This window comes from Bufo bufo, chromosome 3 (assembly GCF_905171765.1).
Source record: "Bufo bufo chromosome 3, aBufBuf1.1, whole genome shotgun sequence".
NCBI lineage: Eukaryota > Metazoa > Chordata > Amphibia > Anura > Bufonidae > Bufo > Bufo bufo.
Genome location: NC_053391.1, coordinates 304,502,628 through 304,646,806, shown reverse-complemented (window position 1 = coordinate 304,646,806; position 144,179 = coordinate 304,502,628). Strand labels below are relative to the sequence as shown.

The following is a 144,179-nucleotide window of genomic DNA, read 5'->3' as shown; positions in this document are numbered from 1 at the left end:
CTCTCAGACTATGAAAACACTAAAACATGATTTTTTTTGCTTCAAAAAAGAAATAATTGTATAAAACTTACATAAATGAAAAAAAGTATACATATTAGGTATCGCCGCATCCATGACAACCTGGTCTATAAAAATATCACATTATCTAACCTGTCAGATGAATGTTGTAAATAACAAAAAATAAAAACGGTGCCAAAACAGCTATTTCTTGTTATCTTGCCTCACAAAAAGTGTAATATAGAGCAACCAAAAATCATATGTACCCTAAACTAGTACCAACAATACTGTCACCCTATCCCGTAGTTTCTAAAATGGGGCCACTTTTTGGAGTTTCTACTCTAGGGGTGCATCAAAGGGGCTTCAAATGGGACATGGTGTCAAAAAAAACAGTCCAGCAAAATCTGCCTTCCAAAAACCGTATGGCATTCCTTTCCTTCTGCGCCCTGCCATGTGCCCGTACAGTAGTTTACGAAATATTGAGTTTGGTTTGGCTGTTAACCCTTGCTTTGTAACTGGAAAAAAATTATTAAAATGGAAAATCTGCCAAAAAAGTGAAATTTTGAAATTCGATCTCTATTTTCCATTAATTCTTTTGGAACACCTAAAGGGTTAACGACGTTTGTAAAATCAGTTTTGAATACCTTGTAGGGTGTAGTCTCTAGAATGGGGTCATTTTTGGGTGGTTTCTATTATGTAAGCCTCGCAATGTGACTTCAGATCTGAATTGGTCCCTAAAAGTTGGGTTTTTGATCATTTCAGAAAAATTTCAAGATTTGCTTCTAAACTTCTAAGCCTTGTAACATCCCCAAAAAATAAAATATCATTCCCAAAATGATCCAAACATGAAGTAGACATATGGGGAATGTAAAGTAATAACTATTTTTGGAGGTATTACTATGTATTATAGAAGTAGAGAAATTGAAACTTGGAAATTTTGGTAAATTTGGTATTTTTTTATAAATAAAAATGATTTTTTTTGACCCAATTTTAGCAGTGTCATGAAGTACAATATGTGACGAAAAAACAATCTCAGAACGGCCTAGGTAAGTCAAAGCGTTTTAAAGTTATCAGCACTTAAAGTGATACTGGTCAGGTTTGCAAATAATGGCCAAGTCCTTAAGGTGAAATAGGGCTGAGTCCTTAAGGGGTTAAAACTGACCATAAGTTAATATCCCCTCAACTGACCACCACCATTCCCTGCCCCCTTAACAGAGACCTCCACAGCGACTGCCCCTTTTACAGTGACTGCCACAGTACCCCGCTCCCTTAACAGTGACCTCACAGTACCCTGCTGCCTTAACAGTGACCTCACAGTACCCTGCTGTTGCTTTAATAGTGGCCTCCACAGTCCCCTCCTCCCTTAACAGTGACCTCTACAGTAGCCTTCTCCCTTAACAATAACATCCACAGCACACTCCCCTTTAACAATGACCTCCACAGCGGCAGCCCCTTTATTAGTGACCTCTACCTCACGAGCCACACAAGAAAGGCAGCGGGAACTTAGGGAGGTTAACAAGTCGCTCAAGAACTGGTGTAGGAAGGAGGGGTTTGGGCTCCTGGAGAACTGGGCTGACTTCTCTGTTGGCTACAGGCTCTATCGTAGGGATGGGCTGCACCTCAATGGGGAAGGGGCAGCTGTGTTGGGGGAGAAGATGGCTAGAAGGTTGGAGGAGTGTTTCAACTAGGGACTGGGGGGGGGTAATTACGTTATAGGATGGAAAGATAGTGCAGATAGAGACTGGGGGCAAGGTAATGGGACTGGGGGAGAAATGGAAGGAGGGACTAGAACAGTTCAGAAGGAAAAGTGTAGGGTACAAAATATACATAAACCTCTTAAATGTATGTATACTAATGCCAGAAGCCTGACTAACAAAACTGGGGAACTGAAATTAGTGATGTGTGAGGAGGACTATGACATAGTGGGAATAACTAAATAAAAGAGACATGGCTGGATGATAGCTATGACTGGGCGGTTAATGTACAGGGTTACAGTCTGTTTAGAAAGGATTGCCAAAACCGGAGAAGGGGAGGGGTCTGTCTTTATGTAAAGTCCTGTCTAAAGCACACCCTCCGGGAAGATATAAGTGAGAGACATGAACATGTGGAGTCACTGTGGGTAGAAATACATGGAGGCAAAAACAATAATAAATTACTAATAGGAGTTTGTTATAAACCACCTAATATACAGAAAATATGCTACTAAACGAGATAGACGAGGCGGCAAATCATAATGAGGTGATTATGGGGGACTTTAAAGAGGACCTTTCACCGATTCTTACCCTTTGAACTAACTATACAGATATGTAGAGCGGCGCCCGGGGATCTCACTGCACTTACTATTATCCCCGGGCGCCGCTCCGTTCTCCTGCTATGCCCTCCGGTATCTCCGCTCACTAAGTTATAGTAGGCGGAGAAACCAGTCCCTAAGTTATGGTAGGCGGTGAGCTCTGCAATGCGATTGGCCAGCGCTAGGGCAGACTCCGCCTACCATAACTTAGGGAACGGAGATACCGGAGGACATAGCAGGAGAACGGAGCGGCGCCCGGGGATAATAGTAAGTGCAGAGAGATCCCCGGGCGCCGCTCCACATGTCTGTATACTTAGTTCATAGGGTAAGAATCGGTGAAAGGTCCTCTTTAACTACCCAGATATAGACTGGGAAACTGAAACTTGTAAACTGAAACTTGTATATCTCTTAAAGGAAACAGGTTCTTGGCAATAACCAAAGACAATTACCTTTCCCAACTGGTTCAGGACCCGACTAGAGGGACGGCCATACTGGACTTAGTATTAACCAATAGACCTAACAGAACAACAGATGTGCAGGTCAGGGGACAACTGGGAAATAGTGACCATAAAGTAATAATCTTCCAATTATCATTCAAAAGAGCGTTTCTTCAGGGAGGAACAAAAATACCAAACGTCAAAAAAGCTAAATTTAGCCAACTAAGAGAGGCTATAGTCCTAACTAACTGGGACAAAGTCCTCAAAAATAAAAATACAGACACAAAATGGGATATTTTTACAAGCATGCTAAAATCTAATTGTGAGAAGTACATACCTTATGGGAATAAAAGTTTAAGGAAAGAGAAAAAAAACTATGTGGATAAATAGAAATGTAAAGAAAGAAAGAAATGACAAAAAGAAAATATTTAAATCACTAAAACAGGAGGGTAGCGAGGAAGCACTGAAAAACTATAAAGAAAAAAATTGAATATGTAATAAGCAAATGAAAGCAGCCAAACTAGAGACCGAGAGATTAATTGCCAAAGAGAGTAAAACTAACCCTAAAATGTTTTTCAATTATATAAATGGTAAAAAGTATAAATATAAAGGTGTCGGCCCTCTACAGAGTAATGAGGGGGGAGTTACAGAGAGCGATGAGGAGAAAGCATAGCTATTAAGTATTTTTTTTCTCCACTGTATTCACTGAAGAAAATAAACTGTCAGATGTAAAAGTTAATTCCCCATTAAAAATGCCCTGTCTGACCCAGGAAGAAGTACAGCGGCGTCTTAAAAAGATTAAAATAGACAAATCGCCAGGACCAGATGGCATACACCCCCGTGTCCTAAGAGAATTAAGTAATGTCATAGCCAGACCCTTACTTCTGATATTTAAGGACTCTATACTGACAGGGAGTGTTCCACAGGATTGGCGCATAGCAAATGTAGTGCCAATATTCAAAAAGGGTCCAAAAACAGAGCCCGGAAATTATAGGCTGGTAAGTTTAACATCTGTAGTGGGTAAACTGTTTGAAGGTTTTCTAAGAGATGCTATCTTGGAGTACCTCAGGGAAAATAAGCAAATAACGCCAAATCAGCATGGCTTTATGTGGGATCGATCATGTCAAACTAATTTAATCAGTTTCTATGAGGAGGTAAGTTCTAGACTTGACAGCGGCGAATCAATGGATGTCGTATATCTGGACTTCTCCAAAGCATTTGACACTTTGCACTGTATATAAAAGGTTAGTATATAAAATGAGAATGCTTGGACTGGGAGAAAATGTCTGTATGTGGGTAAGTAACTGGCTCAGTGACAGAAAACATAGGGTGGTTAATAACGGTACACACTCAGATTGGGTCACTGTCACTAGTGGAGTACCTCAGGGGTCAGTATTGTGCCCTATTCTCTTCAATATATTTATTAATGATCTTGCAGAAGGCTTGCACAGTAAAATATAAATTTTTGCAGATGACACTAAACTGTGTAAAGTAATTGACACGGAAGAGGACAGTATACTGCTATAGATGGATCTGGATCGATTGGAGGCTTGGGCAGATAAGTGGCAGATGAGGTTTAACACAAATGTAATGTTATGCACATGGGAAAGAATAATGCAAGTCACCCGTACATACTAAATGGTAAAACACTGGGTAACACTGACATGGAAAATGACCTAGGAATTTTAGTGAACAGCAAACTAAGCAGTAAAAAACAGTGTCAGGCAGCTGCTGCCAAGGCCAATAAGATAATGGGTTGCATCAAAAGGGGCATAGGTGCCTGTGATGAGAACATAGTCCTGCCACTACAAATCACTAGTCAGACCACACATGGAGTACTGTGTACAGTTCTGGGCTCCTGTGAACAAGGCAGACATAGCAGAGCTGGAGAGTGGTCAGAGGAGGGCAACTAAAGTAATAACTGGAATGGGGGGACTACAGTACCCTGAAAGATTATAAAAATTAGGGATATTCACTTTAGAAAAAAGACGACTGAGGGGAGATCTAATTTTATAACAAGACACGGAGGCTTCGTATTGCATTACTCCTTCTTTACTGAAATCCACAGCAGCAAAGAATTAACATAAAAAATTAAGGACAACCCCAAACAACCCCTCCCAATAGATAGTCCATAAAAAGGTCCTCCTCTGTCATCTCTTCCTCTTTCTTTGCTGCTGCCCACAGCAGATAAGTGCCTCTCGTTTTTTTCTTAGATTTATTCTTAACCTGTATTATAATGAAGGTTTGATTACCTATAAATGTTTATCCGTTTACCTTTTGTCTACATCCCTATGTATTTACCAGTTTTCTTGTGAAATTACGTTTGGTCTGTTTTTGTTTTTTTGTCCTATATTCTTTATTCCACCTAGGATTTATTTCCTTCCCTTTTGCGGCGCGTTCCGCCTGCAAACCTTGTCGCCTCATATCGTACACTCCGTTCGGTTCCCCCCCCTTCTCTACTTACTTTTCAGGCGCCATTCTCCTCTATTCGGCTAGCCGTTCGCGCTTCTTGCCGCCCGAAGTCTCGCATCTCGCGGGACTTCGGCGGCAGTCTCGGGGGGGGGGGGGGGCGGGGCACACGTAGAACGAGATTCTCAGGCGCCATCTTACTGCTCCCTTGTATACCTTGCGGCGCCGGGATTGGTCATCTCGGCAGCCATCTTAGTGCACCTTTTCTCTTCTTGGGTGTAGGGGGGCGTGTCGGATTCCTCCCCCTTCACCGCCTTCCTTGTTCTGTCGGCGCCATCTCACCTCACGCTTGGACATCGGTGCCTGCTCCTGCCTGCCCTGAACATAGTTAGGTTCTTATTCCTATTTGTTCTCTGTTTCTCTCAGGAGTGACTAACTCCTATATCATGTCCCTGCCTAACGATGTTCCTTCTGTGCCCTCTGCTCTAGTGGGTCCCTCCACTACCTCTGCCCTGCTCCCTGCAGGTTCAAATCTGATCCATACTGAGCCCCATGTTGTAGATTTACAACAATCTATATCTTCAGCAATTGCTAATGCCATGGGCAATGTTTCTTCTATTATTTCACAGTCTATTTCCCAGGCGCTTAGAGCGCAAAAACCTGTCACCACCCCATCTGTTGCTATTACCCCGGTTACCTCCAGAATTGATTGCAATGATGGCTTGGCTCCATCAAAAGACAGCGTGCATAGGTCACGTAAGAGTGCCTGCCCGCGCCAGGCGGAAAAAGCGCGCCCCTGGAAGTCTGCTCGGGCTCGTCCCGAACTCAGCTCTGACTCTGAAATTGAGTCTGATGAGGAGGTTTTTAGTGAGGATCATTATACCTCTGATGTAGACCTTGAAGGGGTCCGGGTGGCTGACGAATTAGAAGGGTTTTCCCCTCCGCTTCATCCCCCTTCTAATGTGGGTCCAGATGCTAATCCTCCGGGATCTAGTTCCCTGATTGATCCGCAGGGCGAACCCCTGTTTGATCCAGACAGCCTCCACCATCCAAGGTCGGCCGAATGGTTGCCCATTCCACATGTGGCACAATATCTGGAGAATAAACCCGGAATAAATTAAAGGCTGAATGCCCCCGTCCCGAATAAGGTGTGTGAGACGCCCTATGTGGATCCTAAGATGATCCAGTTCCTTTCTAAATCGGGATTTAATCCCCGCAAAGGCCTAGACTCCGCTCTTCGGGCTTGTCAAGACAAGCTCTTGGACAGTCTAGGACCCATGACAAAAATATTTGAATTGGCTGAAACTGCCAGAATCGAGGGTACGGCCATAGACCCAGAAGAACTCAGTGGCTGGGCGCAACGCGCCATTTGTTTAATAGGGAACGTTAATTCCTCGTTATCCATTGAACGAAGGAAAGCATTGCTCATGAAGATTGAGCCCAAACTCTCTAACATGGCTCTGACGGAGACGGGTAAGGAGGCTCAGGGGCTCCTTTTTGGCGATAGCTTTATTGAGGACTTAGGTAAATTTGTGGGAGCTTTTACTGCGTTTGATAAAGCTCAGAGCTCCATGCGTAGGGTGTTCCACGGGCGTGTCTCTAATAGGGCCGGCAGTTTCAGGGGCAGACTGTCCGGCCGTGTCCACTTCCAGACGCGTGGAAACGCTCGAAGTCCCTATAATCAAAGACCATCGTTCCAAGATCAGAGACAACAGTCTTCCTTCTTCCCATCCAGGGGTCATCTTGGATCAAGACGTCCACTTGGTAAGTCCTCAAAACCTATGTTTTTCTTCCAACCCTTGTATTGGGGGCAGACTCCAACATTTTTTACCCGCTTGGAACCAGCTTACCTCCGATCCGTGGGTACTAGCCACAGTCCAGGGATTTCGAATAGATCTTGTGGTTTCTCATCTGTCACTCCCAGATCCTCATCCACTAGTACTATCAGAACCGGCCCGGTCTTGCATGGACCAAGAGCTCCGTTCCCTTTTGGACAAAGGAGCAATAGAGAGAGCTCCTCCTCACTCCTTAGGGGTGGTCAGCAATATGTTTTTAGTGGAAAAGAAGGGAGGCCAATTCCGACCAGTAATAAATTTACGGAATCTGAAAAGATTTGTATGTTACCGCCATTTCAAAATGGAAGGGATTCATTTACTCAGGGACCTTTTACTTCCAGGGGACTGGATGGTGAAGTTGGACCTGAAAGATGCCTATCTGACGGTTCCTGTGTCTCCTCAGTCCAGAACGCTCCTCCAATTTCGCTGGCACGACCTCCTCTGGCAATTCACGTGCCTCCCGTTTGGCCTATCGTCAGCCTCCTGGTGTTTCACCAAATTGATGAGACCAGTGGTGGCTTGGCTTTGCAGTCAGGGTATTCGTCTTGTGATTTACCTGGACGATATCCTCTTCATGGCTCAATCCCCATCGGAGCTTTTAACTCACCTACAGGCTGCGATGTCTCTTATTACAGGTCTTGGATTCGTCATCAACACCGAGAAGTCCTGCCTACATCCTTCCAGATCGATGGAATTTCTGGGTTTTGTGGTGAACTCCAGCGAGCAGACCCTATGCCTCCCTGGACCCAAAATCAGGTCTATACGCAAGGAACTACGTCACATCCTGAGACTTCCTCAGATGTCGCTGCGTTACCTGGCACGCATTATCGGCCTTCTATCCTCTTCTATCCAGGCGATTTTTCCAGCACCTCTTCATTATCGAGCATTGCAACGACTGAAGATCGCCCATCTGCAAGCGGGAGCATCCTATGCGGACATGGTGACACTGGATCGCGAGACGAGGGACGAACTCATGTGGTGGATCTCCAACCTCGACGCGTGGAATGGCAAGGCCATCGTGGGACCTCAACCGGATCTGATCGTGGAGTCGGATGCCAGTCTCCTCGGCTGGGGTGCATACTGCAATGGGGTTTCCACCGGAGGACCCTGGTCAGGCAACGAGTCTCATCTCCACATAAACGCTCTGGAACTGTTGGCGGGTTCCTTCGCCATCCGCAGCTTCACCAACGACAGAATCTCGGCATGTATCAGACTCAGGATGGACAACGTGTCGGCCGTGCGTTATGTCAATGCCATGGGGGGCACCCATTCATCAATCCTAACCCATCTGGCGAAAGAGTTTTGGTCCTTTTGCCTAGACAAAGGCTTTACGGTGGTCACGGAATATATCCCAGGGCTACACAATACTTTCGCGGACTGGAGTTCTCCTCACTCATCGGACTTCAGCGATTGGAGATTAGATCCAGCGGTATTCTCCTCCATCATGTCGATTTGGGGACCTCTCTCTATGGATCTCTTTGCCTCACGTTGGAACCCCCAGCTCCCGCACTTCTACAGTTGGAGACCGGACCCTCTGTCGGTGGCTGTGAACGCCCTTCTACAGGATTGGTCGGGTCAACTGGCTTACGCCTTTCCCCCATTTGCGCTCATCCCGCGAGTGCTTTCTCAGGTCCGTCGCCAACTCGCGGACTTGGTGCTGATAGTTCCCTTTTGGCAAGACCAATCATGGTTCCCTCAACTCCTGGAACTTCTAGTGGAGGACCCCCGTCTTCTTCCATCGTTTCCAGATCTTCTTCGCGGACCTCTGGACCAACTTCATCCGCTGGTGACGGACGGCTCTCTTCGCCTACTTGTGTGCAGAATCTCAGGGAACATTGGGGCGTCACAAGCTTATCGGGAACAGCTCGTACCCTTCTGGAGAACGCGTGGGCCCCCGGCACCCGACGCGCTTATCAGTCAGCCTGGAAACGTTGGTCTGACTGGTGCGTGGCGCGGAGTCTGGATCCCTTTTCGGCTCCTGTGACTGACATGCTCGAGTTTTTGACGTCTCTTTATGAGGAGGGTAAAGCTTATAGGTCCATTAACCTTTTCCGTTCGGCCATATCTTCTCGACACCAAGGTTTTGCGGGTTGCCCGGCGGGTCAACACCCTTTGGTGTGTCGGCTTCTGAAGGGATCACGGTTATCTCGTCCTCCTAGACCCCGTTTCACTAGTTCTTGGGATGTTACGTTGGTTCTTCAATTTTTCTCTAGTTGGCCCCTCAATTCTTCTTTGACTCTACGCCAACTTTCGGCAAAACTGGTCACCCTGCTGTGTTTGATCTCCTGCAAAAGGGTTTCAGATGTGCGAGCTTTGGATTTCGATGCTCTGTCTTTTACTCCAAGTGGTGTCTTGTTTAATATATCTCGCCGCACAAAGACTAATATTCGGTCGGTATCTCACCCGGCTTTTCCTGATAACCAAGCCCTTTGCCCGGTGCAATGTTTGAAGGAGTACTTGGACCGCACGACTTCCTTGCGTATTCCTTCTAACCCGCAATTGTTCATTTCTTTCCGCAGACCCTTTCTCCCGGTTGCTAGTGTCCCTTTATCCCGCTGGGTTAAGTGGATTCTTTCTCTAGCTGGAGTTGATACGTCGGTATTCACGGCTCATTCGGTGAGGGGAGCTTCGGCTACCTCCATGACCGTTGCAGGTGCCCGTCTGGAGGATGTTCTACGTTTAGCTGATTGGTCTAGAGCTTCTACGTTTAGGGAATTTTATTTCAGACCACCTCCACATGTTTTTTCTGCGGTGATTTTGTCGCTTTAAACTTGCAATACGAAGCCTCCGTGTCTTGTTATAAAATTGCACGATTTTCCTATTTTATGACGTAAAGTCATGATTTTATTAAAGACACGGAGGCGAGTATTGCCCACCCTAAATTTTTCCCTCCCTATCTTGTTTTGCTTATATGTTATTTATAGCTGATAACCAGATGATTGTATTATGTTATTTATTGTGTTATTTATGATTGACGCTTGTCTCCCACATGCTTGGAAAAGACTTTAAGTTCTGAGAATTACCTCGTATTATCCTATTTTTTCTTTCCGTAGGTTGATTCCCGATACATACCTAGTGAGGTTTCCAGGAAGTTCTTAGGGCCAGTTGGCCGTTGTTCCGGTTGAGCTCTGGTTCCAGGTTCTCGGTTCGTGGTTTCCGGTTGGAATTTCTGTTACAAGATGTTCGGTCCAGTATTCAAGTGGTCCACATCAAAGAAAGAGGAAGAGATGACAGAGGAGGACCTATTTATGGACTATCTATTGGGAGGGGTTGTTTGGGGTTGTCCTTAATTTTTTATGTTAATTCTTTGCTGCTGTGGATTTCAGTAAAGAAGGAGTAATGCAATACTCGCCTCCGTGTCTTTAATAAAATCATGACTTTACGTCATAAAATAGGAAAATCATGCAATTACTATGTATAAATATATCAGGGGTCAGTACAGAGATCTCTCCCATCATCTATTTATCCCCAGGACTGTGACGAGGGGACATCCTCTGTGTCTGGAGGAAAGAACGTTTGTACACAAACATAGAAGAGGATTCTTTACGGTAAGAGCAGTGAAACTATTGAACTCTCTGCCTGAGGAGGTGGTGATGGTAAATTCGCTAAAAGAGTTCAAGAGGGGCCTGGATGTATTTTGGAGTGTAATAATATTACAGGTTATAGCTACTAGAGATAGGTCGTTGATCCAGGGAGTTATTCTGATTACCTAATTGGAGTTGGGAAGGAATTTTTTCCCCTTAAGTGGGAAAAATTGGCTTCTACATCACAGTTTTTATTTTTTTTTGCCTTCCTCTGGATCAACTTGCAGGATAACAGGCCGAACTGGATGGACAAATGTCTTTTTTTGGCCTTATATACTATGTTACTATGTTATGTTACAGTACCCCGTCTCGTTAACAGTGATTTCCACAATAACCCGCCCCCTTAACAGTGACCTCCACAGAGCTCCGTTCCCTTACAATGTGACTTCCACAACACCCCATCCCCTTATCAGTGACCTCTACAGCACCCCGCCCCTTAACACTGACCTCCATAGCGGACCATCCCCTTAACAGAGACCTCCACAGCGCCCGCCCCTTTAACAGTGACCTCCACAGCATCCCGTCCCCCTAACAGTGACCTCCACAGTGGTCGCCCTTTTATTAGTGACCTCCACAGTACCCCATCTCCTTAACAGTGATTTCTACAACACCCCGCCCCCTTAACAGTGGCCTCTACAGCAATCTTCTCCTTAACTGTGACCTACATAGCAGCCTGCCCCTAGGGTGCCCAGAGGTCCGGTTTTAGGCCGGATAGTTCGGCTTTCAGACTCCCTGTCCTCCGTCTAACGCAGGGCCTGGACAGAGACAGAGATGTCCTTTTGAACCGATCACTCGCGGACAGCAGCACTGTGCTGTCTGAGCATGAGCTGCAGGGAGAAAGTCACCCTCCCTTCCATCCCTGCAGTTGACTGAAGTTGATTTTTACCTTCATTTTTTCAATCCCTGTCGGCTGCTTAGTGGGACCTGGGGGCGGGGTTTTTAAGTCCGCCTTTTGAGGGTGGCCTGAATGGCCACCCTACTTGCCCCCTTAATGGTGACCTCCACAGCACTCGGCTCCCTTAACAGTGTCATCCCCAGCGCCCTGCCCCTTTAAATCTGACCTACAGCAGTGAAGATAAATGGCTGGGTTGTTATGGAAACCTAGTGTAAAACTGTATGTGTGTGGAGACTAAGGGCCTGCAAGCTTCTATTGGCTGATAAGGGACATGTGACTGTGTGTATGGCAGTTGGGATATGAAGAGAAAGACCTGCAGGCTTCTATTGGCTAATGTAGGTCATATGATGTGCCATATTTGCATTTTTTGGGGAATATCTCAGGAACGGTACGTGCTAGAGAGCTGAGACCCAGTCTGAAACCTTCCCTCTCTAGGAGAGAACTGCCAATCATCAGCAGGTGGGCGGGAGATTATGAATAACCAGGACTCTTCTCAGGTAGATTTGACTCCTTTCAAGGCCTGGGCTGCAATGATTATAAGGCTGGTTCTCGGCAACCACTTACTTTTAGCTGATGTGTGACACACCGCTGAAATCAGCATTTCTGTCACTATTTAATACTGCCCTCAGTACGGTCAGCATAAAGTTGATGACAGGTTCCCTTTAAATTTACCTTTAATTTTATTTTTCATAGTGTAATAGTATAAGTAGATACTCTCGCAGGCACTTAGGCTACTTTCACACTTGCGTTTTTGCCTGATCCGGCAGGGATCAGAAAAAACACTTCTGTTTCTGCTAATACAACCAGCTGCATCCAAATACAAATAACTTCAGCTCACCCTTAGGCTACATTCACACGTCCGTTGTTTCTTTCCTGATCTGTTCCGTTTTTTGCTGAACAGATCTGGACCCATTCATTTTCAATGGGTCCTGAAAAAAAATCAGACATTGAGCTGTCCGTTTTTTTTCAGGACCCATTGAAAATGAATGGGTCCAGATCTGGTCCAGATCTGTTCAGCAAAAAACGGAACAGATCAGGAAAGAAACAACGGACGTGTGAATAAGGCCTTACATGCCTCAGCCGTGCATGGAAACCCCAGACCAGGGAGCAATCCAACTAAAGTGCAAAATGCAAAAAAATTCCAGCAATCGATTGCATTTTGCACATTGGTTAACCAGCTGCATCCGTTATGAGTGAATCCAGTTGTATTATCTTTAAAGGGAACCTGTCACCTCAAAAACGCATATAAAACCGCCAGCATTACCTTATAGTTGCCCCCAGTCTGTTACTAATGATGTGTTTGATCCGGTAATCTGATGCTCCATACATGACAAAAACGATGTTTTAATCGCCATCAGCGCTATCTCGCCGGTCAGTCTGAAGTCAAGGGGGCAGCGGCCTCCTTGCTTCAAGTCAAGATAAGCACACCCCCTAACCGTCCCGTCTTCTGTATGACTGACATCCTGCAGTGCGGCCTGGGATCGCGTTAGTCTCACGCACCGCTCCTTGTTACTGTACGATCCCAGATCCCGCAGTTAGCCATGTTTCATCAGCACACCGCGCATGCGCGAGACTAACGCGATCCCAGGCCGCACTGCAGGATGTCAATCACACAGAAAAGGGGACGGTTAGGGGGCGTGCTTATCTTGACTTGAAGCAAGGAGGCCGCTGCCCCCTTGACTTCAGACTGACCGGCGAGATAGCGCTGATGGTGATTAAAACATCGTTTTGTCATGTATGGAGCATCAAATTCCCGGATCAAACACATCATTAATTACAGACTGGGGGCTACTATAAGGTAATGCTGGCGGTTTTATATGCGATTTTGAGGTGACAGGTTCCCTTTAAAATAGCAATATTGGATCTGACATGAACACCATTGAAAGTCAATAGTATCCATTTTCAATTGTGTCCGAAAACTGATCTGTTTTGCTCCGCATCCCAGTTTTCTCTCCGGTATGGGAACGCAACCAAACGGAACGTTATGCATTCTGGTGCATTCCGTTCTGTTCAGTTTTGTCCCCATTGACAAAGAATGGGGACAAAACGGAAGCGTTTTTCTCAGGTATTGAGATCCTCTGCCGGATCTCAATACCAGAAAAATTAAACGCAAGCATGAAAGTAGCATTAATTAATCAAGTTCTTAATATCCATCCACAATATGATTTCTATGAGTAGAAGTGAGAGAGTAATTCTAGTCATGTTGGGAAGCATCTCTCTTGTATTGCTCCTACTATAGGATACATAAGCGGATACAGGATATTTGATGCGCTGCAGTTGATAGTTCCTATGGCTCTAGATATTGTCTCTGCAGCTGTATCACTATATCACCTTTTTTGAATTGTGTGAGAAAGTGCAGCATCCTATGCTTTTCCATACAAAGGCACAGAAAAAAAAGTGAGACTGTGAGTCAGGAAATGCTCCCAATGTAAACAGCGCCTTGTAAAATGACCCCTTTTAAATGCAGTAGGGAATTCTATCAGATATAACATAGCAAGGGCAATGTCAGGAAACAGAGGTACTGTCAAAAGGGTTTTCTCAGATTTTAATACTGATGAACTCTCCTCTGGATAGGTCATCAGTATCTGATTAGTGGGAGTCCAAAACCCAGGACCACCGCTGATCAGCTGTTTGAGTAGACACCAGCGTTTCCGTGGGTCCTGTGGCCTTCTCCCTGCTCACCAAGCAAAGTGCCATACATTGTATAGCAGCTATGCTTGGGAGCTGAGAGAAGGCCATGGTACTGATGCGAGCGCTTGGGCCGTCTCAAACAGCTAATTGGCAGGGGTGCCGGGTGTCAGACCCCCACCGATCAGATACTGATGACCTATCCAGAGCATAGGTCATAACTATTTAAATCTCGGAAGACCCTTTTAAGGGGCTGTACCAAGACATAACCCCAAGTCATTGACAAGAAAACTCAGTCTAACAGCTGGATTTATGACCCACTACACGGGTCATTCCTGATTGTTGCCCTAGGTAAAGGTGCGGCCAATCACCTAAATCATAATTTCTGGGCAGCAGTTTGTGCTGTCTGAACATACAGTAAATCTTCTGCCCAGAAACGATGGGGTACAGCTATCAAAACTGGTGTAAAGGAAAGTAATACATTTTTCTCACCTGAAAATTTTGTTTCCTGGAGTCCGTAGGCAGCATACATTGGGATTAAGTTCTATCCCGACTACTTGGCAGAAGATATAACAGCATAAAGTGTTAATTAAACAATTAACACACAAAACATGACCATATAAGCCGCTCCTTAGTAACAGACAGACTCGTTATTATCAAGCAACTTCAATTTATTAGGGTGGGATCCCTGTGCTGCCTACAGACTCCAGGAAACAAAATTTTCAAGTAAGAAACGTCCTACGGCAGCACAGATTGGGATCTAAGTAGCAAAAATAAAGAATAGGGAGGGTATCACCTGCTGGGTATGCTTTCTAGCACTCTTTTCACCAGGGCTGAGTTCCTCGACCAGTCCAGGCGATAGTGCTTCACAAACGTTGTGGGTGAAGCCCAGGTTGCAGCTCTACAAATCTCCTGTAGCGGTACATAGCAGCATTCTGCCCATGATGTTGTTGTGGACCTTGTAGAGTGAGCCTTAAGACCCTGCGGTGGGTCTAGACCTTCTTTGTCATAACAGAATAATATAAGGTTTTTTATCCAATTAGCTATAGTGGATTTAGCCGCCTTGTTTCCTTTTGACTTCTTTCCAAATTGTATGAAAAGATGTTCATCGTTTCTGAATGTTTCCGTTCTAGCTACGTAAGCTAACACAGATCTTCTCACATCTAGCGCTGAGGCCTCTAGAGCATTCTCTGCAGAGGATAAAGCCGAAAAAATAATTTTTTGGTGTAGGTTTATAGTGGATGAGACTTTAGTCCTAAAATCTGGTAAAGTTCTTAATGAGAGTGCATCCCCCAGATCTCTTATGTATGGTTCACGGCATGATAGGGCCTGCAACTCACTGACTCTTCTAGCTGACGCTATTGCCACTAGAAAAGCTGTCTTCCACGAGAGATATTTCAGATCAATGGAGTTAATAGGTTCAAATGGACTGATAACTAGGTGTTTCAATACCATCACCAAATCCCAAGATGGTAAGGGTTTGTGAATCTTAGGGGCAATGTTCCCGGCCCCCTTGAAGAACTTCTTTATTAATGGATTATTAGAGAATTGTCCATTTAACTGATGGTTTATGGCGGCAAACTGCACTTTTAATGTGGTTTGTTTTAGTCCTTTCTCCAGACCTTTCTGTTGAAACTGTAATATTAAAGGAATTGTAATTTCTTCATCCGGATAAGATGTAGAGAAAATCTTCCAAATTCGATCATAAGATCTTTTAGTTCCTGGCTTGCTTGCAGAAGATAGTGTGGTAATGACATTTTCTGGAATGCCCTCTTTCCTTAACCTATCCTCCATGCTGTGAGATGAAAAGATAGGTCTGGATGACAAACTCCTTTCTGGCACAAAAGATCTGGAGGCCAAAATGGAAGGATTAGGATCGCTCTTGGCTGCTCCCTCTTGATCTTGTCCAAAGTCCTCTGTATAAATGCAAGAGGGGGAAACTCATATACAAACATCTTCCTCCAATCCATGGTTAAGCTGTCCAGCCAGTATGGTTGATGATTTTTCACTAGCAAGCAAAATATCTTCGTCTTTGCATTGTCCCTGGTAGCAAAGACATCTATTTGTGGACAGCCGAATCTGGTGATGATCTCCTGAAACACACTGTCCTTCAGCGACCATTCCCCTGGGTGGATTTTCTGATGACTCAGAACATCTGTCACATTTTTTTCTCCTTTTATGTGAACCGCTGTCAGGCTTCTGATGTTGGCTTCCGACCATCTGAGAATCTCCTTGCACTCCTTCATCAACGATAGGCATTTCGTGCCCCCTTTTTTGTTTAAATATTAGACGGTGGATGAATTGTCTGGTTTCACTAGAACTTCCTTGTTCTTCAGTAAAAGGGGAGAAGTGTAATGACGCCAGTTTTACTGCTCTCATTTTCTTTAGATTTGACGTTAGAGACTTTTCTTTCTCCGACCAGACCCCTTGAGCCCACTGATGTTCCAGGTGTGCTCCCCATCCTTGGGCTGAAGTGTCCGTTGTTATGATGATCTTCTGCAAGTGATGTAGCGATCTGCCCCCTGAGAGTCTTTCTGGAGCAATCCACCACCTGAGATCTTGGCATATCTTTTCCGGAATCACTGTTAGTTTGTCTAGCGACCAGGTTGATCTGTTCCATGCCGAGAGGATATGTGACTGTAGACATCTTATATGTGCCCTTGCCCATGGCGCTGCATCCAATGTTGATGTCAGATTTCCTAGAATTCCCATGGCCTTGCGTATAGACATTCTTCTTTGCTGGCACATGCGCATTACCTTCTTCTTTATATTTTCCGCCCTGACCTTTGATATGGATATTGTCATTTCCTTTGAGTTTATGACAAAACCCAAGAAGAGAATTTTCTGAGATGGTGAAAGTTGAGACTTCTTGAAATTGATTAAAAACCTGTGTCTCTGCAGAAACTAAAATTATCATGTCGATATGGAGCAATAGCACTTCTTGTGATGGTGCTCTGAGCCACCAATCGTCGAGAGATGGCACGATTGAAATACCTTGTAAGCAAAGTGCTGTAAACAGGACGCTTGTTATCTTTGTGAATACTCAGGGTGCTGAGCATAACCCGAAGGGGAGGCAGCAAAACTGAAGGTGCCATATAGAGTCGTCTTTCCTGATAGAAAACCTGAGGAATTTCTTGTATCTTGGGGCTATTGTCACATGTGTAGGCATCGGTCAAGTCCAGGGTAGCCATGAAATCTCCCTCGTTCAATAGAGGGAAGACTGATCTGATAGTTTCCATTTTGAAATGGGACTTCTGAATATGCTGGTTGAGGATTGTCAGATCACCAACCTCCACCTGTGACCTGGTTTGGGTACTAAAAATATTCTTGAGTAGAATCCAGAACCTTGTTGATGTTCTGGGACCCACTCCACGGCTCTTTTGTCTAGAAACTCTTGTACTAGGGGAAGAATAAGCGGATCTTGATCGTTTAGAAAAAAACTTTCTGGTGGTGTTTATTTTTAATCCAGGGAATAGCCGTTTCTGATGATGGACAGAACCCATCTGTCTTTTGTGGTGGCCTCCCACATCTTCAAATAATTTCCTAATCTTCCCAACTTGTACAAGGGATAAGCTGGTGTCATAACTCCTTTTGTTTTCTGGGAGCGGGTCTCGCCTTAGAGCTGGATGCGGATTCTGGCCTCTCCTGCCAATTTTGCTACCGCTAGATCCACCCTAGGTGGATTCTGCCAAGAAGCTGTGGCTTCCGGATCTGTTTTATATATTGCTTTTAATCTGGCGCCCAGGTCTACCCGACCTTCAGGTTTTTCCCAGCCAGATTTGAGCCACGTATCAAGACAGGGGTGAGATGGTAACACCTTAGCAGCTGACACAGGGAAGTAATATAACCCTTCCTTGGGTGCCTTATTTTGCACATCCCTATCTGATTCCATGACATGTTTAACAGACTTGATCAGTTTACTCATATTCTCCTTATGAAATAAATAATATTCCTGTGTATCCTCTGAGTCAGAGGAAGATTCAGAAAGGGAAATACTAGATGAGGGAAGCGAATTAACATGTGTTGCAGTTTAGCGCCTTTTCGCTGAGGGTTCCACCCCCTTCATTATTTCCGACATATTGGACTTGAACCATGCAAAAAAGGACTGTGCTTCTGACGGGAAGCTTTCATAAGGTTCTTGCATCTGCCTCTCTGGTGGTGCTGCACACAGCTCACATACATCATCTTCCCAATTATCCGGCAAGGGCTGAATACACGAGTGGCACTGTCTGTGTCTAGATTTTTTAGTCCTCTTTCCATTTGAAGCTGACGATCTGGACATCTATAGTATAAAAAGCTACTATAAGGATAATGCCTGGTAATATCTGTTAACAGACTATTAACAATGCATACTAAATATCGGCACTTTCACAGTAACCATCCGCATCATATTACTTTGAACTGTATCACACTTTCACAGTGGCACAGACAACAGTTATAGCAACATGAAAGTTCTGCTGCTACTTTCACAGTAGCATTACTTAGATTGCTGGTGAGGAGACTTGGCTGCCCTGTTAGAGAGTGAGTGGTTATCTTACAGGATCCAGCCGTCTTTTAAATCTCCAGCTGTTTGCTGGCGTCCGTGTCGCATGTGTGACGTCACTCAGCAGCCGCCTCCTCCTCTCTGCCGGCGCTTCAACCCGCCATTCCGGGGAGGCACGATGACCGATGCCCATGGCTCATACACTGCCGCCAGTCAGGCAATATTTCTTAGTATCCTGCGAGGCATTCACTGTCTCAGAATCTTCATGCACCTAACCTGCTCTAATCTACTGTTACCTTCTGCACTTGTTGCAGAAATAAAAAACTCGTCTGTCTGTTACTAAGGAGCGCCTTATATGGTCATTGTTCAATTAACTCTTTATGCTGTTATATCTTCTGCCAAGTTGTCGGGATAGAACTTAATCCCAATCTGTGCTGCCGTAGGACGATCAGTAAACTGGCTTGGATGCCCACTAAGATTCTGTTGAAGGCTGGCATCGACAATATTTCATCGTGGTGCTTGATTTCTGAGACTATGCAGTATAACACATAGGACAGGTGTTAAAACGTCAATGAAAAGGACATCTTGTTACAATGACAAAGACCTGCTATTTGGGGTGAATGATTTGCAATAAAGCATGCCAATATCCAGTGTCCTTTTGTTCTTGCTCTGGGAAAAGCTACAAGAAACCCTATGTTGCTATGAACCAACTATAAGATATGGTGCTTCCTTACCAAGGATATTCCCAGGAGATACACCTGTGTTGAGAGGGACAGCTATTCTCCAGCCGAGGTTATCAGGCAAAACCCCTGCGGTGCTAGCATGGTCATGTGGAATGTACCCTGAGGTGATGACGGCTGACTCATACCCAAGGAACTTATTCAGAGTATAAGGATGCCACCTGGAGGAAGGTGAAGGTCACTGTGATAAGAATCTGTAGGTGACCAATATCGTGTTACCAGAAGCCAATTGGAGAGACCAAAATATGTTTTTTTTATTTTTTATGGTGTATTTATTATACAAAAAAAGAGAAGAAAAAGAAAAACTATATATGCTTGGTATCACTGCAGTTGTACTGACAATCTGACTAAAGATTGCATGTTATTTATGCCTTAAAATGGATTTCCAAAACTTAAATACTGATGACCTATCCTCTGGATTCACCGATTTTGCAATGACTGTAGATAGGGACAGACAAGGACATGAGTCCCTGAACTAAAACACAGCCCGCTTTCCTTACCTACCTGAAGTATAAGCCCTAAACGGCAAAACCGCAACTGGACGACAGTCCCCACACTGATAGAAGTGCATGACAAAAACACACAATACTGACAAACACAAAAGCAGAGTTGTTTGAAATGGGTCAGAACCAGACAGGCTACACAGTACCATGTGAGACAAAGGAAGGTCAGGGAACATGCCAAGGTCAAAGCGAGGTATCAAAGGTAATCAACAGGAACAAAGAACAAATACTAGTGAGTTAAAAGACTATCACTGGCAATGATAATATGGCAATAGGGGATTTAAATAGGGCGCCAGGTCCCTGGATCAGAGCCAGATTGGTCCAGTGCCTGGCACTCCCATAGGTCAACATTAAAACAGACAAAACAACTGGACAGCTGGGCTGTCAGTCAGCCAGACTACCTGTCGACACATGCACGCTGCGGGGAGAAACAGAACATTACTCTCAGTAACTAAATACACAGCCGCATCACTTGGGGGCCAAGCTCAGCAGTACGTATCTCCCAGCGCAGCTGTGCTGAAGCAAAAGATTTAGCCGCTGGAGCCCGGACAGGTAAGGCTACTTTCACACTGGCGTTTCACGGATCCGTTTGAAACGCATTTGAAACCGCATTGAAATCCGTCAATAAAATGTCTAAACAGAGACAAACGGAAGCCATTCAGACGGATCCGTACAAACGGATCCATCTGTATTGCGGATCCGTTTGTCACGTTCGTTTCCGTTTTTGCATCCGTTTAGCGGATCCGTTTTGGAATGAGTAGCATCTCAAAGGTTCCCCCCCTCTTCATGTATTCAGATCCCCAGGGTTGTCATGCTCCTTATTTCTCCGGGGCCATCTTGTTGAAATTCAAAGTTGGTCCGGTTTTAGCTTTGATCATGGACCACACCTTTCGGACTCTTGTACACGACTACATGCACTTAAAGATGTATAGTGTTCGTTAGCGGGCCATATGTCCCTGATCGTGCGTACGGGAGTACAGAGCATGCCGCACACTGGGCTATTGTCCCGCACTCATCTGATCTATTAGTGCAAGACAATATCCCCGCGGGCAGCTCGACTTGCACAGAATCATTGCACACTATGATGCTGTGTACTCTCGTGCGCACGATCAATGCCACTACGGGACATATGGCCCGCTCACGGACCGTATGTCTCTGGGGGCATACAGTCGTGTGCAAGAGGCCTTAAAGGGGTTTTGTCATCTCAGACAATGGGGGAATACCGCTAGGATATTCCCACATTGTCTTATAGGTGTGGGTCCCACCGCTGGTACCCTCACATATATTGAGAACAGAGCCAAGAAAGTGGATGAGGGCACACTGCGCAGCCGCCCGCCATTCATTTCTATGGGAGAGGCGGGGATTAGCGCTTGGTGGTGGACGTACCACAGGAAATTTGTGGTCCTCCAGCAACAGTGCTCCCCTGTCACGAGGGCATCGAGAACCACGCCTGACTCCGTTATACCCGGGGTCAGGAAGTCGCAGCGGTTGGCTGCACGCTCTATTTAAGATAGGGCTGTTTTCCTTATGGTAGCTTTCTGGGTTTGCTTTGCAAACCCTTTTGGCTCACTCAGGGATCCGTAGCTCCTTCTCCTCAGCTGTTCCTTGTCCAGCACTCCCAGACCTCCTTATATTCCTCTCTCACACTTCTCTGGTTGCCAGAGATAGAGCTTCCTGCCTGGACATCTATTCTGACCTTCTGGAGCTGTGTTGCTGCGTTCGCTGGTAGTTGGTCCAGAACGCTACCCTCCGGATCCCTGTTGGACCTTTTTGGTTTATTGTGGTCGCCCACCTGGGTGTATGTGTTTGTCTGTTTTGTCTGTCCTCTCCCTGGTGTTTCCCTCTTAGTGATAGTGGTGTGGACTAGCGATCCCACCGGCCTGTTCACTATCTAGGGCTCATATTAGGGAAAGCCAGGGTTTAGGCACGTGATCGCCGCACGGGTGAGGAACCCGTCTAGGGACGTCAGGGCAGTCAGGTGAGTTAGGGGTCACCACCTTTCCCTCTCCCTTGGGCAGGGCTTTCCCTGTTTTCCTCCCTGTGCGTGACGTCGGTCATTACATCCCCGCTCCGTTCTCGATATAGGTGCAGGTCCCACCAATGGAACCCACACCTATCAGACAATGGGGGCATATTCAAGCAAAATCCCCCCATTGTCTACTGTGAATACCCCTTTAACAACTGTATGTCCCTTGCGTGTCCCTTGTGGTAATCACACTAGTTAGGTCAGAGCGTCATCGGGAAATCATTAAACTGTAAAATTACAATTTATTAATGAATTCCTGATGATGCTGATGGACCGTGACTCCCACAATTGCTCATATGAAAGGGCACAAGATTGAACAATGAACAAGCATAATTTGCCATGACCCGTTCTCTAGCATGATCTTAAACTCATTCGACTGCTCGGGCGTCATTGAGTCCATCAAACTGATTATGCTTAGCCCATAATGGTAGTTTGGGCTGCGTTGAATCCGCCCCTTCCCAGCGGCGAATCAAGTCAGCACTAAACTCCTTCGGAAACGACCTCTACAAGGTTCGCATAATCAGTTTGATTTGGCCTACCGGATCTCTGCCTGCTCGCCAGGGCTCTCAAATTTTGGCGAAAACCAAAGAGCCTCTGTTGAGCGGAGGGATCCGGTAGGGGACCCGGATTGTCCTGAGCCGATGCATGAGGGACAGGAGGGCTGGTGCTGGCGATCTGTTCCAGTTCCGCCTCAGGGGGTTGTTCAGGCTCCCGAATGCTACAGGCACTTCTGTAGGAAAAAAAAAAAAAAGGAAAGTAAAGAATTGTCCTTTAAATAAAACATGCATGTTCTATGCTATGTCTACCTTATACCATAGGGAGCCGGCCAAAACAGGGGAGCGAAACTCTCCCAAACAGCCCCTTACACTCAGACGGAGAGAACTGTTGTCCCTCTGACTGTAGGGGGCTGGCCAAAACAGGGGAGCCAAACGCTACCCTGTCTCAGAGAGTCCCTTACACTCAGACGGAGAGAACTGTTGTCCCTCTGACTGTAGGGGGCTGGCCAAAACAGGGAGCCAAACGCTCCGCTGTCTCAGACAGCCCCTTACACTCAGATGGAGAGATCTGTTGTCCCTCTGACTGTAGGGGGCTGGGCAAAACAAGGGAGCCAAACACTACCCTGTCTCAGACAGCTCCTTACACTCAGACGGAGAGAACTGTTGTCCCTCTGACTGTAGGGGGCTAGCCAAAACAGGGGAGCCAAACGCTACCCTGTCTCAGACAGCCCCTTACACTCAGACGGAGAGAACTGTTGTCCCTCTGACTGTAGGGGGCTGGCCAAAACAGGGGAGCCAAACGCTACCCTGTCTCAGACAGCTCCTTACACTCAGACGGAGAGAACTGTTGTCCCTCTGACTGTAGGGGGCTGGCCAAAACAGGGGAGCCAAACGCTACCCTGTCTCAGACAGCCCCTTACACTCAGACGGAGAGAACTGTTGTCCCTCTGACTGTAGGGGGCTGGCCAAAACAGGGGAGCCAAACGCTACCCTGTCTCAGACAGCCCCTTACACTCAGACGGAGAGATCTGTTGTCCCTCTGACTGTAGGGGGCTGGGCAAAACAAGGGAGCTAAACGCTCCGCTGTCTCAGACAGTCCCTTACACTCAGACGGAGAGAACAGTTGTCCCTCTGACTGTAGGGGGCTGGCCAAAACAGGGGAGCCAAACGCTCCGCTGTCTCAGACAGCCCCTTTAACCCCTTAAGGACTTAAGGCGTACCGGTACGCCCTATTTCCCGAATTCTTAAGGACTCAGGGCGTACCGGTACGTCCTAAGTTTAAATCGAGATTGCGGAGCTGGGGGGGTTAATCCGAATAGGATGCCGGCTGAAATCATTCAGCCGGCATCCTGTCACAACGCCGGTTTGCTGCGCTTTCTGCAGTTTCTGATCCCCGCGGGCTCAACTTTAGGGTGCCTAAAATATAGATTTTGCACCCCCCTGTGGGCGGTGGGGGCGGTGCGGGAGGCGGGCAGTGCGGCAGGCGGGATCGCTAGTGGCTAGTGGGTATACAAGGGTGTCAGCACATTGCTGACACTCTGGTATAAACGGCTGACATCTGTGCAGATGTCAGCCGTTTAACCCTTTCCATACCGCGGTATGGAAAAGGTCAACTGTCAGGGTCAGGGAGCTCCCTCCCTCTCCCATCGGGGGGCTGCTGTGCCTTTGCAGCGCACCGATGGAGAGGGAGAGAGCCCCCAGACAGCCCCCCTCCTTACCCTTCCCCGTCTGCGAAGTTGTGGCCACAACTGAGCAGACGGGGAAGGTTCCCATGGCAACAGGACGCCTTCTCAGGCATCCTGCTGTCCATGGTGCTGAACAGATCTGTGCTAAAGGCATAGATCTGTTCAGACAAAGTGTAAGTAAAATACAGTACAAAACACTATATAGTGTACTGTACTGTATTATGCAGACATCAGAACCACTGGATCTTCAAGAACCAAGTGGGTCTGGGTAAAAAAAAAGTAAAAAAAGTGAAAAAAATGTAAAAATCAAAAAACACATTTATCAATGATTAAAAATGAAAAAAATGTAATTCCCTACACATGTTTGGTATCGCCGCGTCCGTAACGACCTGATCTATAAAACGGTCATGTTACTTTCCCCGCACGGTGAACGCCATAAAAAAAAAAAAAAAACTATTAGGAAATTGAAATTTTGCCCACCTTACTTCCCAAAAAAGATAATAAAAGTGATCAAAAAAGTCGCATGTACGCCAAAATAGTACCAATCAAACCGTCATCTCATCCTCCAAAAATCATACCCTACTCAAGATAATTGCCCAAAAACTGAAAAAACTATGGCTCTTAGACTATGGAAACACTAAAACATGATTTTTTTTATTTAAAACTTAAATAAAATTAAAAAAGTATACATATTAGGTATCGCCGCGTCCGTATCGACCGTCTCTATAAAAATATCACATGACCTAACCCCTCAGGTGACCACCGTAAAAAAACAAAAATAAAAACGGTGTAAAAAAAGCCATTTTTTGTCATCTTACGTCAAAAAAAATGTAATAGCAAGCGATCAAAAAGTCATATGCACCCCAAAATAGTGCCAATCAAACCGTCATCTCATACCGCAAAAAATTAGACCCTACTTAAGATAATCGCCCAAAAACTGAAAAAACTATGGCTCTTAGACTATGGAGACACTAAAACATTTTTTTTGTTTTAAAAATGAAATCATTGTGTAAAACTTACATAAATTTAAAAAAAATTATACATATTAGTTATCGCCGCGTCCGTGACAACCTGCTCTATAAAATTACCACATGATCTAACCTGTCAGATAAATGTTGCAAATAACAAAAAAAGTTATTTCTTGTTACCTTGCTGCACAAAAAAGTGTAATATAGAGCAACCAAAAATCATATGTACCCTAAACTAGTACCAACAAAACTGCCACCCTATCCCGTAGTTTCTAAAATGGGGTCACTTTTTTGGAGTTTCTACTCTAGGGGTGCATCAGGGGGGCTTCAAATGGGACATGGTGTCAAAAAAAAACAGTCCAGCAAAATCTGCCTTCCAAAAACCGTATGGCATTCCTTTCCTTCTGCGCCCTGCCGTGTGCCCGTACAGCAGTTTACGACCACATATGGGGTGTTTCTGTAAACTACAGAATCAGGGCCCTAAATAATGAGTTTTGTTTGGCTGTTAACCCTTGCTTTGTAACTGGAAAAAAAAATATTAAAATGGAAAATCTGTCAAAAAAGTGAAATTTTGAAATTGTATCTCTATTTTCCATTAAATCTTGTGCAACACCTAAAGGGTTAACAAAGTTTGTAAAATCAGTTTTGAATACCTTGAGGAGTGTAGTTTCTTAGATGGGGTCACTTTTATGGAGTTTCTACTCTAGGGGTGCATCAGGGGGCCTTCAAATGGGACATGGTGTCAAAAAACCAGTCCAGCAAAATCTGGCTTCCAAAAACCATACTGCGCACCTTTCCCTCTACGCCCTACTGTGTGCCCGTACAGTAGTTTACGGACACATATGGGGTGTTTCTGTAAACGTCAGAGTCAGGGCAATAAAGATACAGTCTTGTTTGGCTGTTAACCCTTGCTTTGTTAGTGGAAAAAATGGGTTAAAATTGAAAATTAGGCAAAAAAATTTAATTCTCAAATTTCATCCCCATTTGCCAATAACTCTTGTGCAACACCTAAAGGGTTAACGAAGTTTGTAAAATCAGTTTTAAATACCTTGAGGGGTGTAGTTTATAGAATAGTGTTATTTTTGGGCGGTTTCTATTATGTAAGCTTCGCAAAGTGACTTCAGACCTGAACTGGTCCTTAAAAATTGGGTTTTTGTACATTTCTGAAAAATTTCAAGATTTGCTTCTAAACTTCTAAGCCTTGTAACATCCCCAAAAAATAAAATATCATTCCCAAAATAATTCAAACATGAAGTAGACATATGGGGAATGTAAAGTCATCCAAATTTTTGGGGGTATTACTATGTATTACAGAAGTAGAGAAACTGAAACTTTGAAATTTGCAAATTTTTCCAAATTTTTGGTAAATTAGGTATTTTTTTATGCAATTTTTTGACTTCATTTTACCAGTGTCATGAAGTACAATATGTAACGAAAAAACTATCTCAGAATGGCCTGGATAAGTCAAAGTGTTTTAAAGTTATCAGCACTTAAAGTGACACTGGTCAGATTTGCAAAAAATGGCCAAGTCCTTAAGGTGAAATAGGGCCTTAAGGGGTTAAAAAAATTATTTTTACAGTCGTTAAAAATATTTACCTTCTTGGTGCCATTGTCTGTCGTAGGAACCCCAGGGCCACTGTATGGATGTATGTGGTCCCTGAGATTCCTCTGGAGCCACTCAGGGCCTGAACCTCATTGTTAAAATCCCTCCTGAAGCGGTCCCGGATAGATCGCCAACACGTGGTAACCAGTTTGACTATAGAAAAAAAAAATGAATAATTTAATTTAGCATGATGTAAGGAAAAGAACAATATGAATGTATTAAAATACATATTGTTGTACTTACCATATTTCTCCTGAGCCGCCGCATTTAGATCCCCCCAGGTCTCAAAAGGTTTCGAACATATGTCCCTCCAGAGCTGCTGGGTCAGATGATGATCAGCGTGGTGGCGGTCGGAGTGGTCCCATAATGATGGATGCGCCTCCACCAGTTGGAGTCCTCATCTTTCCTGGTGGAGCCTCTGGAACTCCTCATCTTTCCTGGTGGAGCCTCTGGAACCCTGAAAAAAAAGGAAATACTAAATAAACTGTAAATCCTAATACAAAATGCAAATTAAAACTACTTAATCAAGACTTACACGTCTACGACAGCCACGCTCATTCCCGCGGACTCTGGAGGCGATTGGGGGATCCTCGCTGGCGGCTCTGGGTGCAGATTGGCTGCAGCAAAAACAAAAAATGTTTTAACCAGAATGTATTTAAATAAAATAAAATTTATATATATATATATATATATATATATATATATATACTTACTTCTTGACAGCCCCGGTCCGGGCTTGGTCCACCTCCCCTGGACGCTGGCGAGTCCACCACTGGTGAGCGGGCCCCGGCAGGTGAGCCGGCCACAGATGGAGAGCCCTCCGATGATGATGAAGAAATCTATAATAAGAGCACATACTGATTAATGCAACGAATCAAACAGTACAAACTCCAAGCGTTGATTTTATACTTACCGGCCACTGAATACGGCGGCGCCTTCTGGGTGGGTGTCTCCAATCAATGGTTTGTTTCTTTGACATCTGTACGCAACAGAATACCAGACAAAATGCAGATAACGTTAAAGGAACTTGTTTAGAGCACTATTTCCTCATATATCAACATTTTTTTTTTTTTTTAATACCTACTTTTTAAAAGATATATTGGTGCTTGCCCACCTCAGAACTTTCTATATATATATTTTTTTTTTTGGACGACCCTAAAAATAAAATGAAAAAATAAATAAAAAATCCGACAGGAGCCATAATCCCCCCAAGTGCGATAATCACCCCCAGAGACAGCAGCCCCACATAGCGCCTGCAGCCCCCCATAGTGCCAGCAGCCCCCCAGTTCCAAACAACCTTCCCACAGTGCCCTCAGTCCCCCCAATGCCAGCAGCCGCCACTGTTCCAGCCACACCCCCCAGTGCCATAAGCCCCCACAGTTCCAGCCACAAACACCCCTGCAGTGCCAGCAGACCCCGCAGTTCCAGCCACACCCCCCCCCCCCCCGCAGTGCCAGCAGCACCCACAGTTTCAGCCACAAAAACCCCTGCAGTGCCAGAAGACCCCCCAGTTCAAGCCACAAACACCCCCGCAGTGCCAGCAGACCCCCCAATTCCAGCCACACACCCCCAGTGTCAGAAGCCCCCACAGTTCCAGCCACACACACCCCCACAGTGCCAGCAGACCCCCCAGTTCCAGCCACAAACACCCCCGCAGTGCCCCAGTTCCAGCCACAAACACCCCCGCAGTGCCAGCAGACCCCCAATTCCAGCCACACACACACCCCCAGTGTCAAAATCCCCCCCCCAGTTCCAGCCACACACACCCTCGCTGTGCCAGCAGACCCCCAGTTTTTTTTTTTTTTCTTTACTAATAATCCCTACACTGCGATCTCTGCATACATAAGCTAATTAATGATTTTCGTTCAGTAGAATTTGCTAAAAATCGATTTTTATAATCTGTAAATTACCTTGCTACCAGCAAGTAGGGCGGCTACTTGCTGGTAGCAGCCGCATCCTCCGATCGTAATGACGCCCCCTCGGCTTGTTGATTGACAGGGCCAGCGGATGGGATCTTTCTCTGCTGGCCCTGCCTGTTACCATTCAAAATCTGGCGCCTGCGCCGCACGTATCTTCAATCTGCGCAGGCGCACTGAGAGACGGCCACTCGCTCAGCCGCTCTCTCGCTCCTCAATGCGCCTGCGCCGGGTGTAGATGTGACGGCGCAGGCGCATTGAGGATGGAGCGGCCGAGTGAGTGGCCGCCTCTCAGTGCGTCTGCGCAGATTGAAGATACGTACGGCCGCGACGCAGGCGCCAGATTTTGAATGGTAACAGGCAGGGCCAGCAGAGAAAGATCCCATCCGCTGGCCCTGTCAATCAACAAGCCGAGGGGGCGTCATTACCATCAGAGGATGCGGCTGGTACCAGCAAGTAGCCGCCCTACTACAAATAAGTATGATGCAAGGCATCGCTGTCTGTATGGTTGCAGTGTGAGCTGAGTGGCCCGAATTCATTTAACCCGTTATTCAAATCAGTAAAAAGTGTCCATCTACCCACTTTGATGCCAGTTCTTGTGCCCAGAACCCGTTCAGGCCAGGCTGAACTCCACTGTATGTGATGCAGGACCTCACCCTCTGAATGTTGGCAGTGCGAGATCAGTGGCCCGAAATCATTGAATTCTTTAAATCCCACTTTTTGTTCCCACTTTTATGCCCCTCATTTGTATTTTGATGCCACTATCAACTGATTTACTTTTTCTATTACTTGGGATAAGATCTCTGTGGCGCATTAATGGGACTGGATGGGTATGTTTTGGGCGGCGGTACTGTTTTTCAAAGGTTAGGTGGCATGCCAGTGTTAACAAGATCTGTATATGACTCCTGTAGGACTTCATGCCTCTGATGGTGCCACATGGCACAGGAAGAAGGAGCTCCTAGATGCTGGCAGGCATGGTTACGGGAGCTTGTGGCTACCCTGAGGCTGGCACATGTCCTCCCAGCAATGACGCCCTGTCCTCTGACCCGGGAAGTCCTTCCCTCTCGCCCACACTAACAATGCCTCCCAGTTGGACTTTGCTTGACGTCCTTCTGACATAGGAAAGCATGGGAGGCGCGGGGTCCCTGAGGATAGCCCCTGCCTCAGGGGCGCACCCGGTGGGCTGCACGGACATCCTGGTGGGAGCCGGCAAGGAGGTGACCGCACAGACAGGAGCGGGGGACACCTGCTAGACCTGCAGAAGTTACATCTCCATTGTGTCCTCTCACAGGGCTGCTTCTTCCGGCTCTTCTACCCCTGCTCGGCTGCCCAGAAGACGCACCCTCCGTGGTGCCCTCGCCCCGAGTACCTGGCCGGGCTGCTCGGTCTCCGCGGATGGAAGGGCAGAGCTGCCCAGGGCCTAGTCTCCTTTACGATTGGTATAACTGGCTTTATCATACGGTACAGGGTGGGGGCTGGGAAAGGCTTTATATATAAGGCTCATATGTATATGGCATACTGTACAGCTCCAGTGCCAGCCTCCTAGTGTGACGCTGCTGCCACATGCCCAGGGGGACCTGTCACCTCTAAAGACAATGCAGACCATAGAAAAGATTCAGTAAAACGTGTAATTTGTATGTAATGAGAGAATCGGGTGATTCATCTACATTAATAAGGGTACTTTCACACTTGCGTTCTTCTTTTCCGGCGCTGAGTTCCGTCCTAGGGGCTCAATACCGGAAAAGAACTGATCAGTTTTATCCCAATGCATTCTGAATGGAGAGAAATCCGTTCAGGATGCATCAGGACGTCTTCAGTTCAGTCTTTTTGACTTTTCAGGACGGAGATAATACCGCAGCATGTTACGGTTTTATCTCCGTCTAGGCCTCTTTCACACTTGCGTTGTCCGGATCCGGCGTGTACTCCACTTGCCGGAATTACACGCCGGATCCGGAAAAACGCAAGTGTACTGAAAGCATTTGAAGACGGAGCCGTCTTCAAAATGCGTTCAGTGTTACTATGGCAGCCAGGACGCTATTAAAGTCCTGGTTGCCATAGTAGGAGCGGGGGAGCAGAATACTTACAGTCCGTGCGGCTCCCCGGGCGCTCCAGAATGACATCAGAGCGCCCCATGCGCATGGATGACGTGATCCATGTGATCACTTGATCCATGTGATCACGTGATCCATGCGCTTGGGGCGCCCTGACGTCACTCTGGAGCGCACGGGGAGCCGCACGGACGGTAAGTATACTGCTCCCCCGCTCCCCGCTACACTTTACCATGGCTGCCAGGACTTTAGCGTCCCGGCAGCCATGGTAACCATTCAGAAAAAGCTAAATGTCGGCTCCGGCAATGCGCCGAAACGACGTTTAGCTTAATGCCGGATCCGGATCAATGCCTTTCAATGGGCATTAATTCCGGATCCGGCCTTGCGGCAAGTGTTCAGGATTTTTGGTTGGAGCAAAAAGCGCAGCATGCTGCGGTATTTTCTCCGGCCAAAAAACTTTCCGTTCCGGAACTGAAGACATCCTGATGCATCCTGAACGGATTTCTCTCCATTCAGAATGCATTAGGATAAAACTGATCAGGATTCTTCCGGCATAGAGCCCCGACGACGGAACTCTATGCCGGAAGAAAAGAACGCAGGTGTGAAAGAGCTCTAAAATTCCGGAACACTTGCCAGAATGCCGGATCCGGCATTTTTTCCCATTGACATGCAGTGTTCCGGCAAAACAGATCCGGCATTGCGGTCTGCGCATGCTCCTAAAAAAATGTAAAAAAAAAAAAAGCCGGATCCGTTTTTCCAGATGACACCGGAGAGACGGATCCGGCATTTCAATGCATTTGTCATACGGATCAGGATCCTGATCCATCTGACAAATGCCATCAGTTTACGTCCGTATTCCGGAATCCTCTGCCGCAAGTGTGAAAGTACCCTAACTCCTGAGCCCTAGATTTGGACACCTTGAAGGCCAGTTCCACACTGGCGTCACCTGTTCCGGCAGGCTGTTCTGATCCGTACTACGGTATACATCTGTGTGCGGAGAAGGGCCGGAGATCCGGCTGCAGCACAGCAACTATGCCGAGAGGCATCCGGACATAAAACGCTGTGTGCAGCGGTATTTGTCCGGCCGCCTCTCGGCATATTTGCCACGCTGCGGCCAGATCTACACAGCTTCCCCTTATAGTGAAAGGGGCCCAGGCGGACTTCCAGCAGCACACAGATGTATACTGATCCTCTGCCGGAACAAGTAAACGCTAGTGTGAAAGTAACCTAAAATGTATTGCCTAATGAGGCTCTTGTAAGCTGGCGCCCCAGTAACTCAACACTACAGTAGGATGGTGAATGAGCCGTTACTGTTAGGCCTCCTGCACACGAACGTGTGCTGCCCGTTGCTGTATTGCGGACTGCATTTACAGATCCGCAATACACGGGTGCCGTTCCGTGGGCATTCCACATCACGGATGCGGACCCATTCAATTCAGGGGGTCCGCAAATCCAGAGATGCGGAATGGGGCGGAACGGAAGCACGGAATGGAAACCCACGGAAGCACTACGGAGGGCTTCCATGGGGTTTCGTCCCGTACTTCCGTTCTGCAAAATGATAGAACATGTCCTATCTTTTTGCGGAACGGGCGGATCGTGAACCCATTAAAGTGAATGGGTCCGCGATCCGCCACGGCTGCCCCACGGTCAGTGTTCGTGCATTGCAGCAATTTGCGGGCCGCAGCACGACCATGGGGTGCACACGTTCGTGTGCAGGAGGCCTTAGGCTGGGTTCGCATTGTGTTTTTGCCATCTGTTTACAGTATACAAAAAACGTATACATTAAACGGATGCCTCAGATCGATGCCATACAGTGGCATCTGTCACTATAGAGTTTCATTGTAAAAAAAAAAAGTAAACATTTTTTTCTTCTAACGTATACGTCAAACAGAGACATAAAACATGATGTGAACCCAGCCAAAGTAGCAGTGCATGCATTAATGTATTACATTCCGAATGCCAACCTGGGTTCGTTAATGATCAGGGTATGCGCCATGAACGCGGGCTTGGATTTTTAATGTAATACAGTAAAAAGTTTTTCCAAGTCATCAGTAGCTGATCCATGGGGGTCTGACACCCAGGATCCCCACCAACCACTGATGCTCCTGTGAGCGCTGCAGCCTCCTTTCTGCATACCAAGCATGGCGCTGTACATTGTATAGCGGCTGTACTTGGTATCGCGCTCAGGCCACATGACCTATGAACATGCCGTCACTGGCCTAGTAAAATCTGTGAGAAGGCTGTGGTGCTACTGCTAGCGCCCCTGCTTTCTCAAACAGGTGATCTGTGGGGGTCGCGGGTGGGGGACCCCCAGCAATCAGATACTAACACCCTATTCAGAGGATACTTGGGCCCACACGGGCGAGAATTCCGTGCGGGTGCAATGCGTGAGGTGAACGCATTGCACCCTCGCTGAATCCGGACCCATTCACTTCAATGGGGCTGTGCACATGAGCGGTGATTTCCACGCATCACTTGTGCGTTGCGTGAAAATCGCAGCATGCTCTATGTTGTGCATTTTTCACGCAACGCAGGCCCTATAGAAGTGAATGGGGCTGCGTGAAAATCGCAAGCAATAACATAGTTATAAGGGAAAATAATAGCATTCTTAACCACTTAAAGGGAACCTGTCACCATGATTTTGCACACAGAGCTGGGGACATGGGCTGCTAGATGGCCACTAGCACATCTGCAGTACCCAGGTCCCACAGCTCTCTGCGCTTTTATTGTGTTAAAAAAACCTTTTGATCAATATGCAAATTAGCTGATATGAGTCCTGTGTCCGGAGATGAGTCAAGCGTCAAGGAGCCCAGCACCGCCCCGCGTCCTCCGAATCTCCTCCTTGCCGGCTGACGTCACACAGCTGGAGCACCGAAATCTCGCGATGCGCGAGCTGGCGCATGCGTAGTTCGTTCCCTGTGCTGATGCCAGCACAAGGAATGAACATGATGCCGACACTGCGCATGCGCTAGCTCGCGCATCGCGAGATTTCGGCGCTCCAGCTGTGTGACGTCAGCCGGCAAGGAGGAGATTCGGAGGACGCGGGGCGGTGCTGGGCTCCTTGACGCTTGACTCCTCTCCGGCTACAGGACTCATATCAGCTAATTTGCATATCACTCAAAAGGTTTTTTTAACACAATAAAAGCGCAGAGAGCTGTGGGACCTGGGTACTGCAGATGAGCTAGCGGCCATCTAGCAGCCCATGTCCCCAGCTCTGTGTGCAAAATCATGGTGACAGGTTCGCTTTAAGGACCACAGGTTTATACCCCCCTAAAGACCAGGCCCTTTTTTACAAATCGGCACTCCACAACTTTAGCGGTTTATTGCTCGGTCATGCAACTTACCACCCAAATGAATTTTACCTCCTTTTCTTCTCACTAATAGAGCTTTCATTTGGTGGTATTTCATTGCTGCTGACATTTTTACTTTTTTTGTTATTAATCGAAATTTAACGATTTTTTTGCAAAAAAATTAAAATTTTCACTTTCAGTTGTAAAATTTTGCAAAAAAAACGACATCCATATATAAATTTTGCTCTAAATTTATTGCTCTACATGTCTTTGATTAAAAAAAAATGTTTGGGTAAAAAAAAAATGGTTTGGGTAAAAGTTATAGCGTTTACAAACTATGGTACAAAAATGTGAATTTCCGCTTTTTGAAGCAGCTCTGACTTTCTGAGCACCTGTCATGTTTCCTGAGGTTCTACAATGGCCAGACAGTACAAACACCCCACAAATGACCCCATTTCGGAAAGTAGACACCCTAAGGTATTCGCTGATGGGCATAGTGAGTTCATAGAACTTTTTATTTTTTGTCACAAGTTAGTGGAAAATGATGATTTTTATTTTTTTTATTTTTTTTTCTTACAAAGTCTCATATTCCACTAACTTGTGACAAAAAATATAAACTTCTATGAACTCACTATGCCCATCAGCGAATACCTTGGGGTGTCTTCTTTCCAAAATGGGGTCACTTGTGGGGTAGTTATACTGCCCTGGCATTCTAGGGGCCCAAATGTGTGGTAAGTAGTTTGAAATCAAAATGTGTAAAAAATGACCGGTGAAATCCGAAAGGTGCTCTTTGGAATGTGGGCCCCTTTGCCCACCTAGGCTGCAAAAAGTGCCACACATCTGGTATCACCGTACTCAGGAGAAGTTGAGGAATGTGTTTTGGGGTGTCATTTTACATATACCCATGCTGGGTGAGATAAATATCTTGGTCAAATGCCAACTTTGTATAAAAAAAATGGGAAAAGTTGTCTTTTGCCAAGATATTTCTCTCACCCAGCATGGGTATATGTAAAATGACACCCCAAAACACATTCCCCAACTTCTCCTGAGTACGGAGATACCACATGTGTGACACTTTTTTGCAGCCTAGGTGGGCATAGGGGCCCATATTCCAAAGAGCACCTTTCGGATTTCACTGGTCATTTTTTACACATTTTGATTTCAAACTTCTTACCACACATTTGGGCCCCTAGAATGCCAGGGCAGTATAACTACCCCACAAGTGACCCCATTTTGGAAAGAAGACACCCCAAGGTATTCCGTGAGGGGCATGGCGAGTTCCTAGAATTTTTATTTTTTTTGTCACAAGTTAGCGGAAAATGATGATTTATTTTTTATTTATTTTTTTCCTTACAAAGTCTCATATTCCACTAACTTGTGACAAAAAATAAAAACTTCCATGAACTCACTATGCCCATCACGAAATACCTTGGGGTGTCTTCTTTCCAAAATGGGGTCACTTGTGGGGTAGTTATACTGCCCTGGCATTTTAGGGGCCGAATGCGTGAGAAGTGGTTTGAAATCACCACATGATGAGCGCGGTGACGTCAGCGCAGGTCCTGCTGAATGAAGATAAAAGATTTCTATCTTCATTCAGCAGGACCTGCGCTGACATCACCACATGGTGAGCGTGATTACGTCATCAAAGGTCCTTTGGCAGGTCCAGAAAGAAGAAGATGCCAGCTGCGCAAACAACAGGATGAGGTGAGTTAATTTTTTTTTATTTATTAACCCCTAAAGCCACATTTTACTAAGCATTCTGTATTCAGAATGCTATTATTTTTCCTTATAACCATGTTATAAGGGAAAATAATAAAATCTACAGAACACCGAACCCAAACCCGGGTACCACAGTCAGTTTTTTATCACGCGCCTGCAAAACGCATTGCACCCGCGCAATAAAAACTGAACATCGGAACCTAATTGCAGTCAAAATTGACTGCAATTGCGTAGCTACATGCGCGATTTTCCCAGATCCCAGACGCAACGCATCCAGACCTAATCCGGACACGCTCGTCTGCAAGGGGCCTTACAGTGCGAGACTACTGTAGCCCCATGTTACCAGGCGCCATCATAAAAGAGCCTCATAGGAGGCAATAGGACACAGCCTTATTTCACCTTAAAGGGCTTCTGTCACTCCACTAAACTCCTTATTTTCTTTTGTCTCCTTAAAATCCTTATGCTGCGATTTCTCAATATATAGGGCTATTACTCAGTTTGGTTCAGTAGTTATATAAAAAAACTGACTTTTATAATATGCAAATTACCTCTCTAGCAGCAGGTAGGGCAGCTACTTGCTGGTAGCAGCCGCATCCTCCATTCATAAAGACGCCCCCTCCTCATGTTGATTGACAGGGCCAGCGAGCGCTCGTTCTCTGCTGGCCCTGTCTGCGTTTTAAATCTCGCGCCGGTCTTCAGTTGGCGCAGGCCCACTGAGTGGAGGACGCTCGCTCGGCCGCCATACGGAATACCATACGGTTTTTGGAAGGCAGATTTTGCTGGACTGGTTTTTTGACACCATGTCCCATTTGAAGCCCTCCTGATGCACCCCTAGAGTAGAAACTCCAAAAAAGTGACCCCATTTTAGAAACTACGGGATAGGGTGGCAGTATTGTTGGTACTAGTTTAGGGTACATATAATTTTTGGTTGCTCTATATTACACTTTTTGTGAGGCAAGGTAACAAGAAATAGCTGTTTTGGCACCATTTTTATTTTTTGTTATTTACAACATTCATCTGACAGGTTAGATCATGTGAAATTTTTTAGACCAGGTTGTCACGGACGCGGCGATACCTAATATGTATACTTTTTATTTATTTATGTACAGTCTTGTGAAAAAATTAGGACACCCTTTGAAAGCATGTGGTTTTTTGTAACATTTTTAATAAATGGTTATTTCATCTCCGTTTCAACAATACAGAGAGATTAAAGTAATCCGACTAAACAAAGAAAACTGAAGAAAAGTCTTTTCAAGATCTTCTGTAAATGTCATTCTACAAAAATGCCTATTCTAACTGAGGAAAAAGATAGGACACCCTTGCCCCTAATAGCGAGTGTTACCTCCTTTGGCTGAAATAACTGCAGTGAGACGGTTCTTGTAGCCATCTACCAGTCTTCGACATCGGTCTGAGGAAATTTTACCCCACTCCTCAATGCAGAACTTTTTCAGCTGTGAGATGTTTGAGGGGTTTCTTGCACGTACAGCCCTTTTCAAGTCACCCCACAGCATCTCAATGGGATTCAAATCTGGACTTTGACTTGGCCATTCCAGGACTCTCCATTTCTTCTTTTTCAGCCAATCTTTGGTTGATTTACTAGTATGTTTTGGGTCATTGTCATGTTGCATGGTCCAGTTCCGCTTCAGCTTTAATTTTCTAACTGATGGTCTCACATGTTCTTCAAGCACCTTCTGATACACAGTAGAATTCATCGTGGATTCTATGATGGTGAGCTGACCAGGTCCTGCTGCAGCAAAGCAGCCCCAAACCATGACACTTCCACCTCCATGCTTCACAGTTGGTATGAGGTTCTTTTCTTGGAATGCTGTGTTTGGTTTACGCCAAACATGTCCTCTGCTGTTGTGTCCAAATAATTCAATTTTGGACTCATCTGTCCAAAGAACATTATTCCAGAAGTCCTGGTCTTTGTCAACTTTATCGCTGGCAAATGTCAGTCTGGCCTCGATGTTTCTCTTGGAAAGCAAAGGTTTCCTCCTTGCACACCTCCCATGCAAGTTAAACTTGTACAGTCTCTTTCTGATTGTAGAGGCATGTACGTCTACATCAACAGTAGCCAGAGCCTGCTGTAGTTCTCGAGATGACACTTTAGGGTTTTTGGATACCTCTTTTAGCATCTTGCGGTCTGCTCTTGGGGTGAACTTGCTGGGGCGACCAGTCCTGGGCATGTTGGCAGTTGTTTTGAAAGCCCTCCACTTGTAGACTATCTTCCGGACAGTGGAATGGCTGATTTCAAAATCTTTTGAGATCTTTTTAAATCCCTTCCCAGACTCATAGGCTGCTACAATCTTTTTTCTGAAGTCCTCTGACAGCTCTTTTGCTCTCACCATGGTGCTCACTCTCACTTCAACAGTCAGGAGCACACCAAACTAAATGTCTGAGGTTTAAATAGGGCAAGCCTCATTCAACATGCAGAGTAACGATCTACTAATTATGTGCACCTGGTGTGATATACCTGTGTGAGATCTGAGCCAATTTAAGAGGGAATACATGTGAGGGTGTCCTATCTTTTTCCTCAGTTAGAATAGGCATTTTTGTAGAATGACATTTGCAGAAGATCTTGAAAAGACTTTTCTTCAGTTTTCTTTGTTTAGTTGGATTACTTTAATCTCTCTGTATTGTTGAAACGGAGATGAAATAACCATTTATTAAAAATGTTACAAAAAACCACATGCTTTCAAAGGGTGTCCTAATTTTTTCACATGACTGTAAGTTTTACACAATGATTTCATTTTTGAAGCAAAAAAAAACATGTTTTAGTGTTTCCATAGTCTGAGAGCCATAATTTTTTCAGTTTTTGGGGCGATTTCCTTGGGTAGGGTATGATTTTTGCAAGATGAGATGACGGTTTTATTGGCACTATTTTGGGGTGCGTGTGACTTTTTGATCGCTTGCTATTACACTTTTTGTGATGTAAGGTGACAAAAAAATTGTTTATTTAGCACAGTTTTTATTTTAAATTTTTTACGGTGTTCATCTGAGGGGTTAGATCATGTGATATTTTTATAGAGACGGTCGATACGGACGCGGCGATACCTAATATGTATACTTTTTGTTTCTCCTATTTGTTACCAATTTTTTTAAACTTTATTTGGGAAAAATGACGTTTTTGTTTATTTTTACTTGAAACTTTTAATTTTTTGGGGACTTGAACTTTTGGGGGTCTGATCCTTTACAATGCATTCCAATACTTCTGTATTGGAATGCATTGACTGTATGAGTTATACTGTGTGTATTACTCATAGAGATTCCGGCCTGTGAGATCCAGGGGGCTGGATCTCACAGGCTTGTCACCGGAAGGCAGCGCGATGCCTTCCTTAGGCATCGCGCTGCCTTCCATGCCATCGGGTCCCCCCTACAGCCGCATGGGGACCCGATGGCACCGCCCGCCACCGCAATAGGTAAAAGCCGCAAACCGCAGGTCTGAATTGACCTGCGGTTTGCGGTGATTGCCAACATGGGGGGGTCACGGGACCCCCCGGGCATTTAGCCGAGGTGCCTGCTCAATGATTTGAGCAGGCATCGGCTTCCGATCACAGCCCGCTGCGCGGCGGTGATCAGAAATACACAGGGCATACAGGTACGCCCTGTGTCCTTAAGTACCAGGACATAAGGAAGGATCTGTAATATATGTTGATCCGAAACATGTTGATGATATGAGCCTGATGTTTGGTTTTTAAGCACGTTTCCTAATAAAACACGCACTGCGAGGTGAAGCTGGACAATATTTTTTTGCTACCAGGACATAAGGGCGTGCCTGTACGCCCTGTGTCCTGAAGAGGTCAAGCCATGTACACAGCTGATTGTCAGGATTTTCAGTTATGTTGAATGAACCGGTTTCGTTCATCAATAATTTATATGTTTGCTTTTTCTACCTCCTGTGAATACCTATCGGTACAGGAGGAGGTGTTAGCATTGTGTGTATATAGAGATAGCTGTCAGTCACTGATAACACCTCCTCCTGTACCTATAATTGTTAGAAAAGGCAGGGATATAAATGTATAAAATGCAGGTTTTACTGAACCTTTTCCCACAAAACTATATATCAATCTGCTCAGCTCCTCCTGCTCTATAACCTGCTGCATGTACTGCATTTTGTGGTGACAGGTTCTCTTTAACCACCTCCTTACCGCCGTACGCAGCGACGCGTCCTGGAGATGGTTGATTCATTCCGAGTGGACGCGCCGGCGCGCCCTCTCGCGATGGCCGAGATTTCCTGTGAACGCGCGCACACAGGCGCGCGCGCTCACAGGAACGGAAGGTAAGAGAGTTGATCTCCAGCCTGCCAGCGGCGATCGTTCGCTTGCAGGCTGGAGATGTGATTTTTTTTAACCCCTAACAGGTATATTAGACGCTGTTTTGATAACAGCGTCTAATATACCTGCTACCTGGTCCTCTGGTGGTCCCCTTTGTTTGGATCGACCACCAGAGGACACAGGTAGCTCAGTAATATGTTGCACCAAGCACCACTACACTACACCCCCCCCCCCCCCGTCACTTATTAACCCCTTATTCACCCTTGATCACCCCTGATCACCCCATATAGACTCCCTGATCACCCCCCTGTCATTGATCACCCCCCTGTAAAGCTCCATTTAGATGTCCGCATGATTTTTACTGATCCACTGATAGATGGATCGGATCCGCAAAACGCACACGGACGTCTGAATGGAGCCTTACAGGGGCGTTAAGCTCCATTTAGATGTCCGCATGATTTTTACGGATCCACTGATAGGTGGATCGGATCCGCAAAACGCACACGGACGTCTGAATGGAGCCTTACAGGGGCGTGATCAATGACTGTGGTGATCACCCCATATAGACTCCCTGATCACCCCCCTGTCATTGATTACCCCCCTGTCATTGATCACACCCCTGTAAAGCTCCATTCAGACGTCCGCATGATTTTTACGGATCCACTGATAGATGGATTGGATCCGCAAAACGCACACAGACGTCTGAATAGAGCCTTACAGGGGCGTGATCAATGACTGTGGTGATCACCCCATATAGACTCTCTGATCACCCCCCTGTCATTGATCACCCCCTGTCATTGATCACCCCCCTGTAAAGCTCCATTCAGACATTTTTTTGGCCCAAGTTAGCGGAAATTATATATTTTTTTCTTACAAAGTCTCATATTCCACTAACTTGTGTCAAAAAATAAAATCTCACGTGAACTCACCATACCCCTCACGGAATCCAAATGCGTAAAATTTTTTAGACATTTATATTCCAGACTTCTTCTCACGCTTTAGGGCCCCTAGAATGCCAGGGCAGTATAAATACCCCACATGTGACCCCATTTCGGAAAGAAGACACCCCAAGGTATTCCGTGAGGGGCATATTGAGTCCATGAAAGATTGAAATTTTTGTCCCAAGTTAGCGGAAAGGGAGACTTTGTGAGAAAAAAATAAATAAATCAATTTCTGCTAACTTGTGCCAAAAAAAAAAAATTTCTATGAACTCGCCATGCCCCTCATTGAATACCTTGGGGTGTCTTCTTTCCAAAATGGGGTCACATGTGGGGTATTTATACTGCCCTGGCATTCTAGGGGCCCCAAAGCGTGAGAAGAAGTCTGGTATCCAAATGTCTAAAAATGCCCTCCTAAAAGGAATTTGGGCCCCTTTGCCCACCTAGGCTGCAAAAAAGTGTCACACATCTGGTATCTCCGTATTCAGGAGAAGTTGGGGAATGTGTTTTGGGGTGTCATTTTACATATACCCATGCTGGGTGAGATAAATATCTTGGTCAAATGCCAACTTTGTATAAAAAAAATGGGAAAAGTTGTCTTTTGCCGAGATATTTCTCTCACCCAGCATTAGTATATGTAAAATGACACCCTAAAACACATTCCCCAACTTCTCCTGAATACGGCGATACCACATGTGTGACACTTTTTTGCAGCCTAGGTGGCAAAGGGGCCCACATTCCAAAGAGCACCTTTAGGATTTCACAGGTCATTTACCTACTTACCACACATTAGGGCCCCTGGAAAATGCCAGGGCAGTATAACTACCCCACAAGTGACCCCATTTTGGAAAGAAGACACCCCAAGGTATTCCGTGAGGGGCATGGCGAGTTCCTAGAATTTTATATTTTTTTGTCACAAGTTAGCGGAAAATGATGATTTTTTTTTTTTTTTCTTACAAAGTCTCATATTCCACTAACTTGTGACAAAAAATAAAAACTTCCATGAACTCACTATGCCCATCAGCGAATACCTTGGGGTGCCTTCTTTCCAAAATGGGGTCACTTGTGGGGTAGTTATACTGCCCTGGCATTCTAGGGGCCCAAATGTGTGGTAAGGAGTTTGAAATCAAATTCTGTAAAAAATGGGCGGTGAAATCCGAAAGGTGCTCTTTGGAATGTGGGCCCTTTTGCCCACCTAGGCTGCAATAAAGTGTCACACATGTGGTATCTCCGTATTCAGGAGAAGTTGGGGTATGTGTTTTGGGGTGTCATTTTACATATACCCATGCTGGGTGAGAGAAATATCTTGGCAAAAGACAACTTTTCCCATTTTTTTATACAAAGTTGTCTTTTGCCAAGATATTTCTCTCACCCAGCATGGGTATATGTAAAATGACGCCCCAAAACACATTCCCCAACTTCTCCTGAATACGGAGATACCACATGTGTGACACTTTTTTGCAGCCTAGGTGGGCAAAGGGGCCCACATTCCAAAGAGCACCTTTCGGATTTCACCGGCCATTTTTTACAGAATTTGATTTCAAACTCCTTACCACACATTTGGGCCCCTAAAATGCCAGGGCAGTATAACTACCCCACAAGTGACCCCATTTTGGAAAGAAGACACCCCAAGGTATTCGCTGATGAGCATAGTGAGTTCATGGAAGTTTTTATTTTTTGTCACAAGTTAGTGGAATATGAGACTTTGTAAGAAAAAAAAAATAAATCATCATTTTCCGCTAACTTGTGACAAAAAATAAAAAGTTCGATGAACTCACTATGCCCATCAGCGAATACCTTAGGGTGTCTACTTTCCGAAATGGGGTCATTTGTGGGGTGTTTGTACTGTCTGGGCATTGTAGAACCTCAGGAAACATGACAGGTGCTCAGAAAGTCAGAGCTGCTTCAAAAAGCGGAAATTCACATTTTTGTACCATAATTTGTAAACGCTATAACTTTTACCCAAACCATTTTTTTTTTTACCCAAACATTTTTTTTTTATCAAAGACATGTAGAACAATAAATTTAGAGCAAAATTTATATATGGATGTCGTTTTTTTGCAAAATTTTACAACTGAAAGTCAAAAATGTCATTTTTTTTGGCAAAAAAAACGTTAAATTTTGATTAATAACAAAAAAAAGTAAAAATGTCAGCAGCAATGAAATACCACCAAATGAAAGCTCTATTAGTGAGAAGAAACGGAGGTAAAATTCATTTGGGTGGTAAGTTGCATGACCGAGCAATAAACTGTGAAAGTAGTGTAGGTCAGAAGTGTAAAAAGTGGCCTGGTCTTTCAGGGTGTTTAAGCCATAGGGGCTGAGGTGGTTAAAGTGGCCCTGGAAAAAAAATCTAAAAAGTGGCCCCAAGTAGTTGGGGGGGGGGGGCGCAACACAAGTAGTTGGGGTCAGCAGTATCATAGCACAAAATACTGTCCCATCAGAACCATATACCACAGTGCAGCACAATATACACTGCGTTACAAATTACTATGCCAACGATTTCTCTAAATGCACTGTTCCAATGTATGCCAACAGAGTTTCCAAACATTTTATAGGTTGTAAAGAGCTGAAAATTGACATTTGTTGAGTTTGCAACATTAAGAGGTCACATTTACTGGAATCAAAAGCTATTTCAATGAGAAACATCTTAACAGGCTACGTTACATGTTAACATAGGATCCCTTATTTGATGTCACCTTCAGAATTCTTGCATCCATTGAACTTGTGAGTTTGTGGAGAGTTTCTGCTTAAATTTCTTTGCAAGGTGTCAGAATAGCCTCCCATAACTGCCTCACACCCTCCTAGATCTTTTGCTTGAGGATACACCAAAGGTTCTGAATAGGGTTGAGGTCAGGGGAGGTGGTGGCCACACCATGAGTTTCTCTCCTTTTATGTCCATAGCAGCCAAAGATTCTTTGTGACATGAGATGGCACATCGTCATGCATGAAGATGAATTTGCTATGGAAGCCACGGCTCTTCTTTTTGTACCATGAAAGAAAGTGCTCAGTCAGAAACTCTATACTTTGCCAAGGTTATTTTCACACCTTCAGGGACCCTTGAGGGGCCTACCAACTCTGTTCCCATGATCCGGCCCAAAACATGACTCCGTCACTTCCTTGCTGACGTCGTAGCCTTGTTGGGACATGGTGGCCATCCACTACTCTATTCATCTGGTCCATCCAGGGTTGCATGGCACTCATCAGTAAACAAGACTGTTTGAAAATGAGTGTTCATGTATGAAGCACTGGATAGGGGTGGCCGAATAGTAGGTATACGCACAACTGCAAGCCTCTGGAGGATCCTACACCTTGAGGTTTGCTGGACTCCAGAGGTCCATTCACACGTCCTTATGTGTTTTGCGGATCCGCAAAACACGGACACCGGCAATGTGCGTTCCGCATTTTACGGACCGCACATCGCCGGCACTCTCATAGAAAATGCCTTTTCTTGTCCACAATTGCGGACAAGAATAGGACGTGTTCTATTTTTTTGCGGAACTGAAGTGCGGATCCTCAAATGCGGATGCGGACAGCACATTCCGTCCCCATTGAAAATGAATGGACCCTTATCTGTCAGAAACCTTCCTCATTATGCTTTTATCTGCACAAACCCGTCTGAGCTCTGAATCAGCCACAAATCTCCTCACAGTATGATGATCACGCTTACGTTTTCATGAAATATCTAATGTTTTCAGAACTTGTCCAAGGCATTGCACCATTTGACACTTTTTAGCAGTAGAGAGTTCCTTTTACTTCCACATATTGCTTGAAACCTGTTGACGTCTTCTCTTTCGATGATGTCATCGGCGCAGGCGCACTGAGGGAGTGCTGAGAAGACGAGCCTCCTCATCTCAGAGCCCCTGCGCCGAATGACCAGAGGCGCGCGATTTTTGAATTACTGACAGGGCCGGCCGGAGGAGGAGATCACGGCTGGCCCTGTCAATCAACACGGCGAGGGGGCGGTTTTCTGCTGCGGCTACCAGCAAGTAGACGCCCTACTTGCTGGTAGAGCCCTCATTTACATATTATAAAACTTTGTTTTATAAAGAATCGGCCGCATGAAAGTAAGTAAGACTATTATATTCTCCTATATCGCGCTATGAGGAATCTAACTATCCAAAAAAAAAAAAAAAGAGTTTTGTGGGGTGACAGAAACCCTTTAAGTAGTTATCCTTCGATTGGGCTCACCTACCAAACTAATTATCACAGGGGTTTGAGATGGATATCCGTGATCCAAAGATCCCTGAGACAATAACATCCATGAGTTTAATTGAAAAACTAAAATTACATCTTTATGACACGTAAAGCCAATTTGCATAATTTGGAACGTGGTGTATTGCCTAAAGGGCCCTTCACACGGGAAAGAATTGAACAGATCGTTGTTAACGAGAGTTCATAGTATCGCTCGTATGGTCTGGCGGTGTAAATGCACTGCCGAAGAATGAGCAAAATGCTCGTTCATCGGGTAATTGGATCGCTAGTGCAGCACAAAAAACTACGAGTCTTTATGGGGAAGAGCGATGGTATTAGCGATCACTCCTCCCCATACTCTGGAGGAGATTGGTACATGTAAATGCAGCAGTCTCCTCCGCTAGCAATCAGCTGATTGACGGGCAGGAACGCTTCCTTCCTAACAATCTGCTGGTACACCCTTTTGCGGCTGCCATTTTCTGTCCTCCTCCAGTTGTCTCTGATTAAGATATGGAGAAGGGGGCTTAGGAGGTGAGATGTGGGCCACAACAGTTAAACTCAGGTGGGCATGTGCCATCTCTGGCCAGGTACATGTGTACCTGATTCTCCCAGCATTAAATACTGCTCAGAGCTTATTATCTACCTGACCAGCGGCAGAGAGGAGGGCTCAGTCGGCTCCCTGAGGCCTCAGCCCACTGGAAAATTTCCCTGTAAGGTCTATGGCCAAACCACCCCTGGTCATGCCTTTCAGTTGATGAATACCACTGTACAAGGGCCCTCCATATACAGAGCATGACAGTACTATTTTACACTTTACAGATCAGTGATATGAAGTTTTCCGAATTCTGTCAGTGAAAAACTGAGGCGATTTCTTCACTTTTGCTTCAATTTATCAGTGTTTTTCCTTGGACAGTTTTTTGCCTCATTAAAAATACCACCCAGTGTCTGCTAGGAACCATCAGTGAAAAAACAGACCTTGTGTGCTTCTGTTTTTTTTCATTGACAAATTGACTTCAGTGGCTTATTTCCCAACAGTCCTGAATTTGCAGGGACTGCCTCTTAATTTTCAGAGGCAATACTGGCAAATTCGGGCTGTGCAGGCCAAAAATGGGTGGGGCCAAGGGTGGGATTTAGATTTTTAAAAGGTTCTTTACTCAATATGGAACAGCAGACATGTGGCGTCACAATACATAAACATTATGTATATATATATATATGCTATAAACACACAAATAACCACTAAAGTAAGAGAAATCCATGGCACTCGCCATTAACAGCAGAAATCCTTATTTTTACTGCAGGTAATAAAAGGGAGACAAACACATGGAGCGTCATAGGACACGCCCTGGCTGATCTCTATGTGTCTGCCTCCTGTGTATTTCCTGCAATCGAACACCACAAAGGACGGTTTTAGGCTTAGTAATATTTATAACCCATCATCAGGATAGGTCATCAATATCAGACTGGCGGGGCCCCGACTGCTGGCCAATCAGCTGTATGAAGAGACTGCAGCGCTTGTACGAGAATTATAATTACACTGCTCACCTCTGCAGTGTCGATAGCGAGCAGGTATACAGTGAAGAGATGGCAGATGCAACTTTTTTATTTTTTTATTTTATTTGAGCACAAGACTGCAGCATAATAAAATGTAAAAAAAAAATGAAAGGGTCTGAAGACTTTCCAAATGATTGTATATGCTGCACGTACATACATAAATACACCATATACCGTATTTTTCGCCCTATAAGACGCACCTAGGTTTTTGAGGAGGAAAATAAGAAAAAACTATATTTTGAACCAAAAGGTGTGCTTTTGGTGGGTTTTGAACTAATTGAGGTCTGTGGATAGCGCACTGTTATGGGGGAGCTGTGGATGACGCACTGTTATGGGGGATCTGTGGGTGACGCACTGTTATGGGGGATCTGTGGGTGACGCACTGTTATGGGGGATCTGTGGGTGACGCACTGTTATGGGGATCTGTGGGTGACACTTATGGGGGATCTGTGGGTGACACTTATGGGGGATCTGTGGGTGAGACTTATGGTGGATCTGTGGGTGACACTTATGGGGGATCTGTGGGTCACACGTATGGGGGATCTGTGGGTGACACTTATGGTGGATCTGTGGGTGACACTTATGGGGGATCTGTGGGTGACACTTATGGGGGATCTGTGGGTGACACTGATGGGGGATCTGTGGATGGCTCTTATTGGGGTCTCTGGATGGCACTGTTATGGGGATCTGTGTATGACAGTTATGGGGGGGATCTGTGGATGACACATATATAGCATCTTATGCTATGTGTCATCCACAGATCCCCTCCATAACAGTGTCCCTGTAGTGAATGACCCTCAATACAAGGGGTGGGGGTCGCATCTGCTTTTATAATGACAGCGGGGCCCGTGCAGTGACTGTATTCTACTACACGGGCCCCGCTCACTGTATATTATTGTATCTGTAATAGTTAATTGTTATGTATATAATCGGGTAATCAGCGCCTGTATACTTACAACTACAAGCACTCGGTAGCAGAGAGGAGGCAGGCTGGGGGGACGGGCGCTGGCAGCGTGAGTCACTACATCATGCGCCCACGCCGCCTGCCTCATTCATAAAGTGTGCGGCACAGGCGCGTGACGTGGTGACTCACACTGCCAGCGCCCGTCCTCCCGGCCTGGCTCCTCCCTCCTCTCTGCTACCGAGCGCTTTTAGTTGTAAGTATACAGGCGCTGATTACCTGATTATATACATAACAATTAACTATTACAGATACGATTATACAGTGAGCGGGGCCCGTGTAGTAGAATACAGTCACTGCACGGGCCCCGCTGTCATTATAAAAGCAGATGCCGGGCCCCAGCCCCTCCTCCCTCACAGCTGATACATCATACATGTATCATTGAAAATTCGGCAAAATGCAGCATTCGCCCCATAAGACGCACAGCTATTTTCCCCCCACTTTTGGGGGGGGGGGAAAGTGCGTCTTATAGGGCAAAAAATACGGTATATATGTTACAGGCAATGTATGAAATGCAGGCACTATATAGAATGCCTAAAGTGTTTAGGCAAAGTATGAAATGCCTGTGTTATTTAGTAACATAGTATATAAGGCTGAAAAAAGACATTTGTCCATCCAGTTCGGCCTGTCATCCTGCAAGTTGATCCAGAGGAAGGCAAAAAAAAAACTGAGGTAGAAGCCAATTTTCCCCACTTAAGGGGAAACAAATTCCTTCTCGACTCCAATCAGGCAATCGGAATAACTCCCTGGATCAACGACCCCTCTCTAGTAGCTATAGCCTGTAATATTATTACACTCCAGAAATACATCCAGGCCCCTCTTGAATTCCTTTATTGTACTCACCATCACCACCTCCTCAGGCAGAGAGTTCCATAGTCTCACTGCTCTTACCGTAAAGAATCCTTTTCTATGTTTGTGTACAAACCTTCTTTCCTCCAGACGCAAAGGATGTCCCCTCGTCACAGTCACAGTCCTGGGGATAAATAGATGATGGGATAGATCTCTGTACTGACCCCTGATATATTTATACATAGAAATTAGATCTCCCCTCAGTCGTCTTTTTTCTAAAGTGAATATCCCTAATTTTGATAATCTTTCAGGGTACTGTAGTTGCCCCATTCCAGTTATTACTTTAGTTGTCCTTTTCTGAACACTCTCCAGCTCTGCTATGTCTGCCTTGTTCACAGGAGCCCAGAACTGTACACAGTACTCCATGTGTGGTCTGACTAGCGATTTGTAAAGTGGCAGGACTATGTTCTCATCATAAGATGCAACCCATTATCCTTTTGGCCATGGCAGCAGCTGCCTGACACTGGTTTCTACAGCTTAGCCTACTTTCACTCTCGCGTTTTGTGCGGAACCGTCATGGACGGATCCGTTCAGATAATACAACTGCATGCATCTGTTCTGAACGGATCCGTTTGTATTATCTTTAACATAGCCAAGACTGATCCGTCTTGAACATCATTAAAAGTCAATGGAGGACGGATCCGTTTTTTTTTATTGTGCCAGATTGTGTCTGTGAAAACGGATCCGTTCTCATTGACTTACATTGTGTGCCAGGACGGATCCGTTTGGGTCAGTTTCATCAGACGAACACCAAAGCGGAATGGAGACTGAACTGATGCAAACTGATCCGTATTGGATCGCTTGTAAGAGCCCTGAACGGATCTCAAACGGAAAGTCAAAATGCGAGTGTGAAAGTAGACTAAGTTTGCGGTTCACTAAAATTCCTAGATCCTTTTCCATGTCAGTGTTACCATTTAGTATGTACTGGTGACTTGCATTATTCCTTCCCATGTGCATAACTTTACATTTGTCAGTATTAAACATCAACTGCCACTTCTCTGCCCAAGCCTCCAATCTATCCAGATCCCTCTGTAGCATCTTCTGTGTTAATTATTTTACACAGTTTAGTGTCATCTGCAAAGATTGCTATTTTACTGTGCAAGCCTTCTACAAGATCATTAATAAATATATTGAAGAGAATAGGGCCCAATACTGAACCCTGTGATACCTCACTCGTGATGGAGACCCAATCTGAGTGTGTACCATTAATAACCACCCTCTGTTTTCTATCACTGACCCAGTTACTTACCCACATATACCGTATTTTCCGTATTTTTCGCCCAATAAGACGCACTCCCCCCCCCCCCAAAAGTGGTGGAAAAGTGCCCCTGTGTCTTATGGGGCGAATGCTGGCAATTTGCATCGCAGACTGCGATGTATTAGTGAGGAGGGACTGTAGTAGGCGGGGAGAGCGGCGGGGCCGTGCAGGCACTGTACTCTGGCCCCGCAGCTCAGTATGTACTGTATTATACGTAGTGTTAATCATCAGATCTAAACTAAATAATAATGATGCGCTCCCCCTGCTCCCCATGTGCTTACCGGTACACACATGTCACACTCCTGTAGTAAGCGCTAGCAGGCAGGCCGGGCGGCCGTAACTCATGGAGATCACGTGCCTGCTCCGCCTACTTTATGAATGATAGTTTTTCAGTGCTTACTTGTTTCCCTCCTGTTTTAGTGATTTAAAGTCTTTATTTTTGTCATTTATTGTTTTCTTTAACCACCTCAGCTCCCCTAGCTTTTTTTGCGAGTGTACGGGCCGTTTTTTTGTGTTCCGTATACGGAACCATTCATTTCAATAGTTCCGCAAAAAAAAACGGAATGTGTTCCGTATGCATTCCATTTCCGTTTTTCCGTTCCGTTGAAAGATAGAGCTTGTCCTATATTTGGCCGTAAATCACGGGTCGTGCCTCCATGGAAGTCAATGTGTCCGCAAAAAAATGCATCCGTATGTCTTCCATTTCCGTTCCGTTTTTTCTGAACCATCTATTGAAAATGTTATGGCCAGCCCAATTTTTTCTATGTAATTACTGTATACTATACAGTGGGGGAAATAATTATTTGACCCCTCACTGATTTTGTAAGTTTGTCCAATGACAAAGAAATGAAAAGTCTCAGAACAGTATCATTTCAATGGTAGGTTTATTGTAACAGTGGCAGATAGCACATCAAAAGGAAAATCGAAAAAATAACTTTAAATAAAAGATAGCAACTGATTTGCATTTCATTGAGTGAAATAAGTATTTGAACCCTCTAACAAAAAAAGACTTAATACTTGGTGGAAAAACCCTTGTTTGCAAGCACAGAGGTCAAACGTTTCTTGTAATTGATGACCAAGTTTGCGCACATTTTAGGAGGAATGTTGGTCCACTCCTCTTTGCAGATCATCTCTAAATCCCTAAGGTTTCGAGGCTGTCTCTGTGCAACTCTGAGCTTGAGCTCCCTCCATAGGTTTTCGATTGGATTAAGGTCCGGAGACTGACTAGGCCACTCCATGACCTTAATGTGCTTCTTCTTGAGCCACTCCTTTGTTGCCTTTGCTGTATGTTTTGGGTCATTGTCGTGCTGGAACACCCATCCACGACCCATTTTCAGTTTCCTGGCAGAGGGAAGGAGGTTGTCGCTCAGGATTTCACGATACATGGCTCCGTCCATTTTCCCGTTTATGCGAATAAGTTGTCCTGTGCCCTTAGCAGAAAAACACCCCCAAAGCAAAATGTTTCCACCCCCATGCTTGACGGTGGGGACGGTGTTTTGGGGGTCATAGGCAGCATTTTTCTTCCTCCAAACACAGCGAGTTGAGTTAATGCCAAAGAGCTCTATTTTGGTCTCATCAGACCACAGCACCTTCTCCCAGTCACTCTCTGAATCATTCAGGTGTTCATTGGCAAACTTCAGACGGGCCTGCACATGTGCCTTCCTGAGCAGGGGGACCTTGCGAGCCCTGCAGGATTTTAATCCATTGCGGTGTAATGTGTTTCCAATGGTTTTCTTGGTGACTGTGGTCCCTGCTAATTTGAGGTCATTAACTAACTCCTCCCGTGTAGTTTTAGGATGCTTTTTCACCTTTCTCAGAACCATTGACACCCCACGAGGTGAGATCTTGCGTGGAGCCCCAGAGCGAGGTCGATTGATGGTCATTTTGTGCTCCTTCCATTTTCGAACAATCGCACCAACAGTTGTCACCTTCTCTCCCAGCTTCTTGCTAATGGTTTTGTAGCCCATTCCAGCCTTGTGCAGGTCTACAATTTTGTCTCTGACATCCTTGGACAGCTCTTTGGTCTTTCCCATGTTGGAGAGTTTGGAGTCTGCTTGATTGATTGATTCTGTGGACAGGTGTCTTTTATACAGGTGACTAGTTAAGACAGGTGTCCTTAATGAGGGTGACTAATTGAGTAGAAGTGTCTAACCACTCTGTGGGAGCCAGAACTCTTAATGGTTGGTAGGGGTTCAAATACTTATTTCACTCAATGAAATGCAAATCAGTTGCTATCTTTTATTTAAAGTTATTTTTTCGATTTTCCTTTTGATGTGCTATCTGCCACTGTTACAATAAACCTACCATTGAAATGATACTGTTCTGAGACTTTTCATTTCTTTGTCATTGGACAAACTTACAAAATCAGTGAGGGGTCAAATAATTATTTCCCCCACTGTACATGGCATACGGAAAAACGGAAAGGAAACGGAAACACAACGGAACTCAAAAACGGAACAACGGATCCGTGAAAAACGGACCGCAAAAAACAATAAAAGCCATACGGTCGTGTGAACTAGGCCTTAATGACCAGACCACTTTTTAAAATTCTGCACTACACTACTTTCACGGTTTATTGCTCGGTCATGCAACTTACCACCCAAGTGAATTTTACACCTCCTTTTCTTCTCACTAATAGAGCTTTCATTTGGTGGTATTTCATTGCTGCTGACATTTTTACTTTTTTTGTTATTATTCGAAATTTACCGATTTTTTTTTTTGCAAAAAAATGACATTTTTCACTTTCAGTTGTAAAATTTTTCTATTTAATTTTTTCTCTAAATTTATTGTTCTACATGTCTGATAAAAAAAAAATGGTTTGGGTAAAAAAAAAATGGTTTGGGTAAAAGTTATAGCGTTTACAAACTATGGTACAAAAATGTGAATTTCCGCTTTTTGAAGCAGCTCTGACTTTCTGAGCACCTGTCATGTTTCCTGAGGTTCTACAATGCCCAGACAGTAGAAAAATCCCACAAATGACCCCATTTCGGAAAGTAGACACCCTAAGGTATTCGTTGATGGGCATAGTGAGTTCATAGAACTTTTTTTATTTTTTGTCACAAGTTAGCGGAAAATAATGATTTTTTATTTTTTAGTTTTTTTCCTTACAAAGTCTCATTTTCCGCTAACTTGTGACAAAAAATAAAAAATTCTATGAACTCGCCATGCCCCTCACGGAGTACCTTGAGGTGTCTTCTTTCCAAAATGGGGTCACTTGTGGGGTAGTTATACTGCCCTGGCATTTTAGGAGCCCAAATGCGTGAGAAGTAGTTTGAAATCAAAATGAGTAAAAAATGCCCTGTGAAATCCTAAAGGTGCTCTTTGGAATGTGGGCCCCTTTGCCCACCTAGGCTGCAAAAAAGTGTCACACATGTGGTATCGCCGTACTCAGGAGAAGTTGGGCAATGTGTTTTGGGGTGTCTTTTTACATATACCCATGCTGGGTGAGAGAAATATCTCGGCAAAAGACAACTTTTCCCATTTCTTTTATACGAAGTTGGCATTTGACCGAGATATTTATCTCACCCAGCATGGGTATATGTAAAATGACACCCCAAAACACATTGCCCAACTTCTCCTGAGTACGGCGATACCACATGTGTGACACTTTTTTGCAGCCTAGGTGGGCAAAGGGGCCCACATTCCAAAGAGCACCTTTAGGATTTCACAGGGCATTTTTTACACATTTTGATTTCAAACTACTTCTCACGCATTAGGGCCCCTAAAATGCCAGGGCAGTATAACTACCCCACAAGTGACCCCATTTTGGAAAGAAGACACCCCAAGGTATTTTGTGATGGGCATAGTGAGTTCATGGAAGTTTTTATTTTTTGTCACAAGTTAGTGAAATATGAGACTTTGTAAGAAAAAAAAGAAAAAAAAATCATCATCATTTTCCGCTAACTTGTGACAAAAAATAAAAAATTCTAGGAACTCGCCGTGCCCCTCACGGAATACCTTGGGGTGTCTTCTTTCCAAAATGGGGTCACTTGTGGGGTAGTTATACTGCCCTGGCATTTTAGGGGCCCTAATGCGTGGGAAGTAGTTTGAAATCAAAATGTGTAAAAAATGCCCTGTGAAATCCTAAAGGTGCTCTTTGGAATGTGGGCCCCTTTGCCCACCTAGGCTGCAAAAAAGTGTCACACATGTGGTATCGCCGTACTCATGAGAAGTTGGGCAATGTGTTTTAGGGTGTCTTTTTACATATACCCATGCTGTGTCAGAGAAATATCTCGGCAAAAGACAACTTTTCCCATTTTTTCTATACGAAGTTGGCATTTGACCGAGATATTTATCTCACCCAGCATGGGTATATGTAAAATGACACCCCAAAACACATTGCCCAACTTCTCCTGAGTACGGCGATACCACATGTGTGACACTTTTTTGCAGCCTAGGTGGGCAAAGGGGCCCAAATTCCAAAGAGCACCTTTAGGATTTCACAGGGCATTTTTTACACATTTTGATTTCAAACTACTTCCCACGCATTAGGGCCCCTAAAATGCCAGGGCAGTATAACTACCCCACAAGTGACCCCATTTTGGAAAGAAGACACCCCAAGGTATTTCGTGATGGGCATAGTGAGTTCATGGAAGTTTTTATTTTTTGTCACAAGTTAGTGAAATATGAGACTTTGTAAGAAAAAAAAAAAAAAATCATCATCATTTTCCGCTAACTTGTGACAAAAAATAAAAAATTCTAGGAACTCGCCATGCCCCTCACGGAATACCTTGGGCAATGTGTTTTGGGGTGTCTTTTTACATATACCCATGCTGGGTGAGAGAAATATCTCGGCAAAAGACAACTTTTCTAATTTTTTATACAAAGTTGGCATTTGACCGAGATATTTATCTCACCCAGCATGGGTATATGTAAAATGACACCCCAAAACACATTGCCCAACTTCTCCTGAGTACGGCGATACCACATGTGTGACACTTTTTTGTAGCCTAGATGCGCAAAGGGGCCCAAATTCCTTTTAGGAGGGCATTTTTAGACATTTGGATCCCAGACTTCTTCTCACGCTTTAGGGCCCCTAAAATGCCAGGGCAGTATAAATACCTCATATGTGACCCCATTTTGGAAAGAAGACCCCCCAAGGTATTCCGTGAGGGGCATGACGAGTTCATAGAAGTTATTTTTTTTTGGCACAAGTTAGCGTAAATTGATTTTTTTTTGTTTTTTCTCACAAGGTCTCCCTTTCCGCTAACTTGTGACAAAAAATAAAATTTTACATGAACTCGCCATGCCCCTCACAAAATACCTTGAGGTGTCTTCTTTCCAAAATGGGGTCACATGTGGGGTATTTATACTGCCCTGGCATTTTAGGGGCCCTAAAGCGTGAGAAGAAGTCTGGAATATATATGTCTAAAAAATTTTACGCATTTGGATTCTGTGAGGGGTATGGTGAGTTCATGTGAGATTTTATTTTTTGTCGCAAGCTAGTGGAATATGAGACTTTGTAAGAAAAAAAAAATAAAAAATATATATATATATATCAATTTCCGCTAACTTGTGCCCAAAAAATGTCTGAATGGAGCCTTACAGGGGGGGTGATCAATGACAGGGGGGTGATCAGGGAGTCTATATGGGGTGATCACCACCCTGTCATTGATCACCCCCCTGTAAGGCTCCATTCAGACGTCCGTATGTGTTTTACGGATCCATGGATCGGATCCGCAAAACACATACGGACGTCTGAATGGAGCCTTATGACAGGGGGGTGATCAATGACAGGGGGGTGATCAAGGAGTCTATATGGGGTGATCACCCCCCTGTCATTGATCACCCCCCTGTAAGGCTCCATTCAGACGTCCGTATGTGTTTTGCGGATCCGATCCGTGGATCCGCAAAACACATACGGACCTCTGAATGGAGCCAGCCTTACAAAGGGGTGATCAATGACAGGGGGTGATCAGGGAGTCTATATGGGGTGATCACCCCCCTGTAAGGCTCCATTCAGACGTCCGTATGTGTTTTGCGGATCCATGGATTGGATACGCAAGACACATACGGACGTCTGAATGGAGCCTTACAGGGGGGTGATCAATGACAGGGGGGTGATCAGGGAGTCTATATGGGCTATATGTCATTGATCACCCCCCTGTAAGGCTCCATTCAGACGTCCGTATGTGTTTTGCGGATCCGCGGATCCATGGATCGGATCCGCAAAACACATACGGACGTCTGAATGGAGCCTTACAGGGGGGTGATCAGGGGTTAATAAGTGTCGGGAGGGGGGGGTAGTGTAGTGTGGTGTTTGGTGCTACTTATTACAGAGCTGCCTGTGTCCTCTGGTGGTCGATCCAAGCAAAAGGGACCACCAGAGGACCAGGTAGCAGGTATATTAGACGCTGTTATCAAAACAGCGTCTAATATACCTTTTAGGGGTTAAAAAAAAATCGCATCTACAGCCTGCCAGCGAACGATCGCCGCTGGCAGGCTGTAGATCCACTCGCTTACCTTCGGTTCCTGTGAACGCGCGCGCCTGTGTGCGCGCGTTCACAGGACATCTCACCTCTCGTGAGAGGATGCGCCGGCGCGTCCGCCCAGAACAACAGGGCCGCCGCCAGGACGCAATCCTGCGTACGGCGGTCCTGAGGTGGTTACAGTTCTATTTATCCACATTGTTTTTTTCTTGTTCCTTAACCTTTTATTCCCATAAGGTATGTACCTCTCACAATTAGATTTTAGGATGCTTTTTAAAATATCCAATTTTGTGGCTGTATTTTTATTTTTGAGGACTTTGTCCCAGTTAGTTAGGCCTATAGCCTCTCTTAGTTGGCTAAATTTAGCTTTTTTGAAGTTTGGTATTTTTGTTCCTCCCTGTAGAAACGCTCTTTGGAATGATAATTGGAAGGTTATTACCTTATGGTCACTATTTCCCAGGTGTCCCCCAACCTGCACATCTGTTGTTCTGTCAGGTCTATTGGTTAATACTAAGTCCAGTATGGCCGTCCCTCTAGTCGGGTCCTGAACCAGTTGGGAGAGGTAATTGTCTTTGGTTATTGCCAAGAACCTGTGTCCTTTATGAGATATACAAGTTTCAGTTTCCCAGTCTATATCTGGGTAGTTGAAGTCCCCCATAATAACCACCTCATTATGATTTGCCGCCTTGTCTATATCGTTTAGTAGTAGATTTTCTGTGGACTCTGGTATATTAGGTGGTTTATAGTAAACTCCTATTAGTAATTTATTGTTGTTTTTAGCTCCATGTATCTCTACCCACAGTGACTCCACATGTTCATGTCCCTCACTTATATCTTCTCGGACTGTGGGCTTTAGACAGGACTTTATATAAAGGCAGACCCCTCCCCCTCTCCGGTTTTGACGATCCTTTCTAAACAGACTGTAACCTTGTACATTAACTGCCCAGTCATAGCTATCATCCAGCAATGTCTCAGTTATTCCCACTATGTCATAGTCCTCCTCACACATCACTAATTCCAGTTCACCAGTTTTATTAGTCAGGCTTCTGGCATTAGTATAAGAAGTTTATGTATAAGTTTATGTATATTTTTTACCCTACACTTTTCCTTCTGAACTGTTCTAGTCCCTCCTTCCATTCCTCCCCCAGTCCCATTACTTTGCCCCGGTCTCTATCTGCACTATCTTCCCATCCTATAATGTAATTACCCTCCCCCCAGTCCCTAGTTGAAACACTCCTCCAACCTTCTTGCCATCTTCCCCTTTGAGGTGCAGCCCGTCCCTACGATAGAACCTGTAGCCGATAGAGAAGTCGGCCCAGTTTTCCAGGAACCCAAACCCCTCCTTCCTACGCCAGTTCTTGAGCCACTTGTTAATCTCCCTAATCTTCCGCTACCTCTCTTGTGTGGCTTGTGGTACAGGTAGTATTTTCAGAAAATACTACCTTTGTGGTCCTTGCCCTAAGCTTGTGACCTAAATCCCTAAAATCATTTTTAAGGAAGCTCCACCTACCTCTCACTTTGTCATTGGCTCCGATATGGACCATGACTGCTGGATCTTCTCCAGCCCCTCCTAGTAATCTGTCAAACTCGAACGCCAGGAAGACAACACACCGTTCGACGATCCCGGTCTTTGTGACAGATCGCCCTATCTGTACCCTAATAATGGAGTCTCCCACTACCAGCACCTGTCTGGCCTGCCCTGCTCTCTTGGTTCCCTGCTTACTGAAGCTGACATTCCCCTGACTGGCAGAGGAAGTGTCTGGCTGCAGCAGTGCTCTCCCTGAACTGAAATCCCCCTCATCTGCCAAATGTGCAAACTTGTTGGGGTGTGTCAGATCAGGACTAGCCTCCCTGGCACTCTTCAATCTACCCCGCTTTCTAACTGTTACCCAGCTAGCTACCTCACTTTCCTGAGCAGCAAACTCTTTTCCAAATTGTCAACGCTTCTCAGTGTTGAAACTCGCCCAGTAAGATACTCGATGTGCGATTCCAAACGGGCAATTTGCTCATATTTTGAACAAAGCTATGCAACCTCAAACGGCTGTTCCAGGACTGCATACATTAGACAAGATGTGCACTGGACTGCGCTGTCAATAATGGAGCACATACTAAATGGGGATTACGCAAGAAAGAGGAAAATACAATACACTAAAGTGAAAAGAAACTCATTTACTGTAGTCCCCTCCTAAAGTCCCTGAATCTGAAGTCAGGTAATCTAAAGTCACACACTTAATACAAACACACACTGGAAATCAAACACACAAACGCTCACAAACTTGAGTTGTTTGGCTGCTTGTATAAGTACAGCTCTCAAACCAGACTGCTTTTTTTCTTCTGGATTCAAAGGACTGAGCTGCCTTCTAGACTGGCTATGTAACTTCTCCTAATTCGATAGTCACACTCTAATTACTCACCTGTGCAACACCCTGGAGAAGGCAGAGCGAGAGAAAAAAATAAAATGTAAATCACAGTATACTCTCAGCTGCTATGAAATAAACCTGGCAGCAAAAGCAATTCACAGTGTATAAACTAGACTACACTGCTCTAACTTGGTTTGGAGTACAAGGTGGTAAGGGCTGAGTTGACGCGCCGATTCCGTCCCCTCCCAGCGGAGTATCATGTCATCCCTCATCAACTTTATTTCTTCCGCAAAACCTTCTAGACTGGATTCAGACATGATCTCGACAAGGTTCACAAAATGACTGTGACGGCTCCTACCGGATCTCTGGCTGTTCAACAGGGCTCTCAAATTCTGGAGGAAATTTAAGAGCCTCTGTTCAACATACGGACCCGGTAGGGGACTGGGATTGTCCTGAGCAGGTGCATGACGGACAGGAGGGCTGGGGGTGGCGGTCGGTTCCGGGTCCGCCTCAAAAGGTGGGTCAGGCGACCGAGTGCTGCTGGCAGTTCTGTAGGGAAAAAATTATAAAAATAGACAATAATTGGCCTTCAAATACTGCATCCATTTTCTATGCTATGGTTACCTCCGACCATAGGGGGCTGCATATGGGCCAAACGCTTCTCTGTCTCAGACAGCCCCTTGCACTCAGAGGGAAAGGAAAACAAACGCTTTTTCCATTCTCTCCCCCCCCCCCCCCCCAAATAAAAAAAATTACCTTTTTAGTGCCAGCGTCCGTCTTAGAAACCCCAAGGCCACATAATATATATATGGCGGCCTTGAGGTTGCTGCGGATCCACTCGGGGCCTGAACTTCCAGGTTGTTATCCCTCTTGAAGCAGTCCCACATTGACCGCCATTGAATAAGAACCTTTTGAACTGTGAAAAAAAATTAAAAATAGCATGCTGTTAGGTCATAAACAACAATATGAACATGGTAAAAATGCCTATTGCTGTACTTACCACATTGCCTCTGAGCCGCCGTGGTGAGAGCCCCCCAGGTGCTGAATAAGGCCTCACTGATCTCCCTCCAGAGCCGCTGGGTCCGCTGATGGTCGGCGTGGTGGCGGTCGGTGTGGTCCCATGAAGCGGGATGTGCCTCCACCAGTTGGATGAGGAGTTCATTATCGATGTGAGGGACAATGAATTCCTCATCTTCCCTGGGGGAGACTTTGGAACCCTGGAAGAAAAAGGAAAACAAAATTTAGAAAAACCAAACGCGAATTAGAACTAAGTATTCGACACTTACACGTCCCTGACCGCCACAAACTCTGGAAGAGACTGGGGGATCCTGCCTGGCGGCTCTAGGTGCAAGTTCCTAAGAAAAAATAAAATGTTAAACCATAATTATATTTTTTTTAAAGAAAATATATATAAATATACTTACTTCTTGCCGGCCATGGTCCCTGCTTGGTTCACCTCCCCTTGATGTGGCCGAGGCCTTGTTGGAGAAGCGCTGCTCCTCCTCTGCAGATGATGAAGAAGACTACAATAAAGTTCATATCGATTAATGCAAAGAATACAACTGTATTTCAAACTCCAAGCATTGCTTGTTACTTACTGGCTGCTAAATTCGCCTTCTCCTTCTGGGTGGTCTTAGATCCTCAGATCTAGATGGTGAAGACATCTGTACGAGACATAATACAAGACCAAATGCAGATTAAAAACGGTATACGAACATGTTTAGTTTAGAGCACCATTGACAGAGATATCACATTTATAAAATATTTATTTCAAGAACTTACTTTGGAGTAGAGAAGCTTAGCACAGGAAATCCTTCTTATCGACAATTTTTTTTTTTTTTATGGGCTTTTGAAGATGCTAAAAAAAAAAAAAAGAATTATTCCCATGATCATGTTTTTGAAGTAGAAAAACAAGGGAGTGTGGATGTGAGGCTGAGGAGAGGCATGGGGTCTGACGAGAAGGACGGTGGCAGATATGAGGCATGGGGCTCTAATGAGGTCTGAATGGGGGTCATTCATATTAAGGTCTGAGCAGAGGTCTGATCTGAGGTCTTGTTGGGGTCTAGCAGAGGTCTGATTCTGCGGCAGGGCCTCTTGTGCTACAGCTATCAATTATTTTAAATCGAGTACTCTAATGAGAAAAAAACTAATTAAAAAAGAACATTTTCCTTTATAAAATGTCATCAGACCCCCCCCCCCCGTGCCATCAGTCCTCTGTGCCATCATCCCCAATGCCATCAGTCCTCTGTGCCATCGGCTCCCCCCAGTGCCATCAGCTCTCCCCCTCAGTGCCATCAGATCCCCCCAGTGGTAGATAGATGGTAGACAGATAGATAGAAAGAGATAAAAAAAGATAGATAGAGATTAAAACTTTCTATACTTACCAGTTTGTTTGTCTACCAAGATGGCCGATCAAAATGGCTGCTGGCTTACATTCAGAATGCATTAGGGCAAAACTGATCCGTTTTTGACCGCTTGTGAGAGCCCATGATGGATCTCAGAAACGGAAAGCCAAAACGCCAGTGTGAAAGTAGCCTTACACAAAAAAGAAGAGAGAGAGAGAGACCAATATTGTCCTTGCTTGTGCTATGGCGCTGTTGCTGTGTCACCGTCGATAGGTCATCAGTATCTGATCGGTAGGCAACAGCTACTCCTGTGAGCACCGTGGCCTTCTCAGTGCTCACCAAGCACAGCATCATACATTGTATAGTGCTTGGTATCGCGCTCAGCCCCATTCTCTTGAATGGGACTGAGCTACTCCTAGGCCATGTTTGTTTGTCATATAGAAAAGCAGAGAGAAGGCCATGGCGCTTACAGGACCTATCCTAGGTCATCAGTATAAAAATCTCAGACTTGAATACTTTACATACATTGCCTGTAACAAACACTACACACGTACATAAATACACTGCACACACAACTCCTATATACTGTACACAGTCGTGGCCCAAAGTTTTGAGAATTACATAAATATTGGAAATTGGAAAAGTTGCTGCTTAAGTTTTTATAATAGCAATTTGCATATACTCTAGAACAGGGGTGCACAACCTTTTTTGGTCTGTGGGCCGCATTGTCACATCGCTCTATTTCAAGGGGCCGCAAATTAAAAAAATGTTGATCGGCGCTCATCTGCCTATTACACAAGCCAGTGCAAAGTGACTGGGGAGGAGTGATCACTGCCACAGTCGTGCTGCAGATAATCGGACATCTTTCATCCTGATAAAATATGCAAATCAGCCGACAAATGAGCGATTCCTTGTTTATCAACTGATCAGCTGCACGATTATACCGGCCAGATATAAGATATGAGCGCTCCTATGAATACTTGTTCCCAGTAATTGTCCAAAATATCGTGCTGCAGCATAGCCCCTGAAACCGAAGAGTTAGGCTGGGTTCACACCTGAGCGTTTTACAGCGCGTTCCTACGCGCTGTAAAACGCTCAACAGGCAAGAACCAATGATCCCCTATAGGCATGGTTCTCATCTGAGCGTTTTACAGCGCGTACGAACGCGCTGCAAAACGCCCTACGCCCCAAGAAGTACAGACACTTCTTTGGGGCGTATGGTCACTCGTTCCCGTACATAGACTTCCGGGAACGCGCGACAATGGGCGTTGCTTGTTGCCGGAGCCGCGTCTGTAAACGCACGATAAAATTGCGCATACAGAGCGCTCCTTTGGTACACTCAGGTGTGAACCCAGCATCATACTTACCTGCTCCCCGCCTCTCCGAACTGCCTCCGCTGTTTACACCTGGCAGTGCATGGACATGGTCATACACCACTCCAGACAATGACTGGCTTAGGCGGTTATGTGGCCACAAGTAGCGTGTCACTGCTGAAGCCAGTCATTGACTGGAGCCGTGCAAGTGACCATGGCCATGCACTGTCAGGTGTAAACAGAGCAGGAACCGGAAGATGGAGGCAGCGGAGGCAGCGCAGAGGACCAGAGCGGAGTGGAGCAAGTAATTATGAATTTTCTATTTCAGAGGCCATGCTGCAGGAACTTGTTAAAAATCATTTTTACCAGAAAAGTGGCGACATTTCCTTCCATCCTGCCTCCTATTTATAAATCAGCGGTTTCCTTCACTGCAGAGGACGGAGCTCACTGGTTATCACATCTCCTGCCAATCCAGTTATAGGCGTCCTGCAGTAACCAGTAAGCACATTACCTTGCTAGTGGGGAAGGCGCCTATTGGTTAACGCTTGAATGACCAGGCCCGAAAAGGCCTTAATGACCAGACACTTTTTTGTGATTTAGCGCGCGTGGTGGTTCAAATGGTTGTAACTATCTTATTTGTTGGACTACCAAGATTATTTTTGCAACAATTTTTATTTGGTGGAAACTGTACAAAACGTTTTTTAAAAGTATATATTTTTTCAAACTATCCTTATTCTTTAAATATGCAAACTGACGCCAAAATAAATTATTATAATTAGTTCTCTATTTTGTATATTTTGCTATATAATATGAAAAGTTTCACGTGAATGGGGCGGTAATGGTGACGGTTTTGATTGGTGTGGGTGTCTTTTCTTTTATGTATGAATTTTTATTTTTTTATTTCTGCTACATAATATGTCCCCCAAGAGGTCATAAAAAGACCTTGGGGGACACTGTCACTTTTTAAAATTTTGCACTTTTTCATAAAAAGACTGTGGTGGGACAGTGAACGCTCTTTTATTAAGCACTTTTTCCTTTTTTTTTTTTTATTTATTTAGCTTTCAATTTTTTTTTTATCATTTTTTTACTTTTTTTTAAATATATTTTTACCACAAAATTTGTCCCCAAGAGGTCACTAAAAGACCTTTGGGAGACAATAAGTGAATTTTTTTTTGTACTTTTTCCACTGTAACTGGAGCATCCAAAGGAGCCCCAGTTACAGGGAAACCAGCCTGCTGCGGAGGCTTTGTACCAGGGCAGCGCTCCTCTGTTCCCGAGACACCCAGAGATCACGTGATCGCTGGGTCTACACTGCAGAGCGCTCATAGAGGAGAAGGCAGAATCGCTAATAAAGCGCTTCTGTCTTCTCCTCGGCTTCCCCGCTCTCACTAATAGCCGGGGACCCTTTCTGCTCCTGATACAGTGCACAAGCAAAACCTGTGATCCATCTGCTGTGCGGCGCTCTGTGCAGAAACACAGCTGATTGCAGGATCAGCTGTGTTTCTGCCCAGCAGGGCGGGGGCCGCAAACCATGGCTCTGGGGGTCGCATGCGGCCCGCGGGCCGCAGGTTGTGCACCCCTGCTCTAGAATGTTATGAAGAGTGATCAGATGAATTGCATAGTCCTTCTTTGCCATGAAAATTAACTTAATCCCAAAAAAACTTTTCACTGCATTTCATTGCTGTCATTAAAGGACCTGCTGAGATCATTTCAGTAATCGTCTTGTTAACTCAGGTGAGAATGTTGACGAGCACAAGGCTGGAGATCATTATGTCAGGCTGATTGGGTTAAAATGGCAGACTTGACATGTCAAAAGGAGGGTGATGCTTGAAATCATTGTTCTTCCATTGTTAACCATGGTGACCTGCAAAGAAACGCGTGCAGCCATCATTGCGTTGCATAAAAATGGCTTCACAGGCAAGGATATTGTGGCTACTAAGATTGCACCTCAATCAACAATTTATAGGATCATCAAGAACTTCAAGGAAAGAGGCTCAATTCTTGTTAAGAAGGCTTCAGGGCGTCCAAGAAAGTCCAGCAAGCGCCAGGATCGTCTCCTAAAGAGGTTTCAGCTGCGGGATCGGAGTGCCACCAGTGCAGAGCTTGCTCAGGAATGGCAGCAGGCAGGTGTGAGCGCATCTGCACGCACAGTGAGGCAAAGACTTTTGGAAGATGGCCTGGTGTCAAGAAGGGCAGCAAAGAAGCCACTTCTCTCCAAAAAAAAACATCAGGGACAGATTGATCTTCAGCAGAAAGTATGGTGAATGGACTGCTGAGGACTGGGGCAAAGTCATATTCTCCGATGAAACCTCTTTCCGATTGTTTGGGGCATCTGGAAAAAGGCTTGTCAGGAGAAGAAAAGGTGAGCGTTACCGTCAGTCCTGTCTCATGCCAACAGTAAAGCATCCTGAGACCATTCATGTGTGGGGTTGCTTCTCATCCAAGGGAGTGGGCTCACTCCCAATTTTGCCCAAAATCACAGCCATGAATAAAGAATGGTACCAAAACACCCTCCAACAGCAACTTCTTCCAACAATCCAACAACAGTTTGGTGAAGAACAATGCATTTTCCAGCACGATGGAGCACCGTGCCATAAGGCAAAAGGCATAACTAAGTGGCTCGGGGACCAAAACGTTGACATTTTGGGTACATGGCCTGGAAACTCCCCAGATCTTAATCCCATTGAGAACTTGTGGTCAATCCTCAATAGGCGGATGGACAAACAAAAACCCACTAATTCTGACAAACTCCAAGAAGTGATTATGAAAGAATGGGTTGCTATCAGTCAGGAATTGGCCCAGAAGTTGATTGAGAGCATGCCCAGTCGTATTGCAGAGGTCCTGAAAAAGAAGGGCCAACACTGCAAATACTGACTCTTTGCATAAATGTCGTTAATTGTCGATAAAAGCCTTTGAAACGTATGAAGTGCGTGTAATTATATTTCACTACATCACAGAAACAACTGAAACAAAGATCTAAAAGCAGTTTAGCAGCAAACTTTGTGAAAACAAATATTTGTGTAATTCTCAAAACTTTTGGCCACGACTGTATATTACACACATAAATACAGAAAATTGCCCCCACTGGATTTCTTTAATGAGAACCAGACCCTTCAAGCAGCATTCGTTTGGCGCATACAGAAAGCTGAAGCTTTCTCAATTAGGCTACTTTCACACTTGCGGCAGAGTGATCCGGCAATCTGCTTGCAAACAGACAGCATTTGTAGACGGATCCAGATGCGGATCCGTCTCACAAATGCATTGCAAGAATGGATCCGTCTCGCTGTTTGTCATACGGACTACAGACAAACGGATACGTTTCTAATTTTTTTTTACACATTTTTAAAGGTCTGCGCATGCGCAGACCGGAAGGACGGATCCGGCATTGCGGTATTTTTAATGTAAATTAATGCCGGATCCGGCATTCCGGCAACTGATCCGGAATTTTGGACGAAGATAATGCCACAGCATGCTGCGCTATTTCCTCCATCCAAAACGCCGTTCAGTGACTGAACTGAAGACATCCTGATGCATCCTGAACAGATTGCTCTCCATTCAGAATGCATGGGGATAAAACTGATCAGTTCTTTTCCGGTATTGAGCCCCTAGGACGGAACTCAGCGCTGGAAAAGAAAAACGCTAGTGTGAAAGTACCCTAAACAAAGTATTCTGGCATTTGGACAATAACCTTGAAAGATGACTGCAGGGTCATTATACACAGACTAATAATACAATACCAATATTACATCCTAGACATGTACAATTTACCTTTTTTTTAATCATACTCTTGCTTCCTTTATGCTCCTTCTTGGTGCAGCAGGAGTGGAGGAGCATCAGCAGCAGCCCATGTGAGTAGCAGACTACAGTTCCTGTCATACATTGCTGGCTACCCCTGGCCTTACTTCTCCCCCTGGCACCACCCTCATGCGCATTTCATATTGTGATTATTTGGGAATAACAGTTGTAACAACTCGGGGTCACTTAGCTCTCCAGGATCGCCATCTTCTCACCTTAGACAGTTGGCACACCTCAAGAAGCTACTCCAGCATTGCAGATTTGGGTGCAAACTGGCCACAACCAGTTTTACTATGTCTTTACAGCTGACAGTGTACTTACAAAATACAAAGTCCTAGTATTTTTCCCTCTATCAGGATCTGGGTCTACCACCCAACTCCCACAGGCCTTGGCGTAGCCTGCTCCTTCCCCAGACTCAGCCCATACTTCACCGACCTAGCCCTGATTAAGGAACTCAGCCCATACTTCACCGACCTAGCCCTGATTGAGGAACTCAGCCCATACTTCACCGACCTAGCCCTGTTAGAGGAACTCAGCCCATACTTCACCAACCTAGCCCTGATTGAGGAACTCAGCCCATACTTCACCAACCTAGCCCTGATTGAGGAACTCAGCCCATACTTCACCGACCTAGCCCTGTTAGAGGAACTCAGCCCATACTTCACCGACCTAGCCCTGATTGAGGAACTCACCCCATACTTCACGACCTAGCCCTGTTAGAGGAACTCAGCCCATACTTCACCGACCTGGCCCTGATTGAGGAGCTCAGCCCACATTTACCTGAGCTCCTCAGCTGGCTGCTAATTGCCTTCATTATCAGCCTGGCTGATACACACAGAGTAAAGATCCTATTTTCCCAGCCTTTCTTGTTCACATCCAGCTTCCTCTGGGCGAGATACACCATTCATATGGCTCCACTGCTACAGTATATACTATAGACTAGAGGGAGAGGATTTTTCTTTATACTGTATACTTTCAACAGCATTTTTTTGTATCAGAATCTTAAAGGGGTTGTCACACTTCAGTAAATGGCTTTTATCATGTAGAGAAAGTTAATACAAGGCCCTTCCTAATGTATTGTGATTGTCCATATTGCCTCCTTTGCTGGCTTGATTCATTTTTCCATCACATTATACACTGCTCCTTTCCATGGTTACGACCACCCTGCAATCCATCAGTGGTGGTCGTGCTTGTACACTATAGGAAAAAGCGCTGGCTTCTCTAGTGTCCGGGACTGTGGGAGTGCACATAGGCACACATGTGCAGCAACTCCCATCCTGGCCATCTCCTATCTTTCTCTACATGATAAATGCCACTTGCTGAAGTGAGACAACCCCTTTAAAAGGAGTATTATAGTTTCAGCAAATAAAGGGTATTCACTGAGTAATTACAAGCTAAACACTTTTACACCATTTTTTGTTTAAATTCCATCCAGTTTTCAAGATCTCTGCTAGCCATCATTCAGTAGGAACCTGCATTGTTAACCACACACAGGTACATAGCTCTGATAACTGTACTGTACAGTCATACGCCTGTGTGCCCATCATATGACAAGACAGATTTTTACTCAACTGGTAGTAAGCAATTATGGTTCCCAATGAATGACAGCAGTGATCTGTAAAGCCATGTAGAATTGATACAGAAAATTTCCATATTTTCCAGACTATGACACATCCCAGGTTTAGACAACAGAAAAAGAAAAAAAAAGTACTACTTATCCCTGGTGGTTTTGGCTACATTCACATCTCCGTTTTGGAAATACGGCACAAAAGCCAACTGTTGAGCACACATAAAAACGTTACATGCAACGTTTTTTGTCCGTCCGAAACCCAGCATTTATATCGGAAATCATCTAGATCACTGCTGGAGCTCCTTGCAGTCAATGGAGATCCGGCAGGCTGCTCTGTGCCAGAACAGCCTGTCAGGTATCCCAATGGAGATGTGAATGAGGCCTTAATGAAATGGAGGATCCCTTCATCAGGCATTACACAACAGTTATAAAAATGTGTGTGTGTATGTATATGTATGTGTATATATATATATATATATATATATATATATATATGAAAAAATGGCAGCACCGACTGAAAAAATGAAAACAAGAGGGTGCAAAGCCCATTGGGAATAAGCTTACCCAATATATAGAAGACAAAAAACAGGCAGCACTCCAATTCATGGAATAGTGAACTTAAACTTGATTCACCCATGTGGTAAGGCAACGTTTCGGCTCAATACCAGAGCCTTTCTCAAGCAAAGAAACAGGACAAATTGACCAGTATATATACATCAAGAAACTGGCAAATGTGCAATAAAATCATTATTAAATCATTACAGCATGTGATTAATTAATTAATCAACGTCAAACCATAATATTTCATTATTCGTGTAAAACCTGATTAAAAAAAGTGCATAAAAACCACATATCGACCATGATTAAAGTGTATAAATAAATACATGTGGATGATGTGCCAAACAAATGTGTAAAAGATTCCATATATAATCGATAACAAGCTAATATACATATAGTGAACAGAGAGGTAATTATTAATACCCTAATAAAGTGCCATGTGCAAAAGATCAACCAAAAGGGGACAATTAGGGATGAACATGGATACACTGACCAGGAGCTCCGCGACCTCGTGTATAATGGACGCCAAACGCCGTGTCTGTAACTACATTGCACATGCCCAAGGTTGCATGCATGATTGTCAAGACGTCATGACGCTTGAACATCTGTACAATTTGCGCACTGAGTACATCTCACCTCCCACGGCCATATTGGAAAAGGCCCAGGATCACACGAGTCCTTGCGCATGCGCCGAGCATCATGTATATCCAAATGTCTAATTCCACACTGGGCAGCCATAATATAACTAAATATCAGGGCAATAGGAAAAACGGACCACGGAGTAGGACGAATGTCCACCTGTCAAGCGGGCATCACCCTCTCCTCACCAGGAAAACAACGGGCGGAATCCCGCATGTCACTGTGGAGCCAATCCATAAGCCCATGAGGGTTCTCCTCAAGACATAATACCACACAAATATATAAACATATCTTTTTGTCATGGCGCAACCTGGGTATGATAAACAGTAAAAACAAATATCAAATTATAAAAGCTAAGAATTCGCAGATGTCTCCGGCCAGTGCAGCACACATCTACCCTTCTTGTTGTCCTTCATCAGTATGTCATCTATAAAAAAGAAAAAATAGTGTTAGGAAAATAATGATAAAAATTATAATAAATATATATTTTCGTCCTAGACTAACTACCAAATAAGCAAGAGAAGTCCCTACCATACCTGCAGGGGCAGAGGGCAAGCCACCATATCACCATATGTTCCAAATGTTATAATCAACATTAAGGCCGTTAGGCCTAAGGCTGTTGAGTGTATGTATCCATTGTAATTCTTTTCTCTTAAGAAGATTTCATCTATTCCCCCCTCTTCTGGGCATGGGGATGTGGTCAATAATCCAGCACCTTAAATCCCTCTCCGTATGTTTAAAATCAGAGAAATGTTTAGAGACAGGTGAGTCAAGACGCTTTTTTTCTGATGATATTACGATGGTTGTTAAGACGAGTTTTTAAATCTGTCGAGGTTTCACCCACATACAGTAAATTGCATGGGCATGATAAAACATAAATAACATAATCAGAGTCACCTGTTAGATGGAAACGGATATGATATGAAACCCCTGAGACTGGATGTACAAAAACACTGCCCTTACGGATATACCGACAATTCACGCAACAGAGGCACGGAAAACAACCCAATCCTGGTTGCGTCAGTGTGGACTGTCTGATGGCTATCTTAGGACCTATGTCTGCCCTAACCAATTGGTCACGCAGACATTTGGATTTACGATACGAAAAAAGTGGAGCGACTTAAATTCAGGTACATCCCTGAGATGTTCCAATGTCGCCTAATAATTTTGCTAATTTCATTACTACGTTCAGTATAAGTAGAGATGAATGGAATTCTGGCCTGTTTCAATTTCGATTTCTGATTAGTCAGGATGGTTTTTCTATCCAATTTGCAAACTGCATTTTTATGTTCCTGAAGTAGCTTATGTGGGTAGCCCCTTTCTAAAAATATGTCTGCCATGATGTTCAATGTGCTATCCAGCCTGCTATGCTCAGACACCATACGTCTCGCCCTAAGAAATTGCGAATACGGAAGATGTTTTACCATCTGTCTAGGATGGCAACTGTTATAGGATAGGATAGTGTTCCTATCAGTGGGTTTGGAGTATAATTGAGTATGAAGTTTGCCATCGGAAAAAAACACCCTGGCATCTAGGAATTGCACTTCTGTAGTAGAAAAGACCAAAGTAAATTGCAGTGCACTATCAATACCATTTAGAAAGTCCTGAAGTTCAACCTCACTAGCAGTCCATATGAGGAAGACGTCATCTATGTATCTCCACCAGCGCAACACATGCTGGATGTGGTGGGACACATAGAGAACGTCCTCCTCAAAACATCGCATAAATATGTTTGCGTAAGTAGGGGCCACATTGGACCCCATGGCCACGCCACTTATCTGTACATAGTACGTGTCTTGAAACAGAAAATAATTGTCTCAGAATAATGTTCAAAAGGACCATAAAGTCACGAGCCTGTGAAGAGAGAGAAGACATCTCCAACATCCTCAATGTAGCAGAAATCCCCTTGTCGTGATCAATGGAGGTGTATAGGGAGGTGACATCGAATGAGGCCAAAATCACAGTTTGTTTATGTGACAAATCGACTTCCTCCAATTTAACTAGGAAGTCAGATGTGTCACGTATATATGAAACACCCTCAGTTGAAAAGTTGCACAATATTTTATCAAGAAAAATGGCAATATGGCTGAATACAGAGTCTGATCTTGATACAATAGGACGTCCCGGGGGATCAATCAAAGGTTTATGAATTTTGGGTAGTATATATATCACTGGGGTTACCGGCTGTGTCACAAATAAATACTTAACAAGATCACTATCGATGACCCCTGCAGTCAATGCATCTGAAAGACTCTGCTTGATCAATCTACCAATCCCGAATTTGGGATCAGTAGGAATGACATCATAGACATTGGTATCAGTTGTCTCAATATCTCCGCAACATACTTACAGTATGTGTATCCACAATAGGGTCATTTTTGAGCTCTACAAGTGCCTCCACCTCCGCGGAGGTGAGATTGGGATGCCCAAAGTCACCATCAGTATGTGTGACCTTAAGCAGTTCAACCTCAGATTTCACAGCAGAAATGAAAGCATCAATAGCTGGTTCATTCACAGTGGGATTGAAATCACTTTTAGAAGACAGATTGAGCATCCCTAGAGTGAATTCACTCAAACAGGGTGTATCAATCCGCTTCTTGTCTTTAAAGAGGACCTTTCACCTGTATAAACTATGTTAACTGAGTATGCTGCCATATAGAGCGGCACCTGGGGATCTCACTGCACTTACTATTATCCCCGGGCGCCGCTCTGTTCTCCCGTTATAGGCTCCGGTACCTTTGCTTTTTAAGTTATAGTAGGCGGGTCTTCCCTTGTCCTGTGGGCGTCTCCTTCTCCTAGGCTGCATCGCTGGCCATTCGCAGCGCACAGCTCACAGCCTGGGAGAAAAAAACCTCCCAGGCTGTGAGCTGTGCGCTGCGATTGGCCAGCGCTGTAGCCTAGGAGAAGGAGACGCCCACAGGACAAGGGAAGACCCGCCTACTATAACTTAAAAAGCAAAAGGTACCGGAGCCTATAACGGGAGAACGGAGCGGCGCCCGGGGATAATAGTAAGTGCAGTGAGATCCCCGGGCGCCGCTCTATATGGCAGCATACTCAGTTAACATAGTTTATACAGGTGAAAGGTCCTCTTTAAACCAAACTTTCAATTTAATGGATCGAAAAAAAGAAAATAAATCACACTCAAAATCAAACCAGTTAATATGTGCGTCAGGGGTTTCATATCATATCCGTTTCCATCTAACATGTTTTATCATGCCCATGCAATTTACTGTATGTGGGTGAAACCTCGACAGATTTAAAAACTCGTCTTAACAATCATCGTAATACCTTCAGAAAAAAGCGTCTTGACTCACCTGTCTCTAAACATTTCTCTGATTTTAAAAATATGGAGAGGGATTTAAGGTGCTGGATTATTGACCACATCCCCATGCCCAGAAGAGGGGGGAATAGATGAAATCTTCTTAAGGCTACTTTCACACTTGCGGTAAGACGGATCCGACATGCTGTTCACCATGTCAGATCCGTCCTGCCGCTATTTCGCTGTGCCGCCGGACCGCCGCTCCGTCTCTATTGACTATAATGGGGACGGGTGCGGAGCTCCGGCGGTGCACGGCGAAAGCCGCCGGACTAAAAAGTCCTGCATGTCCGACTTTTTAGTCCGGCGGCTTTCGCAGTGCTGCGCCGGAGCTCCGCCCCCGTCCCCATTATAGTCAATGGGGACGGAGCGGCGGCACGGCGAAATATCGGCAGGACGGATCCGACATGGTGAACAGCATGTCGGATCCGTCCTGCCGCAAGTGTGAAAGTACCCTAAGAGAAAAGAATTACAATGGATACATACCCTCAACAGCCTTAGGCCTAACGGCCTTAATGTTGATTATAACATTTGGAACGTATGGTGATATGGTGGCTTGCCCTCTGTCCCTGCAGGTATGGTAGGGACTTCTCTTGCTTATTTGGTAGTTAGTCTAGGACGAAAATATATATTTATTATAATTTTTATCATTATTTTCCTAACACAATTTTTTCTTTTTTATAGATGACATACTGATGGAGGACAAGAAGAAGGGTAGATGTGTGCTGCACTGGCCGGAGACATCTGCGAATTCTTAGCTTTTATAATTTGATATTTGTTTTTACTGTTTATCATACCCAGGTTGCGCCATGACAAAAAATATATGTTTATATATTTGTGTGGTATTATGTCTTGAGGAGAACCCTCATGGGCTTATGGATTGGATCCACAGGGATGATGGAGGTGGAGCCCGCAGTGACATGCGGGATTCCGCCCGTTGTTTCCTTGGTGAGGAGAGGGTGATGCCCGCTTGACAGGTAGACATTCATCCTACTCCGTGGTCCGTTGCCCTGATATTTAGTTATATTATGGCTGCCCAGTGTGGAATTAGACATTTGGATATACATGATGCTCGGCGCATGCGCAAGGACTCGTGTAATCCTGGGCCTTTTCCAATATGGCCGTGGGAGGTGAGATGTACTCAGTGCGCAAATTGTACAGATGTTCAAGCGTCATGACGTCTTGACAATCATGCACGCAACCTTGGGCATGTGCAATGTAGTTACAGACACGGCGTTTGGTGTCCATTATGCACGAGGTCGCGGAGCTCCTGGTCAGTGTATCCACGTTCATCCCTAATTGTCCCCTTTTGGTTGATCCTTTGCACATGGCACTTTATTAGGGTATTAATAATTACCTCTCTGTTCACTATATGTATATTAGCTTGTTATCGATTATATATGGAATCTTTTACACATTTGTTTGGCACATCATCCACATGTATTTATTTATACACTTTAATCATGGTCGATATGTGGTTTTTATGCCCTTTTGAATCAGGTTTTACATGAATAATGAAATATTATGGTTTGACGTTGATTGATTAATTGATCACATGCTGTAATGTTTTAATTGCACAATTGCCAGTTTCTTGATGTATATATACTGGTCAATTTGTCCTGTTTCTTTGCTTGAGAAAGGCTCTGGTATTGAGCTGAAACATTGCCTTACCACATGGGTGAATCAAGTTTGAGTTCACTATTCCACGAATTGGAGTGCTGCCTGTTTTTTGTCTTCTGTATATATATATATATATATACAGTACAGACCAAAAGTTTGGACACACCTTCTCATTCAAAGAGTTTTCTTTATTTTCATGACTATGAAAATTGCAGATTCACACTGAAGGCATCAAAACTATTAATTAACACATGTGGAATTATATACATAACAGACAAGTGTGAAACAACTGAAAATATGTCATATTCTAGGTTCTTCAAAGTAGCCACCTTTTGCTTTGATTACTGCTTTGCACACTCTTGGCATTCTCTTGATGAGCTTCAAGAGGTAGTCCCCTGAAATGGTTTTCACTTCACAGGTGTGCCCTGTCAGGTTTAATAAGTGGGATTTCTTGCCTTATAAATGGGGTTGGGACCATCAGTGGTGTTGAGGAGAAGTCAGGTGGATACACAGCTGATAGTCCTACTGAATAGACTGTTAGAATTTGTATTATGGCAAGAAAAAAGCAGGTAAGTAAAGAAAAATGAGTGGCCATCATTACTTTAAGAAATGAAGGTCAGTCAGTCAGCCGAAAAATTGGGAAAACTTTGAAAGTAAGGGCTATTTGACGATGAAGGAGAGTGATGGGGTGCTGCGCCAGATGACCTGGCCTCCACAGTCACCGGACCTGAACCCAATCGAGATGGTTTGGGGTGAGCTGGACCGCAGAGTGAAGGCAAAAGGGCCAACAAGTGCTAAGCATCTCTGGGAACTCCTTCAAGACTGTTGGAAGACCATTTCAGGGGACTACCTCTTGAAGCTCATCAAGAGAATGCCAAGAGTGTGCAAAGCAGTAATCAAAGCAAAAGGTGGCTACTTTGAAGAACCTAGAATATGACATATTTTCAGTTGTTTCACACTTGTTTATTATGTATATAATTCCACATGTGTTAATTCATAGTTTTCATGCCTTCATAGTCATGAAAATAAAGAAAACTCTTTGAATGAGAAGGTGTGTCCAAACTTTTGGTCTGTACTGTATATACACACAAATACAAACACCATGGAGCCACCTTTGCTCTTTGGGTCACAGGACAGGAGTGATTGAGCTTGTTCAAGAAAGTACAAAGTAATAAAACATTTCATGGGTGGATAGTATAATTAATATAAAGAAAATTTAAATCACGACTGTAAAAGTAAAAAAAAGAAGAAAAAAACGAATAAGAATGAAAAGGCGCCCAGTATATGCCCTGTAAGTGCCTAAAATATGAGGAAAAACTGTCAGGGGAGGATCACATTAAAAGTTATCCCCCGGTATTTTAATGAGGAATTGTGTAAGGTGTTTGATATGATGCTCAGATTTAGGGAGGGAACTGTAAACTTGTAGATCAAGGAGGTACTGAACTACATAGGAGAGTGCGTCTCAGACATTGAGCGCTCTGCTCTGCTGAAGGCGTCATGGTTGCTCATCATTCACAGTCATTGACAAAAATAATGCATCGCATTGCGGACACTGCATCTTGCAGAGGGCGTAAAAGTGCTCCCCCTGCTGCCCTATAAAAAGGCTCTCAGAGGTTACTTTTGGGAACTGTACCTCTTGGTGAGAGCTTTTGTCTCTACCATGCACATTCTTCTCAGTTGATAGACATTGAGAAGAGGCACATCCTTGGACTGGGACAAGCAGGAAGGATGTTTCATTGGGTCGCCAGCAATCTAGGCCGTTATGGCCTAGCTGAAAGGAGGTGTTGGGAACACATGCGATTAACAGGCTCAGGATGGCCCAGAATGACCACCAGTAGAGAGAATTGTTTGATCCACCAGCAAGCACAAGCAGCCCCAACAGTTTTGTTGTTCACCCTACAGAGACAGGTGGCACCTTCATTTCACACCCCTCTCTCTGCCCAGACCATTTGCAGGCACTTAACAGAAGGAAACTTGGTGTCACATTGCCCATTGCATGTCCAGCCATTAACAGCAAGCCATCATAGCCTTGGTTTGCAGTGGTGTTGTCAACAGGAAATCTGGACTGCTACTTACTAGAACTGTGATTAGTGATTAATCCAGCTTCTATTTGAGGTCAGGTTTGAGTATGGAGGCCTCATGGTCAGCGATTTAATCACACAGCCCCCACTGCTGGTGTGATGATCTGGGTTGCAATCTCATACAACAGTCAGTCACCCCTAGTACTCCTACGAGGAACACTAATAGCTCAGCGACATGAGCAGGACATCCTGCGGCCACGTGTTGCCCTTCATGGCAGGGTTTCCAACTAGCATTTTTCAGGAGATTAATACTCGCCGACACACAGCAATGGTTTCCCAGGTATGTCTCCATCAGATTGCAACACTTCCTTGCCTGCCTGGTCACCAGATTTATCACCAATCAAACATTTTTAGGACAAGTTGGAACGCCAGTTTCAGCAGCCTACGAGTGTGCAGGATCTACATATCCAGCAGAAACATCTGTGGGTAGTGTGCCGCAGGATACCATATAGAACCTGTATGCCTCCATGCCCAACCGTATTTTATCTTGTATCCAGGCTAGAGACGGCCCAACAGGTACTAGAGCCTCCTTTCAATAGTTTTTCCCTCAATAAACGTATCCTTTTGCTCTAATATTATCACTTACATATTGTATATCATCATCACATTCACACATAACATTTCATTCAGTTCCAACAACTCCTTCTTGGTGCAATATTTTTGTTGTCGTTGAGTGTATATGTGTTGTTTGACCTATATTATTGAATACAGAAGTATAGGTGCAGCAGTCTGGGCCTTCACTTTCTCTATGTAATGAAATATAATATCAACCATTAACGATAGTACTGTTCATACTTTTATTAACAGGTAACCCACAAATTCCAGTAACATGGAATGGAAAGTTCTTGCCAGGTACAGACAGGAAACCGCTTGTCATCTTCTCTCATGGACTGAGGGCTTTTAGGTGAGAAATGAGCAAAAACGAAATACCGTATTTTCCATAAGATGCATCCCAGGTTTAGACAACAGAAAATTTGCTGCTTGCAAATGATAATTTTTAAACATGTTAAGATTTGAATTGCCAGATGAATGAGCGTTTCTCGGCGGCAGTATTAGGGTGGGTTCACACTAGTGTTAAGGATTCCGTTATGGCTTTCCGTTATAACATGGTTATAACGGAAAGCCATAACGGAATCCCTAACGCTAGTGTGAACCCACCCTAACACCCAGTTCACACCTGAGCGTTTTACAGCGCGTTCCTACGCGCTGTAAAACGCACAACAAGGAGAAACCAATGCTTCCCCGTGGGAATGGTTCTCACCTGGGCGTTTTACAGCGCGTACGATCGCGCTGTAAAACGCCCGACGCTCAAACAAGTACTTGAGCGTCTTTGGGGCGTTTTGTCGCGCGTTCCCGTACATAGAATTTCGGGAACGCGCGACAATGTGTGTTCGCTTGTCTCTGTATGCGCGATTGTAAACGCCCGTACAATCGCGCATACAGAGCGCTCCTTTCAGAACGCTCAGGTGTGAACCCAGGGTAATACTGCCGCTGATTACCTAAAGAACGAGAAACACTCATTCATCTGGCAATGAGGGGGGAGGGGTAGTGTTTGCTGTTGTACTTTAGACAGGGAATAGCAGAGGGCACCAATTGGAATTGATAGGGAAAATGTAGATGGATAGTGTGTGTGTGTGTGTGTGTGTAGTGAACTGTGTATGTGACCCATCGGCTCAGTGCTTGAAATCACAATCCACATAGCATACGTGAACGAGCAGAGTGTACTATCAGTACCCATGTAATAGCACACTTAGCATTATACTGTGAGTCTCTCCCCCCCATAGCACAACGTGTCCTACATTGCAGGTCTAAACAGGCTGCAAATGTCAATACATTAAAAGGCCACATGTGAGGGTGTTGATATCACATAATAATGACACACTGTTCGTCCCTTGAAAACAGTGTTTATTAGCAACATAGTGCTATAAAATAAACGGACTACTGCTATACTAAGGCTGGGTTCACACGAGCGGATGCCGTGCGTGGCATCCGCTCCGTGAAAGAGTGCCAAGACCCGATGCAGACTGCAGAGGCACGGAGCATTAACATGATTGATAACGCTCCGTGCCTCTCTGTGATCTTTTTACTACAAAATCACTATGAGATAAAGTTGTCACTGTGATTTCGTAGTAAAGAGGTCACAGAGAGGCTAGGAGCATTCTCAATCATGTTAATGCTCCGTGCCTCTGCAGTTTGCATCAGGTTTTGGCTGTCATTCACGGAGCGGATGTCACGCACGGCATCCGCTCGTGTGAACCCAGCCTAAGAGCAGTGAAGTGAATTACAAATGTGTAGGTGATAGTACATCAAACGATCAATATCGCAGTTGAATCACACTGCTAATAACCACCCCTAGAATATATTGTTGCTGTTACCAGAAACACATTACACTATGCACTGCAATACCATATAGGGTGTAAAAGTGAATATACAAAAAGGTTATATATGGAGGTGTTGATATTATAAAAATAAACTAGAAAAGCTACAATTTCTGGGGAAATTGTGTGAAGTGTTCTTGCCTCCACCATGCACATTCACTTTCACTAACCTCCATTTCCACTATGCTGCTGTGGGGCTCCGGATCCCAAAAACGTGGGTCTGAAAGGTGCAGTTTAGTCCAGCGTATCTTTGCAGCTTTAGATCTCTTTCCTTTAGATGGCATGATGATATTCACACAGCTCTAATTTTATTGATATTATAAAAATAAAAAAAACTACACACCACTCTGTTTTCAACAAGCAGCATTTACTATCAAACACAGTGTTACAGCAAAAAGCACATATCTTAGTACTGCCAGATACTGGTGTTAAAACTGATACCCTCTGCTTGGTCCTGATAGTTTTAATCATACACATTTTTTCTTTTCTATAATAGCAGTTTTAAGTGAATATAATAAAATATGTTGTTTTAGATACATATATTGTTAGGACACCCTAAAGGGATTTCTTGGTCAGAGGACCGTTTTGTTTCTTGTTAGTCATTATCCCGAGGGTCCTAGCAAGGGCCCAAGTGTGTGTTTGTGAAAACAGCACAGCAAGAGTTAAGGATAGGGGATAACTTTCTGATCGTTGGAGGTCCAACCACTCCAAGAACAGGGGTCCTGTTTTCCCCATCTGAATAGAGCAGCAGGTTTAGATGCACCCTGCCGTTCCTTTCATCGCATATGACTGATGGAGATGGACAAGTACAGGGCACAGCTATCTCCAGCAGTCCTATGAATGGAGTGGCCGTGGGAACCTGCTTCTCCATTTAAAAGGGAGAACAGGACGGGTCCCAGTGGTCGAACCTCCTCTGATCACATAGTCAACCCCTATCCTTAAAGGAGTCATCCTATGCACAATGTAAAAAAAATCACACATCATATGGTACATGACAGTCTCTTCCTAACAGACTGAGAACCAGCTCTGTACCTCACATGGATCAAGAGATCTCCTCATTCTTTTCTCCAATTGCTCTGTCAGATTTATTTCTAGCTGGCAGGTCAGGGGACGTGTCCTTTTTTCCGGGGTTGTGTCCGTTGGTCAGCTGGTAGGAGTTGAAGGATGGAACTCACAGTATAATACTGCCACGAGTGCCTGATGAACGAGCAAACTTTCGTTCATCGGGATAGCCAAATCTTTTGACAGGTAAAAAATGGATTATTTGCAGGCGCAGTGTCTAATCACAATCTGCTGCCAGCACACAGCCTTCATACTTCCCTGTCTTCTGACTTTTCTTGGGAGCATGATGAGATTCTTGAACCGCACAGGCAGAATGTACTTTTGATGAGTGCTTGGCATGTATTGCAGAGCATGCAGCTTCTTAAGACTGTATTAGACAACCCCCGGCAATTGCCTGCTCGCTAGCAGAGGTGACTGCTGCTATTACATGCAGCGATCTCCTCCTCAGTATAGGGAGGAATGATCGTTATGCTATAGCTCGTACCCATACTGAGTCATTGTTTGCCGGCAGCAGATCATGATTAGACACCACGATCTGCTGCCTGCAAACTATCATTTTTTAACTTGTCAAAAGATTTGGATTGCCCGATGAACGAGCGTTTACTCTTTCATTGGGCAATAGGCGGCAGAGGGAAAGGGATTTAGGGATCATTATTTCAGAAGACTTAAAGGTAGGCAGACAATGTCATAGAGCAGCAGGAAATGCTAGCAGAATGCTTGGGTGTATAGGGAGAGGCATTACCAGTAGAAAGAGGGAGGTGCTCATGCCGCTCTACAGAGCACTAGTGAGACCTCATTTGGAGTATTGTGCGCAGTACTGGAGACCATATCTCCAGAAGGATATTGATACTTTGGAGAGAGTTCAGAGAAGAGCTACTAAACTAGTACATGGATTGCAGGATAAAACTTACCAGGAAAGATTAAAGGACCTTAACATGTATAGCTTGGAAGAAAGACGAGACAGAGGGGATATGATAGAAACTTTTAAATACATAAAGGGAATCAACAAGGTAAAAGAGGAGATAATATTTACAAGAAGAAAAACTGCTAGAAGAGGACATAGTTTTAAATTAGAGGGGCAAAGGTTTAAAAGTAATATCAGGAAGTATTACTTTACTGAGAGAGTAGTGGATGCATGGAATAGCCTTCCTGCAGAAGTGGTAGCTGCAAATACAGTGAAGGAGTTTAAGCATGCATGGGATAGGCATAAGGCCATCCTTCATATAAGATAGGGCCAGGGGCTATCCATAGTATTTAGTATATTGGGCAGACTAGATGGGCCAAATGGTTCTTATCTGCCGACACATTCTATGTTTCTATTAGACGAACAGTCGTTAGCGATCATCTGCCGAAAAATCGGCAGGTGTAATACAGGCTTTAGAAAGTTTCACCCTGATTATTCCCAGTTATTTACCCTGACTGATAATCGTGATTTTCAAAATGGCTGTTCACATAAGGCCTTCCACACCTGGCGTCGCAGGGGTAGTTTGTCTAAAGCACTTAATAAACATGGATTAATATTCTATTCTTTCCACTGTCAAATAACATTCTTCCCTTTTTTACAGGCCCATGGTTAAGCCCTGTCTCCTCCAGCTACCTTATGGGGTCACATCTCACAATACTATAAATTCCTTCACATCCCACCAGACTATGCCAACGCTCAATAAGCTTCCAAAAAATGGACAGCCGATATCCCTACCTTGACTACCTCCACACTGCTCCTCACTATTGAATGTAGCATTAAGTATCTCTCCATCATACAGAAATGATCCGCAGGGCATACATCGGTGCCATAGAATGGGAGTCACAGATCAGTGCTTCCCGTGCCAAGCAGGGGCTGCTGATATACACTGTCTCTGGGACTGTCCTATCATTCAACATTTCCGGCGTAAAATCTCAACTTTCGCTAGTACACATCTTGTTTCATTCATCCTGAATCTTGTATGGGCTGTTGATGGATACATAGACAGGCTCGGCTTCCCTTGCACCCCAGGTAGCAGGAAACTCCTTCACATGATATGTGCAGCAGGGTTCAAAACTATCTTACATATGTGGAAACAACCAGGTCTACCTTCTTTCAAACTCATTTTAGAGAAGTTTTCCTTCATCATAAAGATGAATTGGGTAAAGGTGACCTTCAAAAAAGAAAAATACACTTATAGTTTTTTTGAGGTCTGGGAAAGTTTTATTGCTATTCTTCCCTCACGTAAACAATCTGATCTCAGAGAATGCTTTAAACTCACCACTTGGGTAGTCACGATACCAAAATTTTGATTCAATTTCGATACCATAAAAAAGTATTGCTATACTCGATACCATTAGATACCACGCGGAAAAAAAAAAAGCAGCGTGCACTCCGCATTTTATGGAACATCCGGCCAATAATAGAACAGTCCTATTCTATTTTTTGGGGGGACAAGGTGACCCAAAAAATGGCGAATTGCACGTTTTTTTTTTTTTTTTTTCTGTTACGGCTTTCACCGCATAGGAGATATTTTGATATATTTTAATAGTTTGGACTTTTCGGATGTGGCAATATGTAATATGTTTATTTATTTATTGTTTATATATTTTATAAAATAGGGAAAGGGGGTGATTTAAACGTAATATTTTGGTGTTTGTTTTTTTAAACTTTTATTTTTTACTTTTTATTTAATAACTATTAGCCCCCTTGGGGGCTAGAACCTGGGATCTTTTAATCCCTTGTCCTATTCACCCTAATAGAGATATATTAGGGTGCATAGAATTTTACACTGTCCCTGCTGCACTGTGCTTTGTGCACACGGCAGCAGGGAGCTTACCATGGCAGTCATGGAAGGCTTAAGCAGCGTCCTGGCTGCCATGGTAACCGATCGGAGCCCAGCGATTACACTGCTGGGGCTCCGATCAGAAGCTACCACTGCACCACCAATGGAGAGGGGGGGAGGGGACCCTGTGGCCACTGCCACCAATGACTTTTATACTGGGGGGGTTGGATGGGGCTCACTGCGTCATCAATGTTTTTAATACTGGGGTTGGAGGGGGAGGGTGCACTGCGCCACCAATGTTTTTAATACTGGGGTGGGAGGGGCGCACTGCGCCACCAATGAAGGTAACTAACGCTTAATACAAATACAGGAGGCGGGTCCCAGCGGCAGAATCACATAGCCGGCACCCGACCTCTATGACAGGGCGCTGCGATCAGCGGCAGTTAACCCCTCAGGTGAGTGTGAAGTCCTGTTCACCCTAATAGAGTTCTATTAGGGTGAATAGTGAAAGTGTTCTGCTTCTGTTTGCACCCTGATTCCTCCTTCATCCCCAATGACAGGTGCCTGGAGAGCTGTCAATGACACACACACACACAGTATGGTCTCTGAAACAGCTCTGATTTTATCTTAACAATACGGCCTTTTATATGTACATACATATAGGAAACAGATGTGGTTCACATATACAATGGTGCTGAGTAGAAAGAATTCCTTATATGGAAATAAGGCTAATGTAAATACATTCACCCTCTAGTATGATGTCACCCAACATCCTGTCATTCATACAGATCATATAGCTTATTCTATTTAACCCTTCAAATAGGACAAAGGTTCTAACCCATAAGGGGGTTAATTGTTAGTAAACAAAATGTTAAAAAAAAAACACCAAAATACTAAAAGTTTAAATCGCCCCCTTTCCCAATTTTACATATAAAATTTACAAACAATAAAAAAATAAACATATTACATATCGCCACGCCCGAAAAAGTGTGAACTATTAAAATATTTTAAAAATATTTCCTATGGCTGGCTTATAGGCCAGTAAGCCTGACATCAATAGTGGGGAAATTAATGGAAACCATACTTAAGGAGAGGATTGTGGAACATCTAAAATCCCATGGATTGAAAGATGAAAAACAGCATGGCTTTACTTCAGGGAGATCATGTCAAACTAATCTTATAGATTTTTTTGATTGGGTGACTAAAACAATAGATGGCAGAGGTGCAGTAGACATCGCTTATCTAGACTTCAGTAAGGCTTTTGATACTGTCCCACATAGAAGGCTTATCAATAAATTGCAGTCTTTGGGCTTGGACTCCCATATTGTTGAATGGATTAGGCAGTGGCTGAGGGACAGACAACAGAGGGTTGTAGTCAATGGAGTATATTCAGACCATGGTCTTGTTACCAGTGGGGTACCTCAGGGATCTGTTCTGGGACCCATATTGTTTAATATCTTTATCAGCGAAATTGCAGAAGGCCTCGCTGGTAAGGTTTGTCTTTTTGCTGATGACACAAAGAGTTGTAATAGGGTTGATGTTCCTGGAGGGATACACCAAATGGAAAAGGACTTAGGAAAACTAGAGGAATGGTCAAAAATCTGGCAACTAAAACTTAATGTTGATAAGTGCAAGATAATGCACCTGGGGCGTAAAAACCCAAGAGCAGAATATAAAATCAGTGATACAGTCCTAACCTCAGTATCTGAGGAAAGGGATTTAGGGTTCATTATTTCTGAAGACTTAAAAGGTAGGCAGACAATGTCACAGAGCAGCAGGAAATGCTAGCAGAATGCTTGGGTGTATAGGGAGAGGCATTACCAGTAGAAAGAGGGAGGTGCTCATGCCGCTCTACAGAGCACTAGTGAGACCTCATTTGGAGTATTGTGCGCAGTACTGGAGACCATTTCTCCAGAAGGATATTGATACTTTGGAGAGAGTTCAGAGAAGAGCTACTAAACTAGTACATGGATTGCAGGATAAAACTTACCAGATAAGATTAAAGGACCTTAACATGTATAGCTTGGAAGAAAGAAGGAGACAGAGGGGATATGATAGAAACTTTTAAATACATAAAGGGAATCAACAAGGTAAAAGAGGAGAGAATATTTAAAAGAAGAAACACTGCTACAAGAGGACATAGTTTTAAATTAGAGGGGCAAAGGTTTAAAAGTAATATCAGGAAGTATTACTTTACTGAGAGAGTAGTGGATGCATGGAATAGCCTTCCTGCAGAAGTGGTAGCTGCAAATACAGTGAAGGGGTTTAAGCATGCATGGGATAGGCATAAGGCCATCCTTCATATAAGATGGGGCCAGGGGCTATTCATAGTATCCAGTATATTGGGCAGACTAGATGGGCCAAATGGTTCTTATCTGCCGACACATTCTATGTTTCTATGCTGTGAATGCCAAAACCGGGCCATTTTTATTCACCTTGCCCTCCCAAAAATAGGATAGAACTGTTCTATTATGGGCCAGACGTTCCATAAAATATAGAATGCACACAGCTTTTTTTGGTGTTTTATTTTATTTGCGTGGTATTGAATGGTGTCGAGTATCGCAATACTTTTTTATGGTATCGAAATCGAAAAATTTTGGTATCGTGACAACCCTAATTTGTATTAAACATTTGTTATCTTCATTGGTGGCGCAGTGGCCACAGCCCCTCCCCTCATCATCCCGTCTCTCTTCTTATTGGCGGTGGCACAGTGGGGAGGCAGTGACTCCTTCTCCACTGTGCTGTTGAGGAGAACATGGTGCGCGCTGAGAGCAGCGCGCGTCATGTTCTGATTCTAGGCTGCGCAGTAGCGCAGCCTAGTATCAGTAAAAGGTAAATCTCGGTATTGTATCGATCCGGGTACAAAAGTATCGATTTAGGTATCGATAATTCGATACCTGGTGCAACCCTACTCACCACCCAGTTCCAGGAACATATTCTGTTGGGAGATCCTCCAATCTCCTGGATCATCTCTCATGGCCTTCAGGAGTTCTTGCCAAGGAGATCCGCACTGATAGGCGACCTCTCTGGTCTCCTATTTCTTTCTGTCTTCTTATTTACATGAGATGAAAGTCATTGGTGAAAGATATAGATGGTCTTTTCTTCTTTTCTTTCTTTTTAGTTTTATTATCTGTTTTGAGTTACTCCTGGTTTTCCTATATCTGCCAAAGATTTACAGCTTTTTTTTTATACCACCGTGATCTAATATCATATATCTGTTGTCAACGATATCTCACTTTGTATGTGAATCAGTACTAGTTGATTTGCTTGTATCGGATCTGCTATGCATCATCCAGAATCTTGTTACTTCTTGTTCTGTGTTTGAAAATTTTAATAAAAACATTGAAACATAAAAATTCCCCTCACTGAACCCGTGAAGACAAGCATACTTACCTGGCCCTGGCCTCTTCGTTACAGCTCTGTGTGTTCAAAGCTGTCATTGCTCTTCGGTCCCTGCATGTAAGCTTCTGGAATGGACAAGGTGACTGGCCTTAGAAGTGACATGTCCCTAAACAGCAGGTGACCCAGGAGTGATGTGCCTCTTGAGGATACAGAACCACTGTGGCCAGTCCTTGGCTGCAGCAGTACACATGACCCCGACCTTGCCTTAAAGGAGTTGTCCCAAGAAAAATATCCTACAGTTTTCTAACCAGCTCCTGGATCTGAATTATTTTATAATTGCATTGAATTAATAATTCAGCATAGCCACTGACTTAAATGTATCTGTATAGCACCATTTGCTGTTTGTTCTTTTTCTTATTTCTTTGTCCTGCTCACTGACAAGGCCGCACATGCTCAGTTTCATCCTTCAACTTCCTCCTGAGCTGTAATAGGGAGAGCATGGACATGCTCCCTTAGCTGCAGCAGAAAAGACAAGTAAGGCACAAGTAAACAACTCAAAATAATGGCATAGCCACTAAGTTTTCAATAAAATGTATCTGTATAGCGCCACTTTTTTTTTTTTTTACATCTTTCTTTTGTCTGGCTCACTGAGATTGCCGCACATGCTCAGTTTCATCTTTCAACTTCCTCCTGAGCTGTGATAGGTTGAGCACAAACACGCCCCCTTAGCTACAGCAGACAAGACACTCCCCTTGAGCTGCCAGCTTGATATAAATCTAGCAGAGCAATGAATGGGGAGATCTCTAGATCCATGTGAGGTTTTAGCTTTGGTAGAAAAAGGTTGTCACGTACTATGTGATGTCTGGTTTTAATTTTTTACTTTAGTCAAGGGATAACCCCTTTAAGTTTGTATGCGAGGACCTAACCGCAGTGAAGACAGCTGGGGACCCACAGAGCTGAAACTGAGCAGTGGGGAGCTGGTACGTATGCTTCCCTTCACAAGACCAGTAGCAAGGGAAAAAAATATATTTCAAACTTAAAATACCCCTTTAAGCATTCTTTTGTATATTAAGTTTTATAGGACCTCCTAATGAGTAGGTATTTCCCAGGATGCACTGTATGCTTGTTCTTTATTTCTCTCCCAGTAGTAATGTCTGAAGTAGGCATATAGGATTGACATGCACAATTATGTATGCTATTTTTATTTTTCCTACCTCAGAGCTTTATATTCCTCTTTGTGTATGGAACTGGCATCCAATGGTTTTCTGGTTGCCTCCGTTGAACACAGGTGAGTAGAAAAAAAAAGTTAAGTGTATATATATATATATATATATATATATATATATTGTGAGAAGGCACAAGGTGCCATACTAGATGATAGATACGTGTCACCGAGGTGCCTGGCCTCAGTGAAATGAACCGGTAATGTTTTGTCAGTAACCCTAGGTTACTCACAGTTGCTAGAGGTAGTTTAGCTGCTAGCTGCAGCTGATCCGGGCCGGGTTTCATTGGAGTAGTCAAAGAGCAGGGTGGGATGACTACTCCCACGTATCCAGGCCAGGGGCCTATTTAAGCCAGGAATCCCAGGAGAGCTGGGGGTGTGGTTCCTAGTCTGGAAGTGTAACAGACTGGGAGTAAAGCTGTGTGGTGTGTAGCTGTGTTGCTGTGGATAAGCCTGCCATTGCCTATTTTTCCCCTCTCCAGCGGATGGTGGAACTCTGGAACTACAGAGGACTGTGAGTTATACCATTTCATATGAACTGTGTTTCTTTCTGTTTACCCGCTGAAGTAAGCGAGCATTTGTTAAGGCTGTGTTGAACAAAATAAAAGACTATTGTTTAAATGACACCTGAAGTCACTGTTTGAGCTGATCCCCACAATATATATACAGTTGTGTTCAAAATAATAGCAGTCAGATATCACTAACCTGATCAATCTCTGTTTTTGGTAGAAATGATATTTCTACATGGCAAATAATTTACTAGCAGGTGTAGTAGAGTAATAGAAATCCAACAGACCCAACAGTCATGACATGCATGCTGCTGATTCTGTGTAATTCAATCACTAATTGAAAGGGGCATGTTCAAAATAATAGCAGTGTGGGGTTCAATGCGGTCATTCATTCTTTGAAAAACAGGTGGCAATTATTGCCTTTATTTAAGGAAGGAAGGCAACAAATGTTGTACATGCTGGTTACAGTGTATTTCTCTCTGAATTTCTGAGGAAAATGGGTCGTTCCAGACATTATTCGGAAGAACAGTGTACCTTGATTAAAAAGTTGATTGGAGAGGGGAAAACATATAAAGAAGTTGTCAGGAATAAGGACCGCCTTATTCCTAGTTATTATGATTGCTGTGATATATGTTTTATGGGTATATGTCATAGTATAATATAGCCCAGTGTGATTCACATACCTATACAGTATGTATTCATGTTTTTGTATTGCCAGGTCAGCAGCCATTGATGAATTGGTTGAAGGAAGCAGACACACACACACGGTAGTAAGCCTCATGGAAAACAACATACAGCCTCAGACTGCACACACACTCTTCATGGAGCTAACAGGTTCTTAAGGTTGCAAGACAAACCATCAAACTTTTAGGTTTAATGTATTAAAAATAGACAGCACTTGGTTACAAAAAATTATTAACAAGAGACATACATAAATGGCAAACAATTGTAAAATAAAAAGGAGAAAACATAGAAAGTTCTGATACTTAGCAGTTGCGTGGTAAAAGTCCTTTCCTCCCAGGAGATTTGGGCAGAATAATGGTGCACAAACTAATTCGATTAGATCTCCCACTTTGTGACACCCAAATATCCAGGGATTGCATGTTTATGCCTTTCCTCCAGGGGCAGACCTGAGGGGTATTTTCCCTCCCACCTCTGACTCAGCCCCTCTGGCCGAGCTTCATTACCCATGTAGCCGGTCCACTGGCCATCTAGGGAACAGGTATGAAAATATCAAAAAGATATCTTCACCAGGCCAACTGTGAAATACAGACCCCAGACCTTCTTCATAATTCATATCTCATCGTTCCGAGTCCTAGCATATCAAACGAGACACGTCCAGGACGCTCAGAAGATGAGATCCTTATTTTAAGAAGATGAAGGCGAGTTGATACACCATGTCTGGTGTTCATGCAATGTCCCCATCATACCAGATATGATGAGCTGGGTTTTGGAGACGTCAGCCCCATCCTGAACAAGTTATGAAGGATTACAACTTCTTGTTCATTCTCTGGTATGAAGCTCCCATGCTGACACACGGCGCCGGAGAGTCTGCTGTCCCCTGTCCTGAGGTGTGATCAGCAAAAGGGCCCATCTTGGTTAGCATCTCTGTGCTAACTAACCCCCAGGGGAGCAGTTTGCTGTTTTCACAGGTATGAGGCAGACATCTCGGCACTATATGCAGCCTTCAACCAATTCATCAATGGCTGCTGACCTGGTAATACAAAAACATAAATACATACTGTATAGGAATGTGAATCACACTGGCCTATGTTATACTATGACATATACCCATAAAACATACACTCACCTAATGAATTATTAGGAACACCATACTTGGACGGTGTTGGACCCCCCTTTGCCTTCAGAACTGCCTTAATTCTACGTGGCATTGATTCAACAAGGTGCTGATAGCATTCTTTAAATATGTTGGCCCATATTGATAGGATAGCATCTTGCAGTTGATGGAGATTTGAGGGATGCACATCCAGGGCACGAAGCTCCTGTTCCACCACATCCCAAAGATGCTCTATTGGGTTGAGATCTGGTAACTGTGGGGGCCATTTTAGTACAGTGAACTCATTGTCATGTTCAAGAAACCAATTTGAAATGATTTGAGCTTTGTGACATGGTGCATTATCCTGCTGGAAGTAGTCATCAGAGGATGGGTACATGGTGGTCATGAAGGAATGGACATGGTCAGAAACAATGCTCAGGTAGCCCAAGGCATTTAAACGATGCCCAATTGGCACTAAGGGGCCTAAAGTGTGCCCAGAAAACATCCCCCACACCATTACACCACCACCACCAGCCTGCACAGTGGTAACAAGGCATGATGGATACATGTTCTCATTCAGTTTTTACGCCAAATTCTGACTCTACCATTTGAATGTCTCAACAGAAATCGAGACTCATCAGACCAGGCAACATTTTTCCAGTCTTCAACAGTCCAATTTTGGTGAGCTCGTGCAAATTGTAGCCTCTTTTTCCTATTTGTAGTGGAGATGAGTGGTACCCGGTGGGGTCTTCTGCTGTTGTAGCCCATCCGCCTCAAGGTTGTGCGTGTTGTGGCTTCACAAATGCTTTGCTGCATACCTCGGTTGTAACGAGTGGTTATTTCAGTCAACGTTGCTCTTCTATCAGCTTGAATCAGTCGGCCCATTCTCCTCTGACCTCTAGCATCCACAAGGCATTTTTGCCCACAGGACTGCCGCATTCTGGATGTTTTTCCCTTTTCACACCATTCTTTGTAAACCCTAGAAATGGTTGTGCGCGAAAATCCCAGTAACTGAGCAGATTGTGAAATACTCAGACCGGCCCGTCTGGCACCAACAACCATGTCACGCTCAAAATTGCTTAAATCACCTTTCTTTCCCATTCTGACATTCAGTTTGGAGTTCAGGAGATTGTCTTGACCAGGACCACCCCCCTAAATGCATTGAAGCAACTGCCATGTGATTGGTTAACTAGATAATTGCATTAATGAGAAATAGAACAGGTGTTCCTAATAATTCTTTAGGTGAGTGTATATCACAGCAATCATAATAACTAGGAATAAGGCGGTCCTTATTCCTGACAGAAGTGCAGAAAATGATTGGCTGCTCAGCTAAAATGATCACAAATGCTTTAAAATGGCAACCAAAACCTGAAAGGCGTGGAAGAAAGTGAAAAACTACCATTCAAATCGATAGAAGTGCCAAAATGGCAGTCAGCTCCAGGATGATCAAAGAATGTCTAAAGTTACCTGTGAGTACTGTTACAATTAGAAGAGCCCTATGTGAAGCCAAGCTATCTGCAAGAAGCCCCCGCAAAGTCCCGCTGTTGAAAAAAAGACATGTGCTGAAGAGGTTCCAATTTGCCAAAGAGCACATTGACTGGCCTAAAGAGACATGACGGGGTATTGGTTATTCCCCGCTCGCCCCTCGTGAACAGTCACTTACTAACCCTTGACTTACTTACCACAAGCCCTGACCTTCTAACTGGCCCTGTCGGAACCCCAATAAGACACGGACACCAAGTTGGATTATATCGGCCACAGCAGCCGTTTATTGTAAACATATACATGAATAATTAACCTTTTATTTTCCATAAAACATCCCCATAAGATATAACCAACTTAATTCACCTGAGTAACACGGGGGAGGTCCTGGAAGCCCCAAACCTCTGAATTTTCCCAGTATCCTTTTTGAGCCGACTTGCCCCCAGCCGTTAAGCACCAGCTCGGAGGCACCACTGACGGCTCGCCCAAATTCCGCCACAACCGACCACCAGCCATAGGAGTACAGCCCCAACCGTGGAGCCCTCCCATCCTCGTCACCTGAATCTCTCCAACTTCAAGGACCTCCCACCGCCACAGCCGCCGTGACAAAATAATTAATATTTTATTTTACTTATTCAATTTAAACGATCCCCCCACTCCGTCCCCTCCCCATCCCCCGCCATCTGGCCCAGGCTCTGGAACATGAACAACAAGGGGTGGGTGGGTGGGAGCTCGGTTCTCTCCACAAAATGGCCTCCTTCTTCCCAGGCCCTCACCCTTTTAACCCCTCGCTCCGCCGCCCCCCTAACTCAAACTGACCAATCCCTCCCCAGGGGCTCCCTCAAACCAGCCCCCCGTCATGGTCGCCTCCCCCCAAGGCTGCGCCCCCAGTCCGGCTCTGTCTTGACGGGGTATTGGTTATTCCCCGCTCGCCCCTCATGAACAGTCACTTACTAACCCTTGACTCACTTACCACAAGCCCTGACCTTCTAACTGGCCCTGTCGGAACCCCAATAAGACACGGACACCAAGTTGGATTATATCGGCCACAGCAGCCGTTTATTGTAAACATATACATGAATAATTAACCTTTTATTTTCCATAAAACATCCCCATAAGATATAACCAACTTAATTCACCTGAGTAACACGGGGGAGGTCCTGGAAGCCCCAAACCTCTGAATTTTCCCAGTATCCTTTTTGAGCCGACTTGCCCCCAGCCGTTAAGCACCAGCTCGGAGGCACCACTGACCAAATTCGTACCACCACTGCCGTACCACCACTGCACCATTCCTTGCCATAAACCGCCCTATGGCCCGGTTAGCTTTTATCCTAGCCTTATTTATCCCCTCCACCGACCTCGCCCCCCTCCACACTTTGCGGGGAACAATGTCCGACCAAACGGAAATAAGACCCAGGAACAGCGCCCACAACCGGAGTAAGTCGAATTTAACGTCCTTCACCAATTCCCGCAATGGCCGCGCCCCCAAATCGTTGCCCCCCACGTGCAACACCAACACATCCGGCACCCTATCCAACCTAACAAACTTGTGGACCTCAGGTAACACGCCTCCCCACACCATTCCCCTACGCCCCAACCATCTTACCACCGCTACCGACCGGTCAACTCCCAACTGTTGTCCATCCGGCCGAAACGCTGCCCGGATGGCTCCCCAGAAAACATAGGAGTGACACATTATCCAGATTAGCGCTGGGTCCGAACCTGCAACGAAATAACAAGAACAAAAGCATACCGTGCGTGATGAGACAGAATACAATGCAATATCACAACCGATCTAGACGAATATATGATCTAAAGCGAATCGATTCCCACCTTCCTATCCGCATGATCATGTCCTGCCCCAGCCCGCGTCTGGCCGCCTCCGTCGCTGCCCCGATTCTAAAAGAATGGCTAGAGTAACCCCCAAGCGCTAGGCCCAACTGCCCTAGACACCGCTTAAAGACCGCCGTGAACTGGAAACGGGAAAGGAAAGACCCATCCGCATGCACTAAGAGAGGGGAATTCGCCCCCACCACCGCAACCCCGTACTCCCTCAAGCAACATACCGGACACATTGCGCAACCCGGGACCGCAAACAAAACAACCTTCCGACCTCTCTCTTCCACATCAGTTTTTGACCGCCTAATACGAAACTCCACCCTGTCCTGAAAAAGGTCTACATCGTCCCTAAACAAACCACCCTGTCTTAACCGACGGAGAAACCAACTCGCCCAAACGCAAGGCCCCAAAAAATGCCAGCGAAAAGGCCAACCGAAACAACCGTAACTCCCACGACGAAGCACAAACATCGACTAGTTGATCCCCCAACCTCAACAGCAAAGCAAAAGACACCGGCCTACGGTCATCCTGCCCTGACTGAGAACGCCGCCAACCCCTTAAAGCCCTCACCACCAGAAAAGACTTGGTGACGTCCGGCAGGTTCCTAAGACGAAAACCGAAAGCCAAACCTGAAACACAACTATTAATCCTAGAGACAGACCACCCCTCCTCTCTACAATGCCCAATGAACAATAGCAAGGGAATCTCAGTCATCTGACACAACAGCCAACCTGGTCTTCCAATCCTCCCAGCATTGCCATGCCCTATCGTATGTCTCCCACGTACCGGGTGCAAGTGAAGCCCGTATGAGACCCGCTACAGTGTCTCCAGCAGTTCCCACAGGCAACTCGGGCAGTCCAGCCCGCGCTCCTCTGCCCCCGGAGCCAGCTGGCGGAAACGTTCCCACTGTGAACGAGAGAGCATCAGCAATACAGTTATCAACCCCTGGTACATGCACTGCTACCACCCAAGCATTGAGTGACAAGCACTCCAGCACCAGCCTCTGCAATAGACGCACCACTAACGGTGAAGAAGCCGACAACCCGTTAATCGCTTGCACCACCCCCAAGTTGTCACAATGGAAACGAACCTTCTTGTTCCTAAACTCCTCCCCCCATAACATTACTGCCACCACAATGGGGAACAATTCCAGCAACGCTAAATTCTTGACCCAGCCTCTCTCCACCCAGGTATCAGGCCAGCCCCCCGCACACCACTGCCCCCCACAATAGACCCCGAAACCACCTCCCCCCGCCGCGTCAGAGAAAAGGTCAAAATCAAAGGAGTCTACCGCCTCACCCATAAACAGACCTCTGCCATTATAACACTCCAGAAACGATGCCCAAACTTGCAAATCCGCCCTAAGCTCTTTCCCCGGTCTAATAAAATGGTGCGGCGCCGCCACCCCTGCCGTTGCCGCCGCCAAATGCCTACTAAATACTCTACCCATGGGGATAATCCTACAGGCGAAATTCAGCCTCCCAGGAGTGACTGTAGGCTCCGCAATTGGATTTTCTGCAGTCGCCTCGCCCTATCAACCTCCATTTTCAAATCCTCAACCTTGTCCAAGGGCAGCCTACATTCCATCTTCACTGAGTCAATCACTATGCCTAGGAAGCTCAATTCCGTGGTCGGCCCCACCGTTTTCCCTGCCGCCAAGGGAAACCCGAAGGAATCAAACAACGCCTCCATCGTGTGCAACAGTAAAGAGCACACCCTGGATCCCGGGGGGCCAATACATAAGAAATCATCCAGATAGTGAATAAGTGATTCACATCCGGAGGAATCCACTACCGCCCATTCTAGAAAAGAGCTGAACTTCTCAAAATACGCGCAGGACAACGAACACCCCATTGGCAAACAACGATCAACAAAAAACTTACCCTCCCAAAAACATCCCAACAAATGCAGGCTCTCTGGGTGCACCGGCAACAACCTAAATGCTGACTCAATATCTGTTTTCGCCATCAATGCACCCCTCCCAAACTTCCTAACCCACTTCACTGCCGCATCAAACGAGGCATAGACTACCGAGCACAGCGTCGGGTCAATGCCATCGTTGACCGACGATCCCTTAGGAAAGGATAGATGTTGAATCAGGCGAAACGTATTCGCCTCCTTCTTTGGGACCACCCCCAGAGGCGACACACGCAAATTCTGCAAAGGTGGTTCCAAAAACTGGCCAGCCATCCTTCCCAGACTAACTTCCTTCTCTAACTTTTATAGTCACCACCTCAGGGTGCTCCCTTGCCGACTGCAAATTCTTCCTAAGCAACATGGGCCCCGATGGAACAAACGGAATTTTAAACCCCCCTGAAAAACCTTCCCGCAACAGTTGCGCAGCCCCCCTATCCGGATATCTAGCGAGAAACCGGTCCATCTCTTCCAGAACTCTCGCCCCCCTTCTGTCTTGCCCCTCTAAAGCAGCGCGTGGCTCCGTGAGACCCGCCACAGGTGGAACATTCGTGCTTAAATTTGCACTTGGCTCCAAATTTACACCCCCCTTCATTGAATAAAAAACACAACCCCTTCGCAGATGCTGCCGCGAATCCGGATTGTCCCCCCACCCCTGATTCGCTCCGAAAGGGCTGCCCTGACCGAACCGGCGCCGTCACTTTGAGCCACAAAGTGATATCCTTGTGGTCCCATTTGATGCTAGGGCGTACCGCCTTCCGCTGCCTAAACTGTTCGTCGTAACGCAGCCAGGCCATACCCCCATACACCCGGTGAGCTTCCCCAATAGCATCCAGGTAACAAAAAAGCGCGGAGCAGCACTCCGGCGCCTTCTCCCCTATCACACTGGCCAATATCGCGAACGCCTGCAACCAGTTAGGGAACGTCCGCGGTATCAGTCGATGCCTACGCTTCTCCTCGTCCTCCCTCTTACCCTCATCCTTTCGCGCCCTATCCAAATTGAACCTTTGCAAAGGGAGTAAGGAAAATATATCCACATACTCCCCTTTCCAAATGCGCTCCCTAACCTCCTGCTTCAAATGTGCCCCCAACGGGCCCTCGAAACAAACATAAACTTCACCCTTAGCCCTATCATCTAACCGCATTACATCCTCCTGATCAGACCCACCTACCTGCGTCTGGACAGACGCCGAAGTGCCACATGAAACCAACGTGGGTGTACTTGAAGCTGGCGGCCCCACGCCGGCAACGGCCCTGACGCTACCGACCCGCCAACCCCACCCCCCAGGCCCCCCAACGGTAACACGGGATTCCCTGCCGCCCCCAAATTTGCTAACAACCCCACCAAACCCCCCAAGAGCTGGCCTAGTCCCTTACTCAAATCCGACTGAGAACCCCCCCAGACACTAACTGACATAAAGGTCCCCAAGGTGCCTCGCCTGGGTGCTGTGACCCCATCAGCCGAAGGTCCTGACTCCCGACGCTCGGTCCTCTGAGACGGTCCTGGCACAGCGAGCTCCCACGGATGTCCCCTGGCCGGGCTGGGGCCAGGGACGTGATCTTCCGGATCTTCCCTGGAAACGACTTGCGCGGCGACACCTTCCTCCTCAACTTGCCTGGCCGACGAGGGCCTGCTGCCAAGGTCCGCAGCAGCCCCGTGCCCTCTGGAACACTGCTCTGGCTGAGGGGCCTCATCCACATCAGGATCCTGGAAAGAGCCTGCCGTTCCTGGTCCCGACCACAAGGTGGCGCTGCTGCGCTGCTGATGAGGCTTGCTGAGGCCTGACCGAGGGCTCCGCCTACTAGCTGGATTCCTTCCACGCCTGGGCGCCCGGGAAGGAGCTGCACCCGGCGCCTGCAGGCCTGAAGGGTCCTGGAAAGCAGGGCTCCGTCTGCGGCGCTGAGCCCGAGGGGAGGCCATATCTGGGCTGAGGCGCGCCGGCGGCCGGGCCCGCCGCGGCCGGGATGCCCGTGGCTGAGGCGAAGCGGGAGCCTCAGCCGCCCCTCTGAGCAGCTGCTGGACCTGTTCCTGAAGCCAGCCGGGTCCCCGAGCAGCTGCCGCCGACCTGAGATCCGCCAGGAGTGAATCTACGTCCATGACGAAGTAAGTGAGCGCAAGGAGTGTAGTTGTATGCAGCTCGGTTCTCTCCACAAAATGGCCTCCTTCTTCCCAGGCCCTCACCCTTTTAACCCCTCGCTCCGCCGCCCCCCTAACTCAAACTGACCAATCCCTCCCCAGGGGCTCCCTCAAACCAGCCCCCCGTCATGGTCGCCTCCCCCCAAGGCTGCGCCCCCAGTCCGGCTCTGTCTTTTTGTAGACTGATGAAAGTAAGATTGTTCTTTTTGGGTCTAGTGGACGGAGACAGTTTGTCAGATGACCCCCCAAACACTGAATTCAAGCCACAGTACACTGTGAAGACAGTGAAGCATGGTGGCGCAAGCATCATATGGGGATGTTTCTCATACTATGGTGTTGGGCCTATTTATCGCATACCAGGGATCATGGGTCAGTTTGAATACAGCAGAATACTTGAAGAGGTCATGCTGCCTTATGCTGAAGAGGAAATGCCCTTGAAATGGATGTTCCAACAAGACAACGACCCCAAACATACCAGTAAACCTGCAACATATTGGTTCCAGACCCATAAGATTGACGTTATGGAGTGGTCAGCTCAATCTCCGGATCTTAATCCAATAGAAAACTTGTGGGGTGACATAAAAAATGCAGTTTCTGAGGCAAAACCAAGTTATAGAGTAGAACTGTGGAATGTAGTCCAAGCATCCTGGGCTGGAATACCTGTTCACAGGTGCCAGAAGTTGGTTGACTCCATGCAACACAGATGTACAGCAGTTCTCAGAAACAGTTTTGAACAGTCTAATATTCAGGAGGAACAACACAAATTTGATATATTTTTCTTCATGGTTTGATTTGGAATAGAATGTGTAGTGTTCCCAATTTGTGTGTATGGAAATACAAGCTATTAGAAGGATTTTGAGCTTTATTCTCTTTTTTAAACACACTGCTATTATTTTGAACACAACTGTATATATAGTTATCAAAACTAGTGCTAAGGAAAAGAGGAGGAGTTACCAGTAGCGACCAGTCAGCTTTCAGCTCTCGTATTTCAGGGGTACTTTGGCAAATGGATCAAGCACCATCATTGCACAAGCTTGGATAAATGTCATCCAAATGACCTGGGTCATGGCAACAAACAGGCTAAAGTATTGCAGCCACAATAGTGAAGAACTTCTGAGCAGAAACACAAAAAAAACTAATCTTCCAAAACAAGGTGAAGAAAATAGGCAGCACTCACCACTGGTTCTTTGCTTCTTTTTATTTCATTAAAGCAGATTACTGGGTAGCAGTTTTCCAAATTCACATCCTACCGTAGTGGCCTGAGGAAGCGCGATCATTCGTGCGCAAAATCTTCTGTTATGAAATAAAAAGAAGCAAAGAACCAGTGGTGAGTGCTGCCTATTTTATTTACCTTGTTTTGGAAGATTCGGATGACTATATTTCACAGACTGTGCACCGCTGTGACTGGTCTTTTGGAGGTATCAAGAGGCGTTTGTGAAGCACTCGCTTGTGTTGATAAATATCGGCAGTACCACCTGTAACTCTATTGCGTGGACAAAAAAAAGCAGAGGAAGCGAAACGCGTGTCAAGGTGTTCTCTGGCCACTTTGGTTCCTCTTTCCCCGATCATATCTACAGGTGGGTTTGTGTTTTTGGGTGGGAGTTTTTTTGCTGATATTCTATCCTGGTAGCCACATTACTATATAGTTTGAGGGTTTATGGACGTCCCCCCTCTTCTTGAATATGTTACGATTTATATGTTGCCACCATTTAGGAGTATGATTATATTCAACTCCTTTAGATATAGGGTAATACAGCTCTCTTCCCCCTTCCATATTTGACATGTTTGACATCTTTTTCGGGTGTATTGGAATCGATGGCCAGTGATTCGGTACAGCTACATTACAGTGTCTCTGATGTTTTGTCCCACGTTTTATGTTTTTAATCATGTATTTTTTTTAATCCTATTTAATAAATTGAGGGTATATTTATTACACTCCTTTGGGCATTGTGTCTTTTGTGCTCCTTTGTGAGCAATCTTTGTAGGTTTGGCTTTAGTGAATGGACACGCCCACATAATTGATGTCTATGCGGTTTTGTGTTTGTTTTTGATTATAACATGTCCTATTCTTGTCCGTTTTGCAGACAAAAATTGTTATTTCTATAATGGGCCGCAAATTGCAGAACGCACGCAGGTAGCATCCATGTTTTGCGGATCCGTAATTTGCGGACCGCAAAACATGGCACGTTCGCGTGCATGAGCCTTTAGGAGGTTAAAGCATATTGTACAAATTCCAGAAAACTATGTACAACTGTAATGAGATACAGAACACATTGGTGAAAAATATCTATAAAGATTATTATTCTACATTCCTCAACACTGAAATTGCAACACCAAGAAGGAATTTTTGGGAATAATGGAAATCGCAGGATCGATAGACATGTTAATGATGTGCAAGTGATAAAAAAAAATTGAAACAAAACATTCAAATTATCTTGATTATATATTGATTTATTCATTATTTAGTATGAGCGCCACACACAGAAATACAAGCACCTCTCTAGGCATGCTATCAATGAGGTTATTAATGTTTGTCTGAGGAATGTTCTGTCACGCTGAATGCACTTGGACACTCAAATCATCAAGATCCACTGGCTGGGCCACACATGCAGCTTGGCGTTGTCCTGTTAAACAACAGCTCCTGACACAGTTAGGAAAACTGGCTGTAGCCTTGGTCCCATGCCCAAATCATAGTAACGCCAAGCTGCTAGTTTACCTGAAATGAAGACTATAGAGGTCCTGCTTCTGTACCTTATGCCGCCCCACACCATAATCCTGGGAGTAGGACTGGTGTAATGTTCCCTTGTGAAGGCATCTTCGTGGCATTGCCCATGTGGTCTCCAGACCATTCTCCGGCTATCATTGTGTCCGAGAAAGAAAGGGGGACTCATCGCTAAAGAGGATAAAACTTGCAATGTTGAACAGTTCTGACATCTTGGCCTAGGCGCGTAGCAATCTGCCAGAGTCATAAACCAAGGTCTCTCACTTTAAGGATTCTGTCTCTCTCAGTTTGTGACAAATGGTCATAATTGGCACGGTGATGTTCAGGAGGCATCATACAATCATCCCACACAACTTGATCTGATTTTTGAGGTTTCATAAAAATATTTGCTTTCAATCTGGCCCTTATGACCCTCCCACATGTCACAGATGGAGATAGGTTCTTGAAAATTTCTTCATCTGCAGAGTTTTGTGACACCAGCTACTTTCTCGATTTGCATAACCTTATGGCTTGTCCTTCTTGATGTTGCAATTTCAGTGTTACATTGATGCTGATTATGGTGAGTGTGGTTGTAAATACTGATATGATATATGAATAATATTAACATGTTGCAGAGATGGTTCTGCCTGTGCTACGTACCATTTTTCAGAAGAAGATGGCAGTACAAACCCTCAGGAGATCTGGATCCCATATAAAAATCTGCAACCGGGAATGAAAGAGTTTTATCTCCGTAACTATCAGGTATTTCAGATTACTTATTTCATCAATGTTTTCTAGCTGATCAGATGAGTGATAATTAGTGTATCTATGATAACAAATTAAGTATAACATAACGTTTCTATACTTTATTAGAAGAATATTAGTTTAGTGGAATACACTCATATTATGGTGATGGAATCTCCCCCAATGTGTTTTAAAGGGAACCTGTCTTCTGATTTGGGGCCACTAAAACCTGCATGCAGCTGGGGTTTAGGGTCCCAAAACTTGCTTTGAGTAAAGCCATCCGTTTCCGCAAAAGAAAGTAAGTGAAATTCAAACTTAGCAGACTCTTCTCCCACGTTATCGAGTGCATGTGGTGGTGAAGCTGGGGACGTTACACCTCGCTCCACTGCACATGCACTGCAGATCGAGCACATCTCAGTGAAGAGAGGTGCACTGTCCTCCACTTCATCAGCATGGTTCACATGCGTCTGGTACTGCTGGATAAGAGTACCAGACTCTTTTCCCGGTAAGTTTTACATTTCATTTAATGTGTATTCCAAGAACAGATAGGTTTGCTGTGGGCATATTTGAAATCCTAAATCCCAACTGTATGCAGTTAGTTTTGTCATCCCAAACCAGGTGACAAGTTCTCTTTAAAGAGGTGTGCACCATTTGGGAGGGAGTTGGCAATCCGCCGCCTGCCTTGGGCAGAACGGGGAAGGGAAGCACACTTACCTGCTTCCCAGCACTGGCTCCCCACTCCTTCTCTCCTGGCCTCAGTTTCTCCACTGGCCTCTCAAAATGTAAACTTTACTTTAGATGCCACTGCAGCCAATTGCTGGCTGCAGCAGCAGCAACCTGCTGCTCTTGTGTCATGTTGCATGGTCATGTGATGCAAAGAGAGCATGTCACTACTGCAGCAAGTGGTTGGCTGCAGCAGCGTCAGAAAGCTTACATTCTGAGAGTGCAGTGGAGCAGCAGAGGGTGGGGAGAGAGGGAGCGGGGAGCCAGTGTCAGGAAGCAGGTAAGTATGCTTCCCATTGCAGGTTTGCCCAAGGAGGGGAAGGGGGGGGGTTACCAAAACCCCCAACCAAAGGTATACAACTCCTTTAAAGGCTCTGATTTCACTACCTTTATGTCTTCTGTACATAATCCCAATTAATTGGATAAATCTATGACTTATAATGGGATGTGTCAGAGGAACTATTATTTATGATGGAAAGTGTATAACAAAAATGTGAATAGAGCCAGCCGATATGAATATCTTCCATTAACCTTTCTAGGTTCATCAAAGAGCAACTGAATGTGTCAGAACTGTGCGACTTTTGCAGGATGTGGATGCAGGACAACGAGTGTCTAACATCCTGGACTTCAGCCTGGATACTTTGAAGGTATCTTTTAAATATATATAGCAATAAATCTCACCAAGAACATATGCAGAGACAGCCATCTGAAAAAGCCCCTAAAAGGGGTTGGTCATATTCTGTTTATTTCTACACATTGGGTGCTGGAGTAAAAATGTATTACATATTACTTAGCATATTCAAGGTCATACATGGAAAAATGTTGCCTCTGGAGGGTCTCTTTTAGGAAATGTATGCTATTAATAGCATGAATAGAACATGTTGGGGTGGGCGCACTGCTGCATGATGACCACTAGAGGTCTAACTGGAGATCTGGCTCCAGGCATGCTCATGCAGAAATCTGCATTGTCGTCATAGGATGCATGAGATGTGAAAGCAGTATAGCTGTCTGGTGTCTCGACTAACACTTCTGATAAACAGAATCAGAACTGCTTCAATGACTTCCACAGCACTATTTCTATTATTAGGAGCAGCCATTTGTGTGTATTGCGGAATATTACCATCCAGAGAGGTAGGCAAAGCTCAGAACAGATAAAGTGACACAATATATAAGGTCAGTGTTGAAGTCCCAGTTGAATGAAGTGGTGGACACTTATGTGTGTCATCCACTCCATTCAAATAGGTGTAGAGGGGCTCCTGTTCTGGTGATTGGTGGAGGCCCCACAGTCCGACCCGAGCCGATCAGACATTTATGTCCTATCCTGTGGGTAGGGGATAAGTTGCCATAATGGGACAAGCCTTTAAAAAGTCCCTATCATTCTAACAAACTTCTGACGTATCATAGTGACTTGTCAGAAGTTTTGACCGATGAGAGTCCAGGTGCTGAGACCACCACCAATTGTTGATATGGGAGGGGCAGAGGATAGGTCATCAGTAAAAAAAAACAACTTTAAGACTGAAAACAATAAAGCTAAGACTAATTTTAACATTTCTGATAATTTTCATTAATGAAAACTTTTAACATAATATGGTTTCATGTCAGAGGTTAGATCAGTGGAGGTCTGGGTTCTGAGACCCCCATGGTCACATAGTAACATAGGTTGTAAGGCTGGAAAAAGACATACAGTACGTCTATCCAGTTCAGCCTATTATCCTGCAAAGTTGATCCAGAGCATGCAAAAAAAAATTTGTGTATAAAAATTCCTTTCCGACTCTAAGCAGGTACTCAGAATAAGGATGCCCTGTCAGGGCAAAAAATCCTGCCAGGAAATCCACAACATCAAGACTTTCCCATCTTATCATAGGTGGCTGAAAATTGCCTATCCCTGCATTGTATTCCACTGCAGAATTTACATTGTGTACCGTAAAGAATGTTATGTTGCGGATTTTCTGTATGAGAATCTGCTTAATTAATGGAAAATTGATTCTGAAGTGAAAAATGCTGCTAAGAAAATTGACATAAAAATCCACACACATTTTGTTGCAGGTTTTTCTGCAGCATTTCCACTGCAGAAACAATTTCCCATTGAATTGAATGATTCTAATACAGGAAATCTACAACAAAATAATTTACACCAAAAAAGCCACAACTTTGTAAAACCTGTAATATGATTACACTCCAGAAATACATCCAGGCCCCTCTTGAACTCTTTTATTGAACTCACCATCACCACCTCCTCAGGCAGAGAGTTCCATAGTCTCACTGCTCTTACCGTAAAGAATCCTCTTCTATGTTTGTGTACAAACCTTCTTTCCTCCAGACGTAGAAGATGTCCCCTAGTTACAGTCACATTCCTGGGTATAACGCTGTGGTCCTCGGTTTGAATCTGACCAAGGACAACATCTGCATGGAGGGTGTTCTCCCCGTGTTTGTGTGGGTTTTCTCCCACTCCAAAGACTAATTCATAAGGAACTTAGATTGGGAGCCCCACAGGGGACAGCTTGATACTAATGTCTGTAAAACACATTCCAGAACTGTAAGGGTTACATAGCATCATAAATCAGTATAATGCTATGCAACCCGGTCATTGCTGGGAAGTCAGGGCGGGAGTAGCTGCATACTCATGCTGCAAGTCAGATGCGTGGGACTCGCTGATCTGAAAGAGGACTTAAGTTTACTGTCAACTAAAATCCCTAAGTCCTTTTCCATGTCAGTGTTACCCAGTGTTTTACCATTTAGTATGTACTGGTGACTTGCATTATTCCTTCCCATGTACATAACCTTACATTTGTCAGTGTTAAACCTCATCTGCCACTTATCTGCCCAAGCCTCCAGTCTATCCAGATCCCTCTGTAGCAGTATACTGTCCTCTTCAGTGTAAATTACTTCACACAGTTTAGTGTAATCTGCAAAAATTGATAGTGACAGTGACCCTATCTGAGTATGTACCGTCCACCCTCAGTTATTCTAATTTTATGTACTAACCTTTTATGTGGCACAGTATCAAGTGCTTTGGAAATTGAGAGATATGACATCCAGTGGCTCACCTCAGTCCAGTCTAGAACTTACCTCCTCATAGAAACTGATTAAATTAGTTTGACATGACCGATCCCTCATGAAGCCATGCTGATATGCCGTTATTTGCTTATTTTCATTGAGGTACTCCAAGGTACGGTAGCATCTCTTAGAAAACCTTCAAACAGTTTACACACGACAGATGTTAAACTTACCGGCCTATAGTTTCCAGGCTCTGTTTTTGAATATTGGCACCATATTGGCTAAGCGCTAGTCCTGTGGAAGACTCCCTATCAGCACAGAATCCTTAAATATCAGAAATAAGGGTTTGTCTATTGCATTACTGAATTCTCTTAGGGTACGGGGGTGTATGCCATCTGGGCCTAGACAGTGATTTCTCTATTTTAAATGGGTTCTGTCATCTTAGACAATGGGGGCATATTGCTCGGTTATTTTCAGCAGCCCTGTAGAAATGAATGGAGGGTGGCCACGCTTGTTCGGTGCACCCTCTGTGACTTTCAAGGCTCCATTTACGATATAAGTGCAGGTCCCAAAGATGGGACCTGCACCTATCAGACAATGGGGGCATAACCTAGCAATATTCCCCCATTGTTGGAGATGACACAACCCCTTTAATCTTTTTAAGATGTTGCTGCACTCATTCCTGGATCAAACAGGCCACATGTATTGGTAAGTTTACTTTGACACTGCATTTCATCTGACGTTTCATTTTTCCTCAGTGAAAACAGTGGAGGAAAAACATTTAATAAATTCACTTTCACCTTATCTTTCTCTACAACCCCTACCTCGTCAATCTTTAAAGGGCCACCACTTTCAGGTTTTGCCTTTTTTTTACTAGTATTTAATTGAAGAGCATTTTAGGGTTAGTTTTACTCTCTTTGGCAATGAGCTTGTCTTTCTCTAGCTTTGCTGCCTTTATCTACATTTCACATGTTCTGTTTTTCCCCTATAGTCTTTAGTGCTTTACATTTCTATTTATCAACATTAGTTTTTCCCTTTATACCAGTTGAGAAAGGTACAGATTTTTAGGTATTTACAGGAACCTATTTCCTTTATGAGATCTACGTTTTAGTTTCCCAGTCTATATCTGGGAAGTTGAAGCCCCCCCCCATAATAACGACCTCATGATTTGCTGCCTAATCTACTTCCCTTAGTAATAGACTTTCTGTGGACTCTGGTATGTTAAGTGTCTTATAACAAACTCCTTTCAATATTTTATTACTGCATTTGCCTCCATGTATTTCTACCCACAGTGACTCCACATGTTCATGTCCCTCATTTATATCTTCACGGAGTGTGGGCTTAAGACAGGACTTTACATAAAGGCGATCCCCTCCCCCTCTCTGGTTTCTACAATCCTTTCTAAACACTGCCCAGTGGTAGCTATCATCCAGCCATGTCATAGTCTTTCTCATTTTACTGAAAAAGGGCAATCACCCTGAAACAGCTGTCTGCAGATGAGGTGCTGGCTTCATTAATATCCAAGTCATGTCTCAAGGCCAGTTTAAAGGGTCAAACATTGACTTATAGAATAGCTGCCTTATATCTGGAGGCATAAGAGGCAGCTAATTTGCGTACCCTTTTCCTAGAATTCCAGAGGAGCATTGCCTGGCCTATAAGACTCCTTACGCCGATTAGGAGATATAGTATCCCCTGACTCCTGACCTAGGCCTCTCACCCAGTTAAGCTAGTACTGTTCTACTTCCTCCCTCGGTTCCACCCCCAGTACCATCACTTAGTTCCAGGTCACAATCTACATTATCTTCCCCTCCTGTAATTAATAGTGTTGTAGACTCTTCAAACAGCTGATCATGGGGGTCCTGGGATTCAGACCTCTACCGATCAGATATTGATAACCTATCAATATTACACTCACAGAAAAACCCTTCCCTTGCTCATTGTTGTAGATAGATTTCACTGTCTGTTGTAATCTTCTTTCCATCCAATAATTGTATCCCTAGAGCATATTTACTGAGATGTGATGTACAAGTCTAAAAGATGCCTATGTGTGCTCATACCCATTACATGACATGACCCATAGCTGAAACCTGGTGACCTTCTAATGCACCCCCTTGTCCCGACTGTAATATTAGTCTTCTATAAAGCATATTCTTGGGTACAGTTCAGTGGCATTCACCAGGTAGCTGAAATAGAACATAAGCATGTATTTAGCTTTTATGAGATCAAGATTTTAAAGATGGTCCATGGGACTGTGTCAGAGTAATTCACATTTTGACTAGAGACAATGCTACAGATGACTATGTATATGTTGCCATTCCGTGTTCTTATAAGTATGAGGCGTGTTGTGCCAGCTGGGGCATAGTATTTCAGACCGTTGGTGCTACAATTGCTGACAGGAAACGTTCCAACCCATGTGTGAATACACAATCTCTCATTTTCCTGTGCTGGTTACATCTCCCGCTCACTAACAAGATTGTATCTTTAATCTTTATATGACATCTGTTGGCCTTTGCTGTAGTTCAGACTACTGAAAAATATCCGTATGCCCATCCTATAGCTTCTGAACGTTTATGAACACTTTATATGAAATCATACATGCAATAATCTTAGTGTACATTAATATACTGTACGTTCAGTATTATATACTAAATGTCATTCAACAGCTATTTGTCGGTACACTCTTTTAACCCTACAGCTGCTTTGTATTCATGAGATCCATCATGATATGAATCAGCTATACTATAGTGACAGCTATATACGCTGGGAAACCCACTGATCGTCACCTGGTTCCTGTACCCCCCCAACCTCCCATTATACCATAGCTAGACACAGTATAAAAGCTCTGTAAATGATCTCGGGGCATGTATGCATATAGGATTAGATAGGTACCGGATCATCTGATATTCTAAATGATTGAACAGTGATAGAAAAGTGTATACAACTCATTGTTAAGGTAGGAAAGTTCAAAATAAAATCTACTCCTATAATTTATATGATATCTTATTAACTTACTGAGGGTGGCTGCGGGATCTAGGGTTGTATGTAGTTTGTAATCATGGAGATACATAGTTTTGCATAGGAACTGATTGTACAAACAGTATGATAACAATAACATCAACACCAACACATCCCATCCTAACATGCTCCGAAGTGAATACTTTTGCATAACGATCAATTTTTCTATTCCTAGTTTTTGAAGTTAGTTTTCTATTACCAATTCCATTCTGTTTCCTTAATGTTTAGGATAGAATAGACTTCAACAGAGTAGCTGTTATGGGACACTCATTTGGGGGAGCCACTGCCTTGCTTAGTTTGGTAAAGGACAATATTTTCCGGTAAGTTATTATATTGCATACTTAAATCTGTGGACGCAGAAACAATGATTTTTTTACATTCATTAGTAGTTATCTTGAGTTACAGCAAAACAAAGTTGTACTAAGTTTCAGCACACAATCTATATCCCTTCATTCATTTCAGACTCCTGGAAAACCCCTTTAAGAGCTGGGGACTTGCAGTCCAGTTATTGGCTCTTCTGAGGACGCACCATTATTGTAAACTGCCCTAATATTCTAGGTGCGGCCTTTTTGTCATCAGCTAGTTTCTATGTTCTGTCTCCTAGGTGTGCAGTAGTTTTGGATCCCTGGATGTTTCCCCTAGAAGATACTTGTTATCGAAATATACAGAAACCAATATTATTAATCAATACGGAATCATTTCAGACAAGAGAAAGTATAGAGAAAATAAAGAGGATGAATTCCGAGGGAGCTGATCTGCAGTACATGACTGTAAAGTAAGTGAACAAATGAGTATTATAGACATTTCTTCAGGATCTCGGGTCAATCATTTATCTAGTACTTTCAGCAGTATAAACTCTATGCTGTTCTTTCACTTTTTTTTATTTATTATTTATTTATTTTTTATACAACCTAATAGCTCATGCCCACGAACGTAAGGGCTCCGTGCTCGTGCTGCGGACCTATTCACTTCTGTAGTGCTTCCGGTCCGTGCCCCAGTTCCACATCTCCCGTATTACAGACCCATTCAAGTGAATGGGTCCGCAATCCGTGGTGCTGGATGCACACAAAAAAATTTGTGTATTGGATTTTTTACAGGAAACCATTCTCCTCTGCTCTTGACTGACAGCTTAAAGGGGTTATCCAAGGCTATAAACTGCCCCCCCCCCCCCCATATGCCAGGCCCCTCACATTGAATATACTTACCTGGCTTCCCATTCCCTGCGCCGCTCCTGGTCTGTGCACCACTGTAGCTGCTTCTCCCCGTGCGCGGATGAAAACATCCGGTGTCGGGGGGGAGTAGCCAATGGCAGGCGGGGACAGGGGCGAGCCTCCCTAGCGTCACCCGAGATGCTAGGAAGGTTTGTCCCCGTCTGCCATTGGCTGCAACCCCCCTTCACCCCCCCCCTCCCCCCATCCCGACAATGGATGTTTTCATCCGCGCACGGGGAGAAGCAGCTGCGGCGGCGCAGGGAGTGGGGGGTTAGGTAAGTATATTCAATGTGAGGGGCCCGGCATATGGGGGGCAGTTTATAGCCTTGGATAACCCCTTTAAGAGTTCGCTAGTATGGACACCACCACGCAAGAGCAGAGGGGAGGGCCAGACAGTGGTCCCTCTAAGCCTTGGCAGCTGCTGAGCAGGGTTGGCTTAGAGCTGGGCAATGCTCCATCAAAGCTGGGCGATCTGAAAAACATAAGATTATCGTTACAGCAAATCTAGCATAGTAAATAAAACAGTAGAAAACAGCAGGATTGGATTTTTTGCAATTGTGGGGTCACGAAAACCTGCAAGTCATGCTGCCACCCCATTTATTTCTATGGCTGCATTGCTACATGACACATGTCACATCCAAGATTACCTTGTACCCCATGAACATTGCACCAAACAGTTCAAATGATAATGTAGTAGATGTCACCTGCAGTCCTATGTAACACCATAGATAACATATGGATAGCTCAGTACAGATAATGTAGTAAATGCTACCTGCAGTCCTATGTAACACCACATATAACACATGGATAGCTCAGTAGATAATGTAGTAAATGCTACCTGCAGTCCTATGTAACAGCACAGATAACACATGGATAGCTCAGTACAGAATGTAGTGGATGCCACCTGCCAGGCTGAAGACTCCTCCCTGTGAGTGGGCCTATGGAAGCTGTACGACCACATAACTTATAGGGGCTGCTGGGGGCCACCCAATGACACTTCTCTTTGTGGCACAAGACAGAGTAAAATTTTCAACTAATATAACTAGACATGAGAAGTTTTGAAAAATTTGATTCGGCATCTTAGCCGAAGTTCAGCAAGAAATTTGATTAGTTCTGAATTAATTTGTCACGAATCGCGATAAATCAGGTATACCCAGGACACTCTGCTGAACTACAGACTCTGCTACAATTTATCGCCGTGTACACTGTGCAGTGCACCAATATTCAAGTAGTGGCCCCACGACAGAGTGGGGAAGGTGGCAGCAGTGGCAGTAACAATGCGCACCAAGATTCATAGCTAATCCTGTTTGTTAAACAAAAAGAAATGCATACAACACTCTTCAGCAAAGCAAAAAACCCGAGCACACCCCTGCAGGAGCTGTGTCCAAATGGCTCCTTAGTGGAACCAAATAAAGAACTGGAGGCAGCACCAATACAGTAATGGTGGGAAAAAAAATGTTCTTTTAATCCATGTTGGTGCAATCCAAACACATGGATCTTTTAATCCCTTCTGTTAGCTGTAAATTTACTGTGCATCAGTATTACAGGCCACTGTTACCATCAGATCTAATCTATCGCCCTGTACATAAATGTACAGTGCACCAAGGCGTCTTTCACATGGTCAGTATTTTGCATCAGTATTTGGTAAGTATTTGTAAGCCAACACCAAAAATGTACCCTAAAGAGATGACATATAATGGGAATATTTTCATCTCTTCTATGTTTTGAACCCACTCAGCCTTACAAATACTGATCAAATACAGTACTGATGCAAAATACTGACCATGGGAAAGAGGCCTTATGCCAAATTTGCATCCATTTTGGCCATTTATGTCTGAAATAGGTTTTTTACATGGAAAAAAAGTCATGTATGCAAGAGTGGGCTCTATCACACTGTCACGAGGGTGTCAAGAGCCACGCCTGACTCCGTTATACCCGGGGTCAGGAAGTCGCAGCGGGTGGCTGCGCGTTCTATGTCTAAAGACAGTGCTGTTTATTAATGGTAGCTTTCTGGGTTTGCCTTGCAATCCTTTTTGGCTCACTCAGGAATCCGTAGCTTCTCCTCCTCAGCTGTCTCTTGTCCAGCACTCCCAACCTCCTTATATTCCCATCTCTCACTTCTCTGGTTGCCAGATATAGAGCTTCCTGCCTGGACTTCTATACTGACCCACTGGAGCTGTGTAGCTGTGTTCCCTGGTTGTTGTTCCAGAACGTTACCCTCCGGATCCCTGTTGAGCCTTTGTGGTCTGCTGTTGTCGCCCACCTGGGATTATATGTTCGTCTGTATTGTCTGTCCTCTCCTTGGTGTTTTCCTCTTAGTGTCAGTGGTGCGGACTAGTGATCCCACCGCCCCGTTCACTACATAGGGCTCATCTTAGGGAAAGCCAGGGTTTAGGCACGTGATCGGCGTACGGGTGAGGAACCCGTCTAGGGACGTCAGGGCAGTCAAGTGCCAGCCGCAAGGTGAGTCAGGGGTCACCATCTTTCCCTCTCCCTTGGACAGGGCCTTCCCATTTCCCTCCCTTTTGCGTGACGCCGGTCATTACATTATATCTGGCCCTTATTTTGTGTAGGTAAAAAAAAATAAAAAAATTTCTACCTACTTAGAATCCAGTATGGATCCAATTGCTGCTTTGTCAAAGCAACTTCAAGGCCTGTCTTTGGAGGTGGCAGGATTGAAGGCGTCGGTCCTCCAGCAACAGCAGCAATTGCTACAGACCGCAAGCCCAGCGGTTGCTACAGGTAACCAGGTTGTTACGGAACCCAAGGTTGCTCTTCCTGACAGATTTTCTGGGGGAAGGGACAAATTTGTGACGTTCCGTGAGGCCTGTAAATTATATTTTAAACTGTGCCCTTACTCCTCTGGTAATGAAGAACAGCGGGTGGGGGTTGTTATTTCCCTGCTTCAGGGGGACCCGCAATCCTGGGCGTTCTCTTTACCCACTGATTCCCAGGCTCTCCGGTCAGTGGATTAATTTTTGGGGGCCTTGGGTCTCATATATGATGACCCTGACCGAATCGCACTGGCTGAATCAAAGTTACGGAGACTCCTACAGGGAGAGCGGCCAGTAGAGGAGTATTGCTCAGAGTTCCGTAGGTGGGCTACGGATACCCAGTGGAACGACCCGGCTCTCAGGAGTCAGTTCTGCTCTGGGTTATCCGAAAGGATTAAGGATGCGCTTGCGCTGTATGGGACTCCCTTTTCCCTTGATGCGGTTATGTCCCTTTCTATCAGGATAGATAGACGTCTTAGGGACAGATAGAAAAATCCGGAGCAACTGGTAACCCCTCCCAAGCAGCAGTTAGTCTGTACGGACTTAGAAGAGCCTATGCAGCTAGGAGGAACTACTCGTCAGGTCCGTCCTCCTGAGGCTCGCCGTAGGCGTGGGGTTTGTTTTTTCTGTGGGGAAAGGGGTCATTTTATTAATGTCTGTCCTTCCTTTTTCAAAAACAAAAGACCGTCGGAAAACTACTAACCCCAGGCAGTGTGGAGGATGTCAGCCGGGGGGTATACGTTTCCTCCATACGAATATCGCAATTTGTGTTGCCAGCGGTGGTTGTTTTTGGCGTTAAGACGGAGACTATTTCTTTTTTCCTAGACAGTGGAGCAGGAGTAAATTTGATAGATGCCCATTTTGCCCACACTATGGGTTTGTCTCTCTGTACGCTACAGAGACCTATTCCCATATTCGCTATTGATTCTGCTCCTCTGTCTCAGAGAAACCTCACTCACATTGTCCATAACTTACACCTTCGGGTAGGGGACCACCATAACGAGTTGCTTTCATGTTATGTTCTGGAGGGGCTTCCCACTCCGGTGGTGTTGGGTCTTCCCTGGTTGGTAGCGCACAATCCAGTGGTGGATTGGCAGGCCAGGGAGATATTGGAGTGGAGTGAGCAGTGCAGAGAAAATTGCTTAAATAGCAATTGCTTAGTCGCCTCCATAGCTACCCTACCTACATTTGTTTCGGACTTTGAGGACGTTTTTTCTGAAAAGGGTTGCCAGAAGTTACCACCTCACCGTCCTTATGATTGCCCGGTTAACCTGATTCCCGGTGCAAAATTACCCAAGACCAGGTTATATAATCTTTCGGGTCCAGAGAGACAAGCCATGAAAGATTATATCTCCGAGAGCTTGGCTAAGGGACACATCAGACCCTCTTCTTCACCCGTGGCTGCAGGGTTTTTCTTCGTTAAAAAGAAAGATGGGGGCCTGCGTCCTTGCCTAGATTTTCGCGAATTAAACCGGATAACCATCCGAGACCCATACCCTCTTCCTCTCATTCCTGACCTGTTTAATCAGATTGCGGGTGCTAGGTGGTTCTCCAAACTTGATCTTAGGGGGGCCTACAATCTGATTCGTATCAAGGAAGGGGATGAGTGGAAGACAGCTTTTAACACCCCTGAGGGGCATTATGAAAATCTAGTCATGCCTTTCGGTCTGACCAATGCTCCTGCTGTCTTCCAACATTTCGTTAATTACATTTTTAGTCATCTTATTGGCAGGTTTGTGGTGATATACCTAGATGATATTTTAATTTATTCGTCTGATCTGAAAACACATGAGGTGCATGTCAGACAGGTACTGCAGGTCCTACGGACGAATAAATTATATGCTAAAATTGAAAAGTGTGTCTTCGCCGTTCAGGAAATACAGTTCCTAGGTTATTTATTATCTGCTTCAGGTTTCCGTATGGATCCTAGGAAGGTCCAGGCAATTTTAGATTGGGATCTTCCTGAGAACCTCAAAGCACTGCAACGGTTCTTGGGCTTCGCAAATTTCTATAGAAAGTTCATTCAAAATTATTCGGTGATTGTAAAACCCCTTACTGACATGACTAGGAAGGGGACTGATTTTTCTAAATGGTCTGACGCCGCTAAAATTGCTTTTTCCTCTCTAAAAGAGAGGTTTACCTCGGCACCTGTACTAATCCAACCTGATGTCTCCCAGCCTTTTATTGTTGAAGTAGATGCGTCAGAGGTGGGAGTGGGGGCTGTGCTGTCTCAGGGTCCGTCTCCTGGCAAATGGCGTCCTTGTGCGTTCTTTTTAAAAAAACTATCTGCAGCAGAGAAGAACTATGATATTGGCAATAGGGAGCTATTAGCTATTAAACTAGCGTTTGAAGAATGGCGTCACTTTTTAGAGGGGGCAATCCACCCCGTCACTGTGATTACGGACCACAAAAACCTTCTGTACCTCGAATCAGCTAAGCGTCTCACCCCTAGACAAGCTAGGTGGTCGCTATTTTTTACCAGGTTTAACTTTGTTATTACCTATCGTCCTGGAGCAAAAAATACCAAGGCAGATGCACTATCTAGTTTTTTCCCGGGAGGGGGTAATGTGAGTGATCCGGTACCAATTCTACAAAGAGGAGTGGTTGTCTCTGCGGTACACTCTGTTCTAGAGGGGAAGGTGTTAGAGGCCCAGGGGGACGCCCCGGTCTCTTGCCCCTCAGAGAAATTGTTTGTACCGTTAAACCTGCGTCTCGAATTATTAAAGAAACATCATAATTCGGCACTTGCTGGGCACCCGGGTAGTAAAGCAACCTTGGAGCTATTGTCTCGTCGTTTTTGGTGGCCAAGGTTGCGTCAGGATGTAATGGATTTTGTGTCTTCCTGTTCTACTTGTGCGCGCGCGAAAGTCTCTCATACACGTCCTGCAGGGTCTTTATTGCCACTTGTCATTCCCAATAGGCCATGGACACATCTGTCAATGGATTTAATCACTGACTTACCTTTGTCTGCGGGGAAAACAGTTATCTTGGTAGTAGTGGACAGGTTTAGCAAAATGGTACACTTCATTGCGTTACCCGCACTACCTAATGCTAAGACTCTTGCTCAGGTATTCATCAGTGAAATCGTGAAGCTTCACGGGTTCCCTTCCGATGTTGTTTCGGATCGGGGAACCCAGTTTATTTCTAAATTTTGGAAAGCTTTTTGTTCCCGTTTGGGGGTACACTTGTCCTTTTCCTCAGCTTTCCATCCTCAGTCGAATGGACAGACTGAGCGTACCAACCAAAACCTTGAGACATATCTAAGATGTTTTGTGTCTGAAAACCAAGAGGTGTGGTCATCATATTTACCGTTAGCCGAGTTTGCCATAAATAATCGCCGTCAGGAATCTACTGGCAAGTCACCATTTCTTGGTGCATATGGTTTTCATCCCCAATTCTGTACTTTCAAAGAGGGGGGGTCTTCTGGGGTTCCCGAAGAGGAACGGTTTTCGTCATCTCTTTATTCTGTATGGCAGAAAGTGCAAGCTAATTTGAAAAATATGGGAGGTAAATATAAATGCATGGCTGACAAGAGACGGTCCGGACCTAGGAGTGAATGACTATGTGTGGTTGTCTACTAGGAATATTAAATTAAAGGTTCCCTCGTGGAAACTGGGTCCTAGGTTCATTGGCCCTTACAAAATAGTAGCCATCATTAACCCCGTGGCTTTTCGCCTGGAGCTACCTCAGACTTTTAAAATCCATAACGTCTTCCATAAGTCGTTACTCAAGAAGTATGTTCCACCTCTAGAACCGTCACCGCTGCCACCCCCTCCTGTTGTTGTGGATGGTAATCTAGAGTTTCAAATATCCAAAATTGTTGATTCTCGTCGGGTCCGCCGCTCTCTTCAATATCTGGTGCATTGGAGGGGTTACGGTCCCGAGGAAAGGATGTGGGTTCCAGCGTCTGAGGTAAACACCGACAGGTTAGTTCGGGCTTTTCATGCCTCTCATCCTGAGAGACCTAGTCCTGAGTGTCCGGAGGCCCCTCGTAGAGAGGGGGGTACTGTCACGAGGGTGTCAAGAGCCACGCCTGACTCCGTTATACCCGGGGTCAGGAAGTCGCAGCGGGTGGCTGCGCGTTCTATGTCTAAAGACAGTGCTGTTTATTAATGGTAGCTTTCTGGGTTTGCCTTGCAATCCTTTTTGGCTCACTCAGGAATCCGTAGCTTCTCCTCCTCAGCTGTTTCTTGTCCAGCAATCCCAACCTCCTTATATTCCCATCTCTGACTTCTCTGGTTGCCAGATATAGAGCTTCCTGCCTGGACTTCTATACTGACCCACTGGAGCTGTGTAGCTGTGTTCCCTGGTTGTTGTTCCAGAACGTTACCCTCCGCATCCCTGTTGAGCCTTTGTGGTCTGCTGTTGTCGCCCACCTGGGATTATATGTTTGTCTGTATTGTCTGTCCTCTCCTTGGTGTTTTCCTCTTAGTGTCAGTGGTGCGGACTAGTGATCCCACCGCCCCGTTCACTACATAGGGCTCATCTTAGGGAAAGCCAGGGTTTAGGCACGTGATCGGCGTACGGGTGAGGAACCCGTCTAGGGACGTCAGGTCAGTCAGGTGCCAGCCGCAAGGTGAGTCAGGGGTCACCATCTTTCCCTCTCCCTTGGACAGGGCCTTCCCATTTCCCTCCATTTTGCGTGACGCCGGTCATTACACACACATTTGCATCAGTATTTGGTCAGTAAGGAGTTGAACCTAAAGAGATAAAATGGAATGGAAATATTTGCATCTCTTCTGTGTTTTGGACCCACTTTTGCTTTTGACCAAATACTGACCGTGTGAAACAGACCTTGTGGATGCTCAAAATACAGGATTGTTTTTTGGGTTTTTTTTGTGTGTGTTTTTTTTTCGGTTCTGACAGATCAGAAGAACAGAAAAATAAACGGTGAACACGGCCAAACAGTGAAAATAGTGGCTCCATAACAGAGCGGGGAGGAGAAGCAGCAAAAGTGACATACAGCACAAGATGGTGACAGATAACACTAGTAGCAGAACCCAACAACAGCAGTGTAATAGCACTTGGCATGGATATCCTTGTAAAAATGTAACATTTACATATCATTATGACGCTCCATTGTAGGAATGGCAGTAGTCGGGTGGCAGCAGCATGTGGCCAGAAGTAATGGCCCATTTTGCTGAATATTTCGATGTGGCAACACACTACAGTATGATCATTAGTGGCAGAATGATCTATTCATTTGCATCAGGTATTGGTATCTGGTTGATCCATGTCTGATTCAACTTCATAAAGGTTAATCTCTCATTTTGAGAGAAAAGGCGATTTCTCTTAGTGGTAACTATGCCTCCACCACACTGAACACCCGCTCTGATGCCACACTACTAGCCAGGCAGGAAAGCATGCCCATGGCAAACTCAGCCAGTTGCGGCCACACTTCAAGTTTGTATGCCCAATAGTCCAGAGGATACAAAGGTGCAAGTATGCCACCACCTGCTGGTTGAGGTTCTGCTGCATGTGACACTGCTGCTGCTGGGTGGCTTCTTTAGAAGGCGGCTGATGAAAACTGGTCATCAGAGATTCCAGACTTAAGTTGCTGCTTATGGAGCTGGTGCTGCTCCTGACCCCTCCCCCACCCCACACACACACACACTACCATTTGTAGCAGTGGAGCGTGAAAGCAGAGCGTCCCCCTGGTCAGACCTCCCTGAGGATGGTGCTGACAACACAGCATGTCTCTGTAGTAGTCCATTTTTGTACCCTCAAAGAAGGTCTAAAAAAAATGCATTGATTTTTGACCTGTAGCGAGGGACTGTAGGCGCCACGTGACATGTAGGCACCACGTCTTCTGTCCCCTCATCAATCATATTTCTTAGCATCCCCTCCAGGATGTGAAGGAGTGGCATGACATCATTCATCCCGACTAACAAAGTGGCCTCCTCAAACGGCCTGAACAAACGGTACGTGTCACGCATGAGCTGCCACTGGCTAACGTAGAAATTACATCAGGAACCTGTCCGTCTGCTGCCTTAAGAAATCTTTGTGGAGCATGGAGTTCCAATGGTGGAAATGTCGCATATCAGGCAATGTTGGGGAAGAGCATTTTGCCTTTGCAGCTCAAGGAGGGCGTGTTTTGCACGAAAAGAGTGGCTGAAGTGCATGCACAGTTTCCTAGACATTTTTAACAGCTCTTACAGTTCAATGGATGACTTGAGGAACCGGGTGACAATGGGATTGAAGACGTGCGCCATGTAGGGTGCATAGGTCAGCCCTCCCTGATGCAGCACAGACAAAATGTTCTTCCCGTTATCAGTAACCATGGTTCCTAACTCCAATCGGTGAGGAGACAGCCAGTGTTCAATTTTTTTATTGCTGACATGGAGCAGTTCCTCCCTGGTGTGGCTCCGCTCACCCATGCTGACGAGGTGCAGAACTGCGTGACAACACTGTGCTTTGCATAGGTGATATGATGGAGGACCACTGTGAACTGTGCCTAGAGGGGAGGGTGAGGACAAGGTGGAGGATGAGGAGGCAGAGGAGGACATTGGCGCAGAAATCCCAGTATTACAACGTGGAGGTGGCATTATCATCACCTGGCCAAGATGCTGGTGTGCCTGGGCCAGAATGACATTTACCCAGTGGGCTGTGAATGACATATATTATCCGTGACTATAGTTACAACTCCATACGTCAGCGATGGCGTGAACTCTACCAGTCACCGAGGCCCAAATACTGACCCACCTTCTATTCAATGTACTTGTGCAAGGCTTGCACAGCGTTTTAGGAAAAATAATGTCGGCTTGTGACTCTCCACCTTGAGTGAGCACAAACCATCAGTTCTCTGAAATATGCAGAGTCAACTAGATGGAAAGGGAGGACTGTAGTACCAGAAACCTTGCCAGGTGCACATTCAGCTTCTGCACCACTGGATGAGTGCACGCATACTGTTGCCTTTTTGCAATTGCCTCGGTGATCGATTTCTGTCAGAACAAGTGACGAGGAGGAGCATCAGGAGCAATAGACAACTTTGAAGTCGATGGGAAGTGTCACGGAACCATGAACCAGACGTACAACAAGAGATAAATGAAAATAAGAAGGCTTTATTGAAAATAAAGCTGTAAAGCAAAAGTCCAAACGGATGGTGAAACCGAGCAGAGTCTTTGCGAAGCCAGAGGTCAGGAACCAGAAGGGTAGTCAGACGAAGCCAGGATCAGGAACCAGCAGGGTAGTCAGACGAAGCCAGGATCAGGAACCAGCAGGGTAGTCAGACGAAGCCAGGATCAGGAACCAGCAGGGTAGTCAGACGAAGCCAGGATCAGGAACCAGAAGCAGCAGCAGTCTTAGAAGCATGTGAACACAAGAGGACCAAGCAAGGAACTGAAGCCACAGACCTCCTATATATATGAGCTAGGCATCCAGCTCCTCCCAGGGGAAGGAGGAGCCGCAGGGTGGAAGGCTACAAGAAACCAAGATGGCCGCCAGCACATGTCAAACGAAGGAGAGCAGCAAGCAGGTAAGACCATGACAGGAAGGAACGACAGCTTCCTTCTGCTGACGTTGACAAGCCCTGACTGCTGGAGAGGAGGTGCGGGCCAGTGGGAGATGCAGCGGTTGCTGCATTAGGCTGTAATACTAAATGAGTGGCATGGTTTTCCCACATCAGTTTATGATGACACGCCATGTGTTGATGCAGGGCCATCATGCCAACGTCCCCGAGTGACTTTGTGAAAAATTCCCACACTGCCCAGTATCACATTTTCCCTCCACCTGCCTGCCGCTGCTTTTGTTCTGCTAGAGTGTTCCTACCGAGTAGCAAATGGTGTACTTCTGCCGTGTTGGTTTCTAGATCTCCCACTGCCTCCACCCTGCTGTCTCACTGGCACACTGTTTCCCTCGCTTCCTGATGATGACAATGCCCCCTCTTCACCCACATGGGATAGGCTACATCATCATCTACATATGTTTGTGTTTCACTTGCGTCATCCTCACGCCTCTTGTGCACGTCCCTGACCTCTCGCTACATGTGCTCCCACCCAACTGTCATCATCGGTAGTTGCACGCCTTAAGGAGTCTGCAGTAGTCCTTGTCCTGTCTCTCCCTATGCTCAGCTCACAGGAAAATGGCGGTGACCTCGCATAATCAGGGTTTTATAGGGCTCTGCCTAGCTGTGACTACCTGCTGATTGGCTGGCTGCACGGCATTATGGGTGATCTTGCACTCCCAGGCTAGTCTCTACTACACTTACTTTCACTTTCTAACACGCCAGCCGCCATTTTAGAAAAAATTATTAGTTACCACGAAGCGCAAGGAAATTTGGATTAATTTGGACCGAATTCTGCTTTGAGTGCTTTGCTTTGCTTAACTCTAAATATAAACGTCAACCTAGGTATGTTTTACTTTTTCTGTACACATAACGCACAGTGATCTCTCAGTACCCGTAACGCACAGTGATCTCTCAGTACACGTAACGCACAGTGATCTCTCAGTACCCGTAACGCACAGTGATCTCTCAGTACCCGTAACGCACAGTGATCTCTCAGTACACGTAACGCACAGTGATCTCTCAGTACACAAAATGCACAGTGATCTCTCAGTACACGTAACATACAGTGATCTCTTAGTACACGTAACATACAGTGATCTCTCAGTACACGTAACGCACAGTGATCTCTCAGTACACGTAACATACAGTGATCTCTTAGTACACGTAACATACAGTGATCTCTCAGTACACGTAACGCACAGTGATCTCTCAGTACACGTAACATACAGTGATCTCTTAGTACACGTAACATACAGTGATCTCTCAGTACACGTAACGCACAGTGATCTCTCAGTACACATAACACACAGTGATCTCTCAGTACACATAACACACCGTGATGTCTCGGTACACGTAACGCACAGTGATGTCTCGGTACACATAACGCACAGTGATCTCTCAGTACCCGTAACATACAGTGATCTCTCAGTACCCGTAACGCACAGTGATCTCTCAGTACACATAACGCACAGTGATCTCTCAGTACCCGTAACGCACAGTGATCTCTCAGTACACATAACGCACAGTGATCTCTCAGTACCCGTAATGCACAGTGACCTCTCTGTACACATAACGTACAGTGATCTCTCTGTACACATAACGTACAGTGATCTCTTAGTACACATAACGCACAGTGATATCTCAGTACAAGTAAGGGACAGTGATCTCTAAGTAAACAACGCAAAATATGGTATAGCCACTAAGTTTTCAATCAAATATATCTGTATAGCGCCGCCTGCTGTTTTTTTCTATATTTCTTTTGTCCTGCTCACTGACATGGCCGCACATGCTCAGTTTCATGCTGTGATAGGGTGAGCTGAGACACACCCCCTTAGCAACAGCAGAAAATACACTGGCAGGCTGGAGATGTGATTTTTTTTAACCTCTAACAGGTATATTAGACGCTGTTTTGATAACAGCGTCTAATATACCTGCTACCTGGTCCTCTGGTGGTCCCCTTTGTTTGGATCGACCACCAGAGGACACAGGTAGCTCAGTAATATGTTGCACCAAGCACCACTACACTACACCCCCCCCCCCTGTCACTTATTAACCCCTTATTCACCCCTGATCACCCCATATAGACTCCCTGATCACCCCCCTGTCATTGATCACCCCCCTGTAAGGCTGCATTCAGATGTCCGTATGATTTTTACGGATCCACTGATACATGGATCGGATCCGCAAAACACGTACGGACATCTGAATGGAGCCTTACAGGGGGGTGATCACCCCATATAGACTCCCTGATCACCCCCCTGTCATTGATCACCCCCCTGTAAGGCTGCATTCTGATGTCCGTATGTTTTTTACGGATCCACTGATACATGGATCGGATCCGCAAAACACATACAGGCGTCTGAATGGAGCCTTACAGGGGGGTGATCACCCCATATAGACTCCCTGATCACCCCCCTGTCATTGATCACCCCCTTGTAAGGCTCCATTCAGATGTCCGTATGATTTTTACGGATCCACTGATACATGGATCGGATCTGCAAAACACATACGGACATCTGAATGGAGCCTTATAGGGGGGTGATCACCCCATATAGACTCCCTGATCACCCCCCTGTCATTGATCACCCCCCTGTCATTGATCACCCCCCTGTAAGGCTGCATTCAGATGTCCGTATGATTTTTACGGATCCACTGATACATGGATCGGATCCGCAAAACACATACGGACATCTGAATGGAGCCTTACAGGAGGGTGATCACCCCATATAGACTCCCTGATCACCCCCCTGTCATTGATCACCCCCCTGTAATGCTGCATTCAGATGTCCGTATGATTTTTACGGATCCACTGATACATGGATCGGATCCGCAAAACACATACGGACATCTGAATGGAGCCTTATAGGGGGGTGATCAATGACAGGGGGGTGATCACCCCATATAGACTCATTGATCACCCCCCTGTCATTGATCACCCCCCTGTAAGGCTCCATTCAGACATTTTTTTGGCCCAAGTTAGCAGAAATTATTATTTTTTTTCTTACAAAGTCTCATATTCCACTAACTTGTGTCAAAAAATAAAATCTCACATGAACTCACCATACCCCTCACGGAATCCAAATGCGTAAATTTTTTTAGACATTTATATTCCAGACTTCTTCTCACGCTTTAGGGCCCCTAGAATGCCAGGGCAGTATAATTACCCCACATGTGACCCCATTTCGGAAAGAAGACACCCCAAGGTATTCCGTGAGGGGCATATTGAGTCCATGAAAGATTGAAATTTTTGTCCCAAGTTAGCGGAAAGGGAGACTTTGTGAGAAAAAAATAAAAATAAATCAATTTCCGCTAACTTGTGCCAAAAAAAAAAAATTTCTATGAACTCGCCATGCCCCTCATTGAATAGCTTGCGGTGTCTTCTTTCCAAAATGGGGTCACATGTGGGGTATTTATACTGCCCTGGCATTCTAGGGGCCCTAAAACGTGAGAAGAAGTCTGGGATCCAAATGTCTAAAAATGCCCTCATAAAAGGAATGTGGGCCCCTTTGCGCATCTAGGCTGCAAAAAAGTGTCACATATCTGGTATCGCCGTACTCAGGAGAAGTTGGGCAATGTGTTTTGGGGTGTCATTTTACATATACCCATGCTGGGTGAGATAAATATCTTGGTCAAATGCCAACTTTGTATAAAAAATGGGAAAAGTTGTCTTTTGCCGAGATATTTCTCTCACCCAGCATGAGTATATGTAAAATGACACCCCAAAACACATTGCCCAACTTCTCCTGAATACGGCGATACCACATGTGTGACACTTTTTTGCAGCCTAGGTGGGCAAAGGGGCCCACATTCCAAAGAGCACCTTTCGGATTTCACCGGCCATTTTTTACACATTTTGATTTCAAACTACTTACCACACATTTGGGCCCCTAGAATGCCAGGGCAGTATAACTACCCCACAAGTGACCCCATTTTGGAAAGAAGACACCCCAAGGTATTCGCTGATGGGCATAGTGAGTTCATAGAAGTTTTTATTTTTTGTCACAAGTTAGTGGAATATAAGACTTTGTAAGAAAAAAAAAAAAAAAATCATCATTTTCCGCTAACTTGTGACAAAAAATAAAAAGTTCTATGAACTCACTATGCCCATCAGCGAATACCTTAGGGTGTCTACTTTCCGAAATAGGGTCATTTGTGGGGTGTTTGTACTGTCTGGGCATTGTAGAACCTCAGGAGACATGACAGGTGCTCAGAAAGTCAGAGCTGCTTCAAAAAGCGGAAATTCACATTTTTGTACCATAGTTTGTAAACGCTATAACTTTTACCCAAACCATTTTTTTTTTTTACCCAAACATTTTTTTTTTTATCAAAGACATGTAGAACTATAAATTTAGAGCAAAATTTATATATGGATGTCGTTTTTTTTTGCAAAATTTTACAACTGAAAGTGAAAAATGTCATTTTTTTGCAAAAAAATAGTTAAATTTCGATTAATAACAAAAAAAGTAAAAATGTCAGCAGCAATGAAATACCACCAAATGAAAGCTCTATTAGTGAGAAGAAAAGGAGGTAAAATTCATTTGGGTGGTAAGTTGCATGACCGAGCAATAAACCGTTAAAGTTGTGAAGTGCCGATTTGGAAAAAAGGGCCTGGTCACTAGGGGGGTATAAACCTGTGGTCCTTAAGTGGTTAAAGGAAACCTGTTAGCTCCAGTATACTACCTTCACTGAAGTCAGCATAGTGTATTGACAGACCTGCTGATTTCAGTGGTCTGTCATTGCTGTGATCGCACTTAGTACCATTAGAGTACTGCCCTGCCGAAACCTGCAGCATGCACCAGCACAGTGAGGTAAATGAGTCCGATGCAGCCCACTGCATGACGACAACTGACAGGTTTATTTCCTTTGTGGACAGGACCTGGCGAATGGAGGACGCCCAACCACCACCCCCCCTACCTAACTGGCCTGAGGTGTGCCTTGGCCTCACTAGGTCGGTATGCCTGTAAAAGGGGGCATACCCTGGATGTGAAAGTTGGATGACTGACTGAAGAATGGGAATGGGTGGGCAGGGGATGTCCGAATGTCGACGTGCTGCCTGGGAGAAGTGGACCGCTTAAAACAGGTACTGGTCCCTCCCACAAATCCAGGCTAACCTGCGGCCAGCCTTATCACTTGTGGACAGGACCTGGCGAATAGAGGACGCCCAACCACCACCCCCCCTACCTAACTGGCCTGAGGTGTGCCTTGGCCTCACTAGGTCGGTATGCCTGTAAAAGGGGGCAAAACCCACCAGTGAGGGAAGGATGGCCCCCGTGCTATTCTGCCAACGTACTAAATGCTTGGACCAATTCGGCCAGAGGCTCCGGGATATACCGGACAAAGCACCCTGAGCGCCAGCGCCCCAAGTGCTTGATGATGTGCGCAGGAACTCCATGTTTGGACGCTGCGGATGCCGCACCAATGCGGAAAGAATGCCCTGAGAACTGCGCCGGATTCAATCCAATACTGGCCAACAGGGTACGGATATGTTTGGTGAACTGGCTGGTCGTGAGTGGCTCAACAGGGAATGGTAGCAACGGGTCGGTGGGGCCGTGGAGACTAAGGGCCAGCGCGAGGTTGTCCAAGACTGCCACTGGACACCAGGCGTTTGTGGTCTGGAAGAATTTGACTACATGGCCAAGACCTACCTGCCTGGTTTTATTGTGAGGCAACTGTAGATGGAAGATACTGCCCATCCTAACTAAGTCTCCCTTGCGGAGAGCCACCCCCCCTCGTCTGGCCTGTGTCACCTCACCTGGTCTTAGAAACCCATAAAAGGCCAAGTACATCGCTGCTTTGATCACCAGGCTGGGCAGGGCCCCGAACGGTGACAACGAGAGGACGTCCGACAGGCTACGAAATGTGACCCCCGTAATAGGTTGACGGCTCGGCTTGACCGTGACCTGGCTTTTCTGGATGCCTCTGAGGATGGCCTTAATCGGGTGAGCTGAAAATATGGAGGGTCTATCTGGCTCTTGAAGTGCCAAAAAATGTTGCACCCCTGCCAAATATAGCCTGATGGTGTTGTAGGATAACGCTAGTACTGAGTGACAGTAAGATACGAAAGCCACCATGTACTTGACCTGACCAGCGTCACCCCTAGGGTATACCGACTGGAAGTCTAAGAAAACTACCCATGCTCGGCGGTATGACTTCAAAGTACTGGTCGACAAAGACTTCGTAATGAGAGAACTGGCGACCACCAACAGAGAGTCTAGTCCAAGACCAGCAGCCGCCAGTCCGGTACCGGGGTGCCCACCGCGTCTGCTTCTGGGTTCTGAAAGAAAAAGCGTGCAAAGTCAAAACGGGACAAAGCATCAGCCGCCACATTGCTGACCCCGTCCAGAAACTGGGCATGGAAATGAAACCCTGTTCCAGAGCTATCCAGGTCAACCTACGCATGAAAGACATGATGAGTAGCGATTTGGACCTACCCTTGTTAATGATCTCTGCGGTCGCCATGTTGTCAGTGTGGAAAACCACCGTGTGACCCGACCACCTACGCCCCCAAACTATAGCGGCTGCCACAATAGGATAGATCTCGAACAATGCCGACGTCTGAGAAAACCCCGGCATCTGTAGTACGTGCGAGGGCCATGAGCCGGCGAACCAGTGAGGGCCGAATATGGCCGCGAAACCTATCGAGGCAGCCGCGTCTGAAAATACGTGTGGAGAATCAGAAGTGGCCCTTGGAATAAACATGGAAATGCCATTCCACCCACTGAGAAATCCGTCCCACATGAACAGATCTGCCCGGGCGTTGGTATCAAGATGCACTGATGCGTCCAAATCACTGGTCTGTTGCAGTAAGACTAACAACCTTGAAATAAATGATCTACCCTGAGGAATGATCCTCATGGCAAAGTTCAACATGCCCAACAGAGACTGCAATTCTCTCTTGGTGCAAACCTGAGACATGAGCAAGGAACGGACACCTGATTTGATTCTGTCGAGTTTGTCTAGTGGTAAACTTGCCGACATGGCACGTGAATCCAGAGAGATCCCCAAGAATGTGACAACCTGCGCAGGCCCTTCTGTTTTGTGGGCAGCCACCAGAATGTTTAACTCCTCGAACACCTGCAAGAGAACCTGCAAGTCAGCAGGCGCCCGTGAGGGTTCCTCTATCAACAGAAAATCATCCAGGTAGTGAATGACATTCTGGCAACCCTGAACTACCAACAAAATCCATTCCAGAGCCTGCGCTAACTTGTCAAACAGACTGGGGCTGCTCTTGGAACCAAACGTCAACTTGGTGGCGAAATAGTATGCCTCTCTCCATCTGATGCCATGCCACTGCCAGAGAGATGGGCTAATGGGCAGCAGTTTGAACGCATCAGAGATATCTGCCTTGGACAGCCAAGCGCCCCTGCCTGACCGTAGAATGACCTGGATAGCTTGATCCACGGAAGTATACTTCAATGAAAACTCTTCAGACGGAATCAGAGAGTTGAGACTAGGAACGTGGGAAGAATGTGGAGCAGACAAGTCATAAATCAAACGGAATTTATTTGAGTATTTACCCTGCACCACCCCCACCGGGCTCACCCTCCACGTGCAAAAAGGAGAGGACTGGAAAGGACCGATGATAAAGCCCTTCTCCAGCTCACTTGCCAGCAGCAGATCCACCAGATCAGCATGGGTAGAAGCCGACTGCAGATTGGGGCATTCATGTGTCTGCTGAGGCAAGGCTATGAGCCCAGTGTGGAATCCCCGTAAGAACCCTTCCACCAGAAAAGCGCGGAACGGCTGAACGGGATGAAGCCGCAGCAGGTGGTCTAGGACCTCGACATTCACCCGGCTTAGTCATGCCGGCTTCACGGTGCAGACCGTGACCGGATGTGCCCTGAAGCATGTAGCACAAATATGCAGGAGCCTGCACTGGCTGAAGTTGCATACCGCATAGTTAAAATTATTGCAGAGCTGGGCTTTGCCCAAGTAATGAATGGGTCTCCCCAGCTTATCAAACTGGGTAGCCTGCAGGCTAGGACCCGGGTTGATCCCACCTCTGGAGGTACTGGGGGCAGCAGTGAGGTCGGCCAAAGGGCACCAGGCGGTAGTATGAGCAGGAGACTGACATGTTGCGAACACCGGGGACTTCAGGCTGGCGAAGTGCCTGCAAAATAGCTCCATGTCAATGTCGCTCCAGTCCGTGACTACCTGGAACTGGGCCCAAATGGCTGCCGCTTTGGCCGAGAAGGACCTATGGTAGTCATAGAATGCTGTGCCCCCGTACTTATGCGCCAAGTCTACCACCCTGTAGAGGTAAATGTCCAACTCCTCTCTCCTATTGGGGCTGGCAGAGCACAACACGTCTCTGAAAAGACTGAAAGCCAGGACGAATTCAGCCAGGGTCAGCTTGCGACTGAGCCTGGGGTCTTTGGCCTTGAGTACCACAGATAACTCGCTGCAACCGAAGGACTTATTCTCCGTTACATCGTGGGATGTAATCAACAAAGATGCCAGATTGACATCCTTGCGCTCTAATATGTCCTTTCTGATGCTGGGCCTAACTAAATATACCGGCGCCACTGAAGGCGCTCTCCCGCCCTGCGACAGGTTAGGTGCTGGAAGTAGGGAAGGCACGGTACCTGTGACCACAGCCGAAGATGCCGCGCCGCCAGCCGGCCCAACTGCTGGGGGGGGGATGCGATGCTGTTCCATTACTTCCATCCGGGCTTGTAAATCCTGAATGGAACTAGTGAGCGAGTTTAAGACCGAGTGGATCTGTACCAGTGAATTGGTGATGGTGGTATTGTCACCGGAAGAAGCCGGGCCGGCCTGTGGTGTAGCGGGAAACAGCAATTTGAAAAGTTCCGCCTTTCTGGCAGTAGCCGCGATCGGAATCCCTCTCCTGAGTAACTCTGCCGTTAACTTAGGCACAGTCCAAGCCCTGATGGATGGAGTGCTGCCGTGTTCGGACCCTCTTGGAGACGGAGGCAAAGACACAAACTCCTCAATGTCTGATGGCTGAGACATGACGACTAAACAAAAACAACAAAAGAAAGAAAACACCAAACAAAACAAACAAACAAAACAAAAAAAAAACGTGGAAAGAAAGAAGAGGGGGGGAAAAAAAAACAAAAACAACCTGTTAACCCTACGACCTGCAGCCCGTAAGCCGACAGACAACTGACAGAACCTAACCCCCCTCCCCCGACAGAATGAACGTATGAGGAGCAGTCGACGAGGCTCACGTGAAGTATGATAGTCGTTTCCACTGACGGATGAAGCGAGCCCGAGTTTGTCTGAATCTGTGGCGTGGCAGACTGATTAAAAACGAATACTGCGGGCTATCGAACCTACAGACGTGGTAGGTGAATGTATGTAAGTATAGGAGTCGTGGAAAACAGACCGTATGACGTATGACACTATTCTACGAGATGATACGAGGTGTCTCTGACTGTCGTGCGAGAGTGTGGCTGTAGTTGGTGAATGTACCTATGCTAATGGTGTCTGCAAGAGGCTTGGCGGAAAAGGTTTCCACCAGGCAACATGAAAATTTTTCCTTTAGAAATCCTTTTTTTTTTTTTTTTTTTTTTAACCACGCCCCCTAAAGGAAAAATTTTCTTTTATTTATTTTTTTTTTTTATTTATTTTTTTCGCCACTGTCACATGTGCGGACTACATGTATAGGGTAAGTACGTGGTATATGTATGTGAGGTCAACGTGTGCACAGGCAGAAGCGTTGCTGAAAATGCACTGAAATGACACCGGGACCCAGCCACTAGGCCTAGGCAGCTGTGCCCCGGTCACTTGCAGCCCCAGAGTGTTATGGCTCGAATGGGCAGCGGAGCTGAGCCGGCAATGGTGCGTGTAGCAATGCTGCCCCCCGGTGTCAAACCTGAAACCGCACGTGCCTGATCGCAAGGGAAAGCGATCCTGCCGCACACTACCCCCTACCCTCACAGCCTCCTGCCCTGCTTCGCTTACCCCACCTTCCTGAACAAAGACCAGCGCTGGAAAAAAGCTTGTGGCAGAACGAAAAGCACCACCCGGCGTCTAGGAGCTCCAACACTTGCGGACGCTTGGTGATGACGTCACACCCGGAAGTAGCGATGTCCGAATGTCGACGTGCTGCCTGGGAGAAGTGGACCGCTTAAAACAGGTACTGGTCCCTCCCACAAATCCAGGCTAACCTGCGGCCAGCCTTATCACATGCACAAGAATCATGTTGGTCATTTTCAGGAGCAGAGGGAACACAGGGACAGCGAGCAGCATAGGACTCGTCTCCCTCGCCTGGGGTATACTACAGGCTTCGGTAGGTCAGTACTCTAAAAATACTGGGTCTCATTTATCAAAACTGTCTAACAAGAAAACTGTCTTATTTGCCCATAGCAATCAGAGTTCACCTTGCATTTCTCAAAGTGTTTTGAAAAAATAAAAGGTGAGTTCTGATGTATTGCTTTGGGCAACTAAGACAGTTTTCCTGTTACACAGTTTTGATAAATGAGGCCCACTGACTGCCAGCACAGCAGTAACAGACCACTGAAACAGCGGCTCTGTCGCCACACTATGCTGCCTGGGGGGTAGGATACAGGAGCTGACAGGTTTCATTTAAGCAAGGCTGTTTGCCATGCTAAAAGTCTAAACACTGTCTGAAGTTAAAGGGATTTTCCAAGACTTTAATACTGATGACTCATCCTCAGGATAGGTCATCAGTATTTGATCAGTGGGGGCCTGACACCCAGGACTCCCACTGATCAGCTGTTTGAGAAGACCATGTCGTAGGTGCAGCTCAGCCCCATAGAAGTGTATGGGGCTGAGTTGCGATACCAAGCATAGCCACTATACAATGTACTGCGCTGTGCTTGGTGAGCAGAAAGAACTGCTGGTCAGCAGGTGTCCTGAGTGTCGGACCACCACCATTCAGATACTGATGACCTATCCTGAGGACAGGACATCAGTATTAAAGTCTTGAAAACCCTTTTGAGAGTCAGGGTAGGAAGTAGAATACATGGAGTGGCTTCAAAAGATAATATTCGTAAAACTATACATCCAATTATTGTAAAAAAAAAAAGGAATACATATAATAATCACATATAGGCTGTTAATAATGTAATAAAAAAATGATGGTAGTGTTCCTTTAAGTATAGATGATCTATGCTCGGGATAGGTGATCAGTATCAAATTGGTTGGAGTCTGACTCACTGATCAGCGGTTTGTAGCCGTTACCTATGATCATTCTCACTTGTGGGTTAAAGGCGATTGTTCAGCCGACAGCTATCTCTCCCGATAGCTCCTACCTGGCTTCCCCTACACATTCGGCTTGGCGGTAAGTGTATGCGTATTCTATAGAGAGAGTGGAGAAAGCTGCTGCCAGACGCTTCTGGAGGTGGCTTATCTCCAGGGAGAACAAATGGATTGGCCAAAAATATTTACGGTATTTCGCCCAACGCTTGTCTCCCACTACAATTGTCCGCAACTTATAATCATTCTTTCTTTGCCATAATGAAAACCATCTTCTTATACTAACTTTGCACTGAGTTTGTGAATGGCCTGTGCTTATATAGTTACACACAGAAAAGAATTAATTTATTGCAAAATCATATAAAACTGGCTATTTGTTCTGGCATATAACTTTTTTACTTATGAAAATGTATACCTTTACTATTATGATCTGTGAAACTGTAGTTCTTAAGGTTTAAAAAGACACAGGCCCATCAAGTTCAACCCACAGTACAATATAATTGGACTGTGTTGATCCAGAGGAGGAAAAAAACCCTATGAGGTAGTTGCCAATTGCCCATGGATCAATGCCTCTTCTCCAGAAATCTAGTACAATAGTATAACCGTATAATAGGAACCTGTCAGGTGCACTATACTGTCCACACCGAGGGCAGCATAGTGTAGTGACAGACCCGACGATTTCAGTGCTCTGTCACTGCGAGGAGATGAGTCTGATGTTACTCGCTGTCCCCTCCCTCCGCTGCCTCTGGACGATGAGTGACGGTCTTTCGTATTGTGCATAGGAAATAAATCTGTCACTCATCATTAGGAGGTGGGGAGGGCAGCGTAGTGCAGATGATAGGTTCCTTTGAGGCATCCTGGTCATTCTTGAACTTGTTCAATGAATCAACCATCGCAACATCCTGTGGCAGAGAGTTCCATAATCTCACTGCTCTTACAGTAAAGAATCCTTTTCTATGAGATTGTGAAACATTCTCTCCTCTAGACATAGGATGCCCTCTTGTCTTGGGTACCAGCTTAGGTATGAAATGATTATTAGAATTCAAGGACATAGTGATGGTCTTGTAGATGATGAAAATAGTTATGTCTTTAATATCATATTTGTCAGAACTGATTTAGCTTTCTTCTGTCTCATCAGCGGTTGTAAACATCTTAGTCAAAGTGACATTGTCTTCCTGACTGGTTACCTGGCAAAGATTCTAGGTCCACAAGGAACAATGGATCCATATCACTGTCTGAAGATCCACGTTGCTTCTTCATTAGATTTTCTGCGCAAACACTTGGGTGAGGATACTAAAAATTCCCTAGATGTACAGTACTTACATATGTATTTTATGTGTTATCTTTTACAGATTTTTATGTACATGACACTGACTGCTACTGGATTTAAAGGGGTTTTCCGGGAGATTAATATTAATGGCCTATTCTTTCACTCCTGACACTCCTGCCGATCAGCTGTTCCAGTGAGCGCTGCAGACTCTTCCTAGGCCAGTCTCATGCGCTAGGCTCAGCTGGGTCCCATTCAAGAGAATGGGTCAGGCCTGCAATAGCCAGCACAGCCGCTATACAGTGAACAGTGCTTTGTGTGGTATGCTGTGAAGAGGCAGTGGCAGCATTAGGGTTGTTGCGGGTATCGAAATGTCGATACCCAATCGATAATTTTGTCCCGGTATCGATACGATACCGGGATTTCCATTTTTTCGATACTGGGCTGCGCAGTCTAGTATCACAGAACATGAGCGCGCTGCTGTCAGCGCGCTCATGTTCCGTCAGCAGCACAGGGGAGAAGGAAGCAGTCTCTCCCTCTCCCCCTGTGCTGCTGCTGCCACCGCCACCAATGAGGAGAGAGGGGCGGGCGCACTGCACCACCAATGATAGGACTTTTCATGGGTCCAGGCTTTAAGTAGCAGGCTACATAGAGCGGCGCCCAGAGATGTCGCAGCACTGACTATTATTCCTGGTAGCCGCTCCGTTCGGCCGATGTGCCCCCGACATCAGCTTCTCTAGTGGGCGTTCCTTCTCCCTGCGTTGCGATTGGACAGGGCTACAGCCAGAGAGAAGGAACGCCCACTAGAGAAACTGATGTCTCCTCCCCATTGCTCTGATAGTAATTAGCATACAGAGCAGGAGACGGTAATGGGGGCACAGCGGGCGAACGGAGGGGCGCCCAGGAATAATAGTAAGTGCAGGGAGATCCCTGGGCGCTGCTCTGTGTAGCCTATTTGAAGTCTGGACCCATATAAGGTGGTCTTTAACTTTTAATACAGAAGGCGGGTGCCGGTAGCAGAATCACATAGCCGACACCCTGCCTCTGACAGCGGCAGTTAACCCCTATATCAAAATATATAGAAATAGTATTTTCATTCTTAAGGCTCATGCACACGGCCATTGCACTGCCATTCTTGTATTGCGGCCCGTAAACATATATGCGGGCACTGGCCGTGTGCACCCTGCATCACTTGAATGGGTCCGCAATCTGGATCTCTCTGTGCCTCCACACCGCAAAAAAATAGAACATGGACGGATCACGGACCCATTCAAGTTGAATGAGTCTGAATCCGCACGGATGTTGCGCGTGCATTGGGGAGAGCAAATTGCCAACGGCCGTGTGCATGAGGCCTTATTAGTGGTTAGCGTTGTTAGCAGCTTAATGCAACAGACTCATAGCTATGAGGCCTCCTGCACATGATCATATCCGTTTTGCAGTACGGAAATCATGGATCTACAAAATAAGGATGCATGCCATGTGCATACTGCACTTTTCACCGTCCCCATTGTAAAAATACCTATTCTTTTCTGCAAAATGGACAAGAATAGGACATGTCCTTTAATTTGCAGCACAGCCGCACGGATGCGACCAGCACGCAGATGACATCCATGTGATGTCCACATTTTTTTGCAACGCTATAGAAATGAATGGGTCTTCATTCAATCCCCAAAAAATGCTAATCAGATCCGGACCAAAAATACAGTCGTGTGCAGACCTGAGGCTGAGTTTACACGTTGCAGTGATTGCTGTGGCTTTGCAGTGCAGTAATTGTCCCCACAGATTTTTACAGGTTAGGCTACTTTTACACTAGTGTCTTTGCTGGATCCGGCAGGGTTCAGCAAAAACGCTTCCGTTACTGATAATACAACCGTCTGCATCCGTTATGAACGGATCTGGTTGTATTATCTTTAACATTGTCAAGACGGATCCATCATGAACTACATTGAAAGTCAATGGGGCACGGAAAGCAAACCACAGCATGCTCTCTGGTATGAGAACGGAACGGAATGCATTTTGGAGCATTCCGTTCTGTTCAGTTTGTCCCCATTGACAATGAAAGAGGACAAAACGGAAGTGTTTTTTCCAGTATTGAGCCCCTATGACGGATCTCAATACCGGAAAATATTAATGCTAGTGTGAAAGTAGCCTAAAATGTGTTAAATAAATGTGTTTCACCTTTAAATACTGTGCAAGCAAATCCTCTATCACAAAACCACGACAGCTGCAGTTATAAAAGCATGATGTTTCTATTCAGCAATTTTTTATGCATTTTTTAACTGCTACAAAAAAAACACATGTTAACCCAGCCAGGCAAGCAGGCTGTAAGTGTATTACACTCGGTAATACACTTACAGCCAATGCATTACAATACAGAAGTATTGTAATGCATTGTAAAGGGGATCAGACCCCCAAAAGTCCCAGAGTGGGACCAAAGATAAAGTGAAAAAAAGTAAAAAACAAAGCGGCCTTTTCCCAAAGTAAAGTATAAAAAGGTGAAAAAAGAAAAGTAGACTTATTAGGTATCGCCACATCCGTATCGACCGGCTCTATAAAAATATCACATGACCTAATCCCTCAGGTGAACACCATAAAAAAAAATGTCACCTTACATCACCAAGCAATCAAAAAGGCGCATGCCCCCCAAAATAGTACCAATCTAGATATATTAGGTATCGCCGCGTTTGTAACAACCTGCTCTATAAAAATACCACATGACTTAACCCCTCGGGTCAACACCGTAAAAAAAAAAAAAGTGTCAAAAACACAATTTTTTGTCACCTTACATCACAAAAAAGTGTAGTAGCAAGTGATCAAAAAGTGATACACAACCCAAAATAGTGCCAATCAAACCGTCATCTCATCCCGCAAAAAATGAGATCCTACCTAAAACAGTCGCCCAAAACATTAAAAAAAACTATGGCTTTCAGAATGTGGAGACACTAAAAAATAATTTTTCTCAAAAATGCTTTATTATGTAAAACTGAAACAAACAACCAAAAAAGTAGTCATGTAGTCATATTCGGTATTGTCGCGTCCGTAACAACCTGCTCTATAAAAATACCACATGATCTAACCTGTCAGATGATCATTCTAAATAACAAAAAATAAAAATGGTGCCAAAAAAACTTTTTTTGTTACATTGCATCACAAAAAGTGTAATATATAGCAACCAAAAATCATATATACCCTAAAATAGTACCAACAAAACTGCCACCTTATCCCATAGTTTCCAAAATGGGGTAATTTTTTGGGAGTTTATACTCTAGGGGTGCATCAGGGGGTCTTCAAATGTGACATGGCAGCTAAAAATTATCCCAGTGAAATCTGCCTTCCAAAAACCATATGGTGTTCCTTTCCTTCTGCGCCCTGCCGTGTGCCTGTACAGCAGTTTACGACTACATATGGGGTGTTTCTGTAAACTACAGAATCAGGGCAATAAACATTGAGTTTTGTTTGGCTGTTAACCCTTGCTTTGTTAGTGGGAAAAAATTTATTAAAATGGAAAATCTGCCAAAAAAGTAAAATTCAGAAATTTCATCTCCATATTCCATTAATTCTTGTGGAACACCTAAAGGGTTAACAACGTTTGTAAAATTAGTTTTGAATACTTTGAGGGGTGTAGTTTCTAAAATGGGGTCATTTTTGGTTGGTTTCTATTATGTAAGCCTCACAAAGTGACTTCAGACCTGAACTGGTCCTTAAAAAGTGGGTTTTGGAAATTTTCTGAAAAATTTCAAGATTTGCTTCTAAACTTCTAAAGCCTCATTCACACGTCAATGTTTCACGGACGTGTGCTGTACGTGTTCTCCGCGGACAGCACATGTCCCCATTCATTTAAATGTCTGTATTCACACATCAGTGTTTTAGCACGGTCTGTGGGTCCGTGTTTTCGGCACGGATCCATGTCCTATCTTGGTCCGTGTTCCCGGATCCCTCACGCCCATTTTAGTCTATGGGTCCGTGAAAAACATGGATGCAACACGGATGCCATCCGTGTTGCATCCGTATTTCACAGATGATTAAGAAAAGATGCTTTGAAAATTATTTTTCAGCTGTTCAGTGTCAGGCTCCATTCACATGTCCGCAACGTGTTTTGCGGATCCACGGAGCCGCGGATCCGCAAAACATGGACAGCGGCAATGTGCGATCCGCATTTTGCGGACCTATAGAATATGCCTGATCTTGTCCGCAATTGCGGACAAGAATAGGAAATGTTCTATTTTTTTCGGGAAAGGAATTGCGGACCCGGAAGTGCGGGTCCGCAATCCCGTGTCCGGGCAGCACATCGTGCTGCCCCATAGAAATGAATGGGTCCGCAATTCCGTTCTGCAAAATGCGGAACGAAATTGCGGACATGTAAATGGACCCTCAGTGAAACACGGATGCAACATGGACAGCAAAAAACTGACCCACGGACCCAACACGGATCTGTCACGGGAGAAAACATGTATTGAACACAGTCCGTGTTACCCCTGATCCAAAACTGACACGGACATCTGCATGAGGAATAAGGCCTCTTTCACACGGGCAAGTTTTCCCGCGTGGGTGCAATGCGTGACGTGAACACATTGCACCCGCACTGAATCCTGACCCATTCATTTCAATAGGGCTGTGTACATGAGGGATGTTTTTCATCACTTGTGCGTTGCGTGAAAATAGCAGCATGTTCTATATTCTGCGTTTTTCACGCCGCACAGGCCCCATAGAAGTGAATGGGGCTGCATGAAAATCGCATTGCATCAGGTCCTGCAAGAAGATGAAAGAAGACAATAACAGCTGTGCCATCAAGTGGATGAGGTGAGTAATTTTTTTATTATTGTTTAACGCTCAATGGACATTTTACTTATCATTCTGTATTAAAAAAAATGCTATTATTTTCCATTATAACCATGTTATAATGGAAAATAATAAAATCTACACAACACCGAACCCAAACCCGAACTTCTGTGAAGAAGTCCGGGTTCGGGTCTGGGTACCAACATTCAGTTTTTTTATCACGCGCGTGCAAAACGCATTGAAAAGCTTTGCACTCGCGCGGAAAAAAATAAACAACGCAATGCAATCGCAGACAAATTGCGTGCGAACTCGCAAGGGTTTCCCTGAACCCGCTCGCAATGCACCCGGACTGAATCCGGCACGCTCGTCTGCAAGGGGCCTAAGCATTCTACTGCCCCCAAAAATAAAATAACATTTAACAAAATTATCCAAACATGAAGTAGGCATATGGGGAATGTAAAGTAATAACTATTTTTGGAGCTATTACTATCTATTATAAAAGTAGAGAAATAAAAATTTGGAAATTTGCTAATTTTTCTAATTTTTTGTAAATTTGGTATTTTTTTTTAATAAAAATGAAATTTTTGGACTTAATTTTACCACTGTCATGAAGTACAATATGTGACAAGAAAACATTCTCAGAATGGCCTGTATAAGCAAAAGCGTTTTAAGGTTATTACCACATAAAGTGACACATGTCAGATTTGCTAAAAATGGCTTGGGCAGAAAGGTGAAAAATGGCCCGATCCTGAAAGGATTAGGCCTCCTGCACACGACCATATGTGTCCCGTTGCCGTATTGCGGACCGCATTTGCGGATCCCCAATACACGGGCACCGTTCCGTGTGCATTCCGCATTCACTTCAATGGGTCCGCAAATCCGGAGATGCGGAACGGAAGCACGGAACGGAAACCTACGGAACCATTACGGAGTGCTTCTGTGGGGTTTCGTCCCATACTTCTGTTCCGCAAAAAGCTAGAACATGTCCTTTCTTTTTGCGATCCGCTGCGGCTGCCCCACGGTCGGTGTTCGTGCATTGCGGCCCACAAGGCCACGGGGCGCACACACGTTCGTGTGCAGGAGGCCTTAAGGTGTGTTCTGACTGACACTCCCAGGTTCTGCTCTCACTAATACTTCATGTCTGTTTTTGTCAGATCTGCCGATATCTGTTCCCGACTTGGAAGATCTGAGGGAAGTGATTCAAGCTCAAGTCATTTATGGATTTCCTTTAATAAATGACAGCAAATTATGAGTTGGACATAGGAAGATGGAAGTCTGTCTTTGGGACTGTTGCTAAGTCGACTGTGCCTGGAGCCTGAGAGAATGGGGCTTTGTTGTGGGATTCAGAGGCCCTGTAATAAATAAAGCACTGTTGATGAAAGTATGGCTAGGTTATTGTGTACTATGTCCCCAGTCAGTCACACAGAACGCTGCAGTCAGTGACAGACGCCCTGCTGAGAACTTGCTGCTGCCTATACTATGCATGTGCCAAACATAGATCATCAATTGTGCAGGAGGCTTATGTAACAACTGAAAGGGAGTAAGAAGCTCATTTCATTCCAGAAAAATATCTTTTAGAAATGAATTCTGCTCTGCATCCTGTGGAAGATGCACAGTACACAAACATGGTCTTATAGGGTTTCTGTCACCTAAAAAATGGGTATTAAGCTGGCTGACACTAGCGATGTGCTAATGTCAGCTGAACATGACTATATTAGTGCCATCTCACTGCCTGCCGCCATTATTGAGAAAAAATGAACTTTTATAATATGCTAATTAGCCTCTAGGAGCAGGGAGGGGGGCGTTGCACCTGCTCCTAGAGGCTCCGTTTGCCCACCTCTTTTCACGCCCTTCTTCTCTTGATTGACAGGGCCAGGGCGGCGCTGCTTTCCTCCCGCTGGCTGTGTCTGCAGTATAAATCTCACACCGTTCAGTATTCGGCGCAGGCGCAATGAGGGAAGGACGCTCGGCGGCTGCTGGCTCCCTCATTGCGCCTGCGCCGAATACTGAACAGCGTAAGAGTTACACTGCAGACACAGCCAGCGGGAGGGGAGCAGCGCTGCCCTGGCCCTGTCAATCAAGAGAGGAAGGGCGTGAAAAGAGGTGGGCCAACTGAGCCTCTAGGAGCAGGTGCAACGCCCCCCAAACCCCCCCCCCCCCCCCCCGCTCCTAGAGGCTAATTAGCATATTATAAAAGTTTGTTTTACTCAATAAAGGCTTTAGGCAGTGAGATGGGACTAATATAGTTATATTCAGCTGACATTAGCACATCGCTAATGTCAGCCAGCTTAATACCCATTTTATACCCCACGACTCATTCCTGGCATATATAATGGCGCTTATAGATGTATCTCCGTGCCACTACACAATTGTCTATGTCTAGAAATAAACTCTCCCGATGGTGGGCCATAAAGAAACAGCTTGCATTTTACTGCGTTGGCGAAATACCATGTTTAGAGAAAATGTTTGAAGGTAAATTTCGTTTTCTTGCAGGGCATCGCTCTTTTCGTTAAAAGGGATATGTGACCTCATAAAATTTTCAGCTGAAACATGTACAAGTATACTCACTGTGCAAGCAAACACTCATAAAAAACATCACATGACATGTGACATCTTCTGGGGAATGGTTGCACTGAGAACGAAAGGTTGTGCGCACTGTCATATTTCGTATTCTCAGTGCTATGCTCAGTAGGAAGGAGTCACATAGCCAGAATACAAAACATCACTGAACCGCAAAGTGACCATGATACTGAGCACAGAACCATAGCACCGTTTTATATTTGTTTTTTAAAAGATTATCACAAAACTGTATAACATACAACTAATATCACACTGTCAAGATTGTCTTAGGTCCTACACAGCAGACAAACATACTGCAGATATAATATTAGTAAGGCCGCTATCACATCAGCATTTGTTATTTCCGTTATTGTGCTCCGTTTTTACAACGAAAATACCAGAACTGGCACATAACTACTATAAGTAACACATAACACATGAGTATAGTGTTGGAAACTGGGCGCAGCAGCACAAGACTTCTTGAGAAGATTCTTTCGTTTATTCAGACACAAGAGCAGCAAGACAGAGTTGAAATAAATATAAAATCAGGCAGAATACGGCATGATATAGGTGGAAGTGTGAAGCAGCAAGGAAAAAAAAGGCAGTGCTTGGTTTATGTCCCCAAACACTGTCTTTTATTTCCCAGAGAACAAAGGAATAATTCGTTTTAAGGCCGATTTATTGGCCTGTATTTGTGGGAGGGGCTCTGCCCCGCTATTTAGGCTAATTTCCCCCTCCCTACATCCTACATCTGCTCAACACAGATCGTGGCTACATCCGTGTGCGTCTGAACTAGTTGCCTTACTGCTCCTGACTCTACACCGTGCGCTGAGTCCACGCCGTTCGCCCACCTCTCAGGTAAGATGCCGCCTCAGTAAGCGCCCTCCGTTGCTTAAGTCCGGTTGGCAGCGCCGGCTCCCCAGGTAAGGGGGAGTCACGCTGCACCGGAGAGATCTGCCTGGATGCATCGGCTCCCACGCGGCAGTGTAGGCAGGGTGCAGGGGTCAGCGTGGTCCCGAACTCGTTCGCAAACGTCTGGCACGGGCCACTGTGCCATTAGTGAGGCAGGGTTTTGTTTAACTTACTTTCCGGTGTCCTCTCCCTTCTGGTGTCCTCTCCTGTTGCCGCCGGCACGCTTGCTTCAGGTCTCCCGGCGTCTCAGGCTCGTTCCGGTCCGGGTCCTTGCGCCCCCGGTGGCCACAGTGGAGTATGCAGGACGGGGAGCTCAGAACAGAGTGTGGCAGGCTTTGAGATTGAGACCCTCTGGTGGTCACTCCTGTTACTGCAGATGGAAGTGGAAAAAAAAAAAAAAACACATACATACACATACTCATATCACCTATGGCAATATTTTCTTATGCACACACTCCCTAAGTGAAAAAAAAAAAAAAAAAGGGAATGATAAACACGATTACTCATTAAAAAAAAACATAAAAAAAGGGGGGTGAAACAAAATACAGTGGTACATATGCACGTACTACGGTTTAAGCAAACTATCCTTGCACATTTCATTAGGTCGTGTTCAGTCATCTCAGATACGTAATTACTACGCTAGTTCGTTTCATACGTTCGTAGTTTACGCATAATACGCTTGTATATTCATCGACCTCGCTCACGTCTCCAGTCATGTATAGTCGTTTCCTTGTCTGTTAAGTATGTTTTCTCCATTCTCTCTCCAGGGACGTTACTTCTTTCAGGGTCATCCGTCGATTCTGGGTGTGGCCCAGTTTCCTTTCCAACAGGTAGTATAGGGAAGTTTTCAGTGGTAGATTCGCTTTCTCATTCTGTCTTCTAAAAAGTCTCACGGTTTAACTTAGGTATTCTCCTCATCCCGCTATTCGCTCCTCCCGTGCTGTGGGTAAGTCAGCTCAGTCTGTCGGTGGCAGTAATCTTTGATCACGAGGTGACATCATTGACGATGGCATGTGTACGCACACCACATCAATTTGGTGGTAGGGTTGTCACTGGTGTCTGGACTCAGGTCACATGATAGAGCCTCATTTTCACGTACTGTATCTACAGGGCCATGTCTCATGCCTCTGATATCATGGAGGCCTCGGTCAACGAAAATGCCGCCAGGCTATCCAAAGTGGGTAGCATCTTGTCACTACGGAATTGGACCGTACCCAGGTTGATGGCAGAGCTGTCCAGGAAGGGTATCCCGTTTACAGCCTCGGCCAGAAAGGCAGAATTATACCGCCTACTCATGTCCACTGCGAGTCCGCAGCGTCAGGAGGAAGTCTCGATGGCCACAGTCCAGACCTCGCTCACTCAGATTCACCTTATGCTCAACAATCTTACGTCATCAGTCACGGACATTCAATCCAGACTGGACACGGTCGAGTCCCGGGGTGCTGTTCTCACTCCTCCGGCTCCAGAGTTGGCCATCCCGTCCACGTCCGCTGCGGGGGCTACCGGTACGACTGTCTCTGTTCCTAATATCACTCCGACTCACTTCATACCGGCCAACACCAAGAAAGATATTCTTGAAGGCAGGGACGTCAACTTGGCTTCCCTGTTGATTGCTACTCGGGATTTCTCAGACAGCAAAGTCATCGCGTGCGGTGATGTCTCAGTAGTACTCAGGGGCCGTGATCTCAGGCTAAACAGAAAGCTTACCATCCCTGAATTCCTTCTAGCTTTCAGCCTGTATAGACATGTGATTTGCTCCGTACGGCCCGACCGCAGGGAGGAATTAGATCTTTATTTATTCAGGGTAACCAAATTGGGGTACAAATATGGTGGTAGTTTGTTCTACGATTATCACTGTTCATTCTCTGCTAAGGCCGCGGCGGCCCTCAGTCAATTTCTCACAAACTGGGCTAATATCAACACACAGATATTTTGCAGACACTTTGCTGGCCTTAGGGCTCCTGCTTGTTCTCTGTGTCAGTCCATCTACCACACAGCAGAATGGTGCCACAAAGCTGCCTCAAGTGTCGATAGTAGCCCTCCCGCACAGCCGTCTAGGCACCCTGAACCCCAGAATGCCTCAGGTTTAGTCGACAAATTGGGAAGGCCCATTCAATACCTCGGCCGGTCACAGATCTGCAATAATTTTTATTTTTCCTCCTGCAATTATAGTCAGTGTAGGCTGTTACATGTTTGTGTGAATTGTTTCAGAGCCCATCCCAAATCGGTCTGTACATTAAAGGCGGAGAAGTCATATTTGAGTGTCCTTAACGTTGATTGCCTGATGCATTTCCTACGCAACCACCACGACCCTAGCTTCGTACAGTTCCTCATGTCAGGATTTAGATCAGGTTTCCACAATGGCCTAATTGCCCTGCCCGAATCATCTTATGAATGCAGGAATTTATTGTCAGCGGTGCTTCACCCTCAGGCAGTGGATGAACTGATTTCCATCGAGTTGGCTAAGGGATTCCTAATAGGCCCCTTTTCTTTTCCTCCTTTTGAACGGTGGAGGGTCAGCCCTATAGGCGTAGTCACAGGCAAATTTAGTAACAAAGAAAGATTGATCATCGATTTATCAGCCCCACACGGTCACTCCACTCCCAGTATCAACTCTCTCATACCCTCCGAAGAAGTCAGTATGAAATATTCCTCCATAGATCAGGCTATCGCCATTATACTGCAGTTAGGCCGTAACTCTATTCTGTCAAAAGCTGATATATCTGACGCCTTTAATCTACTCCCCATCAGTCCAACTTTGTGGCAGTGGCATGGTATAAAGTGGAGAGATCTTTATTACTTTGCCTCTAAACTTACCTTCGGATCAAAAAGCAGTCCATGGTTGTTTGACAAACTGGCCCAGGCTCTCCACTGGATACTAGTCAACGAATTCCATTGTAGTTTTGTTATCCATTACTTGGATGACTTTCTGTTATTGGAACACCCCGGGTCCAATCCAAAAGCACTACAGTCGCTGCTAAGCTGTTTCCACCAACTTGATATCCCCGTATCCCTAAAAAAGGTTGAAGGTCCATCCCCAGTTATCACTTTCCTAGGTATCATTCTGGACACAATAAACATGGTCGCAAAATTACCGGAAAACAAATTGGACAGGATTAGGGTCGTCCTTCACAATTTCACGCAGACCAGAACCATTAAAAAAGTTGAATTACGTACAGTCCCTTTTAGGCATGTTAAATTTTGCTATGCGAGTCACGCCCCAAGGTAGGCCATTTGTGTCACGACTACTAGCTCTCCATCCTTCAGCTCCTTCCCAAGACAGCCTCATATGCCTTGACGACCAAATAGTAGCCGATTTAGCCATGTGGGACTATTTTCTTAGTAACTGGAATGGTATTTCTCTCCTCATCCCGGTGGTGTCCAACAGCTCCCCAATAGTCTTCTCCGACGCCGCTCCCAGTTCTGGATTCGCAGCCATTTTTGGCACACATTGGCTAGCGAACGGGTGGCCCGACGAGGTCAAGTCACTGCCGGGGTTTCTTCAGTCTTCAGCTTCCTTTGAGATTTACCCCTTAGTTGCAGCCGCTCATGTGTGGAGCCACGAGTGGACCGGTCACACTGTGTTGTTCGTTTCCGATAACGCAGCGGTAATGGATATCCTAAATAACGGGTCATCTAAATCCCCTCAGGTGTTACCATTCCTCAGACGTCTAGTGCTTCTTTCATTGCAACACCAGTTTCGATACATATGCTCACATATATCGGGGCAGAAGAATGTCGCAGCTGATGCCCTGTCTAGAGCTAATTTTGGTCTTTTCTCGCAGGTATTTCCTAACACAGACGCCAACGGTGCTACAGTCCCTCTGTTCCCATCACTGGTCTGGATGTAAACTCTCACTTAGCTACAGCTCGTTTTCTACTGGCCAAGTCCCTGTCACCCAACACGGCCAGGGCTTACCATAGAGGTTGGAGGGCATTTCTTAAATTCCAAGACAAGTTTCCCCAAGGCAGTCTTGATTTTACCAACTACATCCTGGCTTTCATCGGCTATACTCCACAGTTAAGTCTTACTTAGCCGGTGTACAGCATTTCCGAGCCTCCAGTCAACCAGAAGCTCCCTCACTATTCTCCATCCATGTAGTCAAGGCTACTCTCAGGGGTCTTGAAAAATGCAACCCAAATACACGTCCGGGCCACCAGGCCATCACCGGGCAAATATTTTGTTAGACCATAGCCCTTTTGGCGCCCAACAGAGTCTAGTGATAAAAGCAGCCATATACCTGGCTTTCTATGGCTTACTGAGACCAGGAGAGTTTACCTCAGCCCGTAGTAGCCGCAGGTATCTGACTGTCGGGCAACTGAAGACTGACACAGATAATTTCATTCTCTCACGGCCACCAAAACATCACAGTCAGGCCCTCCTACCCAGATCACGTACTACCCAAACACCCACCGCTGGTGCCCTGTTCAAGTGCTACACCAATTGTTAAAAAGTATTGACAGTACAACACCCCACAGGCCACTGTTGCCTTTCAATGCAGCGCATCTCACAAGCTCCCAGTTTGTTTCGCATATTCGCTCCCTGGTGGCCAACCTAGGTTTAGACCTGGCATCTGTCTCTGGCCACTCCTTTCGGATTGGCGCCGCTTCCGCAGCATCCAAGAACCGAGTTCCTGCTCACGTCATCAGGAAATTAGGGCGCTGGCACTCCTCCTGTTATTCCAGATACATACCTCACCCGAACATTGAGATGTCTCTCGCCTGTCAGAACCTTGTACTGTAAGTGCGATTTGTAAATAAAGTTTTCTGATTGCATATGGTCTCTTTTTGGCCTCCTTCAGTCATCCCTACAACGTTGCGGTTACGGCACAAATCAAACCGTTTAGCTAACTACTAGTTAGGGTCCCGGTTCAGGTGTAGCCCCGACCACAAGTTTTAAGGCCGATTTATTGGCCTGTATTTGTGGGAGGGGCTCTACCCCGCTATTTTTTGCTCATTTCCCCCTCCCCTACATCCTACGTCTGCTCAACACACCCACCCTTCCCATCCTCCATTTCATTGTCACACCAGGGGATGGCCTGCTTCAGTCATCCCTACGACGTTGCGGTTACGGCACAAATCAAACCGTTTAGCTAACTACTAGTTAGGGTCCCTGTTCAGGTGTAGCCCCAACCACAAGTATTAATATAATTCTGCATCGTCCCGCAGTCTATAGACATCAATGTGTTTCTTACAGATTACATCATTACAACATTATTATACATAACATACGACATCACGAATATATTCATAACCATTGATATACATAATTTACACCTCCAACAACTTCAAGTGGAACAAAAGTTTCTTATGAGGAACACGTCATGCCTACATAATTCATTCCCTTGGGTCAGCCATCAGTATTCTCCAGTCTTAGTCCTTGTCTCCATTCTCCTCTTCAAGGAGACATATGAACCATTAACACTTGAGTTGATCATCTTTATTTATTACCTATCCCAACACCAAGGGTCAAACATAATCATAAACATGTAAATAGCCTTCTACGATTTTAGCAAACAAGTACATTAAAGGGGTTCTCCAGGCTTTAAATATTGACCTATCCTCAGGATAGGTCATCAATATCAGATGGGCGGGTGTCCGGGACCCCTGCCGATCAGCTGTATGAAGGAAAGGCGCACCGGTATGCACGTGCCATCTCTCTTCTCACTTGCTGCCACTATGGCAAAGCAACAGCAAGCAGGAAGGAAGACGGCACGCGCCTTCCCTTCATACAGCTGCTTGGCGGGGTTGTCCGCTGTCAGCTTCCCACCGATCTGATATTAATGACCTATCCCGA

At 45.2% G+C, this 144,179-nt stretch overlaps 1 protein-coding gene across 1 annotated transcript; it reads left to right on the top strand.

Annotated features, from left to right (window-relative positions):
* Positions 1–29,524: 29,524 nt before the first annotated feature.
* Positions 29,525–136,295, top strand: PAFAH2 (platelet activating factor acetylhydrolase 2). The gene is made up of 10 exons (XM_040424231.1): positions 29,525–29,713; positions 29,788–29,935; positions 76,411–76,507; positions 86,352–86,420; positions 99,349–99,475; positions 100,720–100,827; positions 106,421–106,512; positions 106,797–106,967; positions 130,004–130,149; positions 136,066–136,295. Exons 1-10 carry the CDS (start codon positions 29,624–29,626, stop codon positions 136,161–136,163), a joined length of 1,146 nt encoding a protein of 381 aa, XP_040280165.1. The 5' UTR covers positions 29,525–29,623; the 3' UTR covers positions 136,164–136,295.
* Positions 136,296–144,179: the final 7,884 nt, after the last annotated feature.

Excerpts from the sequence above, each read along its gene's own strand:
- PAFAH2 (XM_040424231.1), top strand. The coding sequence starts at position 29,624 with ATGGGAGGCGCGGGGTCCCTGAGGATAGCCCCTGCCTCAGGGGCGCAC. Across the intron at positions 76,508-86,351 it reads CATGGACTGAGGGCTTTTAG|AGCTTTATATTCCTCTTTGT; the intron begins GTGAGAAATGAG and ends TTCCTACCTCAG. Across the intron at positions 106,968-130,003 it reads CTGCAGTACATGACTGTAAA|CGGTTGTAAACATCTTAGTC; the intron begins GTAAGTGAACAA and ends CTGTCTCATCAG.